The sequence below is a fragment of the Sebastes umbrosus genome, chromosome 12 (assembly GCF_015220745.1).
Source record: "Sebastes umbrosus isolate fSebUmb1 chromosome 12, fSebUmb1.pri, whole genome shotgun sequence".
Taxonomy (NCBI): domain Eukaryota; kingdom Metazoa; phylum Chordata; class Actinopteri; order Perciformes; family Sebastidae; genus Sebastes; species Sebastes umbrosus.
This window is the reverse complement of record NC_051280.1, coordinates 18,100,847-18,220,289: the sequence shown is the minus strand read 5'-3', so window position 1 is coordinate 18,220,289 and position 119,443 is coordinate 18,100,847. Positions and strand designations below refer to the sequence as shown.

Genomic DNA, 119,443 nt, shown 5'->3' with positions numbered 1-119,443 from the left:
TGCCTAGTTTGACCGTTTTATCAGAGTTTGCAAGTGATTGACAGCTGCCTCCATTGAATGAACAGCCAATAGTAGCGCTCTCTCTCTGAAATGACCTGTGATTGGCCAAAGTCTCCCGTCACAGGCTAGATTTTTTAAAGCCTGAAAACAGAGCCATGAGGAGGTGCAGAAGTCTAGTTATCTCTCAGAACACTTGAATTACAATATGCTGAAAGGTTATTATGGAATTTTTGCCCAATGATGCCAAAACGTTCTGTCTACTGCAGGTTTAACCATCCTTCCATTCATATATTAAGTCATTTAATTGGTCGTACAGTTCAATTTATTTCTGCATCTTCTCCAGATGATAGACCACAACACTGTGGAACATCCATTTTTGTTTCCTTGAAGATATAAACTTCCCGCCTCGAAGGAGAAAGCAAATCTTTATGACAGGCTTTATTTCTGTCCGAGCCAAATGACAAGACGGAGCTATTTATTACCCACTTGAACCTAACTGCACATTGAGGACTTTAGACAGGGACTCTGACTTTTACTGTGGGCCCTTTAAATAGCAGAGATTTTAGTCATAGCAGACCAATCGGTGGAGGGAGAGAGAGAAACAAACAGGGAGGGTTACAGATGCTATCCTGCTTCTGCACAATCCACCTTTTTCCCGCCAGACAGCAGACAAAACACATGCAGACTGAATCGGTAAAGAAATCAAAGCACAACAGTCATTGGTTGTTGTACAGTGTGTGACCTCTGGCCTCAGGCTGATTTTCTCATTAAACCTAAAAATCTATAGAGCCAGTGAGTTGGTATTGAACTGACGATGGTATGTGTCCACATCATCCTCCTTAATTAAACACACACACACACACATTCCCGTCATGTTTCAGATGCTGCCTACTCTTAAACGGGCTCGTTTTAAAAAAAAACATGCAGACACGGCGTCTCCGTGGGCGGCACTCACATGGAGGCGACTGGTCAGCTAAGTGGAACGTGTTTGCGTTTCCCCCTTCAGATCCACCTTTTTAAAAGTCTGCTCATGTCATTTAACACCACCTCACTACTTCCTCTATTCCCTGCATGTGTGTGTGTGTGTCTGCTGGTGGACAACGCCTCTGGCCATTTTGTCCTCCATTGTGCCACACTTCCTGTGAACTTCCAGAGGAATGCAAGGCTGACCCTTTGAAAATTATGGACGCTTTCAAAAAGTCATTACAGGAGATGAACATCTAAAATGGCGCGCCGCAAACATTTCTCAGACGACCCCAAAGCAGACAAAAAGTTACATCTCATGAGTTATTCCTTGTTTGTGCAAAGAAGAGTGGCTTTGAGGAAAATAAAAGACAATTGTGTTGTTGCTCTACACTGTGAAATCATATTGCTCTTGAGGTTTTGGTGGAAACATGAGCACAAATGAGGCAACAGTGAGCGTAGTCAAACTACCAGTTACACAATTGGAAACAGTCTGAGTCTAAATTTACTCATCTGAGCCCTGTGTTAAAGTCAGAATAAAAATGTCTTTGTCAAGGGGAAGGAGGTAGGAAGACTAAATCTGTCTCTGTGTGTGTGTGTGTGTGTGTGTGTGTGTCCTTAAAGGCACAAACTGCTATTTCTCTCACTGTAAATAACATCAAACTTTATGCGAGTTAAAATTCCTCGATGTGGCTCCAGTACAGAAGTAAATGATAATAATATAATGAAATATTACACATACATTGTATGTCTACTGCAGTTTTAGTTTGTCTGTACATCATATTGCAATTATTGTACAATATGTATTTTCTGTTATTTATGTGAATTTCAAGAAAGTTCGCTTTTGTGCAGTTTAATATTTAAAAGTTAAAGTCCAATTTGACTGTTTTCCAAAAGGCTCCCAGGTTTATCTCTGTGTTGTAAATGATGAGTTCATCACTCATGTTTGGACTTGCATCAACTGTATTTTCTACTTCCTCACTTTCAAAATACATCTTTCAGGCCTACTAAAGGGAGGTGAACACATCCTGTCTTCTTTATGTACAACCCAGTAACCAAACCTTTCTTCACATGTTGTAAAATGGCTCAATTAATGAATTAATTCATAGTTATTAATTGATTAGTGGATTGATTTTTGAAAGAAAAAGTGGCACGGAAATACTTTTGTATGTACAGTTGTTGGCAACAGAAACAAACAACAGCACAAATAATTCACACTGAATGTCAAATGCCAACATACATGTAAAACATCACTGTAACTGACACTTGAAATGTACCTTTCTTAGTGTTAACTATACAAATTACACAGCAGCAGTATTGAAAATGTTCCCTACTTTATTTATGATTTGGATGTTCCATTCATCTGCACTAAAATTAATATTGCAAATTAGCATGAGAAAATATTTAGTATGAGAGTCTAAAGAAAGTCTTGGACCAGTATTTTTCAAACTGGGGGTATTGCAAAATAAATCTGAGGGGTTGACAGTTGATCAACAAGAAAGCAGAAAAACATATTTTTGCTGCACAAAATTATTCTTTGGTTGATCTGGTCACAGTTCATTGACATAAATGGTAACAAGAGGTCACAAGTTGATATTGCTTTGGTTAACGGGGTCACAAGTAAAAAAAAGGTGGGGACTCACTGTTTTAGACTTATAGGTCCCAGAGAGAATGAGAAAATGAAAGAGCTTAACTTAAAGGTGTTAAAAACAGATTGGGTGCATTTCTATTGCCTCTCAACAGCTCTCAACATGGCGATGGCGAGCCAGCGGCTCGCAGCTAACGGTGCTAACAGCGCTAAATGTGCAGACAACGGCAAAAGTGCTGACAGAGATAACAGTGTTAACCTGAGGGGGGAACTTGAGTGTGGGTGCTACGCTTCCACAACACCATCAGTCGAAACGGCGTTGTCCGCGGTAACTGCTGTGTGAGAGCAGTGCGAGCGACGGCCATGAGCTCGCCAGTGGGGCTCTAAAAGCATTTGCAGCCGGCCCGGCTATGTCAACAAAGCACGGAGAAGTTCAAATTACAACACACACAGAGGGACTTCATTCTCTGCTCAGGTAGACATTACTCCTCTATATCTTTACATAGATAATAGTTGTTTGATGCCATATTAATGCTCTGGATATCGAATTTAGCACCTTTAAAGCTGTAATTCTCCACATAGTCAGCCTTTATGTCAAAATAGATTCATCATTAATGTAGAATGTAGCCTCTCTGAATTTAAATATTAACTTGAAACATATTGTACGTATATAAAAAGAATGAAACTTTCAACTGTATGAACCAATCCTTAAATCTGAATGAAGTTGTCCTCCTAACCAAAGATTATTTGCTGCAGTTGAAGCTTCTCATGCATACAGTATGTATAGCACATGAGGAAGAGAGCTGTTACTTTTCTGTCATTGAAGAGCAGCAGTTTAACCACATCAAGATATTGAAAACAATACATCCTCTAAACGCTTGTAATGAATATAACATACACCACATTGTAATTAAGATCTATTTCATGTATTCTACTCTGGGATGGTTTAAAATGAGCCAGAGGCTTACAGTATATATTAGGACACATTATGTGGGCTGAAGGCTGTTTCACTTGTCGTAGTTTAGATAAAGGATTATGTAAAGAGAGATTTGCCATGCTGTTAAAGAAGACTGAAGACCAAACAACAAGATGTTTGACTCTTTTTATCTCTCTGTTTCCTTTTGTTTCCTCACACATCTTAAAGTCTATAGATTACTTTGGACTCAGGGATTATCTGAGAGGGCGATATCTGGACTGAGACACAAGTTAAAGGGACTGGATAGAACAGGATGCGTGCTACAGCGTCGGACCGTGTGGGAAAAAAATGACACAGAATAGCAGACAAGATCATCTGATACGGCCGGATTGGTGAGGAATGTAACTGATAGTGTTGGAAGGAGTGGGATGGATTCCTCTCCTTGACTCTCACATCCATGGATGGCTTCCTCATTCACACAGTACACAATAGACAAGGACAAGGTGCGCTGCTCTCAAGTGGTATCCTGTTCTCAGGAAACCACTGACGACGAGCTTCCCATGTATTCGTATTTCGCAACAGCTTGGATTGTGATGCCAGGGTTGATTTACACATGAAATTATGTCAAGGCAAGCAGGCAATAAAGTATGATCCCACTTAATTCCTCTGTTAGGACACCTGTGAAGAGTAAAAATAAAGAAAATAAATAGTCCATTGGTTACATATTTGTTTGAAGTGAAGAGTCTGGAAATGTCTGCATGTTGCAGCAAGCCGGGCTGCATTCAAGGGAATTTCCAGACATTCATAGCAAACAGACTTCAGACGTGAGTCACAAGAGATGAATCGGTTAGGTATGCTAAGATGACAAAACAGATGTGTGTAGTGCAGTCAGAGAGGGCAGGTTTTGTTGTATTGACCTCGATAGCTGATTGAAAGTAAGATGAAAGTAATCAATCCGACTCTGTGCGCAAAGACGTCGCCCAAAACGGTATTTTGGGTAATCCAGTTATTTAGAGAAGATCACGCTCATGTTTTTACGGTAAATATCAAGGTACAACCAGCAGCCGGTTAGCTTAGCTTTGATAAGACTGGAAACAGGATGAAACAGCCGAACCTCCTCGTAAAGCCACAATTTAACGTTTTAACACTTCAGTTTTTGTCCAGATTAAGCAAATTAAACTCTGATGAACATCATGGACATTTTATGATTTAATACAATAAATATATTACATACTGGCCCTTTAAGGATGCAGTTTAGTTGTATGGGAATGTAATTTTGTCGGAGACAGGGTTGGCATATTTAACATACACACAAGTGTGGTATCGATCTAATCATCTGACTATCGGCAAGAAAGCAAACAAGCCTATTTCCCCAAAATATTAAACTATTCCTCTAACATGACTCAGTAATTACAATGTACAACTTAGAACATCTTACAATAGTAGCAGGTGTTACAACAAAATTAATATCATAATTAAAAATGTTTTATTGCTTCAGTGGCTCAGGTGTGTTTTCATAGAGACCACATGCACCAACCTCTGTCTGTCTGCAAAACTGGAAAATCCACATTTTTCTCCTCAATCATGATATCTGAGAAGTCTTCTTGTGTATTGTGTTCAAAAGTGAAAGGAAGACTGACTGGAAGCTTTTACAGTACAATGCTGTAAGAAACTTATTGACCTCTGTTGGCAAGTGAAGGGCCGTAACATTAACCAACACAACACACTGTGGTCTTTAATAGTAGTCACCAGTCAACAGAGATGTGCGAGCACGCTAGTTAGAGCAGATATTCATCATAAATATCACAATAAATGTATGAACTGCTTTATGTTCTGCTTTTTCAGAGTTTAGAAATGTCTCGTGACACTGGCCACCCACTCCTTTAATCTACTGTTGGGCGGTTGTAAATGTGACATTTTGGATAAAAACAAAGAATACAGATTGTGAGTTTTCAAAGCCAGAAGTCTCTCCGACCTGGTGAACTAATAGTTGAGGTATTCATCCACAACCCTGTTAAAAGATAGATTTTATTGGAATGTTGTGCTATTTGGCAATAAAAACGCATACACGTTGCACCTTTAACACAGGAGATTTGCATGTTGACATCGCCGTGGCAACTTTACTGTTTCTTTTTAGTCTCAAAACACTCTGAATATTTGGCCTCTGCTCTCAGACGCATTACTCATACAGCGCTGAGGGCAAATAGCTGAGTGTCACTGTAATGATGTTCCCTTTTCCATTTTCTTCCCATCCCTTTATTTCTCCTGCCTCTTGTCTGTCAGCTCTCTTTGAGTTAACGCAGCGCAAGTTAACTGTATAGTTAACTGTATTTCTGGTATGTGACAGGAATCTCGACAGGTCAAATGTCAAGAAGGAAAACACGTCATAAAGTTGTACAACAACAGCTATCTGCCACAGGGCTGGCAGCCAGACGTTTGTTCGCTTTGTACGGTGACTAACATTTCAGTTTTCTACTTAAGTCTCAGACTTGAAACAAACTGCACCCAACGGAGCACCGTTACTCTGAGGCATAGCTCCGAGGCCCTTTATAAATACCAGACCAGGCTGCTCTTTGGAGGCGTGAAAACATTTTGCAGCCTTCGGCCCCGGAGACAACGTGCCTACCGCAGACGAATGACACAGCAACAAGCCGTGACACCCCGTCCTAAAACAGCCTTCAGTTCCACCCCAGCGGTCGGCTGCCATCCTGGGAGGTCACCAGAATGCCACTCATTCATTCGGGCCCCAGCATGTGTGCCCCCAGCAAATAGCTGTGCTCCTTTGCTGCTGAGGCTGCACATAGCATGTGATCTGATGGCTGGCTTTGGCCAGCGGCACCGTGGAAACAGGGAGAGAGAGAGAGAGAGGGGGCTCTGTGTCTGTATACGGGCTCAGCAGCTCTGCAAATGTACCAGGGGCTTTCCATGGTCCAGAAGCAATGAGGGGAATGTGTGCTGGGATGGTGAGTGGGGGGCGTGGTGGGTGGGTGAGGGTGAGGGTTTAGTTAGGGGTGAGCAGGTAGGTGATGGACGTAGTAAGCCGGAGGGGGGGTAGGGACGGTTGATGGAAGGATGGACATTTATTGGAGGTTAATTTGAGCCCTCAACTCTAAAATAAGCAGGAAATTTGATTATGATGTTACAGATTACAGCAGAGGTTCTCAATCTTTTTCTCAGCCAAGGTCCCCTTACAAGATAGAGAATATATCGGGGACCTCCTCATGTATGACCCTTGGAATAAATTGCCGTAGCCTATTTTTTACACTTCAATAAAAGGATTTCTGTGCAACATCAGTACAGAGATGCTAGAGGGCAGAAAGCACAGCATGTCTAGCGGAGCCAAGCGCCAAAGCAGAGATGACAAGGAGTTATTGTGCAGTGAACTGCACCAACTGCAGAAAAGATGGATTTAAAATGTTTAATATTCTGAGGGGATCACATGACTTTGCCAAAAACAGAAGGAGATTATGGATCCAGGCCTGATGGGCGAATGCATTCTAGTCACACAGCGCTAGCAAACCAGCGGGTCGTCAAAACAAACCGATAAAAACAAACCGATAAACAACAGATCGACTCACACTAAGGAAATATTTATATATAAATGATTTAGCGACTATGCCTCAAAACTTAAAAGTGATAAAAGACTTTGTTACGGCTCTAAATTGCTGTAACGTTACGTGACTACGTTGGGGGAAAACTCCTTCCGGTGTGCCGTAACGTTACATTTGAAAGGAAGATGTCTGGTAGTCTACGGGGGCAGCTCCTCCTCCCCCGCGGTCACAACAACAAGCAGCCGTTGAAGCTAACGTTATTTAACGTTCGTTTGAATCGGATATTTCAGCAATACTGTTTTTGCGTTACGTTTCCGACTGAGGGCTAACCGCTAACGTTAGCTAGCAACCAGCAACACGCTATTAAATAGAGAGCCATTAGGGGTCTAATGTTAATGTTCACCTGCCCGACATACAAAGAGCTGCTGTGTGACTGGTTGTATTAATAACAAGACCAATATCTCCAGTTTTATATTAACGTTATACATGTTTAGGAATCGCTAAGGAAAAAGTGTCTGGCGGCGGCCATCAAGAGGGACTCAACGTAACTTGAGCTCTGACTGGAGTGTCAACCAAACGGACCCTGGTCCCCCAGGTCAAATCACACTTATGTCTGATCTAACGTTACCAATTTGATAACAGGTGATAACAATAAACAAATCTCATACTAATATGTCATATAATAATGGTATCTGGTGGCCAGACTCTGCAGGGGTCCAGTATAGTCAACAAGAATGTACAAACAATGCGAAATATACGTTGATTACAACGGCTGCCAAAGCGGTTTTGGCCCCTGCATGCACACGCACCCAGTAATGTTTGTATACAAGAAACCCTTCTACAGTCTTAGTCATGTAAAGAACAATGCAACAGAAATGTATTAGACATGTACTAAACATATTTGCAGATTCTAAGAGTTATAGATTTGTTAGATTAGAATGTAATCTATGAACTATTATACTGTAGATTTAACATTTTTAATATTATTCGTTGAAGTTGGAAGCCTTTTGTAAAAAAGAAAATGATCATGATAATTCAAATGAATTAATCTGAAAACTTTTCACGGACCCCACGTTGAGAAATACTGATTTACAGCATAAACACAGTCTGGTATGCATCATAGATGTGTTTACAACAACAAGACATTTAACTGTCTCCTAATTAGTTGTGTTGTTTTCATTTTAATCTGCCATTGAACCATTAACCTTTACAAAATGTCCTTTTACTTAGTCACTACTCAGCTATGTGCACTCCTACAACTGTCACACTGACATTGTGCAATACTCCATGGTTATATTGTGCAATCTTACAAGCCATCAAGCTCTGCATACTTGACTTGGACTTAGAAAATGACACCCATTTACCATGTTATTGCTGTATTACACTACATGTATAATATATAGGTGGGGACAGTTTAAAGGAAAAACCTGAATAAGTGGGAACACTTAACATAAACAAAGATGCTTCTGTACACAAGAGGTAACTGAATGGCCTGAGGATTAAACTTCAGTCACCAACCCAACTGACAGAGCTCTCTTATCTGCCATCCACCATTATCAAAATGCCAAGTCGGGAAATATCTTTGGGAAAAATTGTGTTTTTTCTTTAATTTGTCACCCATCTGAAGTGTTTTTATTCTGTTTGTTTGCTAATTTTGTTCTTGTTACTTAATTTTAACATTGAAGGTTAATCTCATTGTTTTATGTTAGCTTTTGTAGAGCACTTTGGGATTACTGATTTTTATGAGTGGTATGTGAGTAAACATTATTATTATTATTATTATTATTATATTAGTTACTGTATTTAATTTAAGAAAATGTTTTGAATACCTCAACAACCCTTATTCCATGTTTTAATTTATAATGCTCAAATCTTACTGTGCCTATATGTGTATATATGCCAGTTTATGTACACAGACTCTGGATTTGTTTTACAATAATACTTTTGAATAATGGGACTGGGATATATGCATTTACTTTATATTATTATTGACTTTCGTTCAGCGCAAGAGCCCAAATAATACATTGGCATGACCGATACTGTAGTCTCACGTTAGCTTCCTTGTCAAGGAAGGTTATGCCAAAAAATAAATGTTCGGCTGATGTGTTATCAGATTTTATTTGTCTCTCAAATATCAATATTGGTATTGATCCAGAAGGTCAAGTATTCGTCAGACTTTTCTTTCACACCTCCTAACATACATGATTTACACATAAATTCATGTCAGAACAATATATACTATCATTATATAGTCTCTCTCCTTTCCTTTCCTTTCTACCTCATACTTATTTGTTTCCTTCATCTATTTTATAGTGATTTATAGTGATCCCAGACACTGCTACACAGTGAGTCATACAGCTTATTACAGTAATTAAACACTGGTATCGGACTCGGTATCAGCCAATACCCAAAGCTCAGGTATCGCTATCGGGACTGAAAAAGTCGGATCGGTGGATCCCTACTTTTATTTTCTATCAATCTTAACTTTTATGTTTTATTTATTTATTTATTATTTTATTTTATTTGTATTACTTAAACTAAATCTTTTGTTGTTATGTTGTCTGTCACATACCTCAACTTGATTGATTGACACTGGGGAGGAGTTTATCTCCTTAAATGACACTAACACATACCATAAAACTTTCTTTTTTTTCTTCAAATAGTTAACTCCCTCAGCGGCAGCTTGATCTTCTGCTTGACTCGCTGTAAGCCTATTGTGAAATAAAACTATTTCAAGTGTCAACTGGAAAAATCCATTATCTTGGGGATGACTTCCAGCTTTGGTGTTGCTGCCAGTAAGTGATGATGATTCAGCTGGGAGATATGTTAATGGTTGCAACTGAAGGCCTGGATGTGTCTGCTGACACACAAAGACACTATTGTGTCGGCTAAAAGAAGGGCATTGTGTCTATTTTTAAGGCTGTGGGATAAAGCCAGTGGAAAATATCTATTCTGAGGCTAATTCAAACAGCCAATAATACTAAATGGGGGAAAAATCATTTGAATTGCTTTTAAGTTAGAGAAAAGTCACATTGTGCATTGATCCAGACAGATAAGTGGTCAGTGGATCAGCTGTGTCCGCACTGTATAGTTAATGTTCTTGGAAAACAGACATAATTAGTAGCCTACATGCTTTACATGTTGACATAATGTCATTGCATCTCTCTCTCTACTTGTTTGCAATGTCTGCTACCATCATTTGATCCTTATTCCATCCTAACTGACCCAAACTTTCCTCAATGTCAACATGTTTTTGTAACTAAACCAAGCGACGATGACTAACAACTTTAACAACCAAAAATATTTCTAATTCTGAGTGTGACAGAAGATGTTTTACGAACAACTTCAGAGTTTTCTTTTTGAAATGCCCCACATGTTCAGCATAGTGACACGGCTTCAGTTACATTACATTTTGTTACACTAGCTTGAACTTATTCAGAACAAATCCATTCAATGTGAAGAGGATTATCGAGACACTGTCTCCAAACGCACCATATGACACTGAGATCAGTTTTGTGCTAAGATGACCTTATTTTAACTTAAAAGTCTGGGTTGTGCAGTTTGGGTCATCCTGATACAATCAATCAATCAATCAGTCAAATGAACTGGGTAAGCCTCTTGATTTCAGATGTTTTACATTGAAAAGTGTTTGAGGATTTTAAAGCAGCTATAGTAGATTCTTTGGCCACTTTTTTTAGGGGCATATTATCTCCTCGTAAATATGGAGCACGTTAGCAAACACATCCAGCAGACATGGAGCAACGCTATCGTGTTTCTGGCCACCTGGCGAATGCAAGTCCAACATTCTTTCTCTTTTAGCTCCGTTTTAGTCTCCACACCACGTTCTCATCCCAAGTCGTCACATATCGCTGCTTTGTCACACCCCTTGACTTTATTTTTGGCATCAAAACCACTATAGTTACCCTGGGCGTCACTTCAGGATTAGGCAACAAAACCAATATAGTTGTTTAGGCTTAAAACTACTACGTTTGTACAGTGAAAATGACACTGAACATTGTAAACATGGGACACGAACAAACAGCTGATTGTAAAGTGATGCACAGGACACAAACAGTGGTCTCCTGGATGAAAGCCTTGTGTTTATTGTACCCATCCACCTCAGGTGTGTCTCTTTCCCTCTTTAAACTATGTCATCACTGTCACTCCCGGTGCACTTTCTATGAGCGTTTACTGTTGCCGCGGATGGGTTTACATTATAGTTAATGGAACGCCCAGTGCGTTTCATACTGGCGCTAAAGGGTGCCTTGTTCGGCAGTACTGAACGCCGACGGTCGTGACAAAGCCTCGGCATTTGACGCCTTGGGAATGAGAACGGGCTGGTCTCCACCAACTCCTGAGGGAAATGTCTGTCGTGTACAGTTGATTTTAGTTCATATTTTTAATGAAAACTTTTAGAAACAAGGTTGACGTCCAGTGACACCAAACTAACAGTTAAGCTGCAGGCCGTAACACAAAAACAACGATCAGAAAGATGCTAAAATGCTCCGAAGAGCTGAGGAAAACTGCACAGTTGGTGATAATTCGCTATGGGTTTGTCACTACAAGAGACCCCTTTTACATTACACAAAGTCATTTGACCCATTGGTCATTAATGCAGCTTTAAAGTGCTGTAACCTCTGAGAGAAGAAATAAAACATTCTCCCTCATTCACGTAAAAAGTTGAATTCATTATGAAATAAAACACAATTTCCACACATACATTTTGCTGCTGAAGCTTTAAGCCTGGTTTATGGTCGCCATAGTGAAGCTTTTCAGAGGTGCACACCTCTGAATTTTTGTAACTACACGCCGACTACGCACGTTGCGCTTTTTGGTTCCACATGGATGCCTTCGAGGGAAGACTGGCCATTAGGTTCGCCTGTACAGACATCTCTACAACTGTTCATTGAGAGACCTCAGGGACAGTCAGATGACATTAAATTATTGAAAAGAAACAGGCAACACACTGGGGAAAGAAGAGGCTTTTTGCTGCAGGCTATGAAAGAATATGAGAGATCGTTTTGTAAAAGCCTTTTGTAAGGCCTCGTTCGATGTTTTTTGACCAACCCATCCACTCCAACCTCCTCCCTATTCAGCGTTTGTCACTCTTTATACTTCCTGGTTCACAATTATGTGGTTTACATACAGTATGAACTGCTTTCTTGGGATAAAAATTAAAAAAATTACAGGACATATCTTTTCATAGGTATAGCTACAAACGACAGCCTGCTTTTTTCCACTTGTTATGATAACTTTGTATGTTAGCTAAATGCTAAGCAGTGGTTTAGCTTTTAACATTATACCATAATTGTCACTTGTGGCTGCTGTCCAGTAAAATATAGTCTTACTTTAAATGCTTTGTTCGAAGAAACTTTACTGGCTTAATCCTCTGTAAACTATGAAATGATACGATCAAATTAGATATCAGTACATCTACTGTACTGATATCTGCGTCACCACTGTCCAGTTCACAGTTTGCAGAGGAGTGCTCAACATCTGCTCGCCTCCATTCCTCCTCATGTAATTCTCACTTGGGACAGGGCAGTGATCACAGGAGACGCTGTTAGCGCTGCCGTCCCAAAGGAAGAATGCAAACACCAGAGGAGCTCTTCCAAGAATTCCCAGTTGAGGACCTTTCTGGAATGTCCTAACGAGGTTTCTCCGCTGTGTTTACAGTTCCAGCCCAATGGCAACCCTGCAATCTGCCCTGCCAGCATATCATTATCTGGCCTCCTCACGGGACGCAGAGAGAGTTAGAGGAGTTTTACTCCCTAAGCAGAGGTTTAGATGTTTGTCTTCGGAGCTGACCATATCTCTCTAAAGAGCAAGGGAAAGACAGAGACAAGATGACCACAGACAGTGACTTCATGAGTTTTAATAAATTGCTGTAAACCACTTCAAATTAGGGAGACGTCTAGACAAATAGCTAGATGCTGGGGAGCCGCTGTCATGTCAGATTAATCTTGTTGCGTTGTGGTTACTCAGTGTCGTACTTCTTGGCTGTGCGGTGAAAAAGAAAATGCATTTATTCATTGTAAAGACGAGCAAAGTGATCATTGTTTTTGACTTATGCCTCGTGTCAGGTTACAGATTGGGCATCACTCAAACCAGGAAGGAAAACTGACCCTGACATTTTACTAAAAGTGGAAACTTCATGTCAGGAGAGAGAAGAGGGTAAATGTTTCTTGGCAGAAAGGGGAAAGCATGTGACACAGCTGTGTTGGTGGTGTGTGTGTGTGTGTGTGTGTGTGCGTGTGTGTGCGTGTGCGTGTGTGTGCGTGTGTGTGTGTGTGTGTGTGTGCATTGGCAGTGTGTTCACCCCCAGCTAACAGTATGTTCTGATCTACTTCAGTGAGATCAGAAACACAAATAAGGACTCAGACCTTATTGACCACTCTTATGTAACACAGCAAAGTTGGACCTGGACCATCCCACTAGATCAAAACTTTGCAAACAGAGGTTACAATACAAATATGGTATATCTTCTTCTTCGTCAGGGGGTCTGCAAAATAATTAGCTATTAATCATAAAATTGTGCTGTATCATTAAAAAGTCCATATCTGTAGATAGGGACCATTTGCGCCAATAAAACAAGCATATTGTGTCCATTACTACCACCAGTGTTAGTTTTGGGCCAATAGAAACTCTGATATGATTATGACACACAGCAATAAGTTCATTATTTTTAAGTTGAAGCACTTACTGAAAGTTTAAACGTCTGGATTTATTAGGACTATGCCAGTCTTGCTACTGTTCATTTTCTGAAAGCTTTTAAGATCAATTACTTGAGATGTGGGCCATAAATGCTGTCAAAACAATTTGAATAAAATCATCATATTAACATTCAATAACGTTGCAAATTTCCCCACTGTGGGACTCATAAAGGATCCTCTCATCTTATCTTATCTTAACATGATTCAAATTGAAATGTGATTCTGTTTATTGCTATGAAACAGGTCTGAATTATTTAGGTTGAAAAGTTTTAGAATACAAATAGTTCCAATGATATCTAAGAGTACAAATGGTAGGAAGCAGCATTATCCTTAATCAGTGTTACAATTAAGAGGAGTCCTTGGTAAATGTCCTACCCTGTAAGGGGTCCCTGGCCCCAAAAAGTTTGAGAACGCCTGCTTTACGTAAAGTAAAATTAGCAATATCACAATGCAAAAATACTCTGTTACAAGTAATGCATTCAAATATTTCTTAAAGGGGACATATCATGAAAAACTCCCTTTTGTGCACATACATTTGGGTATCTGGAGTGCCAACCAACCCACAAACTTGTGAAATAAGACAACCCAGTCTGTTTTTGTTGGCTGCCAAGATCAGAAAACATGTGATTCAGCAACCATTCAGATTTGGCTCCCCTTCCTATGTCACATGCAGGCACATGAGAATATATGGAACTACTTTTGCTAAGGTGCACCATATTTTTCTCACAAGCCAATCAGAGCAGACTGGGCTTTTTCAGGAAGGGGGCTTAAAGGTGCTAAAAGCGAGATTAGAAGCATTTTTATTGCCTCTGCACGGCACTCAACAGAGTGACAGCAACAGTGAAAACAACAGCAAAAGTGCTGACAGAGCAAACAGTGTTTACCTGAGGGGGAACCGGAGGGTCGGTGCTGCGCTTCCATCACGGGGCCGTCAGTCGGGATGGCGTTATCAGCTGTAACCGCCGTATGAGAGCAGTGCAGAGCGGTGGCCGTGAGCTAGTCAGTGGGACATGCCAGCCTGGCTATGTAAAAAAAACACAGAGAAGCTCTGATTACAACACACACAGAGGGAGTCCAACTTCATTCTCTGCTCAGGTAGACATTGCTCCTCTATATTTTTATATAGCAAATAGTTGTTTGCTGCTATAGTAATTCTCAGCGTTTCAGACAGAGGGTGAATACGGGTATATTCAGACAGTATGATAAAAATAATGTTTTTTGAACATTAAACCATGTAAACATGTTCTAGTAGAAACCCCAAATACAAGTATGAACCTGAAAATGAGCATGATATGTCCCTTTAAGTAAAACTACAAAAGTCTATGTGCAAAATATACTTGTATAGAAACTTAAAGTACTCACTTTGCTACATTTATATTTATATTATGGATTATTATTGTTCATTAAATAATGTGTAAACAGCATTTTAATGTTTTAGCTGGTGGAGATAGGTGTTTGACTGCTTTATATACTGTTGGGCAGTTTAACCTAAAACAATGCATCATATTTTATGAATTTAAATTATATTCTGCAATTTTATTTGATTATCTTATCAGCAGAATAATAGCAGCTGTTATATAAATGTTGTGGCGTAAAAAGTACTCCTATTTACAGGTGTTGGGGAGTACTACTACATGTGCATATGATTTTTAAAAAGTATTTATTTATTAAGCCTTCTGTGACTCCAGAGGCAGCAGATAAAAAAAACAAAAAAACATTATAACTCAAAAGCCTGTATAGTACAAAAGATAGCTCTACATAATATTATCACCTCTTAGAGAATTGAAATAATATATAAAGCAACTTAACACCTGATCCAGCAAAGTAAGGACACACAGGTCCTTTAAGAGCAATACAAGTCATATCTTATCTGTATAAGAAGGCAATAAAAATGAGCCTCAGATGACTGCTTTGTAGAATAAAATCTGAAAAACAGGTTTCTATACATGCAGGGTTTTAGTTATAAACCACATTTGAACATATTCAAAAAGAGTATAATTGCATGAATAAACGCACATAAAACTTAAGTTATGCTGGAAATAACTTCCAGAGTTTCTCTCAGTGCCATGTACTCTTATTACTCAGTGGTTCAGGGAAGTAACACTTTCTGCTCTGAAACTTGTGCCAAGACAATGGAGGGCCTCTCGCAGTTTCCTGCCCATAATAATAGTATGAACAAAGAGTGGAGGGTCCTGACTGGAAGAGGTGCAGGATCACCTCTCTAGAAACCCTCAGACCACCGGTGGCCCAGCAGGAACACACTCTAGACAGCTGCCCGCACTTATGAAGTGCCAAGAAATGTGAAGAGAGGATGCCCAAAGCGTGGGAATTTCACCTATCATAGTTTTCCAAAGAATTCCAGGCCTGTGACCAACAGTCGTAACAGGATGTGTGTGCGTGTGTGTGTGTGTGTGTGTTCGAGGAATTTAACCTTCACTCTGACGCAGAAAACTGAGTGTTCATATGCGTCTAATGTTGTTTTAACTCTTGATGTCTCACTTTCCAAACATGAAACCGTCATCTGAGAAACACTCCTTCTCCCAAAATAAATAAAAACATATGTATTCATCAACCGGATGAAATGGTGAGAAATTTACATGTTAAGATATTTGGACTAAGCATGTTGAGAATATTTTTTTTTAATTTCCCTACTACCACATTCAAATCCTGTGTATTCAAGTCTTTAAAAGAAGTATTCAACACTTTGGGATATTTGCCGTTTACAGCGGGGGTGACCTTCTTGGACCAGTTTCTCTGCAAGCAGCTAAGACTACAGGAAGTTACACACACACACACACAAAACAGTAAATTATTGTTTTTAATTTTAGGTTTTTGTCCAGATTAAACAAGAGATAGAACGTGTTAATTAGTTGAGCTTTAGAGGTGCTGTAGGTGGGTTTTGTTATCATTAGACAGAGCCAGGCTAGCTGTTGCTGTTTCCAGTCTTTATGCTAAGATAAGCTGCAGTTACATGTTTGTCTAACACTTGGCAGGAAAACAAAAATGTCAAACTATTTCTTTAAAACAGCATCAGGCGGAAGTGCGTACATGATGGCCGAGGCCTTACACAACACACATTACTAATACTCTTGATAAAAAGTTTGTGACATGTCTCCTCATTAGGCATCATATAGGAATGCAACACGGCGGGAAATAAGATATGTAGGATATGATTAGAGAGAAGATGACGAGCAAGAATCAGGCCTACAACAAACTTTAAAGTATAATACCATGTCTATGTGATTATACACAAGATTTACACTCAGACCCCTAAATGCTAGATAACTCGTGTGTTTGTGTGTGAATGAATAAGTAGAATGACCATATTACGTTTTCAATCAAAAGATCAGTGAGATGCACAGAAATACTGTCTGCAGAAAAACAGCCATGCTGCAGATACAGTCAGTGTCAAGATCTTTTACTTCAGTAAAATTAGCAATACAAGAATGGAGAAATACTCCTTTGTAAGTAAAGTCCTGCATTCATAATTTTACATAAAGGTACAGTGTGTAGGATTTGGTGACATCTAGTGGTGTGGTTACAAATTGCAACCAGCTCACTCCTCCCTTTCTAAGACTGCGGTAACGTGAGCCGCCAACTGCAAAACCGTGGTAACGCCGTTCGCATTGCTCAGAGGCCATCCTTACCTTACCATAATAACACTACTTTAGGAGCAACGGAAGTCAGACGGCGGCTGGCGTTACAACGGTTTTGCACTCTGCAGCTCACGTTACCGCATTTTCACAAGCCTGTCAGAGAACTATGGTGGCCTTCAGGTAACGTAAAAACGTGAAAGGCCCTCTCTGGTTTGGTTTGTCCGTTCTGGGCTACTGTAGAAACATGGTGGAGCAACATGACGGAATCCATGAAGAGGACCCGCTCCCTATAGATATGAAGAGCTCATTCTAAGCTAACGAAAACATGATTCGTAGTTTCAGGTGATTATACACTAATGAAACAATAGTTATGAATATTATATTCATTTCTGCTAAGACATCCCCCGCAATGTTACACACTGTTCCTTTAAAGCAGAAGAACAAAAGTATAAGGAGTAAAATGTTCAAAGGTAAAAGTACGCCTGCTAAGACAGCAGAATGGCCCATTTCAGAGGGTGATGTTATTGTTATTACTGATGCATCAATGTGTATACAGCATTTTAGGTACTTTTAGGCGAGGTACTTGAGTAAATGTCTTTACTTTCCATTATTGGTCTGTGTAAAGTTGACCGACATCAAAACATGTTTGAGTCATGCTTCATATAATTAGTTGGAAATGTCATGACAAATTAATTTTGCTCTGATGAAATCTGGGTAATTCCCACTTCTATTCAAACACAAATGTTTTGTAAAAGGAAATACTTCCTCTTATCCTCACATTGCATGGCTGCTTGAGTTCAGTGAAATACTGTGGAGAAAAGGAGTGTTTCACTACATCAATCACAGATGGATGCCACCTAGTGGTGAGAAGATGTTTGACTCTTTTCTCCTTCTGGAAAGAGAGCGAGTTTTTCCATGTGGTCTCTCATGTGGTATGCAACTAGAACCAGGAGAAAGCTGTGTGATAGTAAAGCAGGAGTCATGATAAATGAAACCTACACAGTAAACAAAATCATTTAGGCAGATTTTTATGCAAAATATACCCCTCAGCCAGAATGAGAAAAATCCTTACGACTGCAATTTGGACAAAAACTAAGACAGGCAGAATGTAGCAGTGCTAACATACTGATATTTATGCACACTTTGACACCAACTTATGTTAGATTTTTCATTGCATTAAATATTCTTGTTTTTTTCTCCCTCATATCTTTGCACATATTCAGAGAAAGTGTTGTTGCTTTCCCTGCAAGGACACAGAGCCCCCTCAAGTATGCAGGATGTTTCATGAACCATTTAGAAAGTGGATTCATAAACAAACAGAGACACACATGCACACACACAAACACACACTGGAACATGTTTCTCATCCTCTGTTTTGAGCCTGTAGGAGCTCAGAGCCATGGCAACCAAATACCGAGGGGAGAAAAATCTGCCTGGCCGAGCTCCATCCCTCTGGCAGTCATGCTAAAACTCTTGAATCCCATGACAAAAACAACATTCCACATCTAAGTGATAGTCTTCAAGGAATTCCTGTTAAACAGAGGCATTTCTCAGTGTGCATACCTCATCGTATTGAAACCATCTGGTGTAACGTGTGAATGTGAATTCTTCTGCAGATCCACACAACGAGAGGGACATTTTATTTGTCTTTGTGCACACATGTGGAAGTTTGCATCGTCTCTTTTATTTGCCATGATGGGACACTGATCTCCTCTGACATTAAGTGTGCTCCTCCAACACTGCTTTCCTCAAGATATAAACACATTCCCACCCACACAGATGAAAGACATATGCAAAATACATAAATGCATCACTGGGTTTCCAGGGTGACAGTGTTGGATAATGACAACTTTAAAAACTGGATGCATTTCAGTTTGTTAGGCCAAGTTAGCTAAAGAGATGTCCAAGTCCCACTGCCAGCTCTCTCAAATCAGTGCTGACCCCATGTCCTACACAATTAGTCATGTTGTGATGCTACACAAAGCAGGAGGATATTTAACAGTCTTGTGAAATAGGATGGGGTGAACATAGGATTTGACAACAAGGATGGTCAGAAAAAGCTAGAGATGCAGCAGCGCTGGATTACCAACTGGGAAAAGAAGGCAACCCCAGTGCCCCAAAAAGTTCCAGGTTCGCTGCATATCAGTTAGTTTTGGTAATTGGCAACTGTGTACCACTTAAACCTGCAGTAGGCAGAATGTTTTTAGCATCATTGGGCAAAAATTCTATAAAATCCTTTCAGCATATTGTAATTCAAGTGTTCTGAGAGAAAACTAGACTTCTGCACCTCCTCATGGCTCTGTTTTCAGGCTTTAAAACATCTAGCCTGTGATGGGAGACTTTGGCCAATCACAGGTCATTTCAGAGAGAGAGCGTTCCTATTGGCTGTTCATTCAACGGAGGCAGCTGTCAATCACTCGTGAACTCCGATCAAACGGTCAAACTAGGCAGCGCTGATGAAATATGAATCAATATTCTGTTACTGTAATGCCTATTTCTCGCCTCAAATGTTTTCAGAAACATCTTGTAGTGTGCTGTTTAGCTGTAAAATGAGAAAGTTTGCTCCAACTGGTGGACGGCAGGGCTCGAGTTTAAGGACATCCCGTCGTCCAATTATGATCGGGGAGGATTAAAATGAATTTTGGGCCGAATTTGGGATGAGAGTTTTAATAAACCTCTTTGACAACATAAACACACACATAGCCTACTCTCAGCAACAACAGCTCAAATCCTGTTACTAATGTTAACCACTTATTTACTTACTCCTCTCTTCATCAACTATGGGTAATAAGGCTGCAATGAGATCTCCTCCATCACATTTCGTCCGTGGAAACAGGCTGCTCCTCTTCCCATAACAAGTGCATCCTATCCAGCAGCTCCTCCAACTTTAGGACGAACCAGCTAGCAGGGCTGGTCCTAACGTTTTGAGGGCCCATATGCAAAATCATTTTTTTGACCAAATGCTACTTTTTATAGAAAACATTCTAATTTAACTTAGCTGCATTGTTAATATCAAAATCAAAACAAAAGTTTTGGATAAATTATAAATTTATGAACAAAAATAAACCACTTTTGATGTTTGATTTATGTTAGAGATCACTTTGAATGATTAATTAAAGATAATGTAGAAAAACGGAGACGGTCCGCTTTCATTTCGGGACAGCTTAGGTTGTTTTTCGGGACGGTTCGGATGGGGAAAAAAGTTAGTTTAGAGCCCTGCCTATGATCCGTTGTTCGCTTGATGATCTAAATAAAGAACGCGTTTTCTTGTGGTGGCCTTTCTAAAATGGGCAGTGGTGAAAATTACTATATTCTGTTATGATCAAGGAGTCGATAACCAGACGAGTGAGTAGTTAGTAGTAGTAGTAGTTGTAGTTGAAAAGTTGTCTCAGCTGTGTCCCGAAGCTGTACTTTGGCAATGTTTAGCTACATAACATTATATCTTGTGACTCCATCTCTTATACTGCTGCCCATATTAAAGTGTAACATTAGAGTTATCTGGATGGGAACACTATGCTTTTTGTTTGAGAGGTGAAGGACATGAAATTATCCATAGCTGTCACTCAAATCTCCGTGGTTGAACCAGAGACAGACACAGGCAGAGACAGACACAGGCAGAGCACACGTTGTACCATTGCTCGCTTTCTGTGTTCAATGGGCACATTGAACACAGAAAGCCAAACTGGATGGAAAATAAATGAGACTTTGTTATAATGCAATGTTGTTTATTCTAATTATGTTCTCCCTGTAATTAACCACAGCATTTTCAGTGTTATGGTGCACACCTACTTTTTTACTTCTCACATGCCTGCAGTTACCACTCAGAGACACATCCTCAGGTTCTACACCTGAAGTCACTCAGGAAGAAATACAGGTGATCTCCGCTCACCTTTAGTTGATCTCAGTTGGTTACAGCCCTTCTCTGAATACATCCGGGGTGGTTACAGGTCGTTTTCTTCCATTTTGGTGCGTTTAAGTTACTCCAGGAGGCTCCGAGATCATGGTGTTGACAGTCAGCTGTGTGGAAAGGGAGAGCCAAAAACACGAAGCAGTACTGCCCTATGAAACACAAACACAAGTCATGAGTACTTATGAACTCAACTGTACAACCTTTACATTGTTGTGTTGAATTTGGCCTCCGATGATGGAGCGATATTATAAACAATGGAATAATATTCAAGAATCCACACATGTAAAGTTAACTGCATGTCACTACTGGTACTTCTGTAGTATCAGTGAAGGGATTACTTACTGAGCCCACTGAAAGAAAGGCACCGCCGCCTTCTGTCTGGTCCTGTAGTCCTCCATCCTTCTCATCAGGTCCTGTAGTCCTCCATCCTTCTCCTCAGGTCCTGTAGTCCTCCATCCTTCTCATCTGGTCCTGTAGTCCTCCATCCTTCTTATCTGGTTGGTTTCTAATACCTGAGTAAAAGAGACTTGTAGACTTGTCTTAATGTTAGTAATTATTACCATACCTCCGTCTGGTACAGCACCTTAAACCTAACTTAAAAAACAAAAAGATAGAGAGTTAGTAAAATAAACAATCTTTGAATTGAAATGAGACTTGTGTTAATGCTGTCGTTAAGTGTTGACTTACTTTTGTCTGGTATAGCATCTATACTTACAGAATAACAACCATTAATTGATAACTCACCTCTGGTATCAGCATCTAGCATTGTCAACTATGTCTCAAAAGGAATTCAATATATAAAAGAGATATAAAAAAAAAGCTCTGGTGCAAGATTCAACCTATCTCCAACCCCGTCAGACGCGTGGGAAGGCTGCCTGGGGGCTTTATCAGTCCTGCCAGAGGCAAAGGTTTTACAATCCTGCAGCAAACAGCGCTCAGTCTGAATCTGAGTCGCTGTCATCAGGCGCAGACTCCCAGTATCTCCTGAAGCCGTACCTGTAGTAATCCTCTTGCCTGCTCCGCTTAGTGGAGGAGCCGAGGCCTGAAGACGAGAGCGCTGGCACCTCGTGGCTGTCCTCACAGTCGTGCCGCCTCTTCACACTCACCTGCTCTGTGCAGTCCTCTTCTCTGCTCCTCTTAGTGGAGCAGCTGAGGCCTGAGGTGGAGGGAACAGACTCTGACCTGACCTCTGACCTCTGACAGACGGAGGGTCGACCTTCTTCAGGACGTTCCGCTAGCGGCGCAGGACGAATACCAAAAGGGACGAGGGAGAAAGGACTGCTAACGTGAAAACGAACAGGAGGAGATAACCCTCGTCGAAATCCCTGCCAAAAGCTCGGAGGTGGGAACCGCTGGTTGAGAGGGGAGCGAGGTCTGATGATGACGTTGATATTATCCTCTTCATTGTCCTCTTCATCCTCACACATGGACTCGTACCCAGAATCTTCACTCTCGGAGTCAGACCAAGCGTCTTCATCGTCCTCCTCTTCCTCCTCTTCCTCCTCCTCAATGTCTGACAGTAACCTAACTACAACTTCGTCCAAGACATTGCGCTCAACCTCACCTTCACCCACAGCAATCTCGACCTCACCGTCCTCTTCCTCATTAGAAGAGATGTGGACAGGGAGATTACCTTCGTCGTCGTCGTCTTCAGGGAGGCCATCTCGTGCAGGACGCTCAATGATGTAGTTCACACCACCTGATGGGGAAAAATTCAAAATAACATAAAATAATTTTGACAATAACAACAATAACTATAACTTAATTAACAATAATCAAATCAGTAATTAGTAAAGTAAATTAGAAAAATGACGAGTGCACTACACGTGTCCGGAAGCCACCAACACACACGGGGGCTCCGGCTTTTAACAGTTATATCAAACACTGTGCAGCTCTGCCTCTGTAGTTTAGTATAGTATAGTAGTCAAAATGATGTGGTTGAAAAGTTTGACTCATACTGTAGATTAAAAATCATGAATGACGACTGGAGAGCAGCTAGCTAGCTACCATATAGCCCATCTATGCACTCTGACCCCATGACACACGTTAAGTGACAGCCCCTCATTTGCAAATTGTGGCAGAAATTTAAAAAGAAAAGTGTAAAGAAAAAGAATACAGAAATAAAGTTAGGGAAATAAATAAGGTGCGAAATGCAAAGGGAAAATCATGCAGAAATAAATAAATAAGCAAATACATAAATAAATACACACATGTAAAAATGAATATAAAATGAATTAAAATAATTTATGCAAAAATGAATAAATACATTTTTTAAATTAATCAAAATAAATACCAGAATAAATAAAATAGAAAATATAACAGAGGAGTAAATACATAAGTGAATTAATACAAAATGAAATAATAAAAAATAAAGAAATGAAAACAGAATTATTAATTTATGACACATATCAATGAATTAATTGCTACATTTATGTTTGATATTATTTTTGCTACATTTAATGACATTTATTTATTTAAGAAATGGAAAAAGAAATGTATAAAGAAAAGAATACAGAATAAATACGTTTGGGGAAATAAATAAGGGGTGAAATGCAACGGGAAAATCATGCAGAAATAAATACACATTTAAAAATAAATAAAAAATGAATAGAAAATAGGTGCAAAAATAAATAAGTAAGAAAATATTAATAAAAACAAATAATTAAAAATTAAATAATTAAAAAAAAGAAGTAAAAATACATACATACATGCGTCATTACGCACAGTGAACCATGGCTACAGTACATAAATCCAACATGAGCACAGTAACCTCTTTAGTTCAATTCAATTCAATTCAATTTGCTTTATTGATCATGACTGTCAGGTGAACAATATTGCCAAATTCAATAATAAATAAAAATAAAAAAGAACAAAATAAAAACAAAAACATATGTATACATATATACAATTCATTGAGCAAACATGCATGTAAATGGAAGAAAACAATAAAGAAGTAATTAATTTTTTTTTGTTAATAAAACAAACAAATAAATAAAAAACAATTAATAACAATATATTGTAATATCTAAGGAAAAATGTAAAAAAAAAAAAAAAAAAAAAAAACATGAAGTAGAGGAGTAAATAAAAGGCAGTTTATTATTTTCCCAGTTTATGAGCTGCATATCACAGCACATCCAGTTACTTAACAAATCATTGCTCTCTTGTCCCTCGAGAACAAAACACCACACTAACGAGCAAAGCTTTTCAATGTGCTAAATGTTAAAAAATTGTAATATGATAAACTGAAAGGAGCATGTTTCTGCAACAAGTCAAGTTTCAACAATCAAAACAAACGACCTCAGGGTCTCATCCACACAGAAGAAAGTGCCTGGTTTGATAAAACCTGGACGTCATGACGTCAGCTCCTAACTGTTAGGTCGTTTCCATGGTAGATTTTTGGCATTTTATGAAATTTGGACCAGTCGCCATCTTTTTTTTTCCAGTAATTTCAATGTTAAATTTAGAAGATTTGATCCTCTCAAACCAAAATAACATTTTTTTTTAAATCACAACACAAATCGTTAACCCATTCCACAGCTGTCCCGGGAAATGTCACACATGCTGTCCATCAAATAATCATTTTACACAGAGAAATCGTCTGTTTTCACAAAATCTGTGTGTTTTTCCAACAGGCCTAATAACACATAACATGAACTGTTCACCTTTAAACTCAGAAAGTTACACTGATTTCTTCACTGAGTACGCTTTTAAGGATTTTAAAGGGGATGAATCAATACATAAAATGATAAAATAAATGTAAAAGTTGTCTTACCTGGCCGGTTGTTGTCCAACTCAGGGGCGACTCCCATCGGCAGGTCTTCCTCCATCAGTGGTCTGCTGAAGGCACCTCGGTTTCCCACAACAGTTGATGTATCCGGTACTGTAGTTCTCCAACAAGATCCGCTTTCCAGTAGATTCTCTCAGTGGTTTCAAACTCAAAGAGTTCGCTTCACAAAAGGTTTTCAACTCCAAAGTACCAAAGTCCAAATGCAAAGTGAGAAATCAGAATGCTCTGCAGCCCTTATACACCTGACCTGACGGCTGTTGCCATGGCATTTCATGAGGCACATGCCTGTGATTGAGAGACCAAAAGAGATTTTTTTTTTCTCGCATTTGTCAAATTTATTTAAATTTTATTAATATGTGTATTTTCTTTCATAATTTTTCACTGATTTATTACCTTTTATCTCTCTTAATTACAGTAGAGCTGTTATGCTAAAGCAAACTGTTAGTTGTCTTTTCTTACTTTGTAAACCGTGCAGCCTACAACCGGTCTCAGCAACACTCATGCTAATATAACAAATGTTTAAATTAAAAACAATACTGAGAGAGAGAGAGAGAGATCAGGAGAGATTAAGTAGACCAACAGGTGATACCAACTGTCCAACTATCGTGTCTACATGTTGATGTGTAGCTGTGAATGTCACATGGCTGGTGCAGAGCCTGCAGGAAACACTGTACCAACATGGCGGCTAACACTGGGAACTCCATAGAGCGACTGCACAAGCCTGTCAAATCTTTATTGTTTACAACCCACAAGTGTTTTAGATCACCTCTCAAACAAGGAAAAACAAAGACAACATATACAAACTGCAAGTCTTAGGTACGTGTGACCCATGTACAGTAGGCTGTACACCTGTAAAAGGTTAATTTAGCCATGCATTATGGTAAAATAGACACTCCTTAATGATTTAGGCTAAGTGCACTCTTCCTGCACCTAGTGTGGTGTGTTGCTGCTAGAAATTCAGCAGAGAAACTGGAAGTAGTAGAGACATTTTACTCATCTGTGCATGAATTTGTATATTATTAAAAAACACAACAATTGTGCATTTTAGTCGGTGAATAATGAGTTCAGTTAACATCTTTGTTTTTACATGAACTCACAATCATCTGAGCACATTCTTTAAAATCTGTAGTTTGAAAAGATGCAATTAAAATATAAAGAAATGTTAAAATATTAAAATTATACCATGTTCAATCTCAAATCAACCACTACCAGACATTTACTTCAGGTACATGCAGGAAACAAGAAAATAATCTCCACTATATTCAGTAATTTACATTTAATTAGCTATGTTCACGTCATGATTGTTACTTTACAGTATAACTTCAAAGTGTGAGAGCTCACACGAGTGCAGTCGTCTGTCTGTCACTGGTAGCATCCTTGAGAGTCTGGAAGAGGCCGAGACATGTTGTGGAAAGCCCACTGCAAGATGCCGTCAACAGAGCCCTGCTGAGATATAAAGAGCAGAAACAAACGGGATCAATCGTTGAACAAAAGACAGAGTCCTGGTGACATCATCTGGCAAACATGTACAGTATGATGTCAGTGGCAACGATGATATCACATGGCAACAATCTCTACCAGATTATTACTGCAGTTATCAAGTTATATTAGGTAATGTTATTAGTTTCAGGTCATTCTGTCAGCACATTGACATTTACAGGAGGGGTAAACTGAGAAGGTCAGCCAGGAAACAAAATGAAATATTTCCTGGATCTGATCATCTTAGTTTGTAAATGTGTTAGTTGTGTATTAGAGCAACAATTTTGAAAACGAAAATAAGGATGAGGTGAATAAGAGGTCCTAGAATGACTCTAATCAGGCTGATCTTGCTATACCTACGAAAAGTAATGCACTGTAATTCGTGTATATCCTACGAAATCAATTTGTATGTAATCCACATAATCGTGAACCAGGAAGAGAGACAAACGCAGAGTAGGGAGGAGGTCGAGGGTGGATGGGTGAGTCAAAAAAACACCAGACTTTTGACCAGGAGACCGGTGTTCGTCCCCAGTGTGAAACTAGAAGTAAACATTGATTTATTTGTCACGTAACTTACGTACATAAGTAATGCCACTTCTGTATTATTTCAACCCAAACCATGATCTTTTCCTAAACCTAATTTAGCAGTTTTGTTGCCTAAACCTAACCAAGTTGTTTCCTGTGAAGACGGAAGATTACTTTGAAAAGACTGTATGCATTTAACGAGTGGAGATTGACACGTGTTGCTGAACATTTGTAGGAAAACTCGTATCCTCTAATATTAGGACTTTTTTTCTCGTAAAGTTATGACTTTATTCTCGTAATATAACAGGTTTTTTTTCTTGAAATAGTATGACTTTATTCTCATTAAATTACGACTTTTTTCACGTATTATTACAACTTTATTCTCTAAATCTCAGATCTTTTTCCCCCTCAATGTGGCCCCAATACGCCGTCGTACACTGGTACCTAAGACTTACTAAAGTGGTTTCATTTTCATTTAGATACAGAGGTGCTGTTTTGTGGTAATTCAAACTAGACTACAACACAACCACCACCATGACACATCACTTATTGTTTGGTCCTCATTTTACCTTGACAACCCATTCCCTGTCTGTGTGATAAGAAGTGCAGCCATCTTGTGTCTGACATGCACGGTTATATTCATATGATGTCTACATCTGTGTTATCGACATGTAACTGAGCCTCACTCACGTCTCCCAGGATGGAGTCCAGATCATCTTTATGGAGGACGGTCTCAGGGGCGGAAGAGCTCTGATCATGACCGACAGTGTTTTGAACCCTTGGGGCGAGCTGGACACACACAGATTACACAGATTACGCTCCATCATATTCAGATAATGAAGAATGTATTTAACATGTGTACACACACACATGTGCAGACACACCTGTAAGCCTCTGGACGATTCAGCCTCCTTCTCTGCAAAGCCTCCCCAGGGCCTGGAGCAGGACGAGCAGATGGATCTCCCTCTAGCAGACACAAGCACAATGAGAGTGAGTCAGACTGTTTTCTGTGGTGTATAACGTTACTATCAATCAATATGTGATGTCCAACACTCAGGAGGATTACAGAGCAAGGTTTGATGCTCTGTCAAACATGGAAAAGTACATTTCTCATCATGTATCACACAGAAGCACTGAGAAAAACAGTGGTGCTACATGAGATCAGCAGGATTTATATAGGTTTCATTTCTCATCTGTTTCTCAGGTAGCATTTAGTAAAATCATTGATCTTCATTTACAGTATACATTATACTGTCCATTTACGCTCCATTAGTCACCATTAGCTAGATAATGATCACACCCTTAATGCACACTGTTGATCAATACAAACACAAACAGCCATCCACAGGAAGGTCTTTGCCGGTAGGGACGTACAGTATATACACACACTGATGTATAAATGATCACATTGATTTGACTTCGTCAAGCTTTTTGGGAAGTATAGACGTCATCTTGTGACGATGTCTCATTATGAGTCTACACCAGATAAAAGAAGAAGTGAGGGATGGAAGTCTTACTTGGAGAAGTGGCAGTGTACGTGGAAGTGCTGCAAACACTGGAGGCAGTGAGTCAGGTCTCCTCCTTCTAGGTGACAAACACCACACACCTCCCTCATACTGAGCAGCTCTCCACCTGAGCACTGGACACACATTTTAGCAAAACAGGACTGTTTTTGCAAGTAGCAGTGACACAAAATTACAAACTGTGCAAAGGGAGTAAAAGCAAAGTTAAAATAAAAAGGTAAAAGATAAAAAAAAAAGGCTGCACCATAAAGTCCTTACCTGGTTTCTGCCACTGAGCTCGTTCATAGAAGCTGTGACACTTGTGAGAGACGAGGATGACAGCGAGGAGAAGAAGGAGACGTCTACGATGGAGTTACTGGAGGTCGTGTTTATTTGCTGCGCCTGGGCAATGAGTGGCTGTGATATAAAATATTATGACCATGATCAGTACAAAAAAAAAATGCGCAGCAAAAACCCTGCAGTCTAAAAATGAAGCTTTTCAGACTTGACTGTTTAAATTGTATCATCCAATCATGAAGATTTAGAGAGGAGGGAGGGGAGCAACATCCAACATTAATGACATGAAAATGTGAGTTTTATTTCAGGAGGCAATAGGAATGTCACAATGCTAGAAATTTAGCAGTAAATACCAGCACCAGTGAAATTCCATGATCCTCAATACCAATTTGTTACCATGGTAAAAAACAAAAGTAAAACAATAAATCCCATGTACTTCAACACACACTCCTTTATTACTGATTACATACTGGTTTTAATTATGAAGTGAAACAGGTCATAAATTCCCTCTCTGTTATCTATTTTATATTGCTGTGAAAACATGTCCTTCAAACAACTGGATTTATTCAAGTTTCCCGCCAAAAACTACATTTTACAAGATTACATTTGAACACATCATGATAACGTTAGAATTAACCTTTGTTAACCATAAATCAATGGCACCACCCATTAACGTTAACTGTTAGCTCCATGCAGGACTGTGCTGCTTACCGCTTGCTAACAGCTAACGTTAACTAGCGGGACGAGGGGACGCCATTAGTCTCGAGCCCTGATGGTACCTATGGTACTGTAGAAAAACGAGTACTATCACATTTTAAAATTTTTTGTCATCGACTTGGTACCGAAGTATCGGTTCTCGTGACATAGGAAGCAGATCATTAATAGTTATTTCCATCACCTTTGTAACTCAGTAAGTCAGAAATCAACTACCATTATGATCTGAAAATATTTGAACATGTCTTGATGAGATTTTCATACAAAAATTAAATAAATAAAATACAAAAATGAACATATGCATATTCAATATGTACAGTCTATGTACATTTCCTTCAGTTACTTACTTGTAAAGGTTGTAGGGCATTCTCTGTTTTCACTCTGCTGCCACAGCACCATTCACACTGCCAAGTGCCACTGCAGATTAAAAATATAATGTGACATTAAAACCTTCTTTTCAGAGCAGGAGTTGATGCTATAGACTGTATATAAAGATGGACGACGCGTCTCCACTTCCTCCCACTGTACAGAAGTGAAGCCGAAAATATCCCGGATACGGGAGCTGCCATCGTCTGTGCAGTAGTGATCGGGCGGTGGAGCCGCGGTATCGAGGTCACCCGCCCGAACCAATTGCAAGCCATGCAATAATGACATCTCACCGCCCTTTTATAGCATTAAATAATGAATTCAAACCACCCTTAATAACACTTGAACATACATCAGAATGATAAGAGCTACCTTAAATGACAGAAAACCATCTATGGGAAAAATATATTTGATGTGTACTTTGACTTTTTAGTTTGCCCCATCCGCTAACATGGAGGGGGCGGGATTTATGACCTATACTGCAGCCAGCCACTAGGGGGCGACCAAGATGTTTTGTCTTCCCTTTTGGGGAGCTGTCATGTCGTCCATCTTTATATACAGTCTACGGTTGACACACACACACACACACTAATATATTGGAGGAATAACACCCAGATAGATAGATTTGTTTCGTTTTTCACCTTGGTATAGCTATGAGTGGAGGGTCCAGGCAGGTCAGATGAAAAGCTCGAGGACAGCCATCACAACAAATCAGCTGCCCTCCGTCCTTACACACTGTACACTCATCATCGTTATATTGAACCTACACACCCAGAGATACAGAACATGTAAGCAAAGATACACACCTTCAAAAGAAAAGACAGGTGACTGTGAATGAGTGGATGCTGAGTGGATCCTCTACCATGCCTGTGGTTGTCTCCCCCTTGTGGTGAAACGTGTTCTTAACACCTTTGAACTTGGATGCTCCATTTATCTCCTCTGACTGACCACAGGAGTAAAACTCCCCACCAACTTTGGTGCACGTTGTGGCACTTCCTGTTGAATGACAAACTTTTAAAATAATTTTATAAACAGCAATTGTTAATTTTGCCTGCACTGCAGTACCCATACATTCAGTGTTCACACTGACACATTTACTATTGTTGCATTCTGCGTTTGTTTACATCTAACTTGTTTTCTCTAAGTCAGTTTATAATTCAAACATTCACATTGATGTCCTGATGATGTAGGGCAGTTTTATCAATATTTGTGACCATAAAAAAAGCAGTGGCTTACCATCTGAGCCAAACATCTGTTTGATTTGGATCGTCTCTGTGGCTTCATGGCTGACTGGCGGCTCAGTTAAGGACGCAGACAGAGTCACTGGTCTCTGGACTGAAGACGACACCGTCTGAACACCTGTGGCAGAAAAAGGGTTAAATGTCTCTGTAATATTAAATCATTGTCTGTATATAAACAATATTGTAGAATATGATTGCTTTGTAATTACTATTTCCAGATGTTAGCTGTGGGGCTTCAGCTTCACCCTTCACTCTGTACAGCTTCACTTTACCCCCTGGAGAAAACATATACGTTTTATAATCATCAGGAGCTTAATCGTGTTTTTTTATTAGAAGACAGAGTCAGAAGAGATGTATTATGGGAAATAACCTGGACTATCGCTCGTCTTGGCATGATACTGTGGATGCAGATCATGTGAATTTGTCTCTCTGTCCACATGGCTCCTCTTCTTGATGTGAGGTGTTTTGTGGCCTCCAGAGGATCTTTTCTCACCTCTGGAGCCTGCAGCATCCCGTCCTGTCAACAAATGACAGAATAATAAAGACTAAACTCTATAAATTGTTCTAAATGTCGTAGTCGTAGATAGAGAACTTTGTCCTGAAAGTACAGGGAGGATAGATAAGAACTGGGATGGGAAATTGTAGCTTCTACTTCCAACCAAATTACTTCATACAAATTTACAAACTCTTTACTCTTCAGAAAATGTAACACATTTAAAATAACAGAAATTGTATTTCAAAATTAAATCTCAGTCTTTCCTTGAGTTTACAGCTAAAATTCTAAATTTGTAGATGTCTATACCATGTATAAATATGGGTTTATTAGACTTTAGTAGCAGGTTTATTTATGATAAACTTGGTTGAAAATTCAATTAAATAATTACATATATAAGTATAATGAACAGTACCCTACTCATCTGGACAGAAACGTTTTGTTAAATCCTAGAATATACATTAAAATCAAGTTGGAATGATTAAACAGAACTACTATAAACATTAGACAAATGTGTTGGTGAAACTTGGAATACCTACTTGAGTGCAGGTTAGTGAGCAGCTTCTGCAGTTTGGGGTAGCTGTCCAGGTTGTAGTCTTTGGACAAGTTGCTCCAGAAAGCCTGGATGGTGGATCTGCTCTGCTCCAGGACCCAGGACAGGAGGGAGTACATGGCCTTATGGATCCCTTCTCTGCCTTCCTTCTCCAGAGTGTCCTATGAAAAACAAGAACAATAATAAGAGGTATGTGAAATCGGCAGTCTGAATAAAACCATATATTCCTACAAATGCATGTCATAATCTAAGTAGGCCTTCCAAGTTTATAATCTGAATTACTGTGTGGAGAACAGGGGAATAATTAATAACAATTAATCATTATATTGCCTCAGTATGTTTTCAGTGTTTGATGGTTGCACAAATTGCAAATGTTTGTAATCAAAATGGAAAAAAACTGTGAAAACTGCTGACATTTCCAAATCAAAATGAAAATAAACTCTAAATTCAGATTTCCATATTTCTTTTCTTACCTTCAGTAGTTGGTCAGTGATGATGTTTTTGTCCACCAAACCGTAAACGAGAGGGAAAGGGTCATTTACAGCCATTGCAATATCGGTCCGCAGCTCCCTCAGCAGGGAGCGAAGGTTTGTGTCCCGAAAAGCTTCCACTCTGGACATGATCCGCTTTGTGTGTAAATGAGATCCAAAGTGGTCCGGACCTCAGAGGACCTTTAGATCATGGAAGAAGTACTTTGGATGGAAGAGGTGTGTCCTTCTCAGGGAAGAAGATATTGTACAGGTGCATTGTTTCATGCTGATATTTCATCATTTAAAACTATATCTTTCAAGTCTTTTTCTAATCTAATCTAATCCAGTGCTTCTGTTTTTAATCCATGTATACTGTATATACATGTATACACAGTATATTTCACTATACAACACTGATGCCACTAATTTTGACTGGCTGAGGCTTTCAGAAACTCCACATTAAAGGTCTCACCCTTGAGGAAATCCAACCAAGGCCACCCCTCGACCTCTTGTCTCTGTGGAGTTCATGTGTCCACTAACAGCACTAACTGTCTCCGTCCGCCTGTTGATCCTCAGTGGGATCGAATGACGAGCTGTCAATCTAGGGGAATACCTGTCCTCTTACGTTAGGAGGGCCGAGTGTGAGCGACCTGAAAATGTCACAGTGACAGTTTCCTTCTTAAAAGGTTCTTTCCACCACAACTTCCCCTTAACTATCAGACTTTCAGACACTGTCTCACCGCAGGGAGCTCAGGATTAGGGCGACAATTATGACTGTGCAATAGGCAGGAGAAAAATGAACACTGTAAACAATTAACTGATTGACAGATTGATTATATGGTTGGTTGATTGCTAAGATCTCAGCACATTTGCCTCAGTTGCTGTTACCGTGTATCTTTTTTCTCACTGTATAAAGTGCAGTCTTAAAAAGACTAATAAAAACAGTGTTGCCAGTTTTCCACCCCGCTCAGCTGCTTTTGATTTAATTGGGCGATTAGAAATTCGGATAACTACTTTTGATATAATTTAGGCCATATTCCAATAAATCGTTCCCTCCTCTCATTCCAGGAGTATGATTGTGACACAGTAGGCTCAGCTCGATACGCAGTGACTCATAACTTATTCCATCAAAACCAAATGTCATGTTTTAGTTGTTTCGAAATTATTTTCCTCTTACAATTTATTATTCGATCACAGCTCTGTGATAAAAGACATAAAAAAGGCTTTCATCTATTCATATGAGTGTAAGAATAAAAGTTACATTACATCGACTAGCCTAAAGAATCTATATTTCTTCTATTATATTTTTTCATTATTGTAATTGTGGATTTGAGTTTGCCTAATACTGACTGCTAAAAGGAGACTAGAGACCATACAACAGATTATTTTTCTTCTTGCTACCTTTATGATGATTAGGCGGGTTCTTTTGTGAGTCAAGCCTGGCAACACTGTATAAAAAAGTTCAATAAGGAACCACAAAAGAACCTTTTGCAACAAAATCCAGCCATATTGTGTTTAAACGGTTACTATTGATGAAAGTTATTATTACCAATATGCAATTTATGTGGTAACCATATTTTGGCCAATTTTGACATACTAGCACTCTTTTTCAGACACTTTTCTTGCACTTTAACTGTCTCTGTTTCTTCATCATGAACATTTCAACCTAAAAAACGTGCTTATATGCTCTAATATGTCAGGTAAATGTGGCTCATTTAAATGTCAGTTAAGGCTTGTAAATACACTAATTTGCACATGTGCTGGACTATTTTTTGCTAACCATATTTTAAGCTAACCATCTCTAGGCTCCAGCTTCGTTAAATAAATGGAGTGGTATTGACCTTCTTGTCTAACTCTTGCCAAGACAGTAAAACAAGTTTACTTTCCAAAATGTTAAATAGTCTCCGTTTCTTTAGCTAAAGCATTTCAACATATTGTTGAGCGGATAACATCCATTTTTCAATCAAATCATGCAAGTAGTGATACAAGCACCAAATTTGGCATGATGATTGCCGAGGGTTCACTAAGCAAATATAAACGATTGGGCACTTGAAAATCCAAGATAGCGGCCATTTTTCAAGATGGCCGCCAAATTGACCTTCCGATAATGATTTATCTCATAGAAATTCATCTACTTGATCGATTTGAGTGATCTTGGTGTCAAATTATATGTTTTCTGGCATGCTGGATCTAATTTTTTACAGCTTCAACATCCTACAATAAGTTTTTTCTTACTTTCTGGCCGTCCGCTGAGTCTTTGCTTTCTGGGTTTTGCGTCTTGAGAGTCCACAGTTCCATTTCTAGCACCTGGTGTTGGATATGGAGCTTGTCATATTCCTGCTTATCCGGCCTTTCAGAGAAGGAAACTTTGGACTATACTGATCCCCTACACGACCAAGTAGATGAATTTCTACGAGAGAAACCATTATCGGCAGGTCAATTTGGCGGCCATCTTGAAAAATGGCCGCCATCTTGGATTTTCAAGTGGCCAATCGTTCATATTTGCTAAGCGTCCCCTCGGGAATCATCATGCCAAATTTGGTGCTTGTATCACTATTTGCATGATTTTTCCACTATCCGCTCCACTAATACGACATGGATGAATCAAACTAGCCAGTTAGATGTCTGTTAAAGCTAACCACTAGCCAATCAGTTCATATTAACCCTCAACTGAAAATGTCAAGCTCCCAGTGTCTTAAAGGTTGCTGTTAATTTAAATGTAAGTCAATAAGCACCATAATGAGAAGTAGCTAAGTTTCTAACGTTAACTGAACATTATAACTAACTTAATGTAAAAAGAAGCTGTAACTAAGCTCTGAAAAAAGTAGCTAATGCTAAATTACATTCGACACAGCGTTTTGTGGTGGATAAAATTGTGGAGCAACAGCTACCAAAGAAGTGAAAGTTAATTGTTTCATTCCATTGCAACATCAGCGCCCAGCAGCAAAGCTACGCTTCCGCCATTTTGGACTGAAGGCGACTACCTAACGGCAGTAAAATATCCGCTTAAATAGTCCCGTACAGATGTAAAACAAAATCATTTCTATGATATTGTCATAGTCTACCGAAATGGCCTGTGTTGAACAATAAGCTATTGTAAATATAATAAGCGTTATCAGTCCAAAATGGCGGCAGAAGCTGTTGTCAAAAAAACAGTGGAGTTTCGTCTCTTTACATCTACTGGATAGATGCAAATTTTACAATTTAACATAATGTACTATTTCACATTTAACACAGGTGATGATCCAACTGAGCACATACTGTACCTGTTCTCCACAATTCCTGTAACATATGTGCTGTCCGTTTGGGTGACGTTAAGTTAGCTGTTTGCTCTGCCGAGCAAGTCCAAGAAGACTCGAAGAAATAAGTGTCTTCTCTTGTCTGACAAGCTAGCAGTTAGCTGGAGTTAGCTGGACAACCACTCTACTCTGATTATTTCAATTAACACCTGACTACAACAGCAAACAGCCAATCAAATTGCAGTTCTTTGGGCATGCGCACTGTTGTCTTCCCACACTAGGGGCAATTGACATTTTGGGCATGAGGCTATCCCCTCTTAGCCAAGCCCAATTAAAATAATAATCATTTAAAAACTATTATAATTGACCATAAATTGTATAATAATGATAAATAACAGCAGCAACTGAGGATGTTTTATGTCATGCATTAATCCAGGATTATAGGCTTTTTATTTCTAGTTACCAGGCTTTGCCATTGCCTCTTGTTGTGTGACATTACTCAGTTATTAAAATTAAGTGTGAAGACGTTTAAAAACATGCACCTTATGAAATTATGTGTTGCCAGAGAAAATCTTTACTTAAAAGAGCCTATTTAACATTTTCTCATTTAGCAGTAAAACATTAAATTACAGACTTACTCTATATATTTTACTGCTGTCAACAGGAGCAACTAAAGTCTGTTAATGACTTTTTAAAAAATTTAACTGGTGATGTGGTTAAAGACATAAAAACCTGCTTGTGTGAAATCTCACTAAAGTCTGGCCTCTTCTCGTTGTTGATTGTAAATGCTACAGTAAAACTGTATGTAAGAAGTAAAACCTATTGGCTATTGGTGCACTTTATGTATAATTATGGGTGTGGTTTTCCAGTTTTTCAAACACTTTGACCTGACGAAGATCCAAGCAGAATCGAAATGTAGTCAATAAAAGTACTGTGGCATGGAGAAGTGTGCAGGCGTTACCTTTTTCTTCACTGATGCTGTACTGATAGCCTCGCACCTATGAGATGTGTGTATAATTAATACTTTTCAAGAAGTAAAACCAGATATAAAACCCAAGATTAAATAGAGTAGACCATTTGGCTACCAGGTAAATGTTGATGGTTAGGAGAGTGAAGCCCTTTAATCTGTAATTTATTAATCATTAAACATTATTACATTATTCATACTGGTGAACAAGGACCACTTCTACAGAGGGACGTTCACAACATACATATTACATTATTATATACAGTGCAGTGCATTACAGTGGATCGTTATATGTGTATTACCGGGATGAAGGGATGGGGAGACTGGGAAGGAGAGAGGGTTCGAGGAAAGGAGGAAAGGAGGAAAGGGAGAGGAGCGGTTGGAGGGAAGGGGAGTTGTGATAGTAAGTTGTCTTTTTATTACTTCTTTTTTTTTTTAACCACAGTACAGTTTGTTCTATAAAAGTTAAACCCATAGAGAGATAGAGTGCCACATTTTCACAGCTACTGTTAGGTGAACCTACTGAAAGTTGACTCTTGTGGGAATATCAAATGAGATACATTTTGTCATGAGATGCTATAGAGAGATGCTATAAAACATTCTAAGAGAGACCTCCTTCCAGAGTGCGGAGACCCTGGAGGGCAGGCCAAAGGTCAAAGGTCAAAGATCAGATCAACGTGCATGCGTGCTGCAGACATTCAGACGTGTTCGGCCATCTAGAAAAATGGCCGATCCCTCCACTGTTTCTCCCTCTATGTTTAGGCATCATTTTTGGTGCTTTCCCTTTTTATATATAAAAAATACAAAACATAACAGCGAAAAGAATTCCGTTGGTTGTCCCGTTTTTCTCCTTTTTCATTTTTCCAAAACTGTTTTTTGTTCGTTTTCATTTCAACATTTGGTTGGTTTGTTTTTTTCCCTTTTCTCCTCCAGTCACTTACATATTGACAAAGTATACAATATTTTACAACTGAACAAGACTGAAAGATAACATTTGATTTGTCCAATCAGATACAAGGCCCGCATCCTATATCCAATTAGAGAAGTCAACTGGAAGCTAACCAGTAGTAAGCAACACAACAAGCCTATGGTGTGAAGGGAGCTGTCCGATTTCAGCTCTGCATTAACATGAGCACCCGCCCTCGGGAACAGTGGGCTCTGCCGGTTTGTCCAGCTTGATGTCGATCACTGGGAATTCTCCAGTTAAGGAAAAAGTCAGGTGGTCAAATATTATGACATGTCACAGTCAAATGGGTAATGCTTGTGTCAATATTTTGTACATACAGGTAACCAATGAAATACTTGATGAGCACTAAAACAAGTTTTGATTGTCAGATGGATCTTACATTGGATCCAAAAACTACATTACTGTAGTATATTTCACTGCATATTACTGTATAATACTGTATATTTCATCATCCCTAAAAAAATTATACACACTATTCTATATCCACAACTTAGCCTAATGTTTTGCTCCTAAGCATCACTAATGCTCACAATAGTAATAATAATAATAGCACTGTATTGTTTTATTTTGCAATGTTAACAATGTCAAGCCATTTTACCCATTCTTTTTATTCTACTACTATATTTTTTACTACTATATTTGTATATATTTTATATGTTTTACTTACTGTTAACTTCTTATTATATCTTTATTGTTTAGTTACTCATTTATTATATCTTGGTCTGTTTTTAACTTGCTACTGTAACACTGCAAATTTCTCCGCTGTGGGACTAACAAAAGATTATCTTATCGTATCTTATTTGATCTTATCCGATAATAATATTATTGCAAGCCGTAACTATTAAATAGATAATCAGTCATTTAAAAAAATACTTACAGTAATTTATTTCTAGTCCTTAAACACAATGTTGTTACCCTCTTATTCCCTATAAGCTCTTTCCTTGCACATATAGTGGTGCCCAGTAAGTATTTTATTGATACCCCATATGTACTAAATGGTAATAATGTAATTTTGGGGCTGAAATCTCAAGTTCAATGCTAGCTGAATCTTTAAATTGTAAAACAGGTAGAGGAATAGAATATACATTTATTGTCTTTTCAATCAGTCCCTCGTCCCTCGTCCATCCTCCATCACACATCCTCAGTGTATCATTGTCACTTCCCAAACGACCACTACGTGGTGCTATACCTGCACTACCTTCCTGGCTCTGTGCATTTCCTATCTATTAAGCATAAAAGGTTTAATGGCTGATGCCTCAGTAGACAGTAGGCTGGGCGGTCTGTTTGTACTAGCGCCAACAACCACTAAGAGATTAAAAATAAAGCTGCCTATTTCTTGGCCGTGTGGCTCTCGGCACAGTGAGTCACAGCGGCTGTAAAGGATACTGCCTTCAGGATTTGCGTCGTCCAAGCTTTCCATTCCAGGTAGGGCTGCTGCAACCCGACGAAACAGCTAGGAGGAGAGAAAAGGAGGAGGAGGAGTGTGGAGATGAGAGGAGAGGAGGAAGAGATAGGGATCAGGAAAGATGAAAAGAAGATGTACATAGGGGAGGAAAATAGGGGGAGAGCATGCAAGAGTAGGAGGGTTGAAAATGTGCTGTCCTGTATGGACTACAGACCCTTTTTGAAAATATTATGTTTTTTTATGTATAGAGTAAATCATTTCATCTCCTAATTAAGTACTAATTTACATTCCAGCACTGTTTTTTTGAAGATTGCAATGTTCAGTGTGCACACTATCCACCACTTTTTTTCCACATAGAAATTTGATCTCTTCACGTTGGTGATTCGATCACCTTGGAGGGACAACAGGAACAGCAGAAAAGCTGCAAGCAACTGACGCCCAAAATGCTGGGAAATATGGTGAAACTGCAGGGATCACCTGTTTGACATTGCAGCCTGTCTTGGCACTGGTCTCGATGAACATGACGTTCAGCTCTTTGGCTCTCTGCTCTCCTTCCTCGATCATGATTTGCCTGCAGGAAAATCAGGTCAGACTCAGCGTCACGACGACGAAGCATCATTTATATTTCAGTGCTGACATGTTGCGTTTAACGGCACGCTTTCTGCTCAGTTAACACAACGTCTTCACATGAATGACTACATTAACTCACCTCTTCTCTTCCAGGTCTGTTTTGTTGCCAACCAGCATGATGATGACATCACTTCCTCTCTCTGTCCTGACATCATCGATCCATTTGCAGGTCTGCTGGAATGAGTTCACATCTGCAGAGACAAGAATCTTATTCTAAATCCAGTCTTTTTTTGTGTTAAATTCCCATGTACAAATAGAGCTTCTTTACTGTGTTGTTATGTATTTCATACAGAAAGACAGATTAAAACATACAGTACAATGCCTACATGCTCATAGGTATATTAGCAGCTCACTTGTAATGTCATAGACGACCACAGCTACTGTAGAGTCTCGAATGTAGCTGGGGATGAGACTCCTGAAACGCTCCTGTCCAGCAGTATCCCACAGCTGCAGCCTTACCTGCATTTACACACACGCACACATAAACACACACACCTCCAGCAGCTGTTTCAACATCAGCCACCATACGACACACAGACTACGTAAGGCCTTGTAAGTACACATCCAAAGGGATAAGCCAATATCAGCTTGTGTGCAGGCTGACAGAGCATAATATCCTGACAAAGAAATAGTATTAATACTAGCTAAAGTAGATGATCCACAGGACAGGCTTTGAATTCTTAGTGGCTAGAAAAGCCAAAGCTATTACGAGCAGAAAATAACCTTAAGATGATCACGTTAGTCTGTGAGGAGAGACATAATTAAGCACATCAAATCAAAGATTTGCGAAACCAGAGTGGAAATTAGGACATTTCTTACTTAGGCTAAAACGACACGAGTACAAATACATGAATTCATCTTTAGATGCGTAACTACATGTGAATATCAAATGACAATCAAAGCTTCCTACTGTTCGGTCTTCCAGGTACATTGTCTTTGATAGGAAGTCTATTCCAATGGTCGCCTGTGGTGGAGAAAGAACAAAAGATGGAGGAAAAATCATCAGAATTGAAATGTCCTCTGCGCCATCTGTTGTTCCTAGCAGATTGACCGTCGTTTAAATTAAGGAAAACACAAAAAGCTGTTAAGTTAACAAAAAAAAAAAAACAGCCAATAAGGACTGAAATTGAATCAGACTGAAAAACTAATTTCCTTTGTATTGCCCTCAGGGCTCAATCATTCAGACTTGTTATGCACCTAACTTCTAAGAAAGGCAAGAGGACAGAATAATCAGTATTTTCTGTTTAAGAGCCTAATATCTCCTTTTGATGACTGCACTGACAACATTCAAATGATTTTATCGGGACCCTGATTTGTAATTTGCACATCAAGCGTCATCATTTTTGGCCAAAAAATAACAGAATTTTAACATTGTACAGTTTTTAATCAGCCACTACAGAACGGTTGATATATTGTAGACCTACAGTGTGATTAGTCCGATCATTCCATTTATTCAAATAACATCGGAGGACAATTAGTTAAAAAATGTTTATAAAATATGGCAATACATGTAGAAATAGAGTTTATACTTCTAAGTACAGTTATTGACCATAGCCAGTCATCATATCACGCTATAAGTTTCTATGTTATCTGATGTTTTTGGTTCTGGGTCTGGTTGGAGTCTCACCTGATACGTGTTGTCGAAACTGTCATACATGAATCTGGTGATGAGAGATGTTTTCCCCACTAGAAGAGAGAACAGAGGTTGGTTTTTAGTTGGTTAGGTGTTCGTTCGGATCATAAAGAAGCCCAAATAATCTCCTAAATGCACAAATACACAATTTCCTGAATAATTTCAACATAATAATATGAATATGGGCGTCCATTGTGTTCCTTAGCGTGACAAAATGACAGGAGATGACAGTCACAATATAACATTCAACCACTGCCACTGTAACCATCACTATCAAACTATTAAAGAGTAGAAACCATTAAAAGAAAAACCATAAACCATCTCATGTACCTTAGAACAAAATCTGCATGATAATTCAGATTAAAACTGTCCTCACAAGACAACATCTTCCAAGTATGAAAAAAAAAAAAAAAATCCTAAAAATATACCACAAATCTGCTTAATTTCACTAATGATAACATCTGTTTTTTCCTTACCAGACAACAAAAAACATTTCATTGTAAAGTAAACAACATTATTATTCTACATTTTGTGTTATAAAGGGAATGAACAGACACGTAAAATATAGATTTAAAAGCTATAGAACTGGATTAACATCAGTATCTGTCATTGATTTAGTTAAAGCATCAATAGTTTTCCCAAAACAATTTCATTTTTCATGCAGATGTGTAAACGTACCTCATGCTCTCAGAAATGTAAGGCGATAAACATGTCAATAATAGGAAACTAACTAGTGAAGCTTTTTAGGGCTGGAACAAAAATTATGTTCATTAGTCGATTAATCATTTAGTCTATGATGTGTCAAGAAATTGGGAAAAATGCCGGTTAAAAGTGGTTCGAGGTTCAAATGTCTTGTTTAGTCTGATCAACAGTGAAAAGTTTACAGTGATATGAAACAGAGAAAAGCAGAAAACCTTCAAAACATTTGACAGTTTTGCTCAATTTAATGATTTGAATGATTCATTGATTATCAAATTACTTTTATTAGTATCTTCATTGTATAATTTGGCCTGTTTTGTAGGTCTGCAACTAATGATTATTGATTAATCCATCCATTATTTTCTCGGTTAATTGATTAATTGTTTGTTTCACAATTCAAAGATATTCAGTTTACTGTCATAGAGGAGTAAAGAAACCAGAAAATATTCACATTTAAGAAGCTGGAATCAGAGGATTTTGACTTTCTTTCTTAAAAAAATAATCAAACCGATTATCAAAATAGTTGGCGATAATTTAATAGTTGACATCTAATTGATTAAGTGTTGCAGCTCTATGTTAGTCCATCAATCGATCAGTTGGTGAACAGAAAATGAATCAACAACTGTTTTGTAATTTCAATATATATACATTTATATTTATAGGTACAAGTATGTATATTAGCATGGACCAACGCCACGTACCACAGCATTTATAGCCTAATCTGGTTTGCAGTGCGCCTCCGTAGATGGGCCTTTATACAAATACCGAAAACTAAACAAGAAAATACAGCACAAAACACTAGAGCTGCAACGATTATTCAATTAGTTCTAACTATTAAATTAATCACCAACTATTTTGATAATCGATTCAGCAGTTTGAGTAATGTTTCAAGAAAAAAAGTCTAAATTCTCTGATTCCAGCTTCTTAAATGTGAATATTTTCTGTTTTCTTTACTCCTCTATGACAGTAAACTGAATATCTTTGAGTTGTGAAACAAAAACAAGACATTTGAGGACGTCATCTTGGGCCTTTGGGAAACACTGATCCACATTTTTAACCAACATTTTATAAACCAAACGACTAATCGATTAATCAAGAAAATAATCGTCAGATTAATCGACAATGAAAATAACCGTTAGTTGCAGCCCTAGAATAATTGTTTCAGCTTTATTCTCTATTCTTTCATTGTGATGCTATTAAAGAACAATTAGGGAAAACAAGTTGTGTCCAAAAATGATCACCAAAAAATGCACAAGGCCATCTTTAAGCAGACACATACAAAACATATTTAGCAGCGTTCACAAGCCGGATGATGACTCCTCATAAGGATCAAGGTGAGTCTACAGTTAAGAGAGCTGGAATCTTATTTAAAACCATCTTTAACATCCCATCTACACATCATGAGTGAGAGGACTGGACTTGTCCAGCAGGCCCCCGGTCTCTCCCTCTCTCATGCAGAGTCTCTGTATGCAGACAGCAGCAGTATAGTTCTGAAGCCAGCCAGCAGATGGGCAGTGGCCACACCAGGCCTCCATTCAGCACCATGGACAGCAACAGCAACATTGCAGTGCAGGCCACACAAACACACACAGGGAAGGCTTGTAGTCGACACACACACACACACACACACACACACACAGACACACATACTGGAGCATCACAATCACAATATTAGGTGTAATTATGAGCATTGTGCTGCTGTATTTGATGGGATGTGCTGCTGCTGCTGCTTGCTGCCACTCTGGATGTCTGATGTCTGAACACGTATCCAGTATTCATCTTTTACAGAGCTGAACCATTATCGATCAGCACCTCCCAAATTTGTGCCATCACATCAAACATCAAATCACAAACATTCATCCCCACCCTGAATAGATGGCTTATTGAACAAATAGTATAATGTTGTGTTTTTTATTGTATTATTTATGGGATGGAGCTGGAGACTGCGAGGTTTTAGAGATGCTACAGACATCAGCAGCCTAGGGTGTGTCCCGAACTGACACATGGGGGAACTGTTTATTATCTTCTCTAAATAAATAAAAAAAAACACGAGTGGTTTGAGGAAAAGACGACACACTTATCATGTAATAGAATAAAGGATTGTTGGTGTTATAAATAAAGAGATATGGTGGGAATGAATTATCTGAATGAAAACAGCATATTTTTGTCGGTCACTGCAGCACATCAAAACATCCCCTATATCGCCTGCTATGATGCGAAATAGGACGACAGCTAAACAATCCTCACACGATATTCAATTATTTTATCGTGATATTTAATCCAAAGGGTGCAATTTACATGCGTTTTTTTTTTTTCTTCCTCAGATTTTTTACAGTCATTGTGCCAAAAAAGGTTCATGTGCATCAAATTAGCCTTAAAGCAGCCAGCCACATCCTCTTGATTCAGCTGAAACTTTAAAAACATGGATTACATGCATGGCCTTCTACATGTTTAGCATTATTATAGGGTGAGCTGGATAACATGAAAAACCTCCCAAAACATCTGACTCACCGCTCTGCTCTCCCAAAAACACCAGTTTAAATTTCCTCAGGGGGTTCCCCAAATCTCCTCCAGCTGACATGGCTGCAGATAAAGAGCTCAACTTGGATTATTTTATATGTTCTTATCGCTCTGCGTCTCCTCCTCCGTTGTGGATCCTCCTCTCCTCACTGAATGATGATGGGAATGCAGCTCAGCATCCTCCTGTCAGTTCTAGAGGGGCCAGTGCGCATGCGCGACCTCACCTATTTCAAATCCGTCACCTTTATCTATAGGAAACGTAAAGAAACTGTGATGGAGGATAGAAGATAATAAAAACATTCGTGACTCTGACATAAATGCTCATTACAGTGATAAAGTAAAGTAAAACAAGTGGTGGAAAGTACATTTATTCAAGTGTACTTTTTTTTAATGCTATACCTACATCCTATTTCTAAGATAAATATTGTGCTTTTTACTCCTCTATATTTACAGCTATAGTGACTTTACAGATGCCAAACACTATATAAAGTATTTCAATTTAGAACTGAAAAATTATTTGATTAGTCGATCAACAGAAAATGTATCTGCAACTATTTTTTTAGGTTAATTTTCACAGCAAAAAATAACAAACATATTCTTGTTCCAGCTTCTGAAATGTGAGGCTTGTAGCTTTTCTTTGTCACATATGATAGTGAACTGAATATGTTTTAGACTGTTAGGAGGACTTTAGAGGAGCCAGTGTGCATGGGCGACCTCACCTATTTCAAATCCGTCACCTTTATCTATAGGAAACGTAAAGAAACTGTGATGGAGGATAGAAGATAATAAAAACATTCGTGACTCTGACATAAATGCTCATTACAGTGATAAAGTAAAGTAAAACAAGTGGTGGAAAGTACATTTATTCAAGTGTACTTTTTTTTAATGCTATACCTACATCCTATTTCTAAGATAAATATTGTAGTTTTTACTCCTCTATATTTACAGCTATATAATGCATACAGAAATGACAAATTATTTGATTAGTCGATCAACAGAAAATGTATCTGCAACTAATTTTTTAGGTTAATTTTCACAGCAAAAAATACCAAACATATTCTTGTTCCAGCTTCTGAAATGTGAGGCTTGTAGCTTTTCTTTGTCACATATTATAGTGAATTGAATATATTTTAGACTGTTGTTCGGACAATTTGAAGATGTCACTTTAGAGGAGCCAGTGTGCATAGGCGACCTCACCTATTTCAAATCCGTCACCTTTCTATAGGAAACGTAAAGAAACTGTGATGGAAGATAGAAGAGAATAAAACACATTCATGACTCTGACATTAAGGCTCATTACAATGATTAAGTAAAGTAAAACCAGTGGTGGAATGTTCTCAGACATGTAAGGCGATAAACATGTCAATAATTGGAAACTAACTCTGTTAAGAATTTCCCAGTAAAATAACAGTAAAGAACTGGCAGCAGGGTTGCCTTTATGTTACTGTAAAATTAACATTATTATACTGTCGCTGGAATTTACAGCTTTGTACTGTTAATGAAAAATACAGTTTGAACTGTTTTTTTTATTAATTTCACAGTATTTTACAGTTAATTTACTGTTTAAAGATACATTATATAGCTGTTTTTCACCTTTCTTTTACATTATCTTACTGATTTGTTGTTGTTGTCTCTTAATAAGCAATTTCTGATTCTTACATAGACCCCCTTTAAACCACCAACAACTGAATGTGTGAGGATTTAAAGGGGCATTCCAGCTATTTAATATTAGATGTCCATTAAGTTAGGGGTCTCAAGGGAGGCAGGTTAAAACAAGAACGGGTCAAAACTGATGCAGCAGTGGCCGAGAAATCCTGACTTTTAGTCCCTGGTATGAGTCCAACTTCAGGAAGACCCTGGATCCTACACTTCCCATGATGCAACCTGGAGGCATCTTTCATTAGATCCTCTCTGCCTGGTAAATCCCCCCAACTTTTAAACTCCAAGCCCCCAGTTGGTATGCAGGTCAACCCATGATTGCATAAGGGAACAGAGCTAAGTGTTTTCACATGTTTAGTAGTACTTAACATGATTAGCAAATTGACTCCTTGAAGTGGCAATAGAGCGCTAACAAATGATAAGAATCCTCTCAGATCTTAATGCAGTCATTGAATTGTATAAAATGATTCCAAAAAGCTTATTTAAATGGAAAGGATAATTTTGTGTTTGCAGAAAATGGATGTAAAGGATAATTGAATGCATAACTTGGAGGCCTTTGTTTGTCAGTAATCAACTAATTACTGTAATTATCAATTAAGTTTGCCATAATAATGGGGTCAATAATGCATTCTAAACCGAATTTTATTCAGCTCCCGTCACTTTACCAACATAAACACACTAACATGTCATCATTTCGTACAAAAAAGTCAACGTGAACCTTAACACTAATGTTCAAAATCAAACAGCTCCGCCTCCTTCTCTTTCCAGAAAGCAAAGCTACGGTCAATATATTTACAAATGTCTTCGTTGTTGAAACAAGAGAAGTTCGTGTCACTGCCACACTCATCGGGAGTCGCAGTTTGAACTATAACTTTGGGTACGAGTCTGGAATCTGACAACAATGATGGTGACGGTGATGGACAGCGGCATGGTCTCGAGTCCCCAAAGAAGCGAACTTTGATGTCCTCGAAGCCGTCGCTCCACTGTCGACTCCCGGCCTGGATTTCCTGGAGAACGGCCTTGTGGAAGTTCCTCACCATCTCCCAGGAGAAACTGCCAACGTGGTCAAAGACTTCGAAGCAGAGTAGATGCCTCATCTTCCTCTCCTCAGGCGACAGCTCTTGCTCTAAGATGTGGAAGTATCCCAGCATGAAGAGATCAAGGGTCAAGCTGTCGTGGGTCGCTGCGACACCATCCACGTCCGGTAGGAATTGCTCTGGGGAGTAGGTGATTCGAGGTGGTGGATTTTGTGAGGACAAACAGGACTTCTGTGCATCTTTGAGCACTGGTTTACTCCTCCAGGAATTTAGCATCTTGTCCACAGCGCCTCGTTGTTGGCAGAATTGAAACATGGAGGTGATTTTCTGTCGGGGCGATGCTCCCGTCACTCTTCCTGACAGGGCTTCCTGTCCCTGCCTCTGCCTCGCTGCTCTCACTGAAATAGCATATGCAGATTTCTTCCAATGGCTCAGGAACAGCACCACTATACGCTCTTTCCTTAAGCTGGTAGTCTCTATCACGGGGATGAGTTTTTTAGGAGGATCACAGCTGAGGCCTGTGTTGGCATGCTGGTTGTTTACGCCTGAAGATCCAAACACTCCCTGGCCTCCTTTCACGACCCCAGCGAAGGGATAAATACTACCAATCTGACCTTCAAAGTTTGATCTGAGGTTTCTAACCGATACCCCAGACTGTTGGATCTCCCTTTCCACCCTCTCCCTCCGTGCTCTGCTGTAGCTGTTGGTCTCCAGACGATGGCTAAAAGCGGACGCCATCCCTATATGAGGAATCCTACATCCACTAGAGGTCTCACCGTGTGCTGGCACTGTCTCTTGGCCCTGTTGATCTGAACTTAAATCTATTCCTGAACTATTATTTAGTCCCTGCAAACCCTTCATGTCCTCCATCATGCCTTCCACTACCTTCCTCTCACCCCCTTCTTCTGTGGTTTGCGTCAGATTAGCCACCAGCAGCGACATACTCTTAACAATCTCTGAGACACGGTTGCACCACCCTGGTAAAGTCAGGTGCTTTTTCCCCTCTGCGTCCATCTCCTGTAGGACCTCTTGGTTAAGGGAGATGTTTACGATTGGATCGGGTAAAATGGCCCTCAGCTCCTCCGTCAGCCTGGTCAGCTCCAGCTCGTAGGCCTGGCAGCGCTTCTGCAGGGAAACAGTCTCGATCTGCTGCTGCAGGTACACAAGGTCGTCCTCGGTTAGGAGCTCACCAAAGGGCCCCAAGACTGCGTTGTGGGCATGGGAGTACTTCCAGCCGTCCTCTGGAGTGTAGTCAGTACTCATATCCTGTTAGAGGGACGATGATTTTAGCAAACTATCCTGAGAGATGATTTTGTCAATTTCACATTTTAAATTATTCACTTTCTTGCCGAAAAGTTAAATTAGAAAATGGATACAACTCTCATGTTTGTCCATTCAATGTGAAGCTCCAGCCAGCAGCCAGTTAGCTTAGCTTAGCACAAAGACTGTAAACAGGGGGAAACAGCTGGCTCTGTCCAAAGGTAAGGCTACGTTTCAAATCGCATACTTTTTCTTCGTACTTTTAGTACATACTGCAGTTGCCGTTACAAAGTACGTACTGTTGCATGCAGTATGCATACAATTGGGACATACTACTTCTTCATAACATTGCACCTTGAACTTTGACCCTCTTGCTCCTGTATCTGCTGCACAGAGGATTGTGGGTCAGAATAGCCAGAAAAGCATGCTGGCTTGCATACTGCAATATGCGACCGGATATAATGGGACATCCTGGTATTTTTGGCATACTGCATTTGACATATTGGGATATACTAAATCTTTTTCTGGTACTAAATAGTATGGTAGTATGGGTATTGGAATGCACAGTAAATCTACCTATCAGCACCTCTAAAGATTACTAATTAACAAGTTACATCTTGTTTGATTAATGTGTACAAAAACCAAGTGTAAAAACGTCATGTTGCGGTGTTAAAGGGGGTTATATACCGGACTATTTCTTGGCTGGGTGCAGTAATTTCCAACCTCACAATGATCGCTTCAGGAAGTCAGTTCTCTTCAGCCAAGAAATAACATAGCATGTGTGTCTTCTCATCTAACTCTTGACAAGAAAGCAGATAAGTGTATTTCCCAAAATGTTGAACTATTCCTTTAACAAAATCATACACTACTGTATATTCAAAAAGCATTTTTCCTTAAAGAGAACAAAATATGAACAATATACAAAGCTTTTATTCACAAGTCATACTGTGCTGACATTTAGTTTTTTTCAGTACAAAATGCAAATGGTTTTGTTTGGACTTGAGACTTTTTAAATTGATGGACTGAAAAATGAAACAATTAAACTGATTTTACTTTATCAACCATCAACACTACTGGTAAAAAATAGTAACAAAACATGCAAACGGAATTTCATGAACCAAATTTATTTTCTTATGTTTCTCATTAGGTTCTGTTGTACTTCGAGGTGTCTCTTGTGTCTTTTGCAACTTCTTCATATTTTGGATTTGAGTGAGATTTTTGCTCTATGACAGACGCCTGATTGTTTCTTTGTGGAAAGTCTGTGCATCTTGTACTCTACGTGTAATTTTGCTAGAAGTTAAATCTGTTTACCTGAGTCTTGGTAGCCTTGCTATAGCATCAGAGCATTTTTACATCGCTACAGACTCACACATTGCACATAACAGTGACAAAGCGTTGATATTTGGGAATGAGAAAGGGCTGAATGTGTACCTGTCTCCTCTGTTCCTCCTCGTCCTGCAGCCTGACCTGCAGCTGCCGCACCATCACCTGTCGTTTCCACTCTGCTATGGGGCGGCCGGCTCCATCGTGAGTGGGCACCAGGGAGTCGATGTCAGCCAAGATCACATCGATGATTGGTACCTCGTCCAACAGCTCCTCACTGTCAAGCTTCTGTCAGCGTTCAACCATGTAAGACAGTCAGAGTGTCAGGGCTGAAGCCGGATTTGTGAAAATAACATTATCCACCATCATAAAAACCTCACACAAGTATATTTTCTGATGTTCTTTATGTCCTCTGATGGACTACATATATGATTATCAACTGTGCACCAGTGGGTCCTCAAAGTCATGCAAAATTAAGTAAATATACTGTATATTAAAAATAAAAAGTGACTGTCCAATTATAGCTCAGCAAATCCCAGGCAGCTATGTCAAGCTTTGGATTTCTCATCATGCCGAGTGGTGTCATGTATGTAGCCATCAAGTGCATATTTGAGAAGCTTTTACTGAGTTATTCTTTTTAAATAAGACAGGTGGAGACATTTCTCTCAGTTACTCAGAAACCATTTGGACTAGACCAACCATATTTTAAATATTAAACTTATATCCGTCTGCTAATTACCCATACAATTAAAAGATGATTACATAAGACACATCATTCACAATATTTATTTGAATGGAAGAAGTCAGATGTTGCAACTGACACCGACTCTGGGGACAGTTACGACACGATCATGGATGGATTATAGTATTATTTACTTATACAATAGTCTTATCTTGAGTCAATGTGCAGATGTTACAGATGCTATTGAATCTCTCCATATTTCAGTGTTACAATTTCTACTTTTAGATTATCTATTCACTTTGACAAACAGCAATGGCTTAATATATGCTAATGGACCATTACAATAATAAGATTACGTTAATACGAAATAATGAAATGATCGCGTTATTAGCTCCAATGATTATGTACTCCACAATGACTTGTATGTATAAAATAAGCATTTCAAATTTGTATTCGGGTGAACTATGACTTTTATGTTGAAAATCACTGTTGTGTGGTCTGTTTTGATATGGCTGCTTAGCTTGGGGACTCCCCGAGAGTTTTCAACTAATTAGCTGGCTTGACGGACGTAGTGCAGGGCCTTTAAAATGTGAAGACCCATACTATAATGCATTTATTTTGCAGTAGAACAAACTTCACACCACAACATCTACTTTTCTACCCATGTACAGTACACTTTGTTTTTGTATTACATTCCCATTTATCTTGAAGGCAATATCATCAGACATCTTTTATGTTATTTTTTGCACTTTATACAGAGTTTATGTTTATCTTGAAGGTCGTGTCAGCTGACTCACCGTTTGTCCAGTGAAGACGGCGGTGAAGCCAGCGTGCCTCAGAGACTTGATAGACTTCATGTGGGACATCAGGGTGAGATCTCTCTCTGGAGGCTTCAGGTGGCTGAATGATGTCACCACTGTAAACAAACATAACCAACATCAACAATTCAGTTTTAAATTTAATCAATATTTCTTTCTTTTTGTTGTTTAAACAAAAAGTACCAGTCATGTGTAAAGTATTGTGGTTAGTGTTGGTTCATTTTCAGTCGTACATAATGAAATGCAACCATGTGGTGTCTTTGTTAATCACCTGACGAGGCCACCTGAACATTCTGCATGGAGCCTGTGGTGTGTTTCTTTAAAGTGGCAGCAGGGGTCAGAGAGGAAGAGGTCACAGGAAGTGTGGAAGGGTGGCGAGGCAGGGGGAGCACCTCCTTCACTGGCTGCTGGGGACACACACACACACAGCAGGGGTGAGCAATGCTTAAAGGGACAGTTCAACTTTGTTTTCCCACTTTCCATAAATAGTGCTTTTATTTGTATGTTGATATTTTGTAATTTATGTAAACTGATCCTTTAAAAGTAGGTCTACATGGCATGAGAATATAACAACAAGATCCAGTGATTCATTTTTGTTTTGGTGCCTAAATTGCTCATCCTTGTTTACAGCAGCCTATATGTAAAGGGGCATTAATGTAGCAGAACTATTTGCAAATGTCTGTGGAAAGTTATGTAACTGTATCTCAATCAGTGTGTGTTTAATCAAATTTGTAATTGTGTAAAATAATTTCTAAATGTATACTGAGATTTGTGAATGTGTACAGGAATCTGCAAATGTGTATTCAGAATCTGTGTGTGTGTAATCAGATTTGAAAATGAGTACAAAAAAATCTCCAAATCTGTATTCAGATTTCCCAGTGTATTGAGATTTGTAAATGGGTAAACAAAACTGTAAATGGGTACATAGATATTTATAGGTCAGTGATGATAAATGAGAATACTAATCTTATGCGGTATATTTATTTTTATGTAAATCAACTAGAAGCTTTTTTTTATAAGCATTTCCTGTTTTAACTCTCAGCAGTCTACAATGTGCAATCGGTTAAGCAGATAATGTTGTTGTACTCAAAGGCATTGGTTCCCATTGTTTCTGTTATGGGCCATCGGCATTCGATACCGCCGCATGAGGCCCGCTTTAGCGCCCGTATGATGGCTTTCCATTAACTACAATGTAAACCCATCCGCACGCAGGACTGGCTTAAGGCATAGGCCATATAGGCGGTCGCCTAGGGCACTACCTTGTGGGGGGCGCTGGTCGCCCTCTTAAAAAAAACAAAAAACATTTAAACATTTAAATGCTGGTGGGTACCCTTCCTCATTTTCTGCATTAAGGTAACAAATAAACAAATATAGAAAGTAAGAAAGAAATACACTTTTCTCCCCTGTAACTCTTGTTGTAGTGAAACTTACCAAACACTTTTAAGCCAACAATATCAGGGACTAATTGTTTATTTAATAAATACTGTATTTATATATTTATATTTTAAAATCTTAATTTTTGTCTTAATACCAATGTGATGTCTGATGTGATGCTGTTTACGGGGCTCTCCAAATCCAAATTTCTCTTAGGGCACCAAAAGGGCTAGAGCCGGCCCTGCATCTGCGCAACAGTAAACGTTCTGAGAAAATTCGCCGAGAGTGTGGTGACGTGAAAAGACACACTAAGGGCGGGCGGGAGGGGAAGTGGATGGGTCAGCTGTGCATTTGTGTCCCGTGTTCACAACAATCAGTTTCATTTTCAATGTACAAACATAGTAGCTTTAAACCCAACTACGTATGTGGTTCTTTCTTAAACCTAACTATAGTGGTTTTGTTGCCTAAACCTAAAGTGACGCCAAGGGTAACTACAGTGGTTTTGTTGCCTAAACCTAAAGTGACGCCAAGGGTAACTACAGTGGTTTTGATGCCAAAAATAACGTTTTGCATGCTCCCCTTGGGATGCTAAATAAATGTTCCCCTGTCATAGCAGGAAAAGCGGGTAATATTAATAACGGCTTCTTTCCAGCACTGATGTTAGTTGCACCTCTGTTTGACGGGTTAAAGTCTCCTACTGTTATATCAGTCCCTGCACTGATGATTGGTCACCTTGCTGTTCTCCATGTTGGCCCTTTTCATCCACAGTTCGGACGTTCAAAGCAGCAGGAGCTCCTCTTTCTGAAAATGACAACAAGAATACAATACAGTAACAATCAACCAGACAACGTGAGCAGAACAGGACCCCTCCTGGAGAGAAATGTGACACAGAGCTGTAAACGATTTCAAAGCAATCTTCTAAGAGACCGAGACCCCCTTGATGCCACACATGCTCAGTTTAAAAAGAACAAGAGGCCACGGCTCGTAGTACTTGGAACAGAAACAAGAAGTGGTGAAACAGGAGCCCGATCAGTGAAGGTAGCGTAGCCCACACACAGAGCAGGAGAAAGTGTGTTAGAGTTTAAAGAGACATGATATCCTGCTTCAGGTAACCTTACTGATAAACAGCACTTTCTCACACGCCATTCAATAGCCTAAATACTACACGGACAATTACAGTGTTTCTCCCAATTAGATAAAGCAATGAAAGAAGTCAGATGCCTAGTTAGTGATAGCTAAATGCTTTATGCTCAACATACAGTAATATCATTTTGACAGATCTGATGTTAAGTACATTTCTCATCTAATATCTTCATTCCACCCATGTGACTGAAACATGTTTGATATTTTTTATAGCCTATGCTAAATGCATTGTATTTAGTGCATTTACCAATCTAATGCTTTCAGTCCACCTGTTACTGACAATTATTTTTAATATACTTGAAATTAAAACATTGTGTAGTTTGTCTTATGCGTTTGTCTGTAACTCATTGTTATTGCTAAGATTGCCAGGGCACTACTGAAAAAGAGATGATATTTTATCTCAGTTAGGCTTTGTTGGTTAAAGAAAGGTTAAAATGTCACCGTCTAAAAACACAATACATAATTATGTGCATTTTTATTTAAATGTTTTTTAAAAAAAAGTAAGTAGAAGACAAAAAGACTTTCACTCGGCAAATAGCTCAACATAAATTAAAAATATTTGTTATCATATGCTAATATATCAATTTTTGTCCCTTAAGTTCCACATCTCCTAATTCTTCATTCAAGATCTGGTATATATATCTAAATGCGTACAGTATGCATGCAGTACTTACAGTATAGACCAGAAACTGCGGAATCACCAACAATATGACAGCGGATGAATGCTATAGGTTTCAAACAATTACAGAAAAATATACTTATAATGGAAAAAAGATAAATATTGAGGCAGAAAATCCAGAAGGTGTTGTCTCTTTACTCGGGAGCAGCCAATAAACGGTCAGACCAAGGAGCAGCATCACCTGGACCCAAACCTCAGACTGGGGGGCCTTCTTAGTGTGCATTATTAAAGAAGTGGGATAGGGTGACCTGCACCTGGAAGTATAGGACAATAGCTCTGTGGATGTATGTAGGAGACAACATACTGTAGGCTGCTGGGACAGGCGTGTGTGCTTGTGCTTGAACACCTCCTCACGTGCTCAGATGTGTGTGTGCTAGTGTGTTCACACTTAAGACACAAGACGACAGTCAACACCGCATCCACGGCTGCTTGACCACTGCTTCCTGTTGCACGACCTATTGACCTCTGGTGGCACACAGATTTGGCTTTTGAGCAACATGGAGTTAAGTATATTATTATTATTATTTATTATTAATTATTCTGGCACCAGCAGCTGAACATTCTGTTGCTATAGCAACCCTTACTGGCACAGTTCCATAGCTAAGCTAACATTTCTACATCCATGACCAAGCATCTTTGATCTACTCCTTGTTGGACTCCAAAACAAACTACACGGAAGTACCAAAACCGCAAAATGTTATATCTAGTGAAGCCCGTCTGTTAAACAGTGTTGGCCGCGGTCGGAGGACACGGGGGAGACCGTAGCTTTGGTCTCCAGGGCCGGAGTCTCTGCTCCTCTGCTCCTCTGCCTACCTGCTTGCCTTCACCCACACGCAGCGCTCATTCTCGTTATTTCGCTCCACCTCTACACTACACACTGCAGAAGAGTTAATTTAGCTCTAGTATCTAGTGAATGTACAGTGGACGTTTGTGCAGAAATAACTGCTGCAGCTCCTCCAGACCAACAGAGGTTTCCCGTGTCTTGTGAAGTGACAGGGCTCTACAGCGAGTTACGTTATCGTCTCTGACCGGGTGCCGGTGTCTTCCCTGTTTCCTCCGACCGCGTTCGGGTGGCTGAGGCAGGAAAAACCAACACTAGGATCAGCATTGATTCATGGAGACCTTCGTCTGGTCAGCTAACATTACTGCCAAGCAGGTGAAATATAGAGAGATATTGTGGTTTTAGCTGACGTGTGTCGCCTCACTGTTTTGACGGATGCTCGCTCACATTCACGTAGCATGTGCACACGGCACAGGACTTAACGGCAACAGGTGTCGCTGTTACAACCAATTTCTGATTCTTACAAACAGTCCCTTTAAGTTACTGTTCAGCTAACTGTTACTCTAATTCCTTTTACTCTTTTTACTTGTATTGTTGTGGATTACAGTGTATTTGCTAGATTAATTACTGTATTGAACTTTTTACATGGACTTAATCTTGATCTGACACTGGCGATATTTGTTTCGTACGTTTTTCCTGGCATGAGAGAAATTCCAGCTAATTTGACAGTTAATCTATTGTGAAACCAGTTTTCTTGTTACTGTATTCATTTATTTTAAAATGTTTGGATTAACTCTTTATTTTTATGGCTGAAAACACACCAGAGGAGCAGCGAAGTGCGGTCTGCAGCGAGCTGCCATGCAATGTCTATGGATAACTGCAGTGGTCGCCCCAAGCAAAGCAAGCTGTGGCTGTTTGGATACCGCGCCGAAGTGCGGTCAAACTAAAAATTGGGGATAGTTTGACTTTTGAGGTTGTGTGGTCTAGAAGGTAACACACAAGTTGTGAAACTCGCAAGATGGTTGAGGTTAGGCATTGACCTCACAATGTAAAGTTAAGGATAGGTCGTTGGGCAGCGAGTCTCACAAGAGTTTTCGCACAATCGCAACTTGTGGGTTAATTTCTTGACCAATTTTTAGTGGCAAAGTGCGGCCAGAGAGTACCTGGCCAATCAGTAAACAGAGCTGTGACTCCTATGACATGTTGACTTATGTTACAAAGAATTTCTTACCGCCTCATGGCTGCAGAAAAATGTAATAATTGCGGCAAGCTGCACTTCGCTGCTGCGTTTTTTTATTCTTTCTTTTAGTTTGTAATCACTACAATTAAATTTGTCGTCTAATGCTGTTTCCACATTTTCCCTTTTTCACAATTGCTTTCAGTGAACATTTTAAAGGTCGCCTACTGTCTTCAACCTTTATTTATTGGAAGTGTGTTTACCTCGCTGCATTGCTGTGTACAGTACAAACAGTGAGGGCAGGTAGACAGGTAGACAGAGGAAACAGACACACAACACATGATTAAATATTCAACATTCATTACATAGAAAAGACCTACAGTTATCTTACCAAACTGATTGTTCGTCAATAGTGTGCTGTAACCCCAGTGCCTGATGGGAGGCGGATGCCCCTCACTCAGCCCAGGGCCTTTGTGTCGAGTCCAGTACTTCTGCCTCCGTTATTAGGGGATTAGTCTGACTGGCCCCGCGGCAGCTGAGTACATAATCAATAATGGAGGGCTGCACAAACGCAGAAGAACAGTCTCACACAGGCGTTCACCCTGAGCAGACGTACAAACTGTTACGCAACAGACATGAGAAGATCGTGATGTTACTTAATCCATTTATCAGGTTGCTCTGTCAGCAAAAACACTGTCCTGTTGGGGTCATGTTTTGTCTCTTTACTGTACATGTTAAACCTGATGAGATCAGGAACGGTTTTATTTCCAGTAGACATTATCGCCCGGGGAACACAATGTGCTGCACAGATCATGTTTTCTCATTGAAAGGAAGGAGCGAACGCAGAATCCAGACTGGATTTAGGAATTTAATACCCGACTGTCATAATTCTGTTCAGCTTTTTCTGTTCATATTGTGCATTCAAACTAATATGAAAATTAAATCTGACAGTTTGCCAATACCAGATCGGATATCGGGCCGATACTGACTCATATAGGCGTTTCAATTCTACATCTATACACTATATACATTATAGACTGGAATTTTAATTGCTGTTTAAGTTTTGAACAATTTGTTGCTGCATTAAAAAGGTTTCCACTTGAATTGTAATTACTGTTAATTTTGAAGATTTTTACCAAGTTGCTGGTGTCCAATTTATTATTTTAATAATAAATACCAATTCAGTAAATTTATATCTATGTATTTATTACATTTTGTTTTAAAAAGTTAGGAAAGCAATGTTTAAGTCAAGCCTGATGTTGCTTTACATATAAAAGAATGATCTCAGTCACTTCCACACAGTGAGGCATGCAACTTATTATTTAAACACTGGTATCAAGTCTGTACACGGTATCAGCCGATACCCAAAGCCCAAGTACCGCTATCAGTATCTGGACTGAAAAAGTCTAATCAGTGTATCCCTACATAATATGAGGTTTCCTGTGAGCCAACTGTACATATTGTGTAATGATAAATGTGAACAATCAAAGACATCACGCTAAGATATTGCATAAGTTTCAACACTCATTTATTTATTCGCCTTGTTTTTTTCTGACAACTTTTGTTACGTGTCCACAGACATGAGAAAGAACTCCAGAACACTCAAAAGATAAACGTGAGCACTGAGATTAAGACTTCATCACAGGCTGAGACCCGTTTCTGCTTCTGTCAGGCAGCTCAGAGCAAGAGTGACAGACCTGGGGATCATCTACCCGGTCCACGATGGCCACCTCACCCACACTGAGCTGACGTGTGCAAAACTGATCTCCGATCAGCACTCTCTACTCTGGGGTGACACTTGACGAAGCAGCAGGCCAGTTATTCTTATTCATCATGGTATACAGAGGAAGAGAGAGTTAATATCATCTGTGTGATGAGACCCAACACAGAAAATCTCCATTTATATACAAGACAGAGCCAAGAGGAGGGTTTTCCAGTTAGTCATTACAAGGATCATGAATGACAATACTTTACAAGCAGCACTTCAGGGGGGGAAAGCTGTTGTCATTAGCAAGCGGTAAGGCAGGAGAGAGGGACAGCAGAAGAGAAGTGGACCTGCATGCTTCGATCCAGAGCTATGACAGTTAAAAAGCAGCCAAATATAAATCAACTCATTTACCTTTCAACAATTATTTGGCCGGAGCACTAAAACTGCCTCACAAAGTGTTTCTTTAAACATGATACCCTTGAACTATTAGGGCTGGAAGCATTGCAAGTCATCTGCCTAAAAAAAATCAATGTAATTTGGTGCAGTGTTGTTGTTGGTGGGTTGATTGCTGAAGCAAAAAAATGGCAGTTACAGAATCTAATCTTCTCCCTTCAGGACAGGGTCGTAATAAAACACAAACCAGTATCTTCCATACATTCTGAAAACATCATCATACGAAATCAAATTAAATAAAGATGCCTTGTGCATGAGTGCAATATACTATAAGAACATAATCCATCCTTCTAAACTTTATAAATAAAACTTTCCATTTGTCTTCTGTTCCAGCAGACAACATACTGTATATATATATATATATATACTATCTACAAACATTTTTACAAAACAAAGCTGATTATACCAAAATGACCCAGAAATAAAGGATGTAATCCCATTTGCTAACAGACAGAATATCATTTCTAAAATCAAAGAAGCCACAAATTACAACAAATCTAAAGTTAAATGGGAAATATAACAGATTTTGTACAGATTATTTTAAGTATTAGGCTGCATTGCTCAACAGGTTGGTTGACCTCTGGCGTACAAAATACTTTCAATTATCTGATTACAAGTCAGGTTTAACAAAAAGATGATCACAACCACTCAAACAAGAAACAAGAGGAACGTGGCAAAGACAAAATGGTTGGCTGACCATTTCTTTGATAGAGATTTACAAAAGAATAAGAATTAGAATGGAATAATACTGGTGTCTAACCTCTAACAATAAAGCAGGTAATCTCTGTCTGTCCTTCTGTCTGTTCTTCTGTGTGTCCTTCGCATATCTCGAGAACCGTCCGTCCGCTCGACTTTACACTTGGCAGGTGTATTGCTCAGAACCCAAGGGAGTGCAGTGTGAAATGTGGTGCAATTTGGCCAGATGGTGGCACTATAACAATGAACTTTATGTTTTGGCCTGTAACTTTTGAATCGTAAGTCTCAGACACAAAAAATGTTATGGGTCCAGACAAATCTGTCCATAAAAGTCACGCTCATTTGTGTCTAGACTGATTTTCCACCATTTTGACTTTTGTCAAATCGTCACCAAATTTGGTACAGAACATCTTTGGAATACGCTGGAAAATGTTACTTTTTGGGATTTTTGATATTCAATACAGCTTTGCTAACGCTGGTCCTCAAAGTTAGCTCAAATGCTGTGGGCAGGGCTTGTATTAGAAAAAATGTAATATCTCCTAAACGCTTTGTGCTATTGTGACCACATTTGGTGGACATGTGTAGATATGATGTCTGAGTGACCATAGCTAATTTGGTGCCATTTGGCCAATAAGTGGCGCTTTAGCAGCATCATCTAAATATAAAGGAAGAATCTTTCTGTTTATGTAGGTATGACGGCCCTTCGTATATCTCGAGAACTGTTCATCCAATCAATTTCACACTTGGCGGGTACAAGCAGTCTCGACAACACTGCAAGAAGAAATTCTAGGGGCCAAGCATCGGCTCGTTCCAGACGGGCACACACTCCAAATGGGCACTCCACTAGTCCCTTGAAATGCAAATACAAAATTCAAAATAATGTCCACCTTAAACATTCTTTCTGGCAAAGGCAAACTATTTTTTTGTTACCTTTTTCCTTCCACTGATATTGATCTCAAACCAACATTTGGGGTCATCTTGGTATAATGCAAAACAACAGACAGTAGTTAAAAGCAACTAGAAACCATCCCTGAACATAAAAGTCATAACAACACCAAGCTAATCATACTGTACTGGTTTCTGCCACGAGCATCAAGCTGTCAAATATCTAGCAGCTACAGTACAAAAGCTAAGAGGGGGGGGAGTGCTTTAAAATGCAACATTTACAGTTAATGATAATGAGATATACGCTGTACTGGTACTTACTATATAGCATCATTGATAATATTCACTCTCCAAAACATTGACATAAAAAAAGATTCACAGCATCTACTTTTACTCTACATAAAAGCTTAATCTTGGACACGTGTTACTAACTTCAGTGTTGGTGTCAGAGACAACGATGAAGGCGGGAGAGGAGAGAGAGAGATGAACACAGGGAGGCACTATCTGGTGCATGGACAACGCTCTTGCCCACCAAAAGCAACCGCCTTCAACAGATTACAGGTCCATGGTCAATTACAACTTTCCATTTAGCTACGAGAGGAGACTTAAATAGTAAACTTATTTACTGTCGCAACTCCGCTGGCCCATAACAGACAGAATAAGTGCTTATTTGATTAAAGTTAAACTACGCACATAACAGTTGACCTCCTGGTGTATCTATCATGTAAAACATCTTAATTTAGGTATAATTGATTAGTTTAAAGAAATAGTTTAATGATTAGGGAAATATGCTCATTCGCTTTCTTGCCAAAAGCTAAAATTGGAGGTTATGCATATAACTATTGTACCGAGAAGACAGTTAGCTTAGCATAAAAAGCGGAAACAGGGAAACTGTCTACCAGCAGTGGGCTACGTCCAGGTCTGAAAAGTGAAGCCAGTCCGGAAGTGCCTTTAACTTGCATTCTATCTAATATCCAGCAGGGGGCGACTCCTCTGGTTGCAAAAAGAAGTCTGATTGTATAGCAGTCACCAGTCTGGTGATGCCCAAAATGACAAAGTCAAGGCTTCAAAACAGCAGTCCACAGTCCAATGAGTGACGTCACGGTGACGACGTCCACTTATTATATACAGTCTATGGCTACCAGCACCTTTAAAGCTCACTAAGTTACACGTTATATCTAATTAGTACCTTCGTTTGTCCTGGAAGTCGCCAATAAATAGCCCAGCACATAACTTCCCGTAAAATCTCAACTTTATACGCTTCAGTTTGTGTACGGCTTAAACAAATGAGATATAATGTGTTATCAGTGAGCTTTAGAGGTAATGGTGGCTGGATTTTGCTACTTTTGGACAAGCTAGCTGTCTACCCCTGCTTCCAGTCTTTATGCTAAGCTAAGCTAACTGGCTGTAGCTTCATATTTACAGACTGTAGTGGTATCAATCTTTTCATCTATATCTTGAAAGCAAATAAGTGTATTTCCGTAAATGTCAAACTATTTCTTTAACATCCTAAATGTCTGCCAACATGGCAGCATAGTGGACAATGATTTGAAACAATTAAAACAAGAAATGAATGCTTTGGTTAAATACAATACATTAACTCAATAAAGACGATAAAGTGCCATGCAACAAAACTGGTCATTGGTCCTGTCACAAATAAATAACAGTGCAGAAAAACCTACAATAGCAACAATAAATAACATTATTCTTTATGCATTATTAATTTAAAAAGAAGCACATAACGAGAACAAGGCAAGGACATGAGTTATCTCTCCTGGTAATGGATTATTTTGCCTTAATCTAGCCAACGAACTCAGTTTTCATGGAATTAAAAACAAAAACGACACAGGAACAACAACGTACCCTTTTGTCCTAACAAATCCCTCATGCTACTTCAATGTTAAAATGGCTGATCTGAAACCTCTGCAGTGCAACAACTACTCTATGCTGTAGAGCTGAGGTAATGTACAGTATATGATGGATGTATAAGGAGCGATCATCCCTGCACTTAACACACTTCTACAAAGAGAAACATCCGGTTTGATGTTTGCAGTTTCCCCCTCACCTGATGGCGTTTATTAGAAATACATGAATGGTTGATTTAAAACTGGGACTTGTCTTCAGTTACTATGAATGAAGGAGGGACTGACCACATACTAACGCTCTACAGGGAACTGTAAGCCTCACAGATGACAGATTTATACATGACAGCTAATCAAAACTAGTCCCAATGCCCAGCAGAGGTACGTTTATTGACGGGTTGGGGTGGTTAGTTTGTCTTATGTTTCTTCTAAAGGTCAGGAGGGAGCACACCATGCAGGGTTTTGAGGTGGCGACTGAAAAAAGAGAGAAAAGACAGTTTTGTTGGGATGAGCGATCGAGTGATGTTTGGGACCGGGACGGTCGTCATATAGAAGGTTATTTAAGTGGTTTTATGTATAAGTTTGTATATATGGAGTATGTTCATTAGAGCAGGATGGTGAGCTTTTAGATTGTATTGTTTTGTTTGTTGTTTTCCACCCGGCCGGTTCACCTCTCACATCCTCATAGCAGACGGGACCGGCGGGGCCGACTGAACCGACTTTCTCCGGGAGAGCTTCGACCTGAGGAAAGGAGATCCAAGAAAGGGGAGGTAAGATGAGAAAAAAATTGTAACTTGTAAATATTTGGAAAGCAAAAATGTCTGTTTTGTTTGGAATGGCGATTGTGGAAAATGGACTCTGTACCCTCGTATGATTTGTTGTTGAGAGAAATGACAAACACAGTACAGAGAGAGATTTTACAATGAAAATAGAGGTGTGTTCGATAAGATCTGGGACCCTGTACTGAAATGTGTTCAGGTGGAGGACCAGTGTATTGTGTCCAATGTAAAGCACCTTGCTGTGTATATTCCTTTTTTACTATGTATATACAGTACAGTTATGTACATTTTTTTTTAAGAAAAACTGCTTTGTATTTAGTTTAATTATGACTGTGGTTATTGTTATTACCTAGGATGTGCTGTTTCTGTTTTGTTTTGTCATAAAACTATCAGACCAATAGGAAAGTGTTACCATAGTTATATTTAAAATGTGTAAGTCTGACATAAACAGGCTCCTCTGTGCTGCTGTTTTAAACAGAACAAGATGGTTTTTGGTGGATATTTCCTTCACAGTGTCTCCACCACTCACCTGATGGTGCCGGCTAACAGAGGGTTAAAAGCGTACAGCCAGTCGTGCATCTCTTTGTCATTGGTGGCCTGCAGCAGTATCCCACGATGCTCAGTGCACACAGCAAACGTGTTGGGAGTCTGGAGACATTCAGGTTCAGTGGGTTACTATTTATTCATTTATTTATCTAAACACCAGTTTTACTAGTGAGCTGAAGCTCAGTCGTACCCGCAGTAAGGTCTGTTTGTCTTCACTGTATTCCACCTTTGCAGACGACAGGTTGATGACAGCTCTCTCCACGCTGTCCCTCTCGCTGCGGTACAGGTAGACGTAAGGCCGGCGCACCACCACGTAGCGCTTCACCCAGCCGCTGGTGTGTGGCTCCAGGAAGTGCAGGTAACCCTTCTTTGACACAATGGGGCTGCACACGATGAAAGAAATACTCATGTTAAGACAAAATTAATAAAACTTGACCACAACCTTTCTTAAATTATGATTGTTCCTCAAATAAAAACAGCAGAGTTTATAATTTACAAATAAAATATAAAAACTTTATCCACAGTGATTCAAAATCAAGTAATGAGTGCGTCTGTGTCTGTGTGATCTGACCTGACACGGATTTCCTGTATGTCAGGAACAAAGGTGCATCCTCTCAGAGTTTTCTTTCTGTCCACGGGGCTGAACGGGTCCAGATCTGGTGTGGATGCTCCTGAACTGGGTTCAGTGAGTCTACACAACATAAACAATATTATGTGACCAAAGGAACATGGTTTAACTAATTCAAAGAACTGCGCCTTACAATAGGCTCCACGTCGACATGCTACATCATTAAAATACTGCTTACATGTCACTGCATCAGCAATATTAATCCAATAATATAATATACATAATAATAAAACACTCTGAAAAGGAGCTAATCTGCTTAATGAGTACTTTTGATACTTCAAGCATATTTTGTTGATCATACTTCTGTACTTTTGAAAGCAGGACCTCAGAACATTGTGTTATTGATCGTTTGAATACTTCTTCCACCATTGCCAGCTTCTCATGTAAATGTTTGTTGTATAATATACAATATTATATATAATATATAATATAATCAATCGACACTTTTAGCATATGAAAAGCATATTTGAAACACATCCTACTTTTCCTGGACAAATATGGGCAGTGGCAGAAACGTTATTTACGACTTATTCCAAATGGAGCATTTACTGATTAAGACGTGGGATATACTGATATTATTCAGATTTTAGGAGCATTCTTTGAACATGTATACAGCACATTCACAATATGCGTCTCAATTGGGGTTTTTACGGCCTTTTGCGACACACAGCCTCTTGTTTCTTGTCACAGTCTGTTTACGGCCAGCTCTGTGTGTTGTACACAAATCAACTTAGACAGTTTGCAGAGATGCAAGCCCAAAAGAAAAGCCCACATTTCTGGTCGGCAGGAGAAACACACCTACTGTTAAACATTTGTGAAAGACTTGGATATCAACAGGTTTTTAGATATGTGAAATATCGCAGTAATATTAGTTATTAGCCAGGTAAACAGCTTAGTAGGAATATTGTCTTTTTCAGAATAAGGGCAAAAACTGGAACATTTTGTGCATGAAAATGTAGTGTAATCAAAATACATTTGTTTATTATCTGTTATCACTTGATTATAACTGATGCTAAATGTTCTTAAATCTTCTTTTATTTATCTTCTCAGGCACAGTGGAGTAATGTATCTAAACCCTGACAGACCAATAAGCTGTATTAAACTGAGTAAGAGCATATATTTACATACCTGATGTCATAGTTTCCCTCGACCAGTGAGGGGCAGGTAGAGGACGGAGTGAGCGTGCTCAGTCCAGACGAGGAGGAGTCTCTCATTAGCGACGCAGACATCTCAGAAAGCTAAACCACACACAACCACACACACAGAAACACGTTCACAACAAACCATGCGTGGAGAAGCACACACACACACACAAGACAAGAGGGACAAATACAGAAACAGACAAAACATACCAGCAAACAATTAAGCACGGACAACACAGACATGCATTCAGAAAACAATTCAATCAGATTATTTGTCATTTTCTACTGTAGAACCATGTCTGTACCATTGTAATCCTCATTATCTAAGAGCCCCTTGCTGGTTAACATGTTAAAGAGGACATGCAGGAGTAACATCAGGTTAGTAGTGGAAGCCTCGCAGAGTCTAAAGAGGGGGGACAGTGAAGGATGAGGAGGAGGGGAAACCTTAAAAGGTATGAAATGTGGATACATGGCTTTTGGAAGACAGAGTTAAGCAGTAGACCTGAGTTAATATTATCCTGAAAAAATAGTTTCTTGTTTGTCATATTTGGCTCATCCAGCTTAAGAAAGAATTATTTGTGAATAATATTTAACCCTGGTCTACTGAGTGGTTATAAAGACATAAGACATGATGTGAAAATAGATGGGATGAGGAAGAAAGAAATGTTAAAAAGACAGGGAAGTGTGCTGAAAGAAAAAGACTGAATAATGAGTGAATGCAGAGGCAGAGAGGTGGTGAAGTGCGGGGCTAAATTCTGTGAAGGTACAGCGGTTAACGCTAAAGGTTCAGAAGGATTAACGGGCCGGGTTAGAGGGCCTAGGCTGGGGCTCACCTTGCTCTCACTGGCACTGCTGCTCACCTGGCTGTACTCCCTGTTGAAGGTGTGCATCAGCAGACGCAGACACTGGAAAGAAAAAAGTGAAGATGATGTTGAATAAAATCTGTATCTGATCAAAACAATTTAAAAAAATAAAAGTTTCTAGAGGTCTCGGGAAGCAGCGGTCACCTTGGCAGCCAGCTCCCTCTGCCTCTGGTTGGGGCTGTCGAGGGCAGGGCTGCTGCCGGGACTGTGGCTGAGGACGGGACTCTTTGCAAAGTCGCTGATGTCGCTGCTCTTGAACAGCGCGTCCTGTCCTGCCTGCAGAGTCGCCTCCAGCTTCTCCCTCAGCAGCAGGTAGTGCCTGGTCTTCTCCACCTAAAAGCACATGCAAACTTCAACGGCTGTGGTCCAGAAAGACTCAAAGAGTGACATTTCAAGTAGGTTGTACAGAAGATGATCCGCAAATGCTCTCCTTTGTTGAGACTAAATGAATGCACCAATGATTTGCTTCTTTTGTATTTGATCCCAATTTACAAATCAAAATATTGCAGTTGTTCTGCAAACATCAAATTCCTCCTAAACTATCTACCAAGTAAAGTTTCTGTATGTAGTAAATTTGATATTAGGCCATGCAGCTGAAGAGTCATCCTTCACTTTTCATCTATAACACCTGGTTTGAATAAATGTTCACAAGGTTGGGGGGATTTGAAAGGTGAGTTATGTCATCATCTAATCCATCCATCATAATTTCATCATTGTCCAGTGAAAACCCTGTAACAGTCGCCCTTCGTCGCCGCTAGTTCTTTGATGTCTGTTTGGTGTTTCTAGGTCTCTAATGATCTCGAATTTTGGGATGAACTGAAAGATTAAGTGCTCCTACTGTATATGAGTTGAGAAGATTCTCCAACTTCTTGGGCTAAATAAACCATTAAAAACCTAATGGACTACCTGGAAAGTGCATTACCACAAAGCTGTGAACAGGGTTAGTTTTCTTGTGAAAAGGTCATGTTTTGGATATACACAGGACAGCGACAATTTGGTCTGAAAACTGAGCTGGAATCAACATTTAGATTGACTTTGTGAGGCTCAATCAGAATATAATAAACCGCACTTATTCCAGTAACAATATAATTTATCTTTCCCTCACTAACAAACTGACCTCCTGCAGTAAACTGAGTTTCTCCAGCTCCCACTGGTGGTCCAGGATGAGGCTGTCGCTGCGAGGCCTCCATCCAGCCAGGTTCTCCTCTCCTCGGACGTACGCCACCGAGGTGTCCAGCACGCGCCTGCGACGACGCTGCATGCCTAAAGAAGAAGATGTTCTGTGAGTATTGTAAATCAAAATACAAACCCCAGTTTTACTGATTATTTCTTTGATTTTGTTCTGACCTGGACTTCCGTTGTCCGCTACATGGCAGAGGGTGACTTCATAGACTCCAGTGACACGATTACTGAGAAGGAGATGGATGAAATTAATTTAACAACTATTTTTATTGAACACGTTTCTTAGATTGAGAGGATATATAGTCCAGAATCAGATTGTATGAATCAATAAACGTGTACCTCTCAGAGGGCCGGAGGCAGCCAGTGCTGAAGAGGTTTCTGATGGAGCGAGAGGCCGGCAGCTTCGCGTCACGGGAATAAAACACCATGCAGAAATCTTTGGTGATCACTGTTGGCTGAGTGCAGTTCTCCATCTAAATATAAGACAGCAAGAAATCAAAATCCAGAAGGTCATGCTTCGACTGAACTGTTCTTGGTTTTAAACAAGTATTTATTCTCATTGTTGACAGAATGTTTTAGTCTACAAAGAAGAAGTAAAACAACTGTCCCTTGGTACCTCTAGATAAGCAGAGAGGGTGATGTAGATCTTCTCCCCGTAGGGAGTGACTCTGTTCAGAAGCAGAGAGTTGTGCATGGAGCTGTCCCACGCCGCCTCAAATCGGTAAAACGTTCTGTGAAAAACATAAATCTAGTCATCTATCTATCTGCATGATTTTTAAATTAGAAAATTGTCAGCCTCATAAAAAGTCTGTGAGCATTTGGCCATTTTGTTATCAGAAACAATAATTGATAAAAAGTTAAAATGATTGTCATTTATACCTATGATCAACTCCCAAGGAGACGCTGGCGTTAGCAAAGGATAAAGAGAAACAGGACACGAGTTAGAAACTTTTAACGGCAGCTGTTAAAAGTTTAAACTCAGCAAACCATACTGATTCATGCAAACTGAAAACTGCATTGAAGCCAAATAATATTTGATTATAAAAGACACATTGAAGCAATGTTAAAAAAACTAAACACTAAATAATGCAACTGATCTGGCTATATGATAAAAGTTTGTTAACAAATTGAAAGAGGAAACTGTTGTTGAATATCAAAATATCAAATACACAGAGAACAATAAATTAAAAAAACATTCAGTGAATTTAAAATCAGTTTAAAATGTATACTTGTCGTTGTGTTTTGGCCAGAAGTATCCAGAAGACAGGATGTTGAGGGAGAGGATGTTGGGGTCGATGATGGTCTCATCAGCCTCTGGTGTGTTTCGAATACGACCTGAAGTCAAACGGGATTAATCCGGTGAGGAAACTGTACTTTTAAAGATTTCTTCCCACTAAAAACTAACCGACTTGACCAAAGATGTTTTTGAGTTGTCCTTGTCACTCACCAATAACCAGCTCCTTCACCTCTTTCCACTCAATATCATTTCCTGTTTCATGAGCGATGGTGACTGTGATCCTCCTCTGGATGCCCTGAGAGGTCCAGACAAGATAAACCAGTTAGTCACTGGAGTTCCAGTGGTGAAGAGAGAAACAAAAAATATTCCAGGCTAAAGCCCTATTCGCATGGGACTAGTATTACCAGGGGACCTCTTGTAATTTAGAAATTATCCCCTAAATCTGTGTTTCACATTCGCATGGGACAAGCACATTTTATTTTACTTAAATTTATTGACATTATCCTCCGGGTATGATATCAAGCCTCTGTGTAACATAAACTTATATATAAAATATTATACTATATAATAATTATATTTAATATTTTTAATATTATTATATTATATAAGCCTATTTATGTTTATATAATATTCACAAAGACTATGTGAATGGGTCTCCATGGTGCGTAACGAGATGAGCCTCCTGAATTTGCACCCAAAATGTTTCCAAAACTTTCATTTATAACTACCAACGCAGCCTCCGTAATTCTCGAGTGGGAAAGAGGAAGAAAAAAGGCACGGAGAAAACGAAAAATCCCAAATTCACAGAGATGCCGATTCAGACGGACTAATTATCACATGACCTCTGTGTTTTGTGAGATATGGTAGGTAACTTGAGGTGGAATATTTACTTGACAAATGACAGATTCGCACAGGATTAAGATCACAGATGACCTCCGCAATTATACAAATGACTAGAGGTTCCCAGGTATTGCTAGTCCCATGCAAATAGGGCTTAAGATAAAACAACTGGATGGATTGTGTTTGCTAAATCTGGATCATGTTTTGTATTTTTTCCAGGTTTTTAAACTTTATCACTGCTATTAAGTTTTCTCCCGAATGTTCAAATCATAGATACAGGAATAAGAAAATCTGGAAAGCGATTGATTCATAGCTATATTTGTCAGCTTATATGTATATGTATATAAATGTGTAACTGGTAATTTGGTGTGACATATCAGACCTGATGTAAGAGGTATGTGCCGTGGCAGGGCATCCCTCCTCTGTGGTCAACAACAGCTGGGATGTAGCTACAGAAAGGGAAGTAATCAACACATTAAATGTTAATTATATTCACTGCAGAAACAGAAAATAAAGTATTCTTTGTGCATACAGTATGATCTAGTGACGTCCTTGCTTTATGTTATTTAAGTGGAAATAACACAAACGCAGGCATAAAGACGTGACTCACTCTCCGTTAGCTTCCAGCTCACAGATCTCAAAGAAGACCATGAGGTCATATTTGGCGTGACACGGTCCTGCGGTGGAGCGAGTCAGAGTGCTGAGCTTTGTGGCCGGCACTGGAGGAACGAAGAGAGAACAGATTAATGTGTGAAACAGAGTAAACCAGCCTTCTAACCGTCTGATATACTCTCAGGTACATTAAATGTCACTGCTAACCTGGTTTGGATAAGGGCATCACCCTGGGGAACTGCCTCCTGGAAGGTCTCAGTGGACTAAAAAGACAAAGAAATGAAACGTGAGGAAACTTTCTTTCCATCTAAAAAAAATCAGCTCACAATCAGTCATCAGCTGGTGGAAATGAAAGGTTCCTGACCTGATGAGGTCTTTGCAGAGCGGAGGGAAAGGCTGTTTCTGATAGTGACCAAACACCTCGAAGACGATGGGTTGAGTCTTGATGTACTCCACGAAGGACTTTGTCACCTCCACTGTGATCTAACAGAGAAGAGAGGAAAAGCTACTCAAGACAACTGTTTGTGATCAGTAATATTTGTTAACAACAGGTCTGAATGTAGTGTTCACTGTTTACATTTTGAACATGGTAGAAGCCCAGCGGAGGACCTCTGCCCGTGTTCTTCAGCGGCTCAGTGGAGAACGCTTCGTCATGGCGGTGGATGAAGCTGAAAGAAGTGAAGACATTTTAATTCATATTATTGTAAATAAGAAAACGTAGTCAGTCGATTGATTTCAATCTTGTGCAGCATCTTTAACTACCACTTGGTGATTAAACTCTGAAGCACTGAGGAGTCGTTGTTTTGCATCTTATTGAGATAATTTTTCTGCTGATTATTATCTGATATGAGTTTTAATTACAATACGGTTGCGTCTGAAATTCCATACTAACAAGGTATTTAGTACGTTAGAACAGTATGTGAGATATTTTTCTTATATCCAAAACCATAGTATGAAACCAACAGTATGCAAATTGCATACTATTTCTGGTGAAATATTACAGTATGCAATGCTGGACACTACAGCGACATAAATATCCCATAATGCAATGCGGTAGTAACGACAACGTTCTTAAGAGACGTTGATGAACAGCTCTGTAACATCAATAACGCTTCAATTTAACTGTCCCAATCATTGTTTTGGTCCCATGAGGTTAGCACGGGTTACCGTGGTTACGTGTCTCCAACTGGCAAGGATGCGCTCAGGAAGAGACATGGAAATTACAGTCAGTGTGTCCAAAAAGATACATACTGCTGTTTATTCACACGAATTTATGTCGAACGATAGTACACCTATTGGGTATAAAATTCATAGTTTGCAATTTCAGACTATATGTTAGTTAAGAGGTGTACATGTGCATGCATTTATATACTATTATTAGTCCAAAGTCCAGCTGCAAGAATACTTTAACAGATATTAAAATAATGTATTATTGTTTATTATATTATAGTAAAAATATTTGCATTTGTACTGCATTTATCAGATCGTTCATAGAAGAGAGAGATTGCTGACAAAGACGAGGCATTTAGTGAGGATTGTATTTCATACACTGCACATTAACATTAGACATGACTTTGTGAAGACGTGCTTGAAACTCACTTGAACTGGCAGAAGATGTCGGCGTACTCGGCTGAGATGCTGGAGGCCTGTAGGACAGTGACTCTGAAGGTGAAGGTGCTGCCGATCTTCAGATGAGACAGAGCTGTCTCCGGGGAGAGGTCCAAAGGAAGATCCAGACCCAGACCTGAACTCTTCTCTGGGCTGGGGGGAGCCTCAATGTCGGCTACATGGAACAAAGAAAGAGACAGAAACACACATGTATCTGGTATTAAAACTTTTTAGATCATTTTTCAAATAATTTAAGAACTTATTTCACTTTGAAATATATACTGTGTGGTTTTTTTAGACTATTGGGCTAGAATGGTTTTCAGTCCCTGCCTCACCTGGACAGGTGTTGTTGTTGACTTCATCGGCAGTGATTCCCATCTCTGAACTCCCTTCTCCCTCCACGATTCGCAGCTCCTCCTGGGAGGTGTTGGAGTGGGAGAGACCAGCAGGACACGACTCGGTCTGGAACTGGAACAAGACAGAAAACAATCAGCCTGGATCCCCTTTACACCCAACATCAACATTCAAGAGTATAAAGCCTCAACACTTTAAATGATATCTGACTTTTACTGGTTGTAGAGGACACATTTAGAGAATACCAGCCAATTAGTACCTTCTCAAACTGTTTGTCTTCAAAGGAGATCTTAGCAGTGCCTGACTGCCTGACACCAGAGCCATAATCAGGGGCCTCCTCATCAGCTGATGGGAGACAAGACGCAGAGACAAGATGTTAAACCATCATTTCGTAATACAAAAGAACTCAAAAGAACTGCTACAACAGCATCTGACTGTGATACAACTGATATTTAACCTGTATTTGTACCTGAGATGGCCTGCACAGCCACTCTGAGGAAGCCTTTCACCTCTCCTTTCTCACTGACGATGGCCACGCGATGCACCAGGGGCACCGGGTACAGCAGGTTACTCAGGTACACAAAAGCCCTGAGGAGACGTTAGGGAGCAATGAGGGGATTTCACTTTTAACATGCTTTTATTGTGCAATAAAAGAAAGAGCAGAATCAATACTGCCTCCAGGAGGGAGGTGACGTACCTGCCGACCAGACGGAACCAGGGGAAGCGGTCATAGAAGGGGTCGCCTCCGGTCAAGGCGTGGTCACAGTCCTCCACAGCGCTGCTGGGGAGCTCTGCAGCACGGTCGTACATCTCCCTCATCAGGTCCAGCCTCTGCCTGCAGGGGGCAGCAGGGAAAGAAAACTTACTAAGGGCCTGCCTATTGTTACTGCCTGTACTGATGCATGGATCAAAACTATGGAGGACAGAAACTGCCAAAATAAATAAATACATACATACATTTAAGAAAAAAAAAAGAAAAAAAATTATAATAGTTAATTAATTTAAAAATTCATAAAAATAAATACATAAATGAATAAAAGGGAAAATTTAAACAGAAGTTTAAATAATAAGGGAATTAGTAAAAAGATAAATATATAAAGAAGCAAATCAAAACAGAAATATCAATTTATGTCACATTTTATCAATTAATTAATGGCTACATTTATTTTTTATATTATTTTTGCTACATTTAATTACTTATTTATTTATATATTGAGTAATTTATTTATTTTATTTTTTATTTTGGCAGGTTCCATCCTCCATAAAAAACAGGATATAAAAACTGAGATGAAATAAAAACACATATTATAGCAGATTAAAGGCACCGTTATATAGAAGAATAGTTGGTAAATAGCTTAAGTAACTAGCTAAATAGCTTTGAGCCCTGTATTCATTTGTTCTTTAATGACAAAACCACTGTACCTGAGTTTCTCCAGAGTCCAGTAATGTGTGGCTCCGTTCTTCTGATCTTGCACTTCAACGGCGACGATGGTTCGGGGGAAAGGTCGTCTCTCCCTCTCTTTGGCCACACTGGGGGGCAGCAGGTCTTGGGGCAGGGGGGAGTAGAGAGTGTCTGTCAACAGGACGAACTGGAACTGCACCTGTGGACGACACCAGGCATAAAACATGAGGGACTGCTGGGTAATATCCTCCTGCATCGTATCTGCAGTATAAAATGAGGATTTCACTATTCTTCAAATACCATTTCAACAGCAGACACAGACTGCAAAAACTTTACTTTATGTCATTAAACATGCAAAATCAATTCCTAAACCTCATGTCAACACAACAAACAAGAGGACTGATATGGTAATATATTGTCTTCATTAAACAATAACATTTCTACAAGTAACACAGATTAAAGTCAGGTACTACTACAATTGCACAACATCAGAAGGATTTTGTAGCTGCAATATTCATTATAAAAAGGTAAGAGTTCAATCTTCTGCTTATTGAAATCAAAAACTGAAGTTAGACATGAAGCAGGAAAGTTTCATTTTGGCTAGAATAAATGCTTCGTCATTATGCACCTTTTATTAAATGGATGTGCGACACAGAGCTAGCATTCAACACGCAGCACTGTGTATTACAAAGTGATGACTCACTGGGTTAAATCAATGTCGTGAGTCCAGAATGGCCGCTGACAGATACTTAATAACCTGAAGTCTGGACTGAAGAGGAAACTCTTCACCAGCATCACATTAAAATGATGCCACTCTGACAAAGCATGATAATTATACATATTATTCTCAACTAGTGCAACAAGGGTACTGTGATATTAGAGAGGGATAAAACCAAGGCAACAACAAAAGGACAGATGTGAGTCAACCTTTTAAAAGGCTTTAACAACAAAGGTACTGTATATGGATGTAGCTTTACAAAAATCTATCTTGTTTACCTAAAACAAAAAAAAAACTGAAATAACGACAGGTAACACATGTCGTATCATATCTCACCGTGCTGAATAAGGACATAATGCTTAACAGTGACAAACATCCCACCTTTTTCTTCAGCTCCACACTGATGGCGTTGGCCTCTTTGAGGAAGATGGCGTTGCCCCAGAGCAGATCCCTGAGAGAGGTGAACTGGTAGAAACGCCACTTCCTGAAAGCCCACAGAGCCAACTCTGTCTCACGTGGCGTCCACGGCACTGAAGAGGCAAGACAACATGATATGTGAGTACAATTTTTGACCAAATAAAAGCCTAATTCAGAGATGATTGTTGCGTCGAGTCAGTTAAAAAGTGACAGCATCACCTTCCTCTTCGGGCTCCTCTTCTTCCTCAGGAGACTCCAGGTACCGAGAGTTCACTTGTTTCTGAAGAGCCGCCAGTTTACTCTCATAGTCCTGAAAGAAAACCGAATGAGCTGCGTCTGTATGCGATAAATACACATTTGAACTGGTATTTTTTTTATCAGGTACCTTCATGTACTCACCAGCCTCTGCTGTTCTAGCAGGTTACTGGCTTCTTCTCTTTCTTTGCGGTATTGATCTTCGAGCTCCTGAAGCCTGAAAGTGATTCAAGACTATATGTCAAAAAAGTGATAGTTAAATGTACAGTAAATACACAATAATGTGTTCTCCACACACACACCTCTGCTCCATCTCCTGCTTCATATCGATGCCTTGTTTCTCCAGCAGCTCTCTCTGAGCGAAGGCCCAGTCGACGGGCTCCACCGGCGTCTCGGCGCACGGCGTCCTCTCTCGCTCCAGACGAGCCTGCTCCGGGTCAGTGAAGCGGAACACGTGGCTCTTTCCCATGATGATGCGGTTCCCTGAAAAAGTACACAAGAAAATATTAGTTCAAATGCTTTGGCATAAAAAATTACATTAACTCTTCAAAAAACTGGCCTCCCGTTGCCGGCTGCGGGGGATAGTCCTCTGTGTTTCGCGTCATCATGTTGTACGTTCATGATGACGTCATTACGTTACATGCAGAAGGGAACGAAGCTATCAAACTGCCTTTGCAATCTTATAGATTGTTAAAAAATATTTTGTTCATGTTTCTACATTCAGAAATATTTTTGGATCAATATGTTGTGTGTGTATTTAATTACATTGTATGAAAAATGACATCACAATAAGCAAAATTACCAATATAGGCCCTGTCGGACCATTTCCATTGCAGAGTTCAAAGGGTTAATTACAGATTAGATCTGTGTTATGATATTGAAGTTTTTTGGTAGCCATCCTGATTTCAAAACACTTGTTTCCACATTGGCATTAATAACGTGACACAGACTTAACTCTTACTCTCTTGACACAGCTGCTTCTGTTTTTTTAACAAAATAATATGACGCTTCTGACGTACCAGATCGTAGAACGGTGGGAGAGCTCACTCTCTTCCCGTTGACGTACGTCTCTGAGCCCTCGCATGGCTCCAGGATGACGCATCCTGTTCAAGAGAAGATTATATCACTATTACAGTCTTTGACACACATACAACATGTCTGTCTTCACTTTCAATATGTCTTTATATGTTACAACATTTATTTAACATTGTAATTATTAAGCGAGACCTTCTCCTTGAGGACCCGTGGTGCTGCTGAAGGTGCAGTGTTCATCTCTGATAAAATGTCCGCTGAGGACAATGTCCTGGCGAGTCTTGGCATCTTCACGGCCAACCCTGAGAGAAGATAAGGTAAACCAATGAGACAAATTCAGCAAAGTATCTGGAATAAATCTCAAAATTGAAAATAGAATTACTTGGTGATGCCGTCTTTGATGTAATACAGCAGACACTCTGACATCAGCGGGTCTTCATTCAGGTTCACCAGATGAGGCGTCTAAAGGGAAATAGTGAGAAGTATGTTTCAGTGTTTGCGTGAGTTTAGACGGATGTTTTAAATATATCAAACTGTTGTGCCACAGTGACGAGCATCGTACCTTTTTTGGAGAGAAGACGCCCACAGTGCCTCCATCTTCTCTCATGGCAACACCCATCTCAGCCAGCAGGGCCTCTCTACAGGAAGCAATCAAGTTTCTTTATTTATCAGATGCACAACAATTACAACAAATCTTTGATTCTTGGATCTCAGGTTCCTTAAAACAATGCTCATTAAATATGTATTTAAAAAAAGAAAAATCACACAAGTAAAAGCAAAATGAGAATCTAAGACATAAAATAGTGCAAGTTGAAATATAGGGCTTAAATATAAACATAATTAGATATAAAATAAGTAATGTAAATTTCAATTTGTGAGATACAGTATTTCAAATTGATAAACTGGATGTAAACAGGAATGTATATGCATAATGAGAGGTAATAAATATATATACACAGAGGTGTAAACAGTTTGTAATTTCACACATGCTGCTAGCATAGCAAGAAATATGGTGTAGTCCTACTTTCAAAGTAATCTGGCTATCCAACAATGTAATATCTCCTTTAAGTCGTTATATCCATATTCAGCTAAAGAGTCAAACCATCAAAAATAATCCATTATCACCAGGAATATCTAGATCTAATATCAGACTCAACCAGAACTTACTGACTGGGTTACGTTGATGGCAGATAAAGCTTCTTTTGAATTGACGATAGCTTGGTATAATGATAACAAAAGAACATTTTAGCAGGTCTGGGATCGTTTTTAAAATTATATAAAAGATGGAAATAGGTGCCTATAACATGTAAGGGGAGGAAGACAATTATTTTATTCAACATCCTTCATAGTTTGAAATGATGATGTGCTTTGTAATGTTATGTTTATGTGCTGAAATATATATATTTTGGGGTTTTATGCATCTTTATTTAACATGGTTGTATTGTTTGTATTGAAGTGTTTGTTTATTTGTGTGTGTTGTTTTTCTTCATATGAAGTTTGACTTATCCAAAATGTAAATAAAAACTTAAATGACTTTGTTTTAAAGTGGTAATCTTGAGGATTTTCATTAAAATAAATGTCTTTTAAGTCACTATCTATCGACAAATGAGGTAACACAATGGTGATTGAGCCTATGGCCCACTAATGAAGGTATTGCAATATTTATACTGTATATTTGCAGTATTATTATGAACTGTAACAGTGACCCTGAACAGTTTTTCTCCATCGTATACACACAAAAAATGGAACTATGCACACAAATCTGAAAACTTGAAGCTCGTGTTCATGGAAATATAATGTTTCTATTCTATTTCTATGCTTATGTATCAAGAACGAGACTTCAGACTACTAAACTCTGAGCACAATTCCGTTTTAACCCAAATAGAAAATCTAAATCAACCAGGACTGAAATCTTAAGGAATGCCACTTTCATTTAGATTAAATATACTGTAAATCCCTCGGTGTAGAATAATCTGATTGAATGCTATGAATCATGCATGAATATGTTTGACGAACCTCTCCATACGGATGGCCTCGGTACGTCGCAGCTTCTCTTCCCATGTCTCGTTGAGCTCTGCGATGATTTTCTCGGTTTCCTGTTGGCCAAATTAAGACAGATATCTAAAATTATACAAATTGGAATTATTCCCTTTGCTCAATCTTGGATTTATCAAGAGGTTTTCCCACCATTTTTCTTTGTCTCTTCTTTGATTTTCTCATTCCCACTCACCTTATTTCTGTCCATAAGCCCATATCTAACCTCCCATTCTCTAACCCTGCATCATCTTTCCTACCTTGAGCCTCTCGATGGCCTCTTCGCTGGCCGGGCTGAAGATGCGGTCGTGGAGATTGGCGATGGAGCCGGCGCGGCTGGACAGGGCCGAGAGCGAGGGGGAGGGACTCATTCCTGTCATAACAGTGGACACTGCGGAGAGATCACCCCTTTGATTGACAGCCTGGCGATTATTCACAAAGTTCTTGTAATCGCACAGGTCTGCCAGAGAGAGAGGCGTTGCATGGAAGTGAGCAAGGAAGGAAGGAAGGAAGGTAGGAAGGAAGGACAGAAGGACGAAAGGACGGAGCAGACGCCGGGTAATTAAGGAGAGACATCGGGGATTGAGAGGAACACGCAAGAGAAACAGATAAAAAGGGGAACAACGGGGAGGAATACAAAAAAAAAAGAAGAGAAAGCTCAAATAATGGATCAAAGAAGCAGAGGTCATTTGCTTACCAAAGCCATCGCAGACAGAGAGAAAAGAGCAACTCACACTGATGGAGCACAAAATGCCAAATAGACTGACAGTTAGAGAGGTTTGTGTTTTTTTTTTCTCTGACATTGAAATACACGGAGACGCACTCGACAAGCTCGCAAGCATGACAATGTTATGAGAAACAAAACCAAAAATATATACATCACTACAATGCATCAAGACCAAATACAGCCTGAGTTGTTTCTTGTGTTTTGCATGTCCTCGTGTTTTCAAAGTGTTTGGCACAGCGTTTGGTAGCACAGCTCCCAGAGATGCAGGTCTCTAAGCACCTGACTCATACTTCAATTAGCTCCACACACAGAGAGCCACGATGCAAAGAAAGGAGTTCCTCAGCAAGCTAAAATGGCGTCCTCCCAGTCAGTCCTTTCTTTCCATGATCACTAGTCTCGTAAAACCAAATGCTTCGAGTCTGTCTGCATTTCTTTTTTTGGCAGAAACAATTCAGATTCTTAATCAACGGTTTCAGGATCTCGGAGCAAAGCTTCTCAGTGAGATAGAAAATCCCAGACAATTTAAAAATTGTGTTAGAAGGATGAACGTATTAAGAGGCTGGCCAGATTAAAAGAGAGAATAAAAATCACATATTACCATGGAAACCAGAACTAATGGAAAGAAAAAAGGAGGCCATTTCGGAGAATTCCTGAGAAAAGACTAAGAGTATTTTTGTGTCGCTCTAAATAATCATGTGGGGTTTGAATTTATTTCACTTAATTTAAGTCATGTTTGACTTCATATAGAGTCTCTTGGGATTGTTAGTTAGGTCTCTGGTGTGGTGAAGGAGGAAGGATTCATTTTTAGTAGTTGCAAAGCGCAGGCTTGCTCGACTTATACACACATTTCAAACCAGCGATGACGGGGCCGGTGCAGCGATACGCTGATAGGACAGAGGAGAGAAGAGAATGAGTGTGAGAGACACCCTCACTCCAAGTTAAACTGTCATCCTCCGTCTTACATGTACAGTCAGGGTCTAAATTCAGGTTGGTCTGTGTGTATGTGTGCCTATATAAGTGCATTTTTCTGTGAGTGAGCGTTGTGTTTCTCTGTGCGACACTCACTCTCTATGATGTCTCCCAGGCCCTGTGCGAACAGCAGGTCTCTGAGGCGAGCCACCTCCTCTTTCAGCTCACGCACCAGACGGTTGTTGGGGTCCTCGTTGATCACAGCGTTACAGCGGATCTGTTTAGCACGGTCGGCGTACCTGGAGGAACGGAGGTCATTGAGGTCAAGAAGCCAACACAATGCACATTTGACTACTGAGGGTGGCGCTGTCCTAATAAGAGTAGCTGGCCCTGTGCTGGATACGCAATTATAGATCCCACGTGCGTACCTACAGGCTATGTGACAACTGTCAAGCACAGGCTACTGTTCATGCTGGAGCCGCGGGTGGAAAATGTCTGTCAAAAAGAAGTAGAGTGGACACAAAGTTTTGGGTTTTCCAACAAAAATTGACCAGTTCCTATTTCTTCAAAAGGTAAATGGGAAACCAGTGTGCTTGAGGTGTTCACAGCATCATTCAGTGCTCAAGGAATATAATATTCGGCGCCACTATCAGACTTATCATGGCGAAAAATACAAGAACTTGCAAGAACAACTGGGAACAGAGAAGATAAAAATGAATTGTTGTCAGGTTTTAGGAAACAGCAGTCTGTTTTTAGATCAGAGATCTCAGGCTGTTCATCACCTGTTTTGTAAATGAATTGTTCATTAGTTGTGAACGTTTTCAGAATGTACTTGTACTTCTTTACACTAAAAGAAAGTTTATTATGCAATGGTTTTACTGGTCTGACCCACTTGAGATCAAACTGGGCTGTATGTGGCCTATGTGCTAAAATGAGTTTGACACACCTGCTATAAAGCATGATTCCTCAGGCTCTCAATACTGAATTACAATGACCAACTAATGACAATATGAGCCTAACATGAGAAGGATGCTACTGTAAGTACCACAGCTAAGGAAGAAATAATGCATTTGTTAAGACGCTACAGAAACATTGCAAGTGCAAAAAAGGTCAGCAGGCATTTGTAAGGGTCCATAAATAATGCAACACTACTGAGCTAATCAATAATATGCAAATGTATGCAGCAAAACGCTCCAAAATCTAATCAGTACATCTCCTCTGCAGGTTGAACATGTAGCATAAGTGTGACATTATCTTCAAAATGTTATTTCTAGGTGAAAACATCTCAGTTAATGATCTTTACAAAAGGAAGTTATTGACATGTTTCTCACCGGAGGGTACTGAGGGTCTCATCATAGTTAATATCAGCAGGGCTGAGGGCAGCCACCATGGCGGTACGAGAATTTCCTCCTAAAAGACAGAAAGAGACGATGTATAAACTGACACAGAAAATGTTTGTTTTTTGGTAAAAGCTACGGTTCATTTGGAAGGGTTCATCTCTAATGTTAAGGGATTTCCTGGTTAAATAAAGATTAAATAAAAATAATTAAATTATTATAATGTGTGCATACCCAAGTTCTCCCTCAGCAGCCAAGTCAGAACTGAGTCTCTGTAGGGAATGAAACACTCCACCTTCTTCTTTTTCTTGTTCTGTACACAAAATAAACACAATTTATTCTCTAATCACATCGGGAACATTTTTTTTTTTTATATTGTATTTAGTTTGCCATTTCATACAGTATGTGTTAGTACTACTGACCTTGTTTGGTACTGAGTCTTGCTGTTTTGAAAAGAGAAATGCCAGCATTTGTTATTTGGACAACATAAAATAATAATTTGTATCAGCACATTTTTGATGACAAGTGTTGAAAAACATACCTGTTCAGCCAGAGCAGAAATAACCTTCCCCAGTGTGGTCAGAGATTTGTTGATGTTTGCTCCTTCCTGCAAATAAAAGCCAGTGTCATTACGCATTTTTCCATCTATTTATATATTTTAAAATATGGATTACTGCATTCAAACAGTCCTCCTCTCACCTTCAGTCTGGTTCCTTTAGCTCCGGTGGAGTCGGCTCTCTCGCTGCCAGCCAGGTCCACCAGGCTGATTTTGCTGACCTGTGATGATACAAGAGATTTTCAAAATAAGATGCTCTGTATAAAAAACATCCACCTCAGCTAACATATATCACCTGAAACGGCACTAGGAGAACTGGCAGTAAAGTGTGGTTATCAATCAATACAACAACACAATGATCAGATAACTACACCACAGATAGCCACCACTCAGGTCATTACAGGTCATAAAATCATTTCTGCCTTGTTGCATCTCTTCTACGGCTGCTGTGGTGAAACAAAACAAATAAAATGATTCCTCTTATTGATTTGTTTGTCTGAGAATCACAGAAACATCATGTCTTTCAGTCATACAAGGTGATTTCTAAGGCTGAGCTTGTTGTCAGGACCTTTTCCGATGTGTTCTCCGATTCCATGTCGTGCTTCTTCTGTGTGAAGATGATGTTGAAGACGGCGTGGGAGCGGCTGCTGGTCTCGTTCATGTTGGTAGCAGCCACAGTCCTGAAAAAAGAAAAAAAACACTGTGTTTGGTGCACATTACTGACTCATACATTATCTTCTCCATCCATCATTACACACAGTAATCTGAGGAGTCTGTCCTTATCATTCCCGCTCTGTTACCTGGCCTTGTTTCCAGAGTCCATCAGGTCCTGGATGTCATTGTATGAAGTGACGGCTAGTTTGGACAGATCTTCAACGTAAGGTCCCATCAGAGGGTGCTCTCTGACACGCAGGTTTCCTTTGTTCTTGGGATTCAGCAGGTCACGCACACGCTCACAGTAGATTTCCATGTAACTCACCTGGAGGAGGCACAGAGACGAGGTATTAATCGGTTATCATTACTGCGTGGTAGCTGCTGGGACAATAAAAGATTACAAATCTGGTGAATTCACTTCAGACCACAGGTGGGACCAAGTCATTGTTTTGCAAGTCTAAATGTCCTAAACAAGTAAAATGCGCTCTTCACCAGATGTAATGCCATTTTAACAACAGATAACTGCCGCCAACTGGTGCTCAGTGGCATAACGTTAGTTCTTCATGGTTTCTTTCCTGCAACTTCATTCTGTTGAGTTGGTTCAAACAAAGTGGATCTGGGGAATTAAGTGTAAGATAATCAAATGCAAGTCCCAATAATATTCACCAAAAATAAATAGTCCAGAGTTCAACAAAAAAAAAAAAAAAAAATTGGGGGGGATTCAGCAATAAACAACAAAAGATAGAAATTCAGTTTGATCAGTTCAGTTTTGCCCCTACGAGTAAATCCTCTTCCCAAACAAATCAATAAAGGATCTCTCAAAGATAAGAGTGAATAAACCCAACATCTCCGACACTGTGGGAGTTACCTCCGGTACCGGACAGTTGAGCATCTTCGTGCACACACTTTTTAAATAACACATTTTTAAATCTTTGGGTTTGGGGAAAAGTATCAAGTATTTTCAAATCAAAAGGCTCAAGTCCAAGTGAAGTCATGAGTCATTGGTGTTAAAGTCTAAGTTGAGTTTAAAGTCTTTTGTATTTTGTCAAATTGAGTCTAAAGTCATCAAATTTGTCAAAGTCATTTGACTCGAGTCCACACCTCTGGTTCAGACTATCTGATACAATAATATAATTACCAGCTGCCCCTCTGCAATGTTTGTCATGTTTCCTTTAATTTATCTGAAAATCTCAAATGTATGCCACAGAAAATCAGACCCTAATAAGTTAAGTAGAAGTTTCGGGGGATAAATAGAAAGTTTAACGTCACTCACCTCCACAGAGTACCCCATTCTGTTGTCGTTATTGCTGCCATGGATCTTGGTGAAAAGGTCCTCACACAGCTAAAAAAAACAAAGAGTCATTGTTGTGGTCAAAGTTGCATTTGATTAAAGAGCATTGTATTTTGTGTTTAATTATTGGTCAGAAGTGTATCGTGTATTACCAGAGGTATAATTCCTTGCTGGTCCTGCTCTTGTCGTCCCATCATGGTGTAGCTTTTGCCCGCTCCTGTCTGGCCGTATGCAAATATGCACACGTTGTAGCCTTCAAAGGCGTGAAGCAGCATCTCCTCTCCGATGTCCTTGTACACCTGCACCTGGGACGCATAGTTGATGTCCTCAGGCTGCAGACAGAGAGAGGGAACGCAGCGGGAATGCAGAGGAAATGATGAGAGAGACGCCAAGTTATCATCTCCCACAGCCAGTAAGTTAAATACCAACATTAACAACATATTTTAATAAATTATTAGTGACTTGTTCTAGGGCAAATCATTCATTTTCTTATTTGACTAGTAGTACTTTACTGTACCTGTATTTTAAACTAAGTGATGCAGTGAAACTCACCGTGGTGTGTGACCAGTAAGAATAGTCAAAGTTGAAACTCTTGTTTTCCTTCGGCTGTTTGGGGTTCAGGATCGCTAAAATAGAGCAAAATAAAAACTGAATCAGAAACGGAGTCACTCTAATTACCTGCATAAGGTTTAATTTCAGTTGATTCACTGTCAGTTTTACAGCTGCAGGATGCATACGTGAAAACATTTGAATTCATACCTATTGTGAATCTACATCTTTCACATTCTCTCTCACCATTTTGTCTCATTGGACCTTCGCAGAGCCTTTATCATCTCCTCACACACATATTCAATTTAATTTGACAAACAGTTTTTGTATTTTTCCATCATGATCACTTCGATCCAGTTGTGTCTTGTCAACTTGATTATTGAAAGTTTTGATGCATTGTTAGAAAAAGAAGAGCAGTTTTCCGAAAAGGGGACACAAAAACTAAAACTGTGTTTCCGTTTGCAAAAACAGCAAACGCTCCAAAAGGTGTAGTGTGCTCAAAACTCTTAATACAATAAAAAAATCACATTGTGGTGTCTAAAAAGGGAAAAAAAACGTAACTTTGTCTCTTCATTTAGGACAAGATTGAGAATATTGTGAGCAGAAGACTCTAGTGTTGTCAAAAATATCTAAGTATCGATACATATCAATATTGAATATTGAAACGGTTTCAACCAGGTGCGCTTTCCATTCTCTCTTCTCTCCGACAGCGAGTTCACACCGCTATTTATCTTTAAATAAAAACCTACAAAATGTTGCCGTCATTTTTCCCCGAGGTATCAAAAATGGTATAGAATATCAATATTTTTCAAGGTATTGTATCGAAGTTAGAAATTACAGTATCGTGACAATGCTATTTTGAAATCTGCAGTCAGTGTCGTTCCGTGTTTTCTATGTGATAGATGAGAAGTGAAAGAACTTTGTGCAAAGAACCATAAATCATTAAGAGTCAAGTGACGTTGTGATCAATGCACAGTTGGCAGAAAAGAATCAAATCAATGGAGAGAGACTGTATTTCTCTTTTATGTGCTTATTTCTAGACGAAATATTTGAACGTGAACTACCAAAACATGTAAATAGAGGGAGCAGCCTGGCTGATTTGTGGTTAAGATTCATACAGTATAAAAATCTGTCTATACTTTGATCTCAACGTCCCTGATTCAATTTCAAACTGGGATGTTTGTTGCATGTTGTTCCCTGTCACCTCTTTACCTTCCACCTCCAAATAACAGCAAAATATGCTTCCCATCTTCTACATTATGATTTAGAATTCTTAGTATCAGCATATAATGTGTCACAACCTCATCATCAGAGAGCCTTTGAAACACTTTGAAATAATTTCACCTCTAACTAAGGAGAGAGACAGGGAGGACTTACTATGTTACAGTAAGTATCAAAAGCAGCTGTTTAAAATGTACCACTCATCCTGTTTAAAGACGGGGGAGGGGTGATCGCGCACGTAGAATATGAAACAAGAACTGAGCAGGAGCAGATACTCTTTCGGCTGTAAAGTGAATCCACTGCGTCGCCCCCTGTGGACGAGTTCAACATAGCAGCACATCGTGCTGAAAGGTGCACTCAGCCAGAAACAACAGTGTGACCATCCATACATCCATCCATCCATTCAGGCTAGTTATATCCACTCATCCTTTAGAGTGTGACCATAATAAATAGAAGAGGACAACTGAAGTTAATGAGTTGAAATAATGCAGATTTGAATCTTTGGCTCTAATGAGGTCATTAAAAACACCGACAGGCACAACAGGCTGACATATTCTTTCACACACACACACACACTCTTGCATCAGCTGACCCCTCGTCTGGGCTCAACCAGAACAAGGAGGTCTTTTTGGTCCCTGCAGCTCGTATGATGAGAGAGGAGAGCTGCGACGGTCGCTGCATCCTACACACACACTGACAGGCTTCAGGCCTGACTGAAGCTTTTGTTTCCTTCTCTGGACTGCTACGATGCTGCATGCCTCCCTGCCCACCCTCTTGTTGCTGCAGGGCAAAGCTGCCAACCAGACAAATAACTGAGGTGAACTGATCCACTTGGCTCAATGTAGGTCGCAGGAATAACACGAAAAGGGCAGCAGGACGTCGCTGCATTTCTGGGTGTTGCGCCCTAAAGCCATGACTTTAAAAGATGCATGACCTTAAAACTGCTATTTCAGATTGTCTCAGTTATTTATATGAACATGTTGTGATTCAGGTTAGCAGACTGGAAAATGACCTTACCAAGGGCCTCTCAAGGATTTTTCAATACTAAAAATCTGTTTGAGATCTATATAAGATCTTTTCACTGATATTATCAGCCAACCACTTCATGTTCTGTCTCCTGAGTTCTCATTGATGCCTTCAGGCCGCCGTTATCAGGCACCTGTGAGGAGGAACTAACCGTTACTCCAACTCTTTTACTCCTTCTGCTATATGGTTATTAAACTCAGACAGTAGTCATTTCATGTGAGATTTTTATCATTTATTATATTTATTATGTATTTGTTTTCTCTTTATCTATTTTATTGCTATTTATTATATTTTATTAATTTATCTGCTGTCCCTTACCGACCTCTGTTTGTCAGTTTTACTGATCTGTGATTGACATAACATTTTGGATGTTTGTCTGGATGTTGTCTGTGTGTGTTTATGGGGTAAGCTGTGAATTGAATTACCCTTCTTGGGATCAATAAAGTTGTCTGAATCTGAATCTGATTTGAGAATTGACAACCGAAGGATGTAGCCTGTTTACAATGCATAAAGGGTAAAGGAAACTAACTGTGCATGTTTTCTTCTCTCTATCATTGACATAGAGTATTCATTGTTTCAGTCAATTACTAATCCTTTATTGGATGTAAAGACAAAGAATTGACTATGATATTTTTGAAAAAAGGAAGGAACACATCACTGCAGTATTTTATAAATTACAAACAGTATGTAATATATCATACTTCTTGATGCATTTATCTAAATGTATCAATACAACGTTTCTTTTACGCCCTTATGTGTTTGTAGAGTTTTTTTGTAGCATCCTTCAAAATATTATTATTGGTATATGTTCTTGTTTGCAGAAAAAATAAAAGTTGTGTTGCCTTCACACCACTAATCGTTGAGACAATGATGTTTTTAAAGATCCCCTTCAGACATGTTTTAAAAAATATTTTTAGAAAAAAGTCAAAACTGAAGGATTATTTATGTCTGATAGAGATTTACAAAGTTCAATTATCTGGTTAGAAATTCTGAAAATTACATAAACTTCTTCTTCGTCATTGACAAATCTTTGAATATGCAAATATTTTACATTTTAAAGTTTCACTGCTGGACACAAACATGTCTCCTTCTTCACTATAGGGTCCATCAGTGTAACGGAGGATTCAAGTTTCCACATCAAACTTCTGTAAATTGCGTATTGAAACACGATTGACTTGCAAACTTGCTGTGATGTCACAAAATTCAGCTCGTATGTACATCTTTACATTCAGTTAATCAATTCGTCGATTCACAGAGAATTAAACAGCAACTATTTTGATGATCAATAAATCGTTTCAGTCTTTTTTCAAGCAAAAATACCAAATATTTGCTGTTTCCAGCTTCTTAAATGTGTGGCTTTGCTGCTTTCCTTGTTGTATATAACAGTAAGTTGAATATCTTTGTGTTTTGCACCGTTGGTCAGACATGCAGTCTGAAGATGTCAACTTGGGCTCTGGGAAATTATATCTATATTTCCACTATTTTCTAGCATTTTAAAGACCAAATGATGAATCGACAAATTGATAAAATAATCAGCAGATGAAATTGATAATGTAAAGTAATGGTTAGCTGCAGCCCGACACGTGTTGAACTCAGATTTAAGGTGAGCACAGAGAAACTTCCCCTCTCCAGCAGATGAATGTGAAAACAACCTTCTAGTGTTTCAAACTCTGCACGTATACGTCATTCTGCAGCTCAAACATCCAGGTGAAGTAACAATCAGCAAAACACATTCAGATCCAACAGTGGCTTTAACCGAAATAGGATGAACATAAAAAGATTGACTTACAGAGGAAAGTTACTGAACTTATTTCGCTCCCATAACTATGTGCTTTGGTCATAATGTGCAGCGCCAGAACCAGATGAATGAATGAAAACATTTAAATCCACATCCATCAGATTTAATGCAACTTTTAACAGATGAAAATACAAAAAAAACTGAAATACACTGAAAAAAAATGACTTGAATTTCTACTCACTTGTGGTGTTTCCTGTCATCTGAATGATGCACTTGCTGTCCTTCCCCGTCTCCCTGGAGTTGAAGGGTCGGACCCTCACCGCCACCTTCACTGAAGCCGCAGCCATGTCGCAGGAGGGCGTGTGAGTGAGCAGGAGAGCTGAAGATCTGTGTGGCTACACAGACACACACACCTGGCACCTGCACAGTATAGACGATGAGACGGATTTTAATACCAATGTAGGATACAGTCCAAACTGTCAGATGGAAACAAGGTTTTTTGTTTTGCAACATTTCATTAGGCCTTTATCCCAAAGATAAATACATACAAATACAGAATTGAAATGACAATTCATGGTCTGGTGTTGTTATTATAATGAAATATTCAGGACAGGGCCTTGTTAACTAAACCAAACAGCTCAGACTGTGACACATTCTCCATTTTCAGGCCCTGAGTCAGTCAGTTTGGCTTCTGTTAGAGACACACAGCAAACTAAAACACTGCTGACTAAATGGCTGGAACATTATTTGGCAGGAAGACCATCAGCAACCCTGCTATTCTACGGTAAAATGGCTGCTTATTCTTCGGGCATCATCCCCATGGCCTCCTCATCCATCACAGGCTGAAGGCCTTGTGATGAAACTGTATATCTCCTCACTGAAATCAAATAACACACATTCCCAAATGTCTAGAATTAACTGTGTGGTGTTTTTCACAGCATCTTTACAATAATCAATTACTACTGTTGTTTTTCCTTAATGATGTTTTTATTTTACATGTTTTCTCTGTTAATAAGCAGATCATTTTAATTCTAGGCAGCATCCATCTTCTGCCTCAATCGATGAAAAACACAATTCCTCCTAAACATATTTACAAACATTATGAATGTACAAGATGAATGCGAGGATGACACATTCTCAGAGCTGTTTGAGAGGAAAGATTTATATATAAGCATGTAAATATTGTCTCCTCCATCTTGCTTTGCCTGCCGCACCTCAAAGACATGCAGAGGCCTCGTAAACAGACACCAAATCATCTCCAAACGCTGCGTCAGAGAGCAGCTCAGCACACATTATCACAGCTAAAAATGACATTTACAGCTTTTATCAGCTCGTTTATCTCATTATAACATTTTTTTTTTTGCAAGGTGGATTTTTTTTTTTTTAAAAGACAATTGTTGACACCCTGACGCAGCGTCCTTATTTACCAAAAGGCCTCGACATCACCGACACATACTGTCCTCACCGAGGCGTGACACCCATCAGCACCGAAAAACATCTCAGAGGAGACTCGTCTTACCTCAGCAACTCAGACTCGTCGAGCGCAGAGAGGATGAATCCTCTGTCCATCCAAAACAAAACAGCAGCCGGATTCCTCCGCAGCTGACTCCTTCTTCAGTCTCCTCAGCAGCCTGTGATTCTCGTCTTTCGGTTCAGCCTACAGCATCCCTTTCCTTGGCGCATCCATACATGGAGAATCCGCCGGAGGATGATGGAGAGGAGAGTTCAGCTTCAGCAGCAGCAGCAGTAGCAGCTGGGTGGGCTGGAGAGTGAACGCAGCGGTGCGTCAATTAGAAACTACAGGAGGAGGAGGAGGAGGAGGAAGAGGATGAGGAGGAGGAGCGAGATGGATAAACAGGAGGATGGGTGCGGGGTGCTCCAGTCTGTCCTCGTCTGTCTGGCTGAAACGAGAGGGGAAAATGGCGGTGCTGCTGTGCCACCATGGATGCTGGGAGGAGGCGGTGATGACATCAGCATCAGCATCATCATCAGCAGCAGCAGCATCATGGCAGCCATGAGGAGGAGCGATGCAGCACAGACACACAGCAGAGGGAGAGGCCCAGACATGGACCATGATGAGCCTATAAGAGGGACAAATATGGAGGAAATATAGGAGACTAGAAGGATAACAACAACTCTAAGGCTGAGCTTCACTGTATAGAGCTGCAATGATTAATTAGTTATATATATATATATATATATATATATATATATAAATAAATATAAATACATACATATATATATATATATATACATATATATATATATATATATGTATTTATATTTATTTATATATATATATAAATACATATATATATATTTATATATATATATATATATATATATAAATAAATATAAATACATATATACTGTATATATATATATATAAATATATACAGTATATATATAAATATATACTGTATATATATATATATATATATATATATAAATATATACTGTATATATATATATATATATATATATATATATATAATATATTAGTTACATATACTATTTTGATACTCGATTAATCTATTTGGGTAATTTTTAAGGAAAAATAGTCCAAATTCTCTGATTCCAGCTTCTTAAATGTTAATATTTTCTGTTTTTTTTTTTACTCCTCTATGACTCCTCTAAACTGAATATCTTTGAGTTGTGGAACAACAAAACAAGACATTTGAAGATGTCATCTTGCGGGCTTTGGGAAACACTGATCAACATTTTTCCACAACTAATTGATTAATCGAGAAAGTATTCGACAGATTAATCGACATTTAAATAATCCTTAGTTTCAGTTAGTTTTTAAATAGCAAAACAATCTCAACTTAAGGTCCATTTTACTCGCGTGTTCTGGAGATTTCAAAAATATCACATCTGCTCAGTAGTCATAGAACTCCAGATGTTCAAACTTTCCATTATTCTGAGCACTTTAAGGACTTCTTCTCATCCATGTTTGTTTCAAAGCTGAATTACCAACTGTCCCCCCGGGGGGCCCCAAAGGCTCCAGGTTCACTGTGTGTCAATTGGTTTCTGGTCATTTGAGTAAGTGCAAATTTTTTAAGGAATTCACACCATTATAAAGCACAATTGTCAACTAGGGTTCTGCATTATTAGCTACTTTTGTGGCAACATACAGAATCATTGTGTCTAAATCTTTTATTATTTTAGGTAAGGTTATCTTTATTGTCCCACTAGGGGACATTTGTTTTGCAGCCAGAGTTCACATAAAAACAAAAACTAAAGACAACATCAACGACACATCAACACAATAAAACCCAGAGCTAGAGCAAAGAAATTGAAAATTCATACCCAGTACATGTATACAATCATGCAAATATGCAAGGGTGCAAGGCAAGTGCAAAAAGTAGCCACACTGCTATTAGTATGTCAGCATATAGCACTCTTAGTTAATCTTCGTTCAGCGATGATTGCACAGCACTTAATGTAGACAGCAGGGTACAACATTACACAGAGGGGGCGGGGGCAACGGCACATTTTTAACCCCAGCGTCCTTTAATGGGCTCATCTGACCAAAAATTGAGCTCAACAAGTGAAGAAGCTATGTTGCTTGTGGTGGTGTTGGTTCATAAAACATCTGATGTGGTGCACATTTAAACACAGGATCCAGGGAGCCGTTCCAACAATTTATTAAAGTCAAGGTGTGAAGTTGGATGGCAGTTGGTGGATGATTTTTTCTATTAAGAAAAGACATTAACAGATGATATTATAAATCTCATAAATATAATACAGATTACAATTAATAAGTCAATTCATTTTAACTTACATCTTTATGCATCCACAATCTGGAATTTGCCTTTTCTCCTTCACATATTAAACTCAGGTATCTAACATAACACAAAACAATCTGTTAACTTTCAAACAATATATATCTCATTTCAACCAAATAAATTATAAAGGCACAAAAGCCACATTAAACTCACATCACTCTCTCTTTGTTCTGCCTGGAATTGTTTGGAGGGAAAAGGGAGGGTTCAGGCCTGGAGGGCAGACTCATATAACCTACGGGGGAGTGGTTTAGTCAAGTGTGCATTCTATACCATGCCTGCAGGTGGGTTAGGGACTTGTGATTTAACAACAAGCGAGTAAGTGGACCTTGAGATTGTTTTGTCAAGAGCGCTATAAGTGTTGAGCCTATAAACACCTATCACTCACATGAATAAATAAAATAATGCTGTAGAAATGTGGAGGTTTACTTGAGAACGGACTATTGGTTAAAGGGGCCTCTCCAAAACTGAAGCAGCAGGAGCTGAGACATCCTGACTTTTAATCTCTAATATGGGTCAAGCTTTAAGATTTAAGAAAGCTCCAGAGCCTCAAAAGACATCATACAACTGTTGTCACAGGCAGAGTATACTCCTCAAGACGAGTAAACTGAAGCTCACACGTAAAATCAGTGGAGTTCACCTTTAACTACTTTTTCCTTTTGACAAGTATCATCATAATCCAGCATGTTAATCCATACAGAAAGTCCATTTCTGAAGCATCTGTAGTGACAACATGTGGAACGTTAACTGATTGGTTAAACAATTACTAATAAAGTAAGACTTTCAGATAAAGTAAACCGATTATATTTGGTGTTTAATAAAAGAAACGAGACTGGATGTCATAGTCTGTTTCTAATTCATCGACTTTCATTCTTAGTTACATTTCAGAAAATCAGGATTTGAATTTTTTTTTCAAAACACACATAACATGTACATAACATCCCATTTTGAAGTTTGAACTGAATGTTTATAGCGTCACTATTGACAGACAGTTTTGTGACGCCCCCTGTGGATGAACTTGTACATGCCTCTCTCTTTCTGTTTGTCCCTCCCCGGCTCCTCCTCCTGCTCTGTTTGGGTAGATTTTGAGTGTTCAGTCCAGTGCAAAGGCCAGTCTGAGGATAACAGTAAGCATCATTTATTTACCACTGGTGTAATTATTTACCCAGCCAGACTCATAGAGGGGCACCTTCTGGTGATCCTGCTGTGACATAACAGATATAAAAAAAAGGACAGAAATATGAGATTCTACTCAATTACTGACAAAAGGCAAATAATAAACATGATCTCTTAAGTCTCTGGAGCAAAACGTGGCTTTTGTTTCCTGGTTACCTTGTAAGGATATTCATAAAATAAAGCAAAATACCCCTTGATCAGGATATATCTTTGTTATTGTAAATGTTTGACCTGAATGGTTGAGAGTTTAAGTGTCATTTTGACTTCATTCAATCTTTAACATCCTTAAAAACATAATTTCAATGATTTCTTCCACTTTCATACTTAATAACTTTTCATATCTACATGATGTTAAACTGAAACATGTTGCGTGGTGTCATTTTGACCATAAAAATTAATATCAAATAATAAAATATTTGCTTATTTGGTGACTGTGACCCAAAGTAATGCTCAAACCAAGCAGAAGTCCTTATTGAGAGTATAACATTGCTTCTGCTTAGGGCTGGGCGATACGGCCAAAATCTCCTCATTTCATTTCATATCTCAATAACAATATATATATATATATATATATATATATATATATATATCATGATATAGCATGTTTTCTGATAAATCAATAAATAGTCTATATGTAATAACCACATGGTAAAGCCTGTTTTTGTAGAATTATTGTAAGGACACAGGAGTTGAACAATAAAGCTGAATGAAGAAAATCCCTCTCACTGTTGTAGGAAAACACTCCTCACAATTTATTTAACCAAGATTTGGGTTCCAAGTGAACCTTCGTACATTAGCTCCACCATTGTTCTGCAGAGAGAACCCGTCCTGAGCTGTATGCACTATTGTATTCTGGGGTAACAGAGCCTAAAGGTTGGAGAAGCCAGTTGGAGTTCAGTTTGTTAATCGCATTGAACTGATTGGTAAAGTGTGATGAATCTTCAAATGATAGGCCTATACCCTGAACATATTTCACACCGGATTGTCTGAGTAATTGCAGTTAGTATGCGCTTATTATTATCAATTTAGACAACGTAATCGTGTATCATGATATCTCAATATATGATTTCATCACGATATGATTCCACTGAAAGACGATGAATTATCATATGTTATTATCACCCAGCTCTACTTCTGCTCATGTTTCCCTGTTATGTTTCGTTTTGAGAATTACAAGCCACAACAACGTGCAAACTTTGGCCTCCCCACTGGGGTTGGACCGCTCTGTACACAATGAATCAAAATACAGACGTAAGTCACCCAAAACTAAATGAGGACACAATATGATCCGATCACTCAGAAGAGGTCAGGGGTTGACAACGTGGTCTGAATACAAGGTGGTTCTGCAGTGTGCATACTCCACACAAATCCTACCAAACCCTGTGGAAAATGTGTTTTCCCACACTTTCCACAGATAAAGATTAATCTCAAATTTGAGATCCACTCTGATGTCCGGTTTGAGCTGCCACCTGTCTCACCTGGATCATAGATACAATCTTCAATTAATAATTAAATGATTTTCTATTCTACCTATGTATCCTGTGTGGGTAAAAACCTTTGAGCCCATTGTGTGGCATTTCATTCTGGATGGAAACAAGAAAAATATTCAATTTGAAAAACAAGAAAACCCAACGAACAGAGCAAAGTCTGATATGAACAAAACACTGAAAACAAGTATGCTGTTTATGGTCACTGGGCAATAAAATTGAGCCATTTTCCGTGTTGTGTATTGATGTGTGTATTGGTGTGTGTGTGTGTGTGTGTGTGCCTGTCCCCCTTCCTCCTCTGAGAGAGCAGATTGGCTCTCTGAGAGGAGACTCCTCTTCACAAACGCAATTCTGCTGTAACTGAAGGCTTATGCAGACAAAATCAACAAGCCACCTGCAAACTGACCTGAACCGGTTCTAAGCTGCACGTCCTCACTTTTCCACAAGAGTTCAAGAGTCAAGTGCTGTGGATCCAGACCACGAATAAGTCACAAAAACAGTCCAATGGATCCAAACTGTAACAAAACAACCGACGTACACTGATGAGTCTTTGGGTTGGCAAGACTTTTTCTTAAATACAAACACTGGCCTGGAAATATTTTAAAGAAAATCTTAGAAAATCTTGCTTATCACAGACATTGGAGTGTGGACACTTTATTGGCTGGAAATAAAATAAATACATTTGTATTGTATATTTCCATAAGAAAAAGGGCCTTGATAACTGTTCTGTAGCTATTTGAGTGTTTTCTTGTTTTTAAAGTTTTTAAAGTTTGAAATGTTAGTGCTATTTGCAGAAAACACAAACCAAAAACCATGCTTGTCACAGACATTTGAAGTGTGGACACTTTATTGGCTATAAATGAAATAAATCACCATGATTTGTATTGTATTTCCATAAGAAAAAGGGCCTTGATAACTGTTCTGTATCTATTTGAGTGTTTTCTTGTTTTGAAAGTTTTGAAAGTTTTGAAATGTTAGTGCTATTTGCAGAAAAAAACACAAATCTACAATATAACAAACACTTTTTTTTTTCCATTAACTTGATTTGCCACTTTGCCTCATTGCCAACTCTGAAGTCAAGGGCAGGCTGTGTGTTGGCTATGAGACCCACACCGCCCCTCTGGCCAACAGGTCAAAGACCTTTTTAGATAGTCACCTGTAACTCACAGTCCGGTTCAGTCTCTCTCCGTCTGTCTGTCTGTCGGTGGTGATCTCCACTCAGGAAGCAGGACTCTGTAGCCGTGATGCAGCGGGCTCTGTTCAGCCGCAGCTCGCTGCTCCTCCAGCAGGCAGCAGCGACCCTCGACGGTCCGCTGGCCGTGAGGGGCGCTCCTCTCTGCCGCTCCATGTCCTCCGTCACCATCCCGCCTCCAGCCTGCATGCTCCGGCCGCTGGAGGTCCCTCTGCGTCACCTGTTCGGACCGGGACCCTCCAACGTGCCTCCACGTATATTAGCAGCACAGGGCAGGCCGATTATAGGTCACCTGCATCCAGAAATGTATGAGGTAAACGCACTGTAAACAATGGCTGTTAATTTACAGCAGGATTTCAACAGTATTAACCTGTTATTGCTCAAAACAGTGCTTTACTGTTAATACAAAAGAAAACATGTTAACCTTTTTAACTGAACTATAATGAAAAACAGCACTTTACTGCTGATCAACTGTCTAAAGTATCATCAGTAACAGTTTCATGCAGTATTTTTTTAATTCTGGGACCTGATCTGCACATGTGAGGCTTGTACATTGTACATGATTGGAAAATCAGTGAATTAGCTTTATTGTTCTTCACTCACATGTTGTTCTGGTTTGCATTCTGTGCTTGTAGCCAGCTATAGACAGACATTTTGGGGAAAGTGTCAACAAGTCTATTATAGCCTTTTTCCTAACAAGTGTCTTTAATTGTATTTAGTGTGACTATTCCTATGTCTGTAACCTGCTAAGTCTATTCATCTAGGCAAAAAAAATGTTTATTAAAATGTATGTAAAAAATAAATAGTGCATTAAAACAAATCAGTACGATAATGTAAAAGAAAGGTGAAAAACAGCTCTCTAATGTATCTTTAAACAGTAAATTAACTGTAAAATACTGTGAAAATAATAAAAAAAAAAAACAAGTTCAAACTGTATTTTTCATTAACAGTACAAAGCTGTACATTTCAGCGACAGTATAATAATGTTAATATTACAGTGACATAAAGGCAACCCTGCTGTTATTTTACTGGGAAACTCTTAACAGTGCGCTTTGTTTGAAAGTCAGAAAGTCTTTAATTATATTATTAAATTCTAAATACTCTCAGGTGGAAAGGGTTTTTTTTACTCAAATACTTAACATGAATACAATTGTTGCATTTTGTGTCGTTTGGCTAATCTCAGTCTAGTAAAACTTGGAATACAAAATTATTACTTTTAGTAGTTTAGTATTGTTATAACTTTGTGGTATATTCGTTTTTGGTAGAGTGGAATTGGTTGAACATTTTTTTCCACCACTGAAATGTCGGTTTTATGAGACAAAATTCAACTTTGTTATGGTATACCAACTATTCATGTTAACAATTCAATGTCGAACTTTTTTTCAGATTTCATTATAAACAGACCAAATTTGGACGGGATCAAGGATCAATAGTTTGTGCGTAATTGCGCATAGGTGACCTATGCGCAATTACGCACAAACTATTGATCCTTGATCCCGTGCAAATATGGTCTGTTGCACACACACACTGCAATCACTGATTGGTGACAATAGCAACCTGATAAATGAGGGTTAAAAGTATGTTTGACATTTTCATTGTGTTTCTTAGATCATGAACGACATCAAGCGAGGCATCCAGTACATCTTCCAGACGGAGAACAACATGACTATAGCGATGAGCGGCTCCGGCCACGCGGCCATGGAGTGCGCGGTGTTCAACACTGTGGAGCGCGGAGAGAGCGTGCTCGTGGCCATCAACGGAATCTGGGGAGAGCGCGTGGCAGAGATTGCAGAGAGAATGGGTTCGTCATTACGCACGGTTTTACATACGGTTTTACGCACGCATCCACTGGGTCTCCAAAGAGGATAAATAACATTTACCAGTGGCGGCCGGAAAAATAGAGTCACACACAAAAAAAACATTACTACTACTACTACTACTACTAATAATAATAATAATAATAATAATAATAATACAAATTATACAAATTGTCAATATTTGTGTGTTTTGAATATGGAATGCACACTGTTAAGAATTTCCCAGTAAAATAACAGTAAAGAAGTGGCAGCAGGGTTGCCTTTATATTACTGTAAAATTAAAGTTATTATACTGTCGCTGAAATTTACAGCTTAGTACTGTTAATGAAAAATACAGTTTGAACTGGTTGTTTTTATTAATTTCACAGTATTTGACAGTTAATTTACTGTTTAAAGATACATTATATAGCTGTTTTTCCACCTTTCTTTTACATTATCTTACTGATTTGTTTTAATGCACTATTTAGGTTGTATTTTTTACATACATTTTAATAAACATTATTTTTTGCCTAGATGAATAGACTTAGCAGGTTACAGACATAGGAATAGTCACACTAAATATAATTAAAAGCACTTGTTAGGAAAAAGGCTATAATAGACTTGTTGACACTTTTCCCAAAAATGTCAGTCTATAGCTGGCTACAAGCACAGAATGCAAACCATAACAACATGTGAGTGGAGAACAATAAAGCTAATTCACTGATTTTACAATCATGTACAATGTACAAGCCTCACATGAGCAGATCAGGTCCCAGAATTAAAAAAAATACTGCATGAAACTGTTACTGATGATACTTTAGACAGTTAATCAGCAGTAAAGTGATGTTTTTTAAGAATGCATTATAGTTCAGTTAAAAAACCGCCTATGAGCATAACTTAACAGGTTTTCTTTTGTATTAACAGTAAAGCACTGTTTTTAGCAATAAAAGGTTAATACTGTTGAAATCCTGCTGTAAATTAACAGCAATTGTTTACAGTGCACCCAGTAATATGTGTAATGTGATTATATTTTGTATTAATAATCTGAATCTGTAAAGTAACTAAAGTTGTCAGACAAATGTAGTGGAGTAAAAAGTCTAATATTTCCCTCTGCGATGTAGTTGAGTATAGAAATAGAAAGTAGCAGAACATGGAAATACTCAAGTAAAGTAGAAGTACCTCAAAATTGTATTTAAGTGCTAAGTTATATTCCACCACTGAGTACATTTTATACTGTTGTGTTTTTTAAAGCATTATTTACTCTTCCTTTTGGAATAAAATAATTGTAAATCATACCAGGATGTTTGCTGAAATTGATTGGATGTGGCATAGCCCTACCAAGAAAAATTTCCACCAGCCGTCACTGACATTTACACTGATTGTGTATTTTGTCTGTCTGTCTGTCTGTCTGTCTGTCTGTCTGTCTGTCTGTCTGTCTGTCTGTCCATCTTTAGGTGCCAATGTACATAGAATGGTAAAAGCACCTGGAGGATATTTCAGCAATAAGGAAATTGAACAGGTAGGCAAAATCTGAGGTATCCCATAACTTACTAAAGCTACAATAAACAACAATAAAAACATTCTGTCAGACAACAAGAAGACATACGTGATTAAACTCCTTTTAACGTCTTTCTGAAGGCCATGCAGAAACACAAGCCTGTCTTGTTTTTCCTCACACACGGAGAGTCCTCCGCTGGCCTCTGTCACCCAGTAGATGGCATTGGAGACATCTGCAGAAAGTGAGCCTCCTAATGTATCTGCCTAAAACACTGTGTACAAAACGGTTTCATATAATGACCAAATATAATGTCATATTTCTCACTGTTGTCATATCTCCCACAGACATAACTGCCTCTTCCTGGTTGACACAGTCGCATCTCTTGGTGCAGCACCAATTTTTATGGACAAGCAAAGTAAGACAATGATTAACGTTGGAATAAACTCTATCACCTGCTACCAATGTGCTTGTGTGTGATGTAATCTGCCTCTCATTGTGCTTCCCAGATATTGACATCCTGTACAGTGGTTCTCAGAAGGCTCTGAACGCGCCTCCTGGAACAGCACCCATCTCCTTTAATGACAGAGCATGGTGAGGAGGGTGACTTTCTGCATATATACTGTAAGTCCTAAACTGTCACAAAAATGAGACCAAGCAAGCATCTCTTTGTCTCCCTGTTACCCCTCACAGCCACAAGATGTTTAACAGGAAAACAAAGCCAGTATCCTACCTCTTTGATATGACACATTTGTCCAACTACTGGGGCTGTGATGGCCAACCAGCCAGAGTGTAAGTCCACTCCTTATTCTCTTCATACCACCTTAACCTTACTTTAACTTTATAAGAATGAATAATTATTATTATTATTATTATTATTATTATTATTATTATTATTGCTGTTGTTGTTAATAATAATAATAATAATAATAGTGATATTATTATTATTATTATTATTATTATTAATATTAATATTAATAATAATAATAATAATAATAATAATAATAATAATACAAATAATATATTTTTAGATAATTTATCATTATTAATATCTAAGCTTGAAAAACAAGTATCATTGTGCTGGATATTTAATTATGTGTGCTCTGGGTTTTAGATACCACCACACTGGTCCAGTGTCTGGATTCTTCGCCCTGAGAGAGAGTCTGGCTATTGTTGCTGAGAAGGTAAAGAATAATTTCACCACTTTTTTCTAGTTATTTTACAGTAGAGCTGCAACGATTAATCGATTACTCATCAACAATTAAATTAATCACGAACTATTTTGATAATCAATCGATTAATCGGTTTGAGTAATTTTTCAAGAAAAAAAGTCAAAATTCTCTGATTCCAGCTTCTAAAATGTGAATATTTTCTGGTTTCTTTACTCCTCTATGACAGTAAACTGAATATCTTTGAGTTGTGGACAAAACAAGACATTTTAGGTCGTCATTTTGGGATTTGGGAAACATTGATCGACCTTTTTCACTATTTTCTGACATTTTATAGACCAAACAACTAATCGATTAATAACGACTTCTAGAATTATTAACTTACCTAAAACTTGTTAATGTTGTCTTTACAATTATTTACATTTACACTGTATTTGTCAAATCTTTCTTTACACCAGGTTGGCAAGTACAAATTGTGGGCCGTGCCAAAGGCCAACCACTCTTGATAATTACTTCTTTTTCTTACTTTAATTTTGCCAATCACTTTTATTGGCAGCAATATGTCAACTTTTTTTGTTTAAAACACCATTACACCTCAAGTGAGGGGGAAGCAGTGTTTTCATTTTGCTAGAAAGTGGACACAGCTCTTGAAATTTGCTTCTAATAGTGCAGCACAAAATCTTTCGAAGTATATTTGTCTAATTACTAGTCAAAATATCTTATAACACTCAATTTAAGACACAATCACCCAACAAGTAACAACTCAGTGAGATAAAGGGACTTGTTTAGAAAATGCATCTTGAGTATCTTAAGTGAAAAAAATACTATACTTTTGAGCATTACAGGCTTATTATGACACACAGCACTTCCTAATAATAGTGAAATATAGCACAAAATTAGTTTTCCCAGCTAATTTCAAGATCTTAATCTTAGAATTTTCACTTGTTCCATTGGAAGATTTTTTTACAAGCAAAATCACCTTGTAAGCATTGTTTTTTTTAACTTATTTTTGAAGTGGCCATTTTTCCAGTGTCGTTTTTGACTTGGCAGTGTTGGCACAGCGCCCTTCTAACTTCTTGTCTGATTCTCACATAACTCCACTGTTCTCTATCTCCCTCTAGGGGCTGGAGGCGTCTTGGAAGAAACACAAAGAGGTGTCATCCTATCTGTACAGAGGACTGGAAGACTTGGGCCTCAAGCTCTTCATCCCTGAACGGGTAAAACAAAACCACATGCTGGGTGTTTTGTGCAGGAGGACGACAAAGAGTATATCTGCAAGAGACAAAACAAAAGGATAAACAACATTGAACAACAATATACATATACAAATAATCTGTATTGCAATCTGCACTACAGCTGACCAGAAATATTGTGACAGCACTGTGTTGCCCTGTTGTGACCAGTCATTTTGTGACGTCCTGCAGGAGTTGAGGCTTCCCTCCGTCACCACCATTGCCATCCCTGACGGCTACAACTGGAGGGAGTTGCTGGCCTACATCATGAAACACCACCAGATGGAGATGACCGGAGGCCTGGGCCCTTCCATTGGCATGGTGGGTTGCTGCTGGTATTCCTGTAGTGAACAAATCTATGCCTTTAACATTGTGGTCAGGGTCATCAGCTAGTAGCTATTCAAGATGTGACTATTGATCTCAGCAATGAGTGATGTTTTAAAAAGAAACACAACAAAAGGGAGACAGTCCTGGATAGCATATGTGTTTCCACGACAAATAAAAGCCACCTTCATTCCCACAATAACACAATTTGACTAAAATAAAACGATTAATCCAAACTTCCAGAACAAACCAATTTGAACAAGAGCAATGTCATCAGTTTGGTGTCTTTACAGCTTTCTGAATCATGCTGCTGAGTCACTGCTGGCTCTGATGCACTGTACTTTCTACCTATCTTTTCATTAGGTGATGAGGATCGGATTGATGGGATACAACTGTGAGAAGACTAATGCTGACATGGCACTGCATGCCCTGGCAGATGCTCTCAAGAACTGCAAAAAGAGCAAGGCTTAAGAGGTCCAGATTCCCTGGCCACTCACCCTGTATACTCATACATTAAGGAATAAAATGTAAACATCCAGTGACCCCCACATGAGGCACACCTGGAACAGTGCATAAAGTTCAGGATTTTTTCTGTGCTTTTGACTGCATATATTTTATAAAACCTATAAGGCCATGTGCCTTTATTGTAGAAGTAGGCTAGTTTTGAAATAAAGTAGATATTGTCATATGGTCCATACTAAGTGCACTGAAACATGTCAATAAAGTGTGCTTTAATTTATCAAACACTTCTCCTGCCTCAATGTGTGATAACAGATCACGATAACTCTCATCCGTCTGGTGCCAGCTTCTCCAATCTGATCGGAGGTTTATTAGGTCCCAGGGTGGAACAAAGCGCTACAGGAACAGCTTTGTTCCAGCTGCAATTGTTCATTTAAATAATTGTTTATAATAAGTCCTAGCAGCTTTTGTACATATTTATGGAAAGTTTATCCCTTTTCTCATTTTATTGTGTCTTTTTCGTCCTGATATTTCAATGTTTTTTTATATTGTTCTTGTGGCCTTCTTTTTGCTGGGTCCTGATCCCAGTAAGCCTTTAAGTACTCTTTGTGGTGTGTTTGGTATGTCTGTCTCTTGTCTGTGGTCTACCTTATTGTCAATCCGGATGCCATCCTCTATTTTTGCTGCAAAACGAATATAACTACGGGTACAAATAAAGTCACCTGAACATGAACCTGATCAGTAAGACAGGGGTTTCAGAAATAGCTCCAAATGTCTATAAATGTGCTGAACCTGTCTGAACTACATTTCCCATGATTCCCTGCGGTGATGGCTGTATATAACAGTGCGCCACTCTATAGCTCAACACTGTCGGCGTGTAACTACTCATTTTGTGACATTTAATCTTGTACTTCTGCCTGATTGTATTGCATTTATACCTCGCTTGACTGGAGTTGTGTTTATTAATGTCGTGTCCTTTCAATGAAACAGGTAAGAGGATGGCTTTACATGTAAAACAAGTATTGAATCAATGTCATCTGTAGGCTGCTAGTTTCAATGTCGCAGTGACAACACGGTAACTGAGCTTCATACTAACGATGTAGTAAAGGTTAACTAGCTAAATAATGAACTGATAATTATCAAAGTGCACGTGTTCAATGTTTCCTGAAGTATATAGTCCACAGTTGAAGTCAGCTTTGAAGGAGAGTAGTTCAGCTTCAGTGACAGTAAACAACCTGCAGCCAGCGGACAGACTGTCTGAATGAGTGCTGATGTTTCTGTTCAGCTGATCGATACTGAAACGTTGCTGTGATAAAACTGCGTCTTGTTTACACAGTTTTTATATTTATGAGTGCGATATGAACCAGTCATAGTCTTCACAGTCTTCTGCTGCTCTGTATTATAGCAGCACTGAGTCTTCTTCTGGTTCCTGACAAGTACCGACCAAACTGTAACACGAGACCGCCTCCTGCTGTTAACACCAGAGAGGAGCATCTTTCATAGCTTCTTAGCATTCTTCTTCTTCTTCTGCTCCTCCTCCTCCTCCTCCTCCTCCTCCTTCTTCTGCTCCTCCTCCTCCTCCTTCTGCTCCTTCTTCTCCTTCTCCTTCTCCTTCTGCTCCTTCTTCTTCTCCTACTTCTTCTTCTTCTCCTCCTTCTTCTTCTTCTTCTGCTCCTTCTCCTCCTTCTCATTCTCCACCTTCTCCTGCTCCTTCTTCTTCTTCTCCTTATTCTTCTTCTTCTTCTGCTCCTTCTCCTCCTCCTTCTTCTTGTTCTTCTTCTGCTCCTTCTTTTCCTCCTTCTTCTTCTCCTTCTCCTGCTCCTTCTTCTTCTCCTTCTCCTGCTCCTGCTTTTTCTTCTCCTCCTTCTTCTTCTTCTTCTTCTCCTCCTTCTCCTGCTTCTTCTTCTTCTTCTTCTCCTTATTCTTCTTCTCCTCCTTCTCCTTCTTCTTCTTATCCTTATTCTTATTCTTCTTCTCCTTCTTCTTCTCCTCCTCCTCCTTCTTCTCCTCCTTCTCCTGCTCCTTCTTCTTCTTCTCCTCCTTCTCCTTCTTCTTCTTCTCCTTCTTCTCCTCCTCCTTCTCCTTCTTCTCCTCCTTCTCATTCTCCTCCTTCTCCTCCTTCTTCTTCTTCTTCTGCTCCTTCTTTTCCTCCTCCTTCTTCTCCTTCTCCTTCTCCTGCTCCTTCTTCTCCTTCTTCTCCTCCTTCTTCTTCTCCTTCTTCTCCTTCTCCTTCTCCTGCTCCTTCTTCTCCTTCTTCTCCTCCTTCTTCTTCTCCTTCTTCTCCTTCTCCTTCTCCTGCTCCTCCTTCTTCCTGTCCTCCTTTTTTTGATGAAAATGAGAATAATGATGTAAAAAAATGTATGTTTCCCTCTAATATTTCAAATTGTATCGCAGTTGCATTATCAGTCAAAATTACTGCAATTAGATATTGTTTTAAAAAATCATTCAGCTCTCAAAAAAGCAAGCGTAATTAATTAAATGTTGGCTTAAAGTGGCAGTAGGCAACAATATTTTGGCATAATTTGGCAAAAATTCCATAATAACCTTTCAGCATATTGTAATTCAAGTGATCTGAGAGAAAACTAGACTTCTGCACCTCCTCATGGCTCTGTTTTCAGGCTTTAGAAAATCTTGCCCGTGACGGCAGACTTTGACCAATCACAGGGCATTTCAGAGAGAGCGTTCCTATTGGCTGTTCCACAAAAGGAGATGCGCGTTCACGTCTGGTCTCTGCAGATAGTGAAAGCCTCGGTCAATGGCGGAACAACCTACTGGAAAGCTTGCTATTCCAGCATTGGCAGCAACTGCCTACACCTCAAAACAACCCAAAAAAAGAAAGACAGACTTTCAAAAAGACAGTCCAAACTGTTGATGTCGTTAGAAGGTAATGTGTAGCTCGCTGCGGTAGCCTCCTCAGATGTAGCGAGCACGTATGAAGCGCGTGCATATGCCCGTTCTCGTGTGGGGGGAGGGGCTTCGGACAGAGAGGAGAGAGCAGCTCGAGGGGATGCAGGATTTTGCGTTTTCCGGATTTCTACGCACTGCAGCTTTAATTGAGAGAAATCCTCTGTAGGAGCTAAAGTCTACTACTGTAGCTACTGAGGTGATTAGCCCTGGACTGACGCGCTTTTCGCTGTAGATGGTACCTTTAGTTGTCTGTTGTGCTGTACAAAAGTGATCCTGAGTCCGCTCGTTGGTTTTACAATAATAGTTCATTTATTCCTAATATGGTATTAAAGAAGCAAGTCCAGTTACCATAGCAACGAGTAAACGATAACAACACGGCAAACAATTCAGCGTCCCTGCGGTCAAAAACCATTAACCCTTCCGGGCTAAACCCTGACGCCAACAACACACCTCCTTACCTATATACCCGTGACTGGGTCAGTCAATTAATGCAGTGCCACCTAGTGTTCCTAAAAGTGAATTACACCAACCTCTGTATACATCATACATCATGTTTTGGCTCTTACACACCGGCCCCTAATTGTTATGGTAGGCAGACATAACAATTCAAACAAAATACACAAAAAAGAGGAGCCAAATGTCACAATACACCAAGTTATGCATTTAAACTCCATGTAACAAACAGAGTTTTGTCACTGGCCTTTCAATTATGGTGGCTTTGGTCTGTCCTGACTGGTTTCCTCTGAATGGTTAGCCTCAGAAGCTTCCAGCTGTTTTCGTAGGCGAATCCTTCCTAACAACCCGACCTTTAACCTGAGGAACCAGGCAACTGATGTCTTGAGCCCTCTCCAGTCAAACAAGTAGCCAATGAGCTGGACAGTAGGACCATTTTCCTGATGCAGTTGATGTTGAGGTACTGGCTCTGCATAGGTCTTACTGATGAGCGCATTCATGTACCCTGCATACTCCTCCTTACTTATATACCCGTGACTGGGTCAGTCAATTAATGCAGTGCCACCTAGTGTTCCTAAAAGTGAATTACACCAACCTCTGTATACATCATACATCATGTTTTGGCTCTTACATCCTCTTTAAATTAAAAAGTTAAGTATTGTCCAACATTTACCACTCATAAACAGATATTAGTTGTAATGTCAGTACTTTGATAGTACATTCAAACTTCCTGTTAATGAGTAACATCACATTTGTTTAATCCCCCATCAGCACCTCATATGGGATATCCTTTCCTCTGTTTTCATGATAGTGCCTTATAAACTGTTGTGTTGTGTGTTTCACCATCAGTGGAGCTGAACCCAGCCCTCCTCCCTCTAGACTGGCTTCTGGGTACCTGGGAGTCAGATGAACCTGGAGAGGGCTGCTTCACCTCCATCAAACCTTTCCGCTACACAGAGACACTGAACTTCAGCCATGTCGGACAGCCAGTCATCAACTTCATGTAGGCTATTGTGTGACTGAAAAACGGTGTTTTGATGCCCTCTGTTTTTACGTCTGTCCTACACACAGCATCACTGATGGGTAAAATACAAACAGTCCACCAGTAGGAAAATTGCATCATGTTGACAGACTTTTGTTTCTGTGTTTGACAGGTTCAATGCCTTCCACGCAGAGACCAAGAAGCCTCTGCACAAGGAGTGTGGCTTCATCCGAATGCAGCCGGGAGCCAACAGAGTGGCGTTCATCATCGCACAGAACTCAGGTAGCTGCGTACATCTCACCGGAGGGACCCTTGTTCTTGATAAACAGGCTGCTGCTTGTATTTCTGGAATATGTTGTTATTTTGAAAGGATCATTCTAGATGTGCAGAGGCCGGGTATGTAAAGGATTTTCTGAGGGAATCAGACGTGAATATACAAAATGTATCTCACTATGTATTTTGCATTCATTATATTAGATGTGACTCGGGGCCAAATAGCGAGAGCATATTCCAGACATGATGCAGAAACATGAATACTTGATAATTACACACCTCTTTATGTTTGCTTGTCATACTTTTTGCTGTCTTTCATTTTGCATTTTAGGTCAAAAATTATTCTCAAATGATTTAACATAAAGAATTTCCCATGTACAATTTAAGATCTTATTGCTTAGATAAAATATAGATCATTCGTTTGTTACCAGTATACCAATTGTACAATAATTCAACTGTGCAATACTCTGTCATTAATACTGCATTTATACTGTATATTTCAAGAAATATTCTCATTTAATTATCATTTATACTATTCTTGTTTTTATATTCAACCCACTTCTGAGCATGTTTTATTTACTTATTTACACAGTGGTTATATATTGCATGTGTTTGATGCACATTTTTGTACATATTTATGATATTTCTCATTTCTTTTTTTTAATTTATTTATATTTCTCTACATATATTGTAGCATTATGTTCATAATTTACATGTTACATACTCCTTTATTTGTATTTTTCTTAATTTGTTTTTCTATCTTTCTTAAAGCATTTCTAATTCTGATCATATTCTGATTCTGTACAAAAGTAAATTGGTATTAAATAGTGTATATAATGAGTTTTTAATGGCTAACTTACTGTTTTGTCTACACTTCACACATGTTTTGAGTCCAGTGTGTGTTTTTGCGTTGCAGGTCTGGTGGAGATTGAGGAGGGAGAGCTGACAGCGCAGACGCTGAACCTGCAGAGCCAGGCTGTGGCCAGAGTCTCCTTCGCCAGAGAGCCGCACGTCCAGCAGGTAAAACGGATTCTCTGATCGCGCATCATGCACACATTGTTAATATTAATTACTTCATTTATTTGCTCAAATCAAACCAGTGTAACATCACTGCCCACACAGCGACCTCGCCTGCTCTCCTCCATCTTTTAGATTTCTCGAGTGTTTCAGTTGCGACCAGATGGGAGGCTGGAGCAGACAGTTTCCATGGCAACAGACAACCAGCCGCTGATGCAGCACTTGCACATCACCTACCGTCGGTCATCTTGACCCGACGGGCTACCGGTTCTTCTTCTACATAGAAATACTTTGGTCGGCAAAGATACTCAATAATCAATAATCCCGGTTTAGTCAGATAATCATATAAACTGTTTGAGTTATGGTGTTCATTAATACATTGCATGGTGAAAATACAGTAATAGCTGGGCGTTGTTTAAGCACAACAGTGAGACAGATGTAGAGTTAATGTTACGGTGAAATTAAAAAAATTAAAGGGGCCCTGTGGAGTTTTCTTGTAAACAAGCAAAAGTTATGTTTACATTTAGTGTTGCTCGTCAAAAAGCATTGTGTTGAACTTTGAGGTTTAACACATCAAGTGCATTTCCGTCCTCATAGAACAAAGTATTTTGAATCCTGTATTGTTTTTGTCCATGTTTACTAGCAAACGTCTTATTCCCTACCTTTGCTGGCATATTGCTGTATATCTCAGCGTATTACCACCACCTGTAGATCAGTGGAACTAGTCTAAAACTCCACAGGGAACCTTTTAATCTAAAATAAAAAAACATTTCATATTGCACTTCATGGCCTTGGTTGATTATGGGCGCTTGCATTATCTTAATATTTATTGTCCAGATATTTAATCTTGGGAGCTGTAAAGCTTATAACGCACTGATGAATTAATGTTAAGTAAAGTGTCCTCTTTAACTTTCATTGCACTATTTTAAGATTGAAAGCTAAAGTAACTGCTGTCCTTCTGGAGTCAAAGAACAGAGTTGTTCTTATACTGTGTGTTATTGCGATTGTGGTTATGATTTAAGCAAGTTTGAGATTCAAAGAGTTTTCTTCATGAGTTTCAGGATGTCCAAGTCTAGTTTGTGTCTTTCGGTAGACAGGTTCATACTGTAGGTATACATGTAGATGTTCCGATACGGGCTGCTTTAAAAAAAAATTAAAGTTATTTCACTTTACTTTGTCTTCATTTATTTTAATAACTTAATGTATTTAAGCTTCTTGTTCTGTCCTTATGGATTTTTTGAGTGTTCAACATGAATGATATTAAAGGTACAGTGTGTAGGACTGGGTGAAATCTAGTGGTGTGGTTGCAGATTGCAACCAACTGAGTACCCCTGCGCTCACTCCTCCCTTTCCAAACGTGAGCCGCCGAGTACAAAATCATGGTAACGCCAGTGACCTCGCTCAGAGGCTATCCTTACCATAATAACACTACTTTAGGAGCAACAGAAGTCAGACGGCAGCTGGCGGTACCACGGTTTTGCACTCCGCGGCTCACGTTGCCACAGTTTCACAAAGCGTGTCAGAGAACTACAGTGTCTTTCAGGTAACATTACATCAACATAATAAGTACATGTGAAGATTTTAAGTTTATTATGCATTTAAAAAAAAAACATTCAGACACACATTTATAAATTAATACTGTGAAAGTGACAGCCATCAACCATACCACACAATCATCCTGTAGAGCCGTTGTCTTTATACTGCAGTGGCTTCAATTGTTGAAGTCATAATCAAAATAGAAAATAAAAAATCATAAATCTATATATAATAATAATAAAAACTATTTACAGGTTTAAAAAAACAAAACCAATTTCACCAAAATAAGTGATGCAGTTTGTTTGATTCTTCTTTGGCCAAAAATGAGACCCAACATTTCTTGGTCAACGGTGTCTAAAATTGCAGCAGAGAGTTGAATCATATTTGGGAAGAGACAGACGCTGCTTGTGCTTTGGTGAAGTACAATAGTGTAAATTAACCCTAAGAGGTGAAAGCAGTTGAAACACCTTTGCATCATAATGTGATGGCGGTCCCTTTCAGACTCACGAGACCCAGCCAGTTGAGCATCAATTATCAGTGCAAACATGGCCTTCATCGTTCCTTCAGGTATATTTTCTGAGACACACATCAAATCAAAGCACCGAACAGTTTTTATCTCAGGAGTGCAAACAACCTCAACACCATCACACATTACAGTTACAACACTGGAGAAGCGTGGTTAACCGCACCGGTGTAACCGGTATGAAAGTATATAGAAGAGGTGGAGTGACGCAAATTTGTTTGTTCTTAAATATCACAGTGACTACTGTTTGGATGAAGAGTAATCACTAATCCGACACCGAGATAACACAAACACAATGTTGATGAAACATTTGTTGATAAGTCATTCAGCGACAGACTGATAATCTGCTGGCAGGCACAGCGACCATCTCCACTCCATCGATTATTATTGACAAGTCTGAGATTTCAATCTCATATCAATCAATGTTCTCTCCGTCTCTGCTGAGTCATGGTTCCTTCATGATGTAGACGTACACTGTAGTGAGGAAATACTTCAGGGACTCGATGACTGACGACAGCCAGTGGTGCTGCTCAGGGGCCAGATCCTTCTTCACTACACATTTCGTGATCTCTGCCTGATAAAAGGACACAATGACACATGAAGTATTAACTTTAATATATTTTTTAGCCAAATACAAATATCATTTGAGGAAACATGCACTTTTCAGGGGGAAAAAAAATGTTATTTCCCCAAAATAAATTCAGGAAAAAGGTAACCCAATGGCAAAAACAAGACTTAAGGCTGCATACTATGAGGAAAATATGCAATAACATTGTTGAATATCACAATAACGACATTACTTGTGATATATTAACAGATATTGAAGTGTACTCCCTTCTGCATTTCTGCTGCTTTCAATATACAGGATACTGCTAAAATACAACAAATTGCTTGTTGAATAAAAAAAATTAAAAGGAAATTATTTCCAACATTCTTTTATGAACAAATTGGCACCAATAAAACATGTTTTAGTAATGAGTTTTAAAGAGGAGTTTTCAACTGATACTCATAAACCCCTGAATACAATATCACAGTCTTTTGCAATGTGTTTATCACGCAAGTCAACATCACAAAGACAATAAAAAAAAAAACGTGATATATTGTGCAGCCCGATTTAGTCCACTATCTTAGTTTGGCACCTTAGCATGCAACATGTATTAAATTATAAACACAAAGTACAGCTGAGGCTGATGGGAATAACATTAGTTTTGCAGGTATTTGGTCATAAACCAAAGTATTTGGTGAATTGAAATTTTGACCTGATGATGGTGGTAAAATTAAAGGATAACCAAAGTTATTACAATTCATTCTGACTGTCTGTACCAAATGTTATGGCAAGGTTATTCTTTCCCTTTTTTTTTTGCAGTCATTGGGCTGCCGCCTTTTTCTGACTTTGCTTTGAAGAAACAAACACATTCGTATTATGTCTGACTGTCTTATTTGAGCGTAACAAAACTTGAGTAAGTGCTGCACCTAAACATGCATTTTTACTGTCTTTTAACCGAGAGAGGGCCACAGAAACTATATTACCACTGCAAATGTTTGCATTAGATCAGTCGACAGGAAGCAACAGGAAGAGCTCAATTTTCAGAGTCAAAACCTTTCTGAGCGAGCTGCATATTTTCTGCTGCAACTCCCCTCTAACTCTCGAGCTTGTGAGCGCAAACTGAGCTCTGATCCATAAACAAGATAACCCAATTAGTCATCTAGCTTCAGCAGAAGCAATGTAGAAGACCCCCGTCCCCAACTCAGTAACACTAACCATGCAGCAACAGTCATATAGAAATCAGAGAAAAAACTATTTAAAAAAATGATTTAGTAAGTAACCAAAATCAAAATGTCCCTTACCCATCCTCCCCGTCTCTTCAGCCAGGGAACCAGAAACTTGCGGACAAACTGGCCCAGACTGTCCACTAAGATGTGGATGGTGGTTGGATAACCCTGTCGGACACAATCCACCGCCAGGGCTCCGGCTACTGCATACATGGACACCACCTTACCCCATGTTATACCTACAGCGAGAAAAACACACATCTACGGGTTATGTTTTATGTCTTCTTCACCTACGTGTATGGAAGCACAGATGATGTTCATCATTAATTGTTAAAAACAAGTCTGGATGGGATCTGATAATGATCCTGTCTTGCAGTCACAGAGCAATTTGTTTGATAAGTGAGACGCCAAATTGTTACATTTTATCCTGAGAATCAATCCTCTACGGTGGCAGAATTTCCTGACCGGAGACAATAAACTACCATATTTATCCCAACATAAATGCTCAATTTCCTGTTCTCATGGGTGCTCCTCTATGGTTTCTCTTTCCTCAAAGCCTGTTACATATTCTGTGACCTGACACGAAGCACATGGGGCAGTCGGTGGACCTTGTACTGAAATAAACTGTAAACACCAGGTTTAAGTCAACAAACCTACCAGCGCATTTGCGTTAATGTAGCTGATAAGGCGTCTTAATGACCTGTTATAAATTAAAGTGGCTGATTATTCTGATGACTTTTCCTGGAGGTGGGTGAACACTGACGCAGTTTCTACTCTGGGGAGGTCAACAGGTTCAGTCCTCCTGTCCTCCCTTCTACCTAAACAATCCAGTCTGATAATGAATGGCATCCAGCCATTTCTAGGTTGAGTTTCCAGAGCAGCAGACTGTTATAACGACTGCCAGTGATGCGGTGCAGGGCCTAATGGCATTAGCCTCCTTAGACTCAGCTCCTATTGTCGTGGCTGACCTGCAGTGTCTGACTGTGGCTATAAGGGGATAGAGCGAGCTCTGGGCGACCTTAAATGGGATAACCGTCCACGGAAGCTGTCAGAGCACGTCACATCTCACTCCCTACTGAGAAGCAAGCCAAGAATAGAGATTGTGAGGGATAAAGCTGGAGGAGGAAAGAGGAAGAACAAGCGTGGGAGGAGAGACAAGTTGATTTTACTGAGGGAGACCACAGTACAGATGGCTGCTAAACCGCTTCTATAAAAGATATGTGGTTATGATGCGTACATTATAATTCCTTTGTGGTCATGTTAAGCATTTGGAGGCATAATGACGAATGACAAAATCCTAAATAGGTTGTTATAGAACAAATTCTGGACAGCAGGAAAAACAAACTTGCATTTTTCTATTTATATCCAGGTTTCGACGCGTCCCAGAAGGCTGGGGCAGCCTGGGTTCACCAGTTTGTTATTCTTCAGGAGGAATCCCACGCTGTTTCCAAAAATACGTCCTTGTGACGCCTAAACAAGTTTTAGAACACAGGCTTGAAAATCACATTAAGCGAGTCCATTCTTTATCTTCCCTGGAAAGACGAGGAATGTTAGTTGCTCGTCACACTGCGGCCAGACCGTCTAATCTATCCCAGAGGATCACACCGAGGACAGGCTGTAATGTCACTCTTTTTATTGGGATACTTCAAAATGTCAGCGCTGCTTTTAATAGTGTACAAAGCAGATCGGTTGTCAAGATTACTTAAAACAAGAGCCAGCACAAACAATTTCAAGTCAGAACCTAAATAGACTGTCTTCTCTCCCGAGACTGAACAGAGATTTAACCATTTAATACTGATTTATTCTGTTATGTGATCCATTCACAATTCACTCAGGACAATGTGACATGAACAGGAAATCACAGGGCTATTATGAGGTGGCGGACACAGGGCTGTAGTCAAGACCAACTTCATCGAGTCCAAGGTCAAGTCCAAGACGAGGTCCAGTCAAGTCCGAGTCAAGTCCGAGTCAAGACAAAGTCCAAAGACAGTCGAGACTAAGCCAAAGGAAACTGAGTCCTGTTCAAGACCATAATAGGCAACAATGTCTTTCCAATGCTAATATAGTGATAAAGGAGTTAGGATGGACAGAAATAATCTATAAACAATATTGATCTATCTTCTAACATCAAACTAATCAACGCATAGAATTTAGGTTTGAGATCATTACAGGTTTCTACAGGTTGTAAGAAAGAGGCGGAGGGTTATTTTTTTCATGCATCATGTTTGAATCAGGCAACGTTCTGCGCAACTGATCCCAAATCAGCACACAGGAACAACTTCCGAGTCCAACAAGACCAAGTGCAAGACTTCAAAAAGGTGACTGGACTCGAGTACTACAGCCCTGGTGGGCACAGTGTGAATCAAAGTTTGGTAAAGTAACTATTTCAACTTACCTTATACCCTACCATGTGGCACATGCCTGATATGTCAGACCAACTACTGTTGCAAATTACAGCAAGTTTAGTTGCATTTTCCATCACTTTCATAGACATAACATTTGCTAATTAGCACTTGACTTATGGATCTCATGGATGTCATTATAGTTTTGCAGTTATAAACCAATGTATAGGACAAGGTGAAATTCTGACCTGATGATGGCACAAGATGAAAAGCTAAGGGATCATTGAATTTGATCCTACGGAGGACACAAATTTCATGGCAATCCATCAAATAGCTGTCGAGACAGTTGACTCAAAACCACAAACGGTGCTGCTCAAGTTCATGTCAGGGGGATTCATTCTCTGAGAACCATGAATGTAGTTGTTGAGATATTTCAAAGTTTTACAACACCCAACAATGTCTGCAAATAACAATTTCCAAAAAAACCTAAATGGCCTTGGTCATGACACTGGACCAGAAGGCCTATGAGCAAGTCCACATTCACAAAAAAAAAACAGAGTGGCCAGAATCGGGTATTGTTTGGGCCATACTAAATTCAAAACAAAAAGTAAAGAAGCATATTGTATTGTTCCAATAATAAGGCAGTATCCACTATTTAATCCACACTACTCCCAAACTATAAACGAATCAGTGTCTAAACTTAGTGACTCTAAAAGGAAGCGGGAGCAATCATGTGTTTTAAATGAAGTCTCACTCCAACTACTTGTGATTCACACCCACTCACTCTCACTAAAAGCACCTCTCAGCCATAAGAGCCTGGTGGAAACGGCAGAGTCACACCTGTTTAATCACAGTAACGGCCTCCATCAGCGGTCTGAGACACTGCGGAGGTGTGAATCACTTCCTGTGTTTAGTTTGGATAGCACACAGTGAGCTGCTACATCGGCATCAGCAACAGCCGCGTACCTGTCGAGAAGATCTCTGTTGCCACGCCGATGAACGCATCTGAAACCATGTTCTCCATGGCAACGGAGATGTTGAGCTGCCGTGCCACGTTCCTGTACAAGCTGGGCTGTATACACTCCAGCTCGTCGCCTAGGTAACAGAGGGAGAGCACAGACAAAAAAAAAAGAGAGAAGCATCAAAAATGTGTTTAGTTTAAACCAGTTATTTAAACACTCTGGGTTAAACTGTTATAAAATCCAACCGTTCAACTGATTCAAACAATTTACTTTGTTCTGCAATCTCAGATTTTAAAAGTACAACATGTATATCTCTTAAAAAATACACTTTAGCTGCTGTGTCAAGTGAGTCAAGTCATCCAGCTGTAATCACACAATCCTCAAGTTAAGCTCATCATAGCTTGAATATACAGTATACAGTGTAGTGTGTGTAAATCATTTCATCTAGGCTCTTATGCATCAATTCTCTATTCCAGCTCTGTTGAGTCATCTCAGCTCTCAGCCTGCTATCATCTATAAGTAGATTAGCAACTCGGCTTTTTAGACCCAAGAGCAGCGATCATATCACCGTCACAGCAGTCAACTCACACTGACCTCCAGCTCAACTCACACTAGATAATGAGAACTTATCATTGCTTATTTGAAAGCAATAAATTGATCAATCCGTGTTAGATCGGAGAGCGTTTCCTTTCAAGAGTACAGAACGTCCAAGTCTTTCATTTTGCTCCAAGAAATACACACAATAAACCTACTTTTGAGAGTATTTGGTCCCATTATATGGATTTAGCATTTTGCCAAGAGGACCCAAACAACCTTCTTCGAAGTCTCAAATCCAATACTTTCATTGATTATAACTGATCATTTGTCCTACTCCTCTTATTTTAATATATGTTGCAACAGTTATTATCTCCACCAATGCACCTTTTCAGCCCTTCCTGTTAGCTTTTAGTATAAAATCTTAAAAACATGCTGGCATATCATATATCTCAAATGAATTTGATGGAAAGTTAATAGATTTGGATAGGGATGCACCGATACTGGATCGGATATCGGGACGATACTGACTCAAATAGCTGGATCGGAAATCGGTGACAATGGGGCCGATCTATTAGATTCAATTTAATGTTTATATACTCTATACATTATATTCTGTAATTTGAATTCCTGTTTAAGTGTTGACCAATTTGTTGCTGCATTAAAAAAAGTTTACACTTAAATTGTAATTCCTGTTAATTTTGAAGATTTTTTATCAAGTTGCTGGTGCACGATTTATTATTTTTATATTAAATAACAATTAAATACATTTATATCTATGGATTTATTGGTCACATTTTGTTTTACAAAGTTAGGAGAGCAATGTTTAAGTTAAGCCTGATGTTGCCTTCCACATAAAAGAATGATCCCAGTCACTTCCACACAGTGAGGCATACAGCTTATTGATTGATTGATATTGATTGATAACACTGGTATCGGATCTGTACTCGGTATCGGCCGATACCCAAAGCCCAGGTATCGCTATCGGGACTGATCGGTGCATCCCTACATTTGGATATTTATTTATTTTTTAATATTTTTTAATGTTACAAGATTGTGAAAATATTCAAAAATTCCCTGTTTTCTCAGAAACTTCTTCATTTACAAACATGAAAAAAAACAATATCAAATTATTTGCTAAAACGCTCTGATCACATCCTCATTATAGTCCTCTTTGTATCTAAAGAAATTGGTAAAAAAGTGTATGTTTCGACCTCCTTCCGACTGGAATAAGTTCCCTTTAAATATGTGTTCTCTGTCATCATTTCGCTTATTTAAATATGTTTTGTTTTCTCATCTTAAAACAGACTTCCAATGCTTTCAGTAATGCCATCGCTGTTCCCTATCTATTTAGAGATTGATCGTTTGATTATGTCTAGTCTAAGGTTGTACTCTTTTTCTTTTCTATATTATCATTATTATTTATTTTATGATTCCCTTAGTTGTTTAGTTTGTTATTTCTCTGGTTATATGTTGTTTGTTTTGTCTCTGTTGTGATACATAACATTGTGTCTCGTATTGTTCTCCATTTGTTTAGTGAGTGTTTGTTTGGGACCCCCCTCCGAAAACTAGATAATGCATCTCAAAAGGGGTTTATCCTGAAATAATACATTTCATTCAATATTCCATCATTGTCCATCACTAAGTGTACTTTGAGACCAAAATGAAAACTACAGAGCATCCAGAGCAGATTCAAAATGTCTACACATTTCTCATCTTAATCTTTCTATTCAAAAATAAAGTCAGGGGTTAAAGACACTGACTATGAAACCACAATGTCCTCCGACGGAGACCTTTGTTGCATCTCTCTCTCTCGCTCTCTCTCCTGTCATCTTTCTGCTGTCTGTACAAGGTGTAAATAATAAAAATAGTTAGAAATAAAGTCTGAGGACTGTGGCATGCACTTCTGATCTAGGTATGTTGAAACTAATGTAGCCACTTCATCTTATTTGAGATGTCTTCTCCTGAGTGTATGAAGTTCAACGTACACAAGGAAACAACAACCATGGCCTTGAATGTGCACATGTTGCTATAAGATGTCATTTTGCCCCTTGATGTCCCTTATTTAACTCATTTTGAAGTTTTCTGAGACTGGGGTTTGTCTTACCAAGACAGAGAAGCACAAAGGACACCTCAGCGAGCCCTGCATTGGACGGAGAGAGGTGAAGGTCACTTTTGGACCATCCCAGTCCGTTCTGGTTGAGTCTGGACAGTATGTAGTCTCTGCACAAGGCTTTGGACTGGGACACCAGCTCCTTCTCACTCAACGAGCGGTCAAAGACATCCAGGACCTCTGCAGCGAACACAGAGGACCGCCGCAGGACCTCCATGTCCTGCTGCAAGGGGGATGTGGGTCAGGGAGTGTCTGAACTCTTGGGATCAGCCGTGTCTCAGCTGTGTCCTCTCTGTAATCCCACAGGAACAAAGTTTAACGATGAAGATAAAATGTGGCAGCTGTGAGAGCAGAAAACAAACTTATTTAGAGGCAGCTAGTGGTTAGTTTTAATAGGCATGACTTCTTAATCTTTAAGACACTTTTTTATCAACACACTTCTGCAAAAAAAAAGTTACCACCTTGAGTGATTCAATACTTCTCTTTACATTCACAAGGGTGAATACAGACACTGAAAATCTAAATCAGACTACAAAACTTACATAAGAATATGATGGAGGCGTTTTTGTTGTGAGTCACATGAAGACATTGCTATTTCTTTGGATTATGCAACACCAAGCTGATAACCACAAGATGACAATAAGGGAAATGTTTAGCTGCTCAGCAACAGCCCTTTGCTTGATTTGAGATAAAGATGCATTTAAAACCTGATAAAGAGTAGAATAATTAAGATATATCTTATAGGTTTATTAATATTTTATGCACGCTTACCTTCAACGTTGTATCCACATTAAGATCCCTATTTCTGATATGACAAATGTGATTTTTCCAGCCAATTAAGCAGCTTTCAAACCAGCTCTCTGTGGTGTTTCCCAGCAGAAAGAGCCAGAAAGTCACAGACAAACAGCTCGTTTACTCTCAATAGCAACTGTTTTGGATATTTAGGAAACCAGGAAAGCGAAGTTGTGCCTCAGGTGTCATGCATAAGAGAGCTCATGGTGTTCTCGGTCCACTTGTTTCAGCAGAAAACACCGACTGAGAGCTGAAGAGACGCAGTTAGAGGACGCCTACCTGTTGTTCCACCATCCTATTGGAGGCTCAGTGGGTGCGCTGGATTCAGAGACAGGGACAGCGCGGAGTTAGACGACTGAGCGCCAAACAACAGAACGAGCCTCTCTACGGCAGACAGAGGGAGACAAATCAACTGCTTCTGTATTCCCATTCACAAATCAATCCATTTTACTTGGCATATTTTTTTTTTTTATATTTTATTAATTAGTTTTTGTCCACTACTGTTAGTAACAAGGTTATTTTTTTTACCTTATTTTCACTTTTCAATTTAATTTTAATTTAGTTTTAAGAAAGGTTTAGTTTTTAGTTTTTATATGCCATAATTAGTTTTAGTTTGTTTTAGTTACGGCCAGGTATAATGTCGTATGAATTAAAATTCACAAGTCAATCCTCTGAAATGAATATAATTATAATTATAATTTTTTTTAACTTTATTTTTACTTTTCTTTTTTTATATACTTTATTTATTCCCTTTTTTTCAAGGCTGTTTTCATATATTCAATTTACAGTTCCTTATTACAATAGTTTATAAAACAAATTTTAAGTAGATGAGCTTATAGACAAACTCATTAAGTACACTAGAGAAAACAACTTCAACATTCAAAATTGAAATAAAATTAAGAAAATAAATAATAATAATGATGAAAAGAAAGAATAGTTAAGTAATATTTTTACTTTTCAATTTCATTTTAATTTAGTTTTCAGATTACATTTGCATTTGCTGTAAAATGAGAAAGTTTGCTCCGGCTGGTGAGCGGTGCTTGGTATTTCCTCAACTGATCTCAACATGGCTGCCGGGTCACAAACTTTCTCATTTTACAGCTAAACAGTATACAAGATGTTTCTGAAAACATTTGAGGAGAGAAATAGTTATTACAGTAACAGAATATTGATTCATATTTGATCAGCGCTGCCTAGTTTGAC

General features: G+C 39.1%; 8 protein-coding genes and 1 long non-coding RNA gene across 16 annotated transcripts; 2 read left to right on the top strand and 7 right to left on the bottom strand.

Moving 5' to 3' along the window:
* Nucleotides 1-12,874: 12,874 nt before the first annotated feature.
* Nucleotides 12,875-25,207, bottom strand: LOC119499020 (histone H3.v1-like). The gene is made up of 6 exons (XM_037788206.1): nt 25,010-25,207; nt 22,720-22,936; nt 21,580-22,683; nt 21,217-21,386; nt 14,616-14,753; nt 12,875-13,018 (listed from the first exon to the last, which is right to left on the bottom strand). The coding sequence occupies exons 1-3, from the start codon at nt 25,062-25,064 to the stop codon at nt 22,173-22,175; spliced, it is 783 nt and encodes a 260-aa protein (XP_037644134.1). The 5' UTR covers nt 25,065-25,207; the 3' UTR covers nt 12,875-13,018; nt 14,616-14,753; nt 21,217-21,386; nt 21,580-22,172.
* Nucleotides 25,208-25,367: 160 nt separating this feature from the next.
* aire (autoimmune regulator) lies at nt 25,368-33,305 on the bottom strand. The gene is made up of 13 exons (XM_037788189.1): nt 32,668-33,305; nt 32,181-32,355; nt 31,519-31,665; nt 31,358-31,423; nt 31,144-31,266; nt 30,770-30,903; nt 30,549-30,670; nt 29,889-29,958; nt 28,810-28,947; nt 28,546-28,667; nt 27,913-27,994; nt 27,719-27,817; nt 25,368-26,467 (listed from the first exon to the last, which is right to left on the bottom strand). The coding sequence occupies exons 1-13, from the start codon at nt 32,812-32,814 to the stop codon at nt 26,387-26,389; spliced, it is 1,506 nt and encodes a 501-aa protein (XP_037644117.1). The 5' UTR covers nt 32,815-33,305; the 3' UTR covers nt 25,368-26,386.
* Nucleotides 33,306-37,005: 3,700 nt separating this feature from the next.
* LOC119499029 (ras-related protein Rab-6B-like) lies at nt 37,006-44,896 on the bottom strand. The gene is made up of 8 exons (XM_037788216.1): nt 44,716-44,896; nt 41,500-41,558; nt 40,783-40,836; nt 40,226-40,331; nt 39,952-40,063; nt 39,720-39,813; nt 39,224-39,290; nt 37,006-38,058 (listed from the first exon to the last, which is right to left on the bottom strand). The coding sequence occupies exons 1-8, from the start codon at nt 44,783-44,785 to the stop codon at nt 37,994-37,996; spliced, it is 627 nt and encodes a 208-aa protein (XP_037644144.1). The 5' UTR covers nt 44,786-44,896; the 3' UTR covers nt 37,006-37,993.
* Nucleotides 44,897-47,028: 2,132 nt separating this feature from the next.
* On the bottom strand, nt 47,029-53,624 carry espnlb (espin like b). Its single transcript, XM_037788372.1, has 5 exons — nt 53,610-53,624; nt 51,775-51,910; nt 51,483-51,601; nt 50,112-50,291; nt 47,029-48,686 (listed from the first exon to the last, which is right to left on the bottom strand). The coding sequence occupies exons 1-5, from the start codon at nt 53,622-53,624 to the stop codon at nt 47,109-47,111; spliced, it is 2,028 nt and encodes a 675-aa protein (XP_037644300.1). The 3' UTR covers nt 47,029-47,108.
* A 4,539-nt stretch (nt 53,625-58,163) lies between these two features.
* kif1ab (kinesin family member 1Ab) lies at nt 58,164-89,965 on the bottom strand. 7 transcript variants are annotated; one of them, XM_037788145.1, is made up of 49 exons: nt 89,438-89,964; nt 88,160-88,338; nt 83,937-84,010; nt 83,537-83,716; nt 83,367-83,435; nt 82,240-82,418; nt 82,008-82,119; nt 81,583-81,660; nt 81,425-81,490; nt 81,306-81,326; nt 81,118-81,196; nt 80,878-80,956; nt 79,703-79,845; nt 79,483-79,521; nt 78,171-78,370; nt 77,893-77,972; nt 76,439-76,514; nt 76,259-76,338; nt 76,072-76,178; nt 75,864-75,947; nt 75,147-75,327; nt 74,989-75,061; nt 74,809-74,899; nt 74,554-74,702; nt 73,475-73,653; nt 72,750-72,887; nt 72,522-72,640; nt 72,312-72,397; nt 72,034-72,166; nt 71,690-71,873; nt 70,668-70,758; nt 70,455-70,573; nt 70,298-70,353; nt 70,089-70,197; nt 69,861-69,927; nt 68,849-68,933; nt 68,631-68,736; nt 68,281-68,304; nt 68,018-68,132; nt 67,741-67,874; nt 67,567-67,628; nt 67,337-67,482; nt 66,364-66,552; nt 66,190-66,261; nt 65,343-65,452; nt 64,158-64,277; nt 63,777-63,969; nt 63,570-63,688; nt 58,164-63,002 (listed from the first exon to the last, which is right to left on the bottom strand). In XM_037788145.1, exons 2-49 carry the CDS (start codon nt 88,263-88,265, stop codon nt 62,936-62,938), a joined length of 5,169 nt encoding a protein of 1,722 aa, XP_037644073.1. In that variant the 5' UTR covers nt 88,266-88,338; nt 89,438-89,964; the 3' UTR covers nt 58,164-62,935. The 7 variants fall into 7 exon arrangements, with proteins under 7 accessions (XP_037644073.1, XP_037644077.1, XP_037644074.1 ...); XM_037788149.1 differs by having other exon boundaries at nt 78,171-78,301; XM_037788146.1 differs by lacking the exon at nt 68,281-68,304 and having other exon boundaries at nt 89,438-89,965.
* Nucleotides 89,966-91,549: 1,584 nt separating this feature from the next.
* On the bottom strand, nt 91,550-91,923 carry LOC119499039. Its single transcript, XR_005209234.1, has 2 exons — nt 91,703-91,923; nt 91,550-91,613 (listed from the first exon to the last, which is right to left on the bottom strand). It is a non-coding gene; the product is annotated as an uncharacterized LOC119499039 (long non-coding RNA).
* A 3,616-nt stretch (nt 91,924-95,539) lies between these two features.
* On the top strand, nt 95,540-102,318 carry agxtb (alanine--glyoxylate and serine--pyruvate aminotransferase b). The gene is made up of 11 exons (XM_037788198.1): nt 95,540-95,871; nt 97,167-97,359; nt 98,809-98,873; nt 98,993-99,093; nt 99,197-99,267; nt 99,359-99,443; nt 99,543-99,641; nt 99,964-100,033; nt 101,140-101,235; nt 101,443-101,571; nt 101,938-102,318. Exons 1-11 carry the CDS (start codon nt 95,611-95,613, stop codon nt 102,043-102,045), a joined length of 1,278 nt encoding a protein of 425 aa, XP_037644126.1. The 5' UTR covers nt 95,540-95,610; the 3' UTR covers nt 102,046-102,318.
* A 534-nt stretch (nt 102,319-102,852) lies between these two features.
* Nucleotides 102,853-108,837, top strand: thap4 (THAP domain containing 4). Its single transcript, XM_037788221.1, has 5 exons — nt 102,853-103,023; nt 106,243-106,396; nt 106,548-106,657; nt 107,565-107,668; nt 107,801-108,837. The coding sequence occupies exons 1-5, from the start codon at nt 102,999-103,001 to the stop codon at nt 107,915-107,917; spliced, it is 510 nt and encodes a 169-aa protein (XP_037644149.1). The 5' UTR covers nt 102,853-102,998; the 3' UTR covers nt 107,918-108,837.
* Nucleotides 108,838-109,232: 395 nt separating this feature from the next.
* On the bottom strand, nt 109,233-118,502 carry LOC119499027 (bcl-2-related ovarian killer protein homolog B-like). Of its 2 annotated transcripts, none has more exons than XM_037788215.1 (5): nt 118,220-118,502; nt 117,443-117,789; nt 114,806-114,934; nt 111,573-111,736; nt 109,233-110,298 (listed from the first exon to the last, which is right to left on the bottom strand). In XM_037788215.1, exons 2-5 carry the CDS (start codon nt 117,663-117,665, stop codon nt 110,170-110,172), a joined length of 645 nt encoding a protein of 214 aa, XP_037644143.1. In that variant the 5' UTR covers nt 117,666-117,789; nt 118,220-118,502; the 3' UTR covers nt 109,233-110,169. The 2 variants fall into 2 exon arrangements, with proteins under 2 accessions (XP_037644143.1, XP_037644142.1); XM_037788214.1 differs by having other exon boundaries at nt 117,443-117,740; nt 118,220-118,500.
* Between the last annotated feature and the right edge of the window lie 941 nt (nt 118,503-119,443).

Coding starts and splice junctions, on each gene's coding strand:
- aire (XM_037788189.1), bottom strand. CDS start 32,814: ATGTCCAGAGTGGAAGCTTTTCGGGACACAAACCTTCGCTCCCTGCTG. Junction 32,356..32,667: donor TCACTGACCAACTACTGAAG/GTAAGAAAAGAA, acceptor TGTTTTTCATAG/GACACTCTGGAGAAGGAAGG. Junction 31,666..32,180: donor GCTCACTAACCTGCACTCAA/GTAGGTATTCCA, acceptor ATTTGTTGACAG/GACGGGATGCTGCAGGCTCC.
- LOC119499027 (XM_037788215.1), bottom strand. CDS start 117,665: ATGGAGGTCCTGCGGCGGTCCTCTGTGTTCGCTGCAGAGGTCCTGGAT. Junction 114,935..117,442: donor CTTTGTGCTTCTCTGTCTTG/GTAAGACAAACC, acceptor TCTGTTACCTAG/GCGACGAGCTGGAGTGTATA. Junction 110,299..111,572: donor TGAAGAGACGGGGAGGATGG/GTAAGGGACATT, acceptor TCCTTTTATCAG/GCAGAGATCACGAAATGTGT.
- espnlb (XM_037788372.1), bottom strand. Junction 51,602..51,774: donor TGTTCAGGTGGCCTCGTCAG/GTGATTAACAAA, acceptor GTTTGTTTACAG/TGGTGACATCATTCAGCCAC. Junction 50,292..51,482: donor CCGTCTTCACTGGACAAACG/GTGAGTCAGCTG, acceptor GAACGCTGACAG/AAGCTTGACAGTGAGGAGCT.
- LOC119499029 (XM_037788216.1), bottom strand. CDS start 44,785: ATGTCAGCTGGAGGAGATTTGGGGAACCCCCTGAGGAAATTTAAACTG. Junction 41,559..44,715: donor GTTTTTGGGAGAGCAGAGCG/GTGAGTCAGATG, acceptor TCTCTCTTCTAG/TGGGGAAAACATCTCTCATC. Junction 40,064..40,225: donor GGTCGTCTATGACATTACAA/GTGAGCTGCTAA, acceptor TTGTCTCTGCAG/ATGTGAACTCATTCCAGCAG.
- kif1ab (XM_037788145.1), bottom strand. CDS start 88,265: ATGGCTGCGGCTTCAGTGAAGGTGGCGGTGAGGGTCCGACCCTTCAAC. Junction 75,062..75,146: donor AAGCAGGAGATGGAGCAGAG/GTGTGTGTGTGG, acceptor AATCACTTTCAG/GCTTCAGGAGCTCGAAGATC. Junction 70,759..71,689: donor GACATCTTCTGCCAGTTCAA/GTGAGTTTCAAG, acceptor CACTTCTTTCAG/CTTCATCCACCGCCATGACG.
- thap4 (XM_037788221.1), top strand. CDS start 102,999: ATGTCGTGTCCTTTCAATGAAACAG. Junction 106,658..107,564: donor CATCATCGCACAGAACTCAG/GTAGCTGCGTAC, acceptor TTTGCGTTGCAG/GTCTGGTGGAGATTGAGGAG. Junction 107,669..107,800: donor GAGAGCCGCACGTCCAGCAG/GTAAAACGGATT, acceptor TCCATCTTTTAG/ATTTCTCGAGTGTTTCAGTT.
- LOC119499020 (XM_037788206.1), bottom strand. CDS start 25,064: ATGGAGGAAGACCTGCCGATGGGAGTCGCCCCTGAGTTGGACAACAAC. Junction 22,937..25,009: donor GTTGGACAACAACCGGCCAG/GTAAGACAACTT, acceptor TTTCCCCATCAG/GTGGTGTGAACTACATCATT. Junction 22,684..22,719: donor GAGGAAGAGGAGGAAGAGGA/GGACGATGAAGA, acceptor CTCCGAGAGTGA/AGATTCTGGGTACGAGTCCA.
- agxtb (XM_037788198.1), top strand. CDS start 95,611: ATGCAGCGGGCTCTGTTCAGCCGCAGCTCGCTGCTCCTCCAGCAGGCA. Junction 99,642..99,963: donor GATGGCCAACCAGCCAGAGT/GTAAGTCCACTC, acceptor TCTGGGTTTTAG/ATACCACCACACTGGTCCAG. Junction 100,034..101,139: donor TGGCTATTGTTGCTGAGAAG/GTAAAGAATAAT, acceptor ATCTCCCTCTAG/GGGCTGGAGGCGTCTTGGAA.